The following is a 144,179-nucleotide window of genomic DNA, read 5'->3' as shown; positions in this document are numbered from 1 at the left end:
TGCTTAACTGCACATTTAGTGCTGGCCTTTTGTTTTTTCTTCATTGAGTTGGTCGGTGGCTGACCCCCACCTTGCTATGCACCCCAATTTGGGATGTATTCCACCTGTGTAGATTTTGGCGGTTGGTGACTGTTCACATTCAGTCATCAGGCCCTGTCCACAGGCTGTTTACTTCATGCAGCATTTGCTTGGACCTGTCCCGCCCACAGCCATGACTCAGTCATGGGTACGGGATTGAAATAGACCAGGTGAGTGCTGCTAAGAGCAGTTCTACTATTCATATGTGAGGCCGTTTGGCACATTTTATAAAAATATTTTAGTGTAGGACTGCCCCAAATGAGATTTGCCGTGACGTGGCGAGGTAGCTCAAGAAATTGCAATTTTTTGCCAAAAATCTCCAAATTTTTAGAATAAGTACAGTTTGGAATTTTTAGTGCTTAAGTGCACATTTAGTGCTGGCTTTTTGTTTTTTCTTCATAGTTTGGCCTGTGTAACTGCAAGTGTCACGCCGGGTAAGAGAGGACTCCCAGAGAGCGGCACAATACAGAGAGAGCACCAGGGTAGTAATACAATAGAAGGCCCTGGCGCTATGGAGAAGGGAGTGGAGTCGCCTCCTAACACTCACCTGACGCTGATCCCTGCACTCCCTAACATCTCTAGACGGGTCCTTCCCTCCATTCGCTATCACGTGCCTAATCCCTAGTCTCGCTATTGCAACACGAGGAAGGAAAGACAAACCGGTGGGGAAAAGCACAACAAATAACATTCCACAGCTTCTTCAGCTGGAACTTCTCAGCTGCAACAGAAGCGACACTTTAGCTTCTCCAGAGACTTGCTCCTTTAAAGTGGACAGCATAGGTATGAGCTATAACCGGCATATGGAGGAGTGAGGAGCAAATATTTATAACGGAAGGGGATAGCTGCAGCTGAGGTTACAACTACCTTTTACATCACTGCGGGATAGAAATTAACCTTAACCCCTTTAGTGCTGTATGGAATTAAATACACTCCAACTCAGAGTAAACGATGAGCAGACACTACAGTGGATCTACGATCAACAATACTCTGTGACCTTGTGATCCCAGATCCCCCAAGATAACATCAAGCCATTGGACACTCATAACAGTGGGACATCAAATCAGCAATACAAGATGTACTGTGGTCTACCATAGTTCATGAGGACCATGAGATTTAATATTTTCCCTAGGGTTCTGTCGCGGCGCGGAGGGGACGCGCTCGCCACGCTCGGGTCCGGGGCTTCTACTGCTGCTGCTCGGTGGCTCGAGCGGTGGACCGGACCCGGGGACTCGAGCAGCGCTCCTCACCCGTGAGTGAAATGGGGATGGTATGTTTAGGGAGATTGTTCGTGACACCACCCATGGGTCGTGGTGATAAGGGCACCACCGCTGCTGGTAACGGGGATCCCGGAGAGATGGTAGGGTGCAGCTGAGATGTTGTCCCCTCCGTGGGCAGGGGTTGGTGATCCCGGGGCCCGATGCTGTAACGGGGAGGCCGGATGGCTGGGGTGCAGGGACTGCGCGGCGCGGTGCCGGACGGCACTGGTGTACTCACTCAGACAATCACTGACAGAGTCGTAGGTAAACCAAAACGGCCGGATGGACGGGTCCCGCAGCCGGCTGCAGTGTTTTCCCCGGACGGCTGATGATGGCTGTCTTTCTCTGCACCTTTGAAAGTGTTCTTGACTCCTGTGGTTGCCCACCGGTAGTCCGCTCTCCGTCGTATAGGTGCCGTAGGAGCCCGTTTTGCCCGCAGGCTGTATATCCTCTCTGGGTGGACGGTTGCCTTCAATCGGGACTTTAGTAGTTGAGAAACCCCTGGGGTTCCTGTCACATTCGAATTTGACTATTGATGGCGGCTCCAAGCCTGGGCGGGGTCCAATGGCCCTGCCTGTGTGCTTAGCTTCACTCCGTTCCCCGGTCCAGTACCGGCGGGCCGACACCCGACCCCGGTCCTTACGGCTCTGCGGAGTTCCACCAACTCCTGCAGACGGCCACCACCGTCTGCCAACCTTGCTGTCAGTGTCTGGGCTCCAACCCAGACACCACAAGTGTTCACTCCTCTCACTTTCATCTCCAAGACTGAACTGACACTTTTCCCGCCTCCAGGCCTGTGAACTCCTCGGTGGGTGGGGCCAACCGCCTGGCTCCGCCCCACCTGGTGTGGACATCAGACTCTGGAGGGAGGCAACAAGGGTTTTTGGTTTGGCTGGTGTGACTGCCTAGGGTGGGTGTGTATGTGTTGTTATGTATGTGACTACCTGGCTAGTCCAGGGCGTCACAGTTCACACTGGGGACAATTAGGAATAGACCACTATGAGCGGTGGTGCCATATTGTATTATTTAGGGTGCCCACTTCCGTAATCGGTAGTTGAAGGAAACACGTGCTCACTCTGCACTGTCATGAAGAGACTTCTATAGGAAGGGTCCAGGACACATCAATAGATGGAAGCAGTTTTAGTTCTTTCTATGCGTCTATTGCTTTAGAAGGCTTTGAAATTTATAGAAAGAAATATAACCGCTTCCATCTACATGTACATGGTGTGTCTGCAGCAGCCCTACATCATATACGCTCATACTGTTGTGTCCTACAAACTCTCACAGCTGAGCAATCCAGTTGATTACCATACCCTGTAACTCAGATAAGACCCTATTGCACTCTTCTATCCACAGCATTACATTCAGCCCCTGTAATCAGGCAGGGTCACGATATTGGGGTTAATCATAATAGATTTAAATACTACTCTCCCTGGTGTTTTTAGATACTAGCGAATAATATCTAATATATTTGGATCCCTTCCTATACTGAACCACTATGCCTTGGTCACATCTACAGTATATGGGTATACCTATAGATGCCCATGATTAAAGGGAATCTGTCAGTAAGTTTTTACTATGCCATCTGAGAACAGCATGATTTACGGACAGAGACCCTGATTCCAGCAGTGTATCACTTTCTAGGCTGTGTTTTTAGTTCAATAGTCACAATGCAGGACTAGGTGTCTCGTACCTCCCGGTCCTACCCCACCCCCAGCACTGATAGCCACACCGGAGCGAGAACCACTTGGCATGCGGCACAAGAGGAGGGGTACACTAAGGAAGAAGTAAAGGAAGGTCCTGATGATAGGGAAAGGGTAGAGGTAGAGCAGTTACCACTTGAACTCCACTGTGGCTGATCCCTGAGCTCCTTAATGTCCCTAGGCAGGTCACTACCCCCCCCCCCCCCCCCACCGTGTGCAAACACGTGCCTAGGCCCTGGCTGACCCTGGACTAGCACTGCTTGGGCCAGCAAGCCACTAGTCTTACTTCTATTATAAAGACAACACAATGCAGAGGAACAAACAAGGGAAACAGATCCAACTTATAACTGCAATTCTTCTCCAGAGAGAGATTCCACCGCATATGCAGAAAATATCACCACTGCTTTCTCCAAAGACAGCTCCTTCTCAGGTCAGCTTAGAATGAACTATAACCGACATAGTGACGACTGGATGCTTATATCAGAAGGGAGTGGCTGCAGCTGAAATTACAACTACCTGTTAGATCACTGCAGGATAGAAGAGAACCTTAACCCCATTCAGCATCGGATAGAATTAAATAAGCTCCAACACAAGGTAAGCTAGCACTAAAGAAGATCTGCGTTCAACTACATGCTGTGACAGTCTGATCCCAGATCTCCCCAAAGTCTCATAAGGCTACAACACGCTCATAACTGTCGCGGGCGGAGGGGTGGGAACGCCGCTCGTCTGGGATCGCTGGCGCTCGGGTCCGGTGCTTCTGCTCCTCGGTGGCTCGAGCACGGGGCCGGACCCGGGGCTCGAGCAGCGCCTCCTCGCCCACGAGTGAAAAGGGGGGGTTAGTGGTGGGATGTTTGGGGATGTCGGTCGTGACGCCACCCACGGGTTGTGGTGATAGTGGGCACCACCGCTGCTGGTGACGGGGAATCCCGGGAGCGATGGCGGAGAGCAGCTGAGGTGTCGACCCCTCAGTGGGTAGGGGCTGTTGGTCCCGGGGCCCTGGTTGGGGAGTAGGGAGGAGGTATAGATGCAGGTGCCGATGCGGGGAGGCAGCGAGGGCGCGGGTGTAACGTTGCGGTGCAGCGCGGTGCCGGATGGCACTGTTGTACTCACTCAGACACAGAAGGACAAAGTCTCTGGTAAACCAAATGGCTGGATGCACAGGGCCCACAGCCGGCTGCGGTGTTCTCACTCTCCCCGGACGGGTTGATGGCGGCTGTCGTTTTCCTGCACCTGTGTAAGTGTATTTGACGCCTATGGCTTCCCACAGGTAGTCCGCTCCCCGGCGTGTACGTGTCGGGAGAGCCCGTTTTGCCCGCAGGCGCTGGCCCTTGGATCTCTGGCCCTTGGCGGTGGCACTTATCCGGACGGGTTGAGCTGTTGCCTTCTGACGGGACTTAGGTGGGAATGAACCCCTGAGGTCCAGACCGCAATCAGAGAATTTGACCTTTATGGCAGCTCCTAGCTTGGTCGGGGTCTGAGTACCCTGCCTTGGTGCTTGGCTTCGATCTGCTCCCTGGTTCGGTACCGGCGGGCCACCGCCCGACCCCGGTCCTACGGTTCCGCTGACCTGCACCACCTCCTGCAGACGGCCACCACCGTCTGCCGAGCTTGCTGAACGTGCCTGGGCTCCAACCCAGACACCAACAGTTTTCACTCCTCTCACTTTCACTGTCTACCACAATCTACTGTCTTTTCCCGCCTCCAGGCCTGTGAACTCCTCGGTGGGTGGGGCCAACCGCCTGGCACCGCCCCACCTGGTGTGGACATCAGACCCTGGAGGGTTGGCAAGAAGGATTTAATTGACTGGTGTCACCTACCCAGGGGAGGGTGTGTGTGTGTGGTGTTAATGTACTGTGACCCCTGGGGGGTCCAGTGCGTCACATAACACTGCTAAGCAACTTTCTGTCAAAACTATGTACACAGAAAGCTGTCAATCAGTGGTGTGCATGGGGTTATACAAGGCTCAGCATTTCGAGCTCTACTAGATTTGTGACTCTTGTGCTGTTCCTATTTGTTTTAGTTAAAACTGTTATTTAATGTTTTTCATGCTTGTCTCTGCTGCCATCTACTGGTCAGACCTTTCGGCTCCTCTGTTTCTTTTGTCCAGCCCTTGGGAGTGTCTGCTGACCCTCTTGCATCACTTCCTGGCATATTCAGTTCCAGCCAGAGATTGTGAGAATTAACATCCCTTATTGGAGCTGCTAGAAGCAAAGTCTTCTGACCTTAGTGGCTTCAGTAACAAGCATCACAAGAGAACCACAATGCCAGGTACTTGGACTACTGTACTCTGCATGTCCTATCCTTTGGAGAAAATAAACCACCATTGTTTCATCTCAGCATGTGCATGTTTAACTCTGGAGCGCTCTGGTCATGTCTGCCTCACCTATAGGAAAAATGAAGGTAAGATTCTCACACCATCCCACAACTACGCGCCTTCAATCACCTTTAAGTGGGGACAGAACAACTCTACCAAAATTGCTGCACCCAGTAAACTAAGTGATCCATCACTGGAATTAGGGTCTCTGTCTCTAGATCATGCTGCTTTCAGATTACATAGCAAAAACCTGCAGATTCCCTTTGATCATTCAGTGCTCTCATACTGGTTAATTGTTAGTGGTGCTTTTTGATTATACAGTTTCCATGCCAGGTTCTATTGAGTTCTTTATAATATAAAAATGCGTTTAATATTAATGAAATAAAGGTTTTAGTAGGTTTTTTTCTCGTTGTGTTTTTGTGCAATAATTGTCCTCCCAAGGTTATTTCATTCTTGGTTTGTGGTTTTAACACCAATAAGGACCTATTTGTAAAATATAATATTTTCATGGACAAACTCTTTAAAGGGAACCTGTCAGATGATTTATTCTGCCTGAACCATAATGCAGACACTGGCAGTGTTATTTCAGCATTACTCTGAAATGTTTCTGCATCTGAGAGAAAACCTACTCTGAAAAAGAATAGGTGAGCAGGGCAGGGAGAAGCCACCAAAGTCCTGCCTCCAACAAGGAGCGAGACGTATGAGAAGCCACCAAGGACCTGCCTCTGAAAAGGAGCAGGGCAGGGAGAAGCCACCAAGGATCTGACTCTGACAGGAAGTGGGGTTGGAAGAAGCCACCAAGGACCTGCCTTCGACAGGGAGCGGGACGGGGAAAGATGCTATAAAACTGCCTCTGACAGGGAGAGGCACGGAGAAGCCACCAAAGACCTTCCTCTGACAAGGAGCAGGGCAGGGAGAAACCACCAAGGACCTACCTCTGACAGGCAGCAGGACAGGGAGAAGCCACCAAGTACCTACATATGACAGGGAGTGGGGTAAGGGGAAGCCACCAAGGACCTACCTCTCACAGGCTGCAGGGTGGGGAAAAGCCACCAGGGACCTGCCACCTACAGGGAACAGGGCCAGGAGAACCACCAAGGAGCTGCCCTTGATGGGGAGCAGGGCGTGGAGACGCCACCAAGGACTTGCCTCCGACATGTAATTTGAAACAATAGATGACTTTTCAAACTATGGATTCCCTAAAGCAAAACATACACTGCTACAATTACGCCCCCAGTATATGATGCTTATGTGACGCCCTGGACTAGTCAGGTCGTCCCAGGTAGTCCCATGCATACACACCCCCTCCCCTTAGAAAGGTGACAGCAGCCAACCTACAAACCCTTGTCACCACCCTCCAGGTTTGATGTCCACCCAGGGGGGCGGAGCCAGGTGGTTGGCTCCGCCCACCGAGGAGTACAAAGGCCTAGAGGCGGGAAAAACAGAGAGTTCTAAGTAGATTAGCTTTGACAGTGGAGGAGAGAAGTCAAGTTCAAGGGCAGACCTGTGACCAGGCCTGCCATAGTCTACCAGGTGTCTGGGTTGGAGCCCAGTCACCTCTCGCAAGGAGGCAGACGGTGGTGGCCGCATGCAGGAGCTGGGATTACAGCCAGTGGAACCGTAGGGACCGGGGTCGGGCGGTGGCCCGCCGGTACTGAACCGGGGAGCCGATTGGGAACTGGAGCACCAGGAGGGGTACTCAGACCCAGTACGAAGCCCAGAAACCACTAGGCTAAGTCGAATCAACTGATTGAGGACTGGACTTTAGGACCTTTCCCACACAAGACCCGACTGAAGACAACAGCCCAACTATTAGGGTAAAGCCACCGCCAAGGCATAGAGACCCAACGGGCCAGCGTCTGCGGGCAAACAGGGCTCTCCCGACACACAGCAAGCTGAGGAGCGGACTACCGTTGCTTAGGCATAGGAGTCATAACATTCACATTAAAGAGGTGCAGGAGAAAGGCGAAAACCACCAACCTGTTAAGGGGAAGCTGCAGCTGGCTGCGGGCACCATTCATCATCCCGTTTGGTTTACCAGAGACTCCGGTGTGTTGTATCATAGTGAGTACACCAGTTCCTTCGGGCTGCGCGCCACACCGCACCGCACCAGCACCCAGCATGCACCCATCCCCTTGCCTCAGCACCTCCCTCGAGCCCCCGGGACCATCCCTCCCCTACCCACGGAGGGGTCAACACCAAGCTGCGCAACACCGTCCCCGGGAGGCCTAGTCAACGGCAGCGGTGGTGTCCATCTATTCACCACAACCCGTGGGGTGGCGTCACGAACTTAAATCCCCTACAAACCACCGCGGCCCCGGCCATGGAACTCCCCACCGAAGTCCCTGCATGTAGCGCCAACCCCCTTTCAGAGCGACGTGACCCCCCGGGTCTGTGGAAGAGCTTGAGCCACCCACCGTACGAGCACAGAGCTGAGCGGCTCGGCAGGCGGCCGAGCCCGCGGGGCGGTACACTGACTGCGCAACTCAGCCGCTAACCACTTCCCTTTAAGACTCAAGGGCATCTGTGCCGCCCCTGCAGTGGTCGAACCGCTTGGATCCGGGAGTGGTGATTACTCGTGGCTCGAGGGTCTCCGGACCCGGGGGCTAGGGGCCACACTCAAATGAAGAAGGGGGTATTTACAGGGGAGATATATATAGTTTGTGATGACACCCATGGTGTACGGTAATAGGGAGTACCGCCGCCGCCGTTGGGAAAACCCGGGGTGATGGAATGGGGCAGCACGATGACATTGCCCTCCACGGGTAGGGGAAGGCCCCGGGACTCTGTGGTGTGGGGTGCAGGGGGAGCGCAGGTTCGCTGGTTGCAGGGGTTAATCTGGTACTCACTCAGCAATAAAGCAGACGCTAACAACAGGGTAAACCAAGTCTCTGACTGCCCCGTCTCCTGAGGGGAGCTCGTCCGGGTCCCGTCCCCTGTAGCACTGCCTGGTGGTCCGTAACCTGCCTCCTGGCACAAACGTTTAGATTGTCCGTTGTGGCCCGGTAGCTTGGAGCTTTCCGGGCCACGCTCCCCACTATGGCTAAGTGAAGGAGCCTGCTTTCAGGAGCTCACGCTTGGGATTTCAGTGGGCCGCTTGTTTGGAAAGCCCTATCCCCCTCATTGCGCTAATGCCCTCGATCTCTGAGCTTGGTGGGAACAGTCCATAAAGGCCCTGTCCTCCGCAGGTTAATTGCTGGGTCGCCTGAAGCTTCTCCCCGACCTAGAGTCCGTGTACCCCAACGTGCCTTCGGTCCCGGACCAGTGATAGGACCAGGCTGCTTACTGTCCTCCAAGACAGGTCCCAGACACCTAGCCTTAATCCCCTGCAACCGGGGGTCCGATGCCTCTAGGTCCAGACCACCATACCACCATCTGCAACCTAGTCTGCTTCTCCCCTGGGAGCTCCAACTCCCAGCTTCCTCAGAGCTCCTCACAGCTCGACTGCTACCACTGAACTAACTTGACACCTCCCACCTCCCTGCCTGACCCCTAGGTGGGCAGCCCTATTCCTGCTTAAGCAGCCCACTGGTATGCCTGACAGGTGTGGTGCAAGGTGTATCTAGGATTTGTGAATGCTGGTGGAGGCAGTACTGCAGGATGGAGACCCATGACCATGGGGGTTTGAGTCCTGCACAAGGAGGGCAGATTGTGCAGAACCCTGTGACGACCTTAATAGTCCAGGGGCGTCACAGTGACGCAGGGAGAAACCACCAAGGACCTACCTCTGACAGGCAGCAGGGCAGGGAGAAGCCACCAAGTACCTACCTAGGACAGGGAGTGGGGTAAGGGGAAGCCACCAAGGACCTACCTCTGACAGGCAGCAGGGCAGGGAGAAGCCACCAAGTACCTACCTAGGACAGGGAGTGGGGTAAGGGGAAGCTACCAAGGACCTGCCTCTGACATTCAGCAGGGTGGGGGAAAGCCACCAGGGACCGGGAGAAGCCACCAAGGAGCTGACTTCGACGGGGAGAAGGGCGTGGAGAAGCCACCAAGGACTTGCCTCAGACATGTCATTTGAGACAATAGACAACTTTTCAAACTATGGATTCCCTGAAGCAAAACATACACGGCTACAATTACGCCCCCAGTATGTGATGCTTACTGCCCAACCCATCCGCTAACCACTTCCCTTTAAGACTCAAGGGCATCTTCATGCAATTTTACATCAAATAATATTTGATAAAAAATGTACAAAAACAGTCAGACCCAACCAGAGCATGAAATACTCAATATACCCTAAACATCAAAAAGTTCAAAATAAGCAAAGGTCATACGAAATTTTTTAAAAACAGTATTTTATATATAGTCAAACGTGAAGTGTGATTTCATCATCTCCCATAATATAGCGGCTCTGAACCCAGCTGCACATTTGTGGTCTCTATAAATAAGAATTGGTTAAATATCTGTCAGATTGCTGAGATGACATCTGCATGTGGTCGTGGCCAATCCGAGATAAACACAACTAAATAAATAGTAAATCATTTAACACCGGACTGCGCTCGCACCCTGCAAATAGCAGACACTGAGTGCTGACCCCGCCAGCTGTCCCTCCGGCTAAAATGGTGCCTGCATCCTGATGGAAATCAGAAGTTCTGGATTATATGTCTGGAGTAACCCTCCAACCTTACTATAAGCGGAGGCATGGGGCAATGCACCTAACTAAGATGCCTAGAGAAGGTAAAGCACTAAAACGTTACGTCATGGACAATATATACCATAATTAACTTCACCCACGAGTCAGAAGAAAGTAAATACCTGATATAGACCCATCCCAATTTATTATATAGCACCAGATTTTCAAATGCCATACAATATTAAACAGATGTCTTAGATCTGATGAGGCTGGTGTACTTACTTTGAAAATCTTAATAGCTGTTTAATGCTTTATGAAAGCTGAAACAGTTATAGTCCATCTAGCCTGATTTCCAGCTTCCCATTGACCCTCCTTTCTTCTTTTGCAGAATTTCAACCCTCCTCATCTGATTGTCAGCCCCTCAGTACAGCTACTGACCCTCTGCCCACCTAACCTAATTGGCAGCTTTTTAACCCCTTCACCGACCAGCGATTTTTACCTTTTTCCTCCTTTCTTCCAAGAGCCATAACCTTTTTAAGTCAATATAGCCGTATGAGGGCTTGTTTTTTGTGGGACGAGTTGTACTTTTGAATGACACCATTCATTTTACCACATAGTGTACTGAAAAAAGAATACAAAAAATCCAAGTGCGGCGAAGATGCAATAAAAGGGGAATTCCACAATAGTTTTGGGGTTTTTTATTTACCATGTTCACTATATGGTAAAACTGACCTGGCATTATGATTTTACAGGTCAGTACGAGTACATAGATACCGAACATGTAAAGCTTTTTTTTATTTAATTGGCGAAAACAAATTCAAAAATTTGTAAAAAAAAAAAAGAAAAAAAATATTGATTTATGTCAATTTTTTCCAAGGCACATAACGTTCTCATTTTTGGGGATCTGGGGCTCAGTGATGGCTTATTTTTTCTTCCTGAGCTGATATTTTTACTGATACAATTTTGGGTAGATGAGACGTTTTGATCGCCTGTTATTATATATAATTGCAATGTTGAAGCAGCCAAAAAAAAAACGTAATTCTGGCGGGGTTTTTTTAAGTTTTAGTTGTACCTTTTACCTATCAGATTAATTTATTTTATATTTTGATAGATCAGACACTTATGAACGTCAAACGTGTGTTTTTTATTTTTTTTGTTTTATTTTTAATGGGGTAAAAAGGGGGTGATTTAAACGTTTGCTTTTTTTAATATTTTTTAAAACTTTTTTTTAAATACTTTTTACAGTATTTAATAGTCCTTTTAGGGGACTTGAAGCTGTGATCATCCAACCTCTTGTGCTGTACAGAGCAGGGCATCAGCATCGACATCAACCCCGCTCTGTACAGCAGAAATCACAGTCTCCTATGAATGTCGCTTGCAGCGTTCACAGGAGGATCATGGTGACAGACACAGGGGTCATCAGTTCACCCCTGGCTGCCATGACAGTTACGTGATGGGGGCCCTCATGGGCGGAGTAAGTGACGCGATTCCTGTCAGAATTTAACAGGCTTCAAACATAAAGATAAAAATTTTAATGTTCTGGTGAAGAATCAACAACAAGTGGACACAATTGTGAAGTTGAACGATATTTATTGCTTATTTTAAATTTTTGTAAAAAATAATATACTGAAATTGGGGCGTGCAATATTATTCATCCCCTTTACTTTCAGTGCAGCAAACTCACTCCAGAAGTTCATTGAGGATCTCTGAATGATCCAATGTTGTCCTAAATGACTGATGATGATGAATATAAGCCCCTGTGTGTAATCAAGTCTCCGTATAAATGCCCCTGCTCTGTGATAGTCTCATTGTTCTGTTTAAGGCACAAAGAGCATCATGAAGACCAAGGAACACAACAGGCAGGTCCGTGATACTGTTGTGGAGACGTTTAATGCCGGATTTGGATACAAAAAGATTTCCACAACTTTAAACATCCCAAGGAGCACTGTGCAAGCGATCATATTGAAATGGAAGGAGTATCATACCACTGCAAATCTACCAAGACCCGGCCGTCCATCCAAACCTTCATCTCAAACAAGGAGAAGACTGATCAGAGATGCAGCCAAGAGGCCCATGATCCCTCTGGATGAACTGCAGAGATCTACAGCTGAGGTGGGAGAGTCTGTCCATAGGATAACAATCAGTCGTACACTGCAGAAATCTGGCCTTTATGGAAGAGTGGCAAGGAGAAAGCCATTTCTCAAAGATAGCCATAAAAAGTGTTGTTTAAAGTTTGCCACAAGCCACCTGGGAGATACACCAAGCATGTGGAAGAAGGTGCTCTGGTCAGATGAAACCAAAATCGAACTTTTTGGGCACAATGCCAAACGATATGCTTGGCATAAACGGAACAAAGCTCATCGCCCTAAACACACCATCCCCACTGTCAAACATGGTGGTGGCAGCATCATGGTTTGGGCCTGCTTTTCTTCAGCAGGGACAGGGAAGATGGTTAAAATAGATGACAAGATGGATGGAGCCAAATACAGGACCATTCTTGAAGAAAATCTGTTGGAGTCTGCAAAAGACCTGAGACTGGGACGGAGATTTGTCTTCCAACAAGACAATGATCCCAAACATAAAGCAAAATCTATAATGGAATGGTTCACAAATAAACGTATCCATTTGTTAGAATGGCCAAGTCACAGTCCAGACCTGAATCCAATCGAGAATCTGTGGAAAGAGCTGAAAACTGCTGTTCACAAACGCCTCCATCCAACCTCACTCAGCTCCAGCTGTTTACAAAGGAAGAATGGGCGAGAATTTCAGCCTCTCGATGTGCAAAACTGATAGACACATACCCCAAGCGACTGCAGCTGTAATCGCAGAAAAAGGGGGCGCTACAAAGTATTAACTTAAAGGGGATGAATAATATTGCACGCCCCAATTTTCAGTTATTTATTTTTTATAAAAGTTTAAAATAAGCAACACATTTCGTTCATCTTCACAATTGTGTCCCACTTGTTGTTGATTCTTCACCAGAACATTAACATTTTTATCTTTATGTTTGAAGCCTGAAATGTGGGAAAAGATTGAGAAATTCAAGGGGGCCCAATACTTTCACAAGGCACTGTATTTGTTATACCCATTTGTGATACTTAATATGTACCTGTTGGATTTATGGTTTCTCACCAATCGCATTATTGTATAGTAGTATAATGTGAATTGTGTCCTGCGTCTTTTGTAAATAATGTGTTATCTGAATCTTGATGATAATGTGGTTTATTGTATGTGTTCCTGTGTAATGTATAGTAATATTATACGTAATCGTGTAATATGTTATAATGTACAGTACAGACCAAAAGTTTGGACACACCTCATTCAAAGAGTTTTCTTTATTTTCATGACTCTGAAAATTGTAGATTCACATTGAAGGCATCAAAACTATGAATTAACACATGTGGAATGAAATCCTTAACAAGAAAGTGTGAAACAACTGATAATGTGTCTTATATTCAAGGTTCTTGAAAGTAGCCACCTTTTGCTTTGATAACTGCTTTGCACACTTTTGGCATTCTCTTGATGAGCTTCAAGAGGCAGGGCTGCCAAAAGGAATTTCAGGGCCCCATACTGGCAAAAGTTCGGGGCCCCCTTGAGGTTCCACCCCAGCTCCACCTCCACCCCAGCTCCACCTCCACCTCGCAAATCTTCCATAGTCCCACCGCCACTCTTGGAAAAACTTCCCTTCTGCACTACAGCCTCACCAATCACACATTAACCCTTGACATTGAACACCGTGTCACACACGCAACCATCAGATTTTGTTTTGGCCAAAAGACTTTTTTAAGCCTGCCTCCACAACAAGGCAGACTCTTTTGGCCGGGCCCTACTTTACTCTAACCTTTTTTTTTTTTTCTTTTTAAATCTAACCTCTTTGGTATATATTTATTTTTAGTATATCTATTTTTTTTTTCTTTAAGGGAATGTGTCACATACCGTTTTTAAAGTAATTGAAACCAAATTGTGATAATTTGGACGTGTGGATTTAGACCTGACAACCCCTTCAAAGGGAATCTGTCACCAGGTTTTTAACACCTAATCTGAGCGCAGCATAACATAGGGGAAGAGATCCAGATTCCAGTGATTGTCACTTATTGGGCTGCTTAGTATAGATTTGATAACATCACTGGTTAATCAGCAGGAGATTATCATTACAGGGCTACTTGTCATGCTGCAGATAGTCCAGCATACTTATGAAGTCTGTATAATTGCTAGATCAGCAGCAGTGAAAACATTGATTTTATCACAATGAAAGCAAACAGCCCAGTAAGTGACACATCGCTGGAATCAGGATATCTGTTTCTACTTTATGCTGCTCTCAGATGGGGGAGCAAAAACCTGCTGACAGATTCACTTTAAGGCTCTTTCAGCAGATAGATAGAATCATAGATAGATGGCTAGATAGATAAACAGATGGATATGTGGCGCTCTTGTGGCTTCAGTCGCCACAGGGTTCTGCACCTCACTTAAGGTGCAGTACTCATCCTGGATTCAGAGGAGGTCGGTACCAATTCAACAACACAAACTCATATACACAACCAGGTTGCCCTCCCCATTGGGGACCAGGCTAGGGTCGGTCTTAAGCTACTCACCAAACATGGGGGGCGGCCACCCACTAGTGACAGGGAACCGGGGGAGGAGCAGCCACCAGGGGGAGTTAGGAGCTTACACAAAAGTTAGAGTGTTCTCCAGCAGGAGAGAACAGGAGTGGGACCGGTGCGGTTCAGGGTGCAGAGCCTTAGGGTGGAACAGACTTCACGTTGTCTCACCAGAATCTGCAGGACAGGGGGATTGCATGTCCCTCTGACCACCACGAGATCCCGGAGCACAGTGAAACATAGGGTCTGGAGTCGTGATTATAGTCAAGCCCCACAGAAGCCCCGCGTCACCTACACACGGGACAGGAGCTAACACTACACAAACTGGGGTCCCCAAGCAGCTTCAGGCCACGGGGATCAATCTTTGAAGGCGCAAGAAGGAAGGGCCCATCGACCACCATACCGGTTCTAACCTCCAACGGATCCGGGATCAGCTGGGGCCCATCACGGCTGGAACCACAGCAGCTGATTCAGCCTTTTGCTTGCCGTCGCCCCGCGCTTCGGCACCAACTGCCACTACTCTCCTCATCATCCTCCCCGGGCCCCGCTCCACCTGTGAGGAGCAGAACCATCCTTGCTGCAACACCATCCGCCCCGAAGGACAGCGACAGCAGCGGCGGCTAATCCCTGGCCGCATACCACAGGTGGCGTCACAAGACTATCATCTTCATCATTCCCCACCATCATCCAAATCCCCTTTTATTGTACACCTCGGGGCCACGAAGCCGGGTAGGGCCACTTGTGACATCGCCCTGACCCAACATCACCGGCCCGGCGACGAGTAACATTTAACCCCTGCCTCGTGGGTGCTACATATAGATGAGAGATGGATAGCCGGAGGGACGGATAGCCGGAGGGACGGATAGATGGTAGGGGGATCACAGCAGGTAAGGGGGATCACAGCAGTTGGGGGATCACAGCAGGTGGGGGGTCACAGCAGGTGGGGGGGTCACAGCAGGTGGGGGGTCACAGCAGGTAGGGGGTTGTCACAGCAGGTGGGGGGTCACAGCAGGTGGGGGGGTAACAGCAGGTGGGGGAATCACAGCAGGTGTGGGTGGTGTGGAGACACGGGGCTCAGTGGGCGCTCTCGTCCACTAAAACCCGCCGCCTTTAGAAAGACAGCGTGGCTCAGGGCTCATCCCAACTGAACGCCGGCCTCCCTAACCGTGGGCGTAACACTACTCAGACAACACAGGGTGAGGGAACCACAATAATTAGACTTTATTGGATCCCCAAACAATTAACGGCACATAACACATAACCAGCAAAACACACAAATGTAACAGGCAACAGAGTCTCACCCTTCCGCTGGCTCTCCAGGGATTTAGAATGTCCAGGCCTCACAGGTTCCAAGCTGTCTGAGGTCTGCAAAGTCTGTAACAGGTGACTGAACTGTCCCAACCTGCGTGTCCTCCTTAGGTAGTCCTGGTTTGATGTTACAATCCTGGCAGCCGGAGTCGAAATCCCTAGGCTGTGGATATGGTCTCCAACCGGATCCGGAGTCCCTAGATTGAAGCCATAAGATGTCCTGATCCTCCAGTCAGCTCCAAAGAGCTTAGACTGAATCCATCAACCATCAACAACAGGTGGCTTAAAGAAGTCCTTTTTATAGCCACAACCTTCCACTTGGGTACACTGTGTCCTCATTGATTGGTTGGACAAGATTGCTTCTCCCATTGGAGGAATTTCAAGCTGCATGGACAATGTTCATTTAAATGATATGGGTAGAAAGCCTGAGGGTGTACATGTAAACTGGGAGTCACCGTCTAGACAATGGCTACTAAGGTAATTACATTATCAATACACAACTACAATACGTTTGGCTTTCAGTGGCCAATACAAGTACATTGAGTCAACAAGAGTCTTGTAAAAACAATGAGGGACTTCTCCCCCGTCTATAGACAATCTATCATGCTGTCTGGCTGGATTTTAAGAAACGTTAACCCATGAGAGTCCATGTCGTCACATTCCTCCCCCTTCTTAATATTAGCCAGACATGATAGGCTTCCGATCATCCTTCTCCTCTTGACGGCATTGTCCTTTTTAATGGTGAGGTCAGCAACAGAGGCTTGCATCTATACACCTCCCCCTGATTACCTCCCCCAAGTTGAGCAGTCATATTGTGGGCAAGCACTAAGGTGGGGTCCATTAGTTGGGCCTGCACAAATCTCCCACTATCAATCCTCCCCCAGTCAATAGCCACAGTGTGGTTAGGCTTACTCACAGTTTTTGGCTCAGAAGTGGATGCTGGAGACTGGGAATGCAAACCATCCCTGGAAAAGATGTTAGAAAGATCCACATCAGGGTCCTGCTTGGCTTGGAGGTGGGTGATGGCTGCTTCAAACTGACTGGATAGTCCTTGTCCTAGGTCATTCTCCAAAATGACTGGTGTGAGCAGGTAATTCACAAGCCCCACTTTCACTTCCCTTTGAGTGGTATCCGAAACAACAGGCTTGGTGGGGCCATCTATGAACCCCACTTCAACTTCCTCCTGGCTAGTCCCCAAAACAACAGGTGTGGGGAGGCTGTCCATAAACTCCATATGGACCTCTTTCTGGTCAGACCCCAAAGTAACTGGTGTGGGGACGGTGTCCATAAGCTCCACATCAGCCTTGCTCTGATTAGTCTCCACAATAAGCTCCACATCAGCCTTGCTCTGATTAGTCTCCACAATGACAGGTGTTGGGAGGCTGTTCACAAGTCTCACATCAACCTCTCCCTGGTCCTTTCCCGAAATAACTGGTGTGGGGACGGTGTCCATAAGCTCCACATCAGCCTTGCTCTGGTCAGTCTCCACAATGTCAGGTATGGGGAGGCTGTTCACAAGTCTCACATCAACCTCTCCCTGGTCCTTTCCCGAAATAACTGGTGTGGGGACGGTGTCCATAAGCTCCACATCAGCCTTGCTCTGGTCAGTCTCCACAATGACAGGTATGGGGAGGCTGTTCACAATCCCCACATTGATCACTTCCTGGTTGGTCCCCAAAATACCAGGTGTGGGGAGGCTGTCCACAAGCTCCACCTCGACCTCTCCCTGGTCGGTCCTTAGGTCCAACTGCACACATGCCAGAGGAATGTCTGAGCGCTGGCCCTCAGCTAGGGAGATGGATAATTGGGAATCTGGTACAGGGTCTTCTGGGGAAACAATAACTGGGCTTACCAGAGTGATAGAAGATCCAATGTCTCGAAGTCCCTGAGCCTGTATATCACCGACCTTGACCGTCTGGATGTGGGGATGGAGGTTGGCTGGTGTACGTTGTCCGACCTGCCGTAGGGTGTGGACTGGATAAACCACTTCCTCAGCTATTGGTGTTTCTTGGGAGTAGCATTCCTCAGGTCTCGTTGGTTCATCTCGGCATATGTTGACTGGTTGGACTGGCAGATGGGCTACAAGCATGCGGCCTCTTTGTTTTGGTGCAGCTTCTGCTGGGTAGCGGGACCATCCTTCTCGACCAGCTGGTGCTAGCAGTACGGCAGCTGGAATCCCATAAACATATTCCATAACCCAAGCCCTCTCTTCTCTTGAGGATCTAGGCCCCAATGCATCCAACAAAGCTGTGGCTTGGGCCATTTTGGATAAAGTTGATTTCCGATTGTCACTAGATCCATGATGTGGCACATAGTTTAAATCCTCTGGGTCAATATCGACGGGATCCTCATCGTCCTCTGCATCATTCTGGGCATCCCAACGGACTAATTTCTGGATCAAGACTGACCGAGTCTCAGCGTTCCAGTAGATAATCTTTCGCCTCTGGCACAGATCCTGTAGCATCCATTTACTGCAGCGGTCGTAACTCCTCTCTTGTCCTTGTCCCATGGCTGAGCTGGTGGGGATGGACATGGCAGCGTCCGAAACCTGAATGCCTCCCCTATGGCCTGCTGGGTATGCTTATGTGCCTCCCTGGTTGTTGAGCCCTGGACGGAGTCCGAAAACACCAGTCCACTGCAGCTCCCCTGGGTAAACCAGGCTGAGTAGTATCCCACTGCTGCCACCAATTGTGGAGACACGGGGCTCAGTGGGCGCTCTCGTCCACTAAAACCCGCCGCCTTTAGAAAGACAGCGTGGCTCAGGGCTCATCCCAACTGAACGCCGGCCTCCCTAACCGTGGGCGTAACACTACTCAGACAACACAGGGTGAGGGAACCACAATAATTAGACTTTATTGGATCCCCAAACAATTAACGGCACATAACACATAACCAGCAAAACACACAAATGTAACAGGCAACAGAGTCTCACCCTTCTGCTGGCTCACCAGGGATTTAGAATGTCCAGGCCTCACAGGTTCCAAGCTGTCTGAGGTCTGCAAAGTCTGTAACAGGTGACTGAACTGTCCCAACCTGCGTGTCCTCCTTAGGTAGTCCTGGTTTGATGTTACAATCCTGGCAGCCGGAGTCGAAATCCCTAGGCTGTGGATATGGTCTCCAACCGGATCCGGAGTCCCTAGATTGAAGCCATAAGATGTCCTGATCCTCCAGTCAGCTCCAAAGAGCTTAGACTGAATCCATCAACCATCAACAACAGGTGGCTTAAAGAAGTCCTTTTTATAGCCACAACCTTCCACTTGGGTACACTGTGTCCTCATCGATTGGTTGGACAAGATTGCTTCTCCCATTGGAGGAATTTCAAGCTGCATGGACAATGTTCATTTAAATGATATGGGTAGAAAGCCTGAGGGTGTACATGCAAACTGGGAGTCACCGTCTAGACAATGGCTACTAAGGTAATTACATTATCAATACACAACTACAATACGTTTGGCTTTCAGTGGCCAACACAAGTACATTGAGTCAACAAGAGTCTTGTAAAAACAATGAGGGACTTCTCCCCCGTCTATAGACAATCTATCATGCTGTCTGGCTGGATTTTAAGAAACGTTAACCCATGAGAGTCCATGTCGTCACAGGTGGGTCACAGCAGGTAGGGGGAAGTCACAGCAGGTAGCGGGGTCACAGCAGGTGGGGGGGTCACAGCAGGTGGGGGTCACAGCAGGTGGGGAGGTCACAGCAGGTGGGGAAGTCACAGCAGGTGGAGGGGTCACAGCAGGTGGGGAGATCACAGCAGATGGAGGAAGGTGAGAGGTGGGAGAGGGGGCAGCAGATGAGGGAGGGGGCAGCGGCTGATGGGGAAAAGCGGGGGGAGAGTGGTGGCAGATGGAGGGAACGCAGCAGATGGGTTAAGTGCCGCTGGATCAGGGGCAGTGACTGCTGCAGCCGGCGGCTGAAGGGTGGGGGCTGGGGCAATGGCGGCGTCTGAAAGGAGACAGTTTCTATAAGGCTGCTTTCACACATCCGGTTTTTGCTGAGCGGCACAATACGGCGCTTTGCAGAAAAAACGCAACCGTTTTTTTTTTTACGCCGGTTGCGTTTTTTCCGCATAGACTTGCATTAGCGCCGTATTGTGCTGCATGGCCTTGCGTCTGTTTTTTGCCGGATGCGGCATATTTAGCCCATGCGGCGGCCAGATGGAACATTGCCTGGCACGTTTTTTTGTGCGGCGAAAAAACCACATTGCACCGGATTCGGCGCGATGTGTTTCGATTTCAATGCAAGCCTATGGACGCGGGATGCGGCATCCTGCGGCAAAAATCGCATCCGGCCGCCAGATGCGGTTTTTTGAACTGCACATGCTCAGTGTCAAGCCGCATCCATCAAAAAACGGACGGGCCGCATGGAAAAACTTATGCAATGGATCCGTTTTTTTCGCCGCATCCGTTGCATAGGTTTTTGAGCCGTATTGTGCCTGATGCAAAAAAACTGATGTGTGAAAGCAGCCTAAACTTACCGATCGCTCTCCTCAGCTTTCACAGACGCCGGAGTGAAGCTGAGGGGAGTGGTCACCGGCCCCAGATCCACAGTGATTGGAGAGATCAGTCACAAGGCCGGTCTCTCCAATCAGAGCTGGGGGCGGGTGAAACTGAGGTCACCCAGCTCCAGCCAATGATCGGTGCTACAGCTGCACTGAACAAGGCTGGATTTTAATGTTACAGCCATTTTCAATGGCTTAAACATTACAGTGGCTGTGATTGGCTGAGCGGCGTTCGTCAGCCAATCACAGCCTCCTTAGGTCCAGGGAGGAGACACCACCCCTCCTGAGGTCAGGCAGAGGACCCCTAGTCCCCGAATCTAAGATATTTGCAAAGCGATCGCAGCTACCGGGGCCGCGATCTCGCCATGACGTACTGGGTACGTCATGGGTCCTTAAGTACCAGGGAGCTATGACGTACCCAGTACGTCATAGCTCTCGCTAAGGGGTTAACACATTTTCAGGCTCTAGGGGCCCGCTCCCGCTTGGGGCCCCTGTGCGACTGCAGGTGCTGTCAGTGCAACGTCCCCGCCCCATGCCCATAGGGCCCGGTGAGCAGAGGATTGAAAGGGGAGGAGCCCGGGCTGTCCGCCGGGCCCCCCCCCCAGCCTGCTGCTCACCGGGCCCAGTACAGGAGTCCCAGTAGTAATGCCCTGATGGTGGCCCTGTCAAGAGGTAGTCACCGGAAATGGTTTTCACTTCACAGGTGTGCCCTGTCAGGTTTAATAAGTGGGATTTCTTGCCTTATAAGTGACGTTGGGACCATCAGTTGTGTTGTGCAGAAGTCTGGTGGATACATAGCTGATAGTCCTACTGAATAGACTGTTAGCTGCTTTTTTCTTGCCATAATACAGATTCTAAGTAAAGAAAAACGAGTGGCCATCATTACTTTAAGAAATGAAGATCAGTCAGTCCGAAAAATTGGGAAAACTTTTAAAGTGTCCCCAAGTGCAGTGGCAAAAACCATCAAACGCTACAAAGAAACCGGCTCACATAAGGACCGGCCCAGTAAAGGAAGACCAAGAGTCACCTCTGCTGCAGAGGATAGGTTTATCCGAGTCACAAGCCTCAGAAATCGCAGGTTAACAGCAGCTCAGATTAGAGACCAGATCAATGCGACACAGAGTTCCAGCAGCAGACACATCTCTAGAACAACTGTTAAGAGGAGACTTTGTCCAGCAGGCCTTCATGGTAAAATAGCTGCTAGGAAACCACTGCTAAGGACAGGCAACAAGCAGAAGTCACTTGTTTTGGCTCAAGAACACAAGGAATGGACATTAGACCAGTGGAAATCTTTGCTGTGGTCTGATGAGTCCAAATTTGAGATCTTTGGATCCAACCACCGTGTCTTTGTGCGACGCAGAAAAGGTGATCGGAAGGACTCTACATGCCTGGTTCCCACCATGAAGCATGAAGCACGGAGGAGGAGGTGAAATGGTGTGGGGGTGCTTTGCTGGTGACACTGTTGGGGATTTATTCAAAATTGAAGGCATACTGAACCAGCATGGCTACCACAGCATCTGGCAGTGGCATGCTATTCCATCCGGTTTGCGTTTAGCTGGACCATCATTTATTTGTCAACAGTATAATGACCCCAAACACACCTCCAGGCTGTGTAAGGGCTATTTGACTAAGAAGGAGAGTGATAGGGTGCTACGCCAGATGACCTGGCCTCCACAGTCACCAGACCTGAACCCAATCGAGATGGTTTGGGGTGGGCTGGACCGCAGAGTGAAGGCAAAAGGGCCAACAAGTGCTAAGCATCTCTGGGAACTCCTTCAAGACTGTTGGAAGACCATTTCCGGTGACTACCTCTTGAAGCTCATCAAGAGAATGCCAAGAGTGTGCAAAGCAGTAATCAAAGCAAAAGGTGGCTACTTTGAAGAACCTAGCATATAACACATTTTCAGTTGTTTCACACTTTTTTGTTAAGTATTCCATTCCACATGTGTTAATTCATAGTTTTGATGCCTTCAATGTGAATCTACAGTTTTCAGAGTCATGAAAATAAAGAAAACTCTTTGAATGAGAAGAGGTGTGTCCAAACCTTTGTATCTGTACTGTATATAATATAACACTTTTGTAGGTAGTTACCAGACAATAGGGTAAGTAATAGTTAGGTGTTGGGACTAGCCCATAGTCGGAGGAGTTAGCTGATAGGGTAAGAGACAGTTCCTTCTAGAAAAATAGTGAAAATCTAGTGTGAGACAGACAGTAGGTCGAGAAGGTCTCATACAGTGAGTGACCTATGGTGAAAAAGAAGAAAGGAGACTGAATTTGAGAAAGGGTATCCTTAAGTACCGACTGAGACATGGATCACTAGAGAACACTGAGGCTGTACACCGTCCTCCATACAAAGTGGCCCCAGATAGAAGGTTACAGAAAGCAGAACTTTAGCGACTAGGCCCCAAGCCTAGAAGGTATCAGGTCAGAACTGACTGAGAGGTGAGCAGAGTTGCCTTTCTCAGGCGGCGTTTCCCCAAGCATTCGGCACAAGACTATACTCTGGTACTACTAGTTACCCCTAAACTCCTCCTCTAAAAGGAAAAGAGATGTTGATATGGAAGCATCTGGCAGCACAAGGGTCTACTCTGGCCATAGTGTCAGAACCCTTGACCTCCTCCTTTATGAGGAGACTGGACGTGAAGGTGCTGGAAGGGAAGGTGACCATCACAGATTGGACTTTAACACTAGGCTGGGTTGTGCTGGAACTCACAGGACCAGTAAAATCTGAAGCAATCCAGGAGGAACTGAGACTGTGTTTAAATATGTCTTGGATAACTGTAACGTATTGGAAGATTTTGCCCACTCTGTGGTGTATAAAGCTGTAGATGAAGATGAACCATTGAGTAAAGTAATGTTGTTTGAAACAAACTGGCTGTCTCCTTGTGGAAACAAGTTGTCATTTGGTCCTTACCAGCTGACACCAGCGGCAATATGAGTCCTGCATGGGCGAATGGCTCACACTACACATGTCCACACACCCCACCAGGACCAGCTCTTTCATGTAGTGTACCGGGGCAATCGGAGTCAATAACTCCTACCACATGCCACCCGGCAGTCCGACAGTTACCTCCAATAGTTCTTTATTTAGCTCCATTTCCCCTCTGAATTGCTCCAGTCTGTGCTGTGTGTGGCACAAGCTACTGATGCCATTGCATCTGGGGCACCCCAGTGGTCATAGGAGCCACAGTGGCGTTGTTCTTCTCACCGGGTGGGCAATGCTATTCCTGGAAGCAGCTGGGAAATCTCCATGTCAGGTATAATCCCACACAAAACTTCCTAACTCAGACCAGAAGGGGGAGCTCAAGTCATAGTTGGGGAGAGCTTCCCTGTGCATTCTGGTCTGGGGAGGGATTAGACAGGGAAACAGGAAGAGAGACCTCAGAACACTAGAGGCGAGCAAAGAGAACGGTCGCTGTTAGAGAGCTGTTGTGCAAGCTTTCCAGGACAGAGTGCAAGAATCAGGACACCGGGGTCCTCGACTGTCGGGTGCTAATGGCCCAGCAGTAAAACCTGCATTGTAGGAGATTCTACATCTTCTGGCTCACCAGAGACTCTCAAGGTGAAGTAGCACAATAGAGCCGCAGAAATACAAGCGGGCCCTGCATCCGGCTCTCACTGCCCGCCACAAGGGGCAAGGCATATTGCATCTAGAAGAGGGACACTGTGCTGATTCAGGCCACAGCGACCCATACATAGAGCGCACTAACGAAGGCCTCCAACCCACCTGGCAAAGAGAGATTCCCCACTGCTACCAGGCTGATGGGACCACTGTAACTCGGGACCATACAACTGACTAGTAAAAGGTAAAAGAAACTACCGGCCTGTGTTATCCAGTTACTGTCGGCATCCTTAGTCCTGCACCCCAGCGCACGCCACGATAGACTGCCACCCCCATCATCATCTCTGGGACCTAGTTCCACCTGTGGGAAGCTGAACTATCCTAGTTGCGACATCACCCGCCCCAGAGGACAGCGACCGCAGCGGCGGCTAATCCCTGCCCGCATACAGCAGGTGGCATCACGACACAACTACTATGGCCATCCACCATCGATCATCCCTTTTATTGTACACCTTGGGGCCATGAAGCCAGACAGGGCCACTCGTGACATCCCAGACCCGACATCACCGGCCAGGCGACGAGTACATTTAACCCCTGCCCTGTGGGTGCTACACTTCTGCAGAGCTGAAATTCAGACACACACACAGTCCAACAGCTCCTGTTCCATTACGTGATTCCACCCCTACTGAGTATTGTGCTGCATTATTGCATTTCATGATAAGAATTTCATAGTATAAGTTATTGTGTGGTATTAATGTGATTAGACATGCAAGCTTAGGATAAGATATAGTGTGAGGTTAAGTATAGGATATAATACAAGATATAGATTGAGTTTGTTAGTAATAGGAATTGTGATATGCAGGTGCAGCAGGAGCAGAGTTAGATACTTTGATAACTGAGGAAACTTAGAATGACGTAGGAGGAGTGAGTGAGAGTTGGTTATCCAGACAGGCCCGAAAGGGAGGGAGTGCTGCCAAGTGTTGCAGAAGCGAGCTCTGTACTAGAGTCCATCGTGGAACCAGGAGGTATCCTCCATGTGGGCCGGAGCCTCCACCTCACCTCGTGACGGGCTTAAGACTGTCCAGGGACCAGAAGGGCGTCGGGAAGAAGTGGACTCAGCAGGCCCATATACAGGTTGAATTACTAGAAAGCGGTCTGAATGCTCTGGAAGCAGACTACAAAAATGTGGAAAGTGAGCAGCAGGAGAAGCGTGAGTCTAGACTCAGCTAATGGAAAGCTAATACCCAGGACGAAGGCTAGAACAGGAAAAGTACCCAAAAGTAAGGTGGTGGCAGAACAGGAATGTAATAAGATTGAAAGTCAAATGAAGCGTTTGTTGGGTTGCAAAGAATCTCTCTGTATGATATGTTGCCCTGTTACATCTACGATGGTGATGGTGATGGTGGGGTGGCGGACGTACCACAGAAGACTCAAGTAAGTTTCACCAACAAGACCGTATATCAGTCGTGTAGTCTCCAGCTATTAGTGGTATGTCACTGCATTGGACCATGATGGAGTTGGACAGCCAGTCTTAGGTGGTCACTTGAAGCAAAACAAAAAAACTTTATGAGTAGAGGACCCTACTGTGTGAGTATCTAGATGCTAGAAATTTAAGGGTTTGGGCCCCTGATGATAATACAAGCTGTACTGACTAATAGTGACCCTTGAGATATGCAGTGAAGTGTAAAGGGTGCTTTACACGCTGCGACATCGCTAGTGAGTGCTAGCGATGTCGAGCGTGATAGCTCCCGCCCCCGTCGTTAGTGCGATATGTGGTGATTGCTGCCGTAGCGAACATTATCGCTACGGCAGCGTCACACGCACATACCTTGTCAGCGACTTCGCTGTGACCGCCGAACAATCCCTCCTTCAAGGGGGAGCTGCGTTTGGCGTCATAGTGATGTCATTGTGGCGTCACTTAGCAGCCAGCCAATAGCAGAGGAGAGGCGGAGATGAGCGGCCGGAACATGCCGCCCACCTCCTTCCTTCCGCATTGCCGGTGGAGGCAGGTAAGGAGATGTTCCTCGTTCCTGCGGTGTCACACGTAGCGATGTGTGACGCCGCAGGAACGACGAACAACATTGTACTGGTGGCTGGACCGATATTAAGGAAAGGAGCGACGTGTCAACGATCACCGTTTTTGAACGATTTTGCGATCGTTGATAGTCGCTCCTTGGTGTCACACGCTGTGATGTCGCTACCGGCACCGGATGTGCGTCAATAACGACGTGACCCCGACGATATATCGGTAGTAATGTCGCAGCGTGTAAAGCACCCTTTAATGATGGCCTGACGGGCGGTATTCATTGAGGATTTTTGCACCAACTAGCTTCTTACTGATGAACATGTGTCTGGTATTCTGAGTACTTTCATTACGTCTGATATAACAGTGATGTATTGTGTAACCTCCATTTATAAAACAGAATACGCTGCATTATTCCTAAAAGTGCTCATGTGTTATTATGGCAATTCACCAATCTGTACTTATTGCACAATATTTCAGAATATATATAGATATGTCCTACTGGAAGATTTCTGCAAGACACAGATGTTCTTCCGAACTGAAGAAAATGTCGCAACACAGTGCCTGTAAATCTGGGGTCATCAGTGCCGAGGATCAGGAAATTCTCTCCCCGCGTGCTGACTCAATCATTTTCTACTTTTTTGGGGGGGTTATTATTATAAAGGGTGCTTTACACGCTGCAACATCGCTACCGATATATTGTCGGGGTCACGTCGTTAGTGACGCACATCCGGCGCCGGTAGCGACATCGCAGCATGTGACGCCAAGGAACGATTGCAAAATTGTTCAAAAACGGTGATCGTTGACACATTGCTCCTTTCCTTAATATCGCTGCTGCCACAGGTACGCTGTTGTTCGTCGTTCCTGCGGCAGCACACATCGCTATGTGCGACACCGCAGGAGCGATGAACATCTCCTTACCTGCCTCCACCGGCAATGAGGAAGGAAGGAGGTGGGCGGGATGTTACGTCCCGCTCATCTCCGCCCCTCCGCTTTTATTGTCCGGCCGCTTAATGACGCCGTTGTGACGCCGAACGCACCTCCCCCTTGAAGGAGGGATTGTTCGGCGGTCACAGCGACGTCGATGACCAGGTATGTGCGTGTGACGCTGCCGTAGCGATAATGTTCACTACGGCAGCGAGCACCAAATGTCGCACGAACGACGGGGGCGGGTGCTATCGCTTGCGATGTTGCAACGCGTAAAGCACCCTTAAATGTCTATTGTTAATTTCTAAAGCTGCATATATTGATGGTTTATTCTGATAATTCCATAGTAAATGCTAAGAACACTGTTGATGGTTCAGCAAATTGCTAAGACGCTTTATGTATCTATTTCTAATAGTTTTCAAGATCGGAAGATAGGAAGCTTAACAACGCATTACACCTGTCATCTCAGGTAGCTTTTCAGAATAGGCTGTCTGTAATGATTTCTACTATTTTGTGCCATTATCTGACCAGTATTCTGTATTTTTCAACAGTTTTCTCATCCGTCAGCTTTGTGTCTTATTTTCAGTTGTCTTTGAGCTAGGGGGTGGTGACTAGATGTTATGATGTCTCCCACACACAGCACACACTGTATGTAGCACATGTACAGCAGGGGCCTGGAAGATATTATATAGCAGTACTGAGCATTGTGCCTGTAAATCCAGCAGTTGCTGTTCCCCCTCCCCTCTGGGATATTACATCACACATCATGTGGTGTGGGCTGCTCCATGCCGTTGATATAAGCCAGTGTGTTGGTATAAGACAGCCCTATCATAGTATCTGCTTCCCTGCAGTCTGAGAACAGTGGGCATTGCCTCAACCCCACCATGCCCCCTGCTCTGACAGAATAGAAGCAGGCATGGAGCACGCCATGCCACATGTGTGAGGAAATATCCCAGGAGGGAGAGGGAGCAGCAAAGAGCAGCGTCACACTGAATTATAGGCAGTGTGAAGATTAGGAACAGCATTGTGCATATTATCTTTATAGTTTGAGGGCACAGGACACTAGAACAATTTTTTATCTCCCCAGAGTACCCCTGTTTAAGGCCAGAATCACACTTGCTAGTGCCTCGCGTGTAACTCGCGCGAGTCTCTCATGGTAGAACCTGGCTTGGCCGCACACTCCCCTGACAGGAGCGGGTCGGTTGCATGTATCTCTATGCAGCTCAGACGCTCCTGTATGCATAGTGTGCGGCCATGCTGGGTGATTCAATGAGAGACTCGCACGTGTTACACGCGAGGCATAGCAAGTGTGATTCCGGCCTAAGGGTTACTTCTGTCTCTGGTTTGAGCCTGCTGATTAACACTGGCAAGAGCTTTTCCTTTTTACGTTCCTGTACCGCTTATCCACGCTACCAGTAATCACATTCAGGCTGACCTGGTCCTCATTGCTGCTCCTGCTATTGTCATTATTCTATTTTCTGACCTCGGCTTTGACCTCTTGGTAATGACCATTCTTGCTGGTATTTGCTCCACCGGACAGCAGCCTACTCCATGGCCTCCACCGAGAGACCCCTTTGTAACTCCAGATCCCTGTACAGGTGTTAAAGGGTGAGGGATAGCCCTAATGAAAGATGGGCTCAGAAAGAAACAAGTGAAAAAGTGGAGCCGATGTAAAGTTTGCCTTTAATTCCTATCTTTGGCATTTGAATATGTTTAAGGTAAATTACATAGTTTGTAGACCAGTGGAATATATTTAACATATATGGCAAATCTGTTATTAACATGATTCTTTATAGTAACAAAGCACCATAACAACATTACCCAACATAAATAATTGCATTTTTTCCAACATTGACAGCCATTCCAAGGGGTGAAGCCATACTTACTCGATGGCTCCCCATCTTATAATTTACAACATGCGATGTCAATTTTTACTGACCTCATCAATTTGGATATATTTTTACTGTATGGCGGCAATAGCTTCCATGCAGATTGATGAGTCTCCTTATGTGTGCTCTGAATGATTTGATTTTAGTTTTTAACTATGGAAGCATATGTGTTTACAGAGGAGCTGTAGACTCAAAGCAACAAAGCACCATGAGAACATTACCCAACATTAATAATTGCTTTTTCTTCAACAATGGCAGCTATTCCAAGGGGTGAATCCATACTTGCTCGATGGCTCCCCATCTTATAATTTACAACATACAGTATCAATTTAGACAATATCAATTTGTATGTATGTTTACGGTAAGGCGGCAATAGCTTCCATGCAGCTCGATAAGTCTCCTTATGTGCAGTTAGTATAGTTTGATTCTAGTCTTTAACTATGGAAGCACATGGGTTTACATAGGAGCTGTAGACTCAAAGTAACAAAGCACCATAACAACATTACCCAACATTAATCTGCTTCTTCACCATTCGGAGCCATTCCAAGGGGTGAATCCATACTTACTCGGGCTCTCCATCTTATAATTTACAACATATAGTATCAATTTTTATTAGGCAAAATCAATTAGTATATATGTTTATGGTATGGCGGCAATATCTTCCATGCAGATTGAGGCGTCTCCTTATGTGTAGTCGATATCAATTTTTTCAAAAGTGCAGACGTCTAATAGTGCAGCACTCATTTCTGTAAAACTGTTGCTGATTGAGGCGCATATGACCATACCTGTCCATCGAATAATACTAGTCACAGCGCTGCGGATGCGCTAGTTGCTAACATTGTGCATACTGTTATTAAAGGCCACTGATCAATGGGTGCGATCATACACCCCTCCATTTCGACCAGACTACTGCACTACTAGAAGTCGGCACTTTTCTGAAATAACTATATGTGCTGCTCTCTAGTCATTTTATTAGTGGCTCAATTAAATGGATATTTCCAAATATAGATAATGACCAAGACCAACCCCTTTAAGCCTATATAATACCATGTTTCCCTGAAAAGAAGACAGGGTCTTATATTATTTTTGGCTTCAAAATATGTGCTAGGGCTTATTTTAGCAGGATGTTTTCTATTTTTGTAGTGGTACCAGTGATTGTGTCGCCTGTTAATGAAAAATGAATATTCTCTGCCCAAGTTCTATTTCAAGATACTACATTAAGCCCTAGGAGGATTTTTTTTTTTTTTTTTTTTAGCATATGCTTTAAATACAAGCCCAGCTCCAAAAATAAGCCCTAGGTGCGAATCATCTTACTAATGTATGATGATTCACAACTAGGGTTTATTTTTTTTGAGTAGGGCTTATATTTTAAAGCATACTCTAAAAAAGGTAAAAAACAAAAAGGTTGGGCTTATTTTCAGGGAAACACTGTAGTAGTCAAAATGTGAACAGAACATTGATAATATGAACAGAACAATAATGATGTGACACGTAGACTGAAGAAGACCATGTGTTTACGGAAAACATCACACAAATACCCCTGATACAGTACACGGCTGACACAAAGGTAAATTACATTGAATTCAATATGAACGTTATATTCCTAGCTTACAGATTACTGGTCATACATTCTCTAAATGAAGAAAAAAAAAAATATTTAAAATAGTAATTATATATTCATAAGTCTTTTTTTTATATTTTGCAGCCCCTTGAAGCTCTGTTGAGAGACATTGGTCTTCAGAGAAGAATAGCTCAGCTCCTGCATGAGCGCACACAGTTGAGTCTGTGGGGCTGTACACCATTGTGCATGCATTCATAGGCGAGCTGGGAGTTTCTGCTACTGAGCACTTCTGTTGGTGAAAAGAGCTTGTCTGGTGGGCAGCCAACTGCATCTTCTGGTGAGCTAAGTGTGACTGCCGGTGAACTGAACATTTCCGCTGATGAGCTGAGAGTTTCTGCTTGGTATCTCAATGTTTCTCCAGGTGAGCGGAGCATGTCTACTGCGTATTTCCGCTGGGGATCTCAGTGTTTCTGCTGGTGAGTTGAGGGTATCTACTGGTAAGCTAAGTGTTTCTGCTGGAGAGTTGAGGGTATCTACTGGTGAGTTGAGGGTATCTACTGGTAAGCTCAGTGTTTCTGCTGGCGAGTTGAGGGTATCTACTGGTAAGCTCAGTGTTTCTGCTGGTGAGTTGAGGGTATCTACTGGTAAGCTCAGTGTTTCTGCTGGGGAGTTGAGGGTATCTACTGGTAAGCTCAGTGTTTCTGCTGGCGAGTTGAGGGTATCTACTGGTAAGCTCAGTGTTTCTGCTGGCGAGTTGAGGGTATCTACTGGTAAGCTCAGTGTTTCTGCTGGCGAGTTGAGGGTATCTACTGGTAGGCTCAATGTTTCTGCTGGTGAGCTCAGCAAGGACATAACCAGATGCATACGAGAGGAGAGTCCCACTGATGCCAGTGCCTATTTCAGCTGGATGCGTATCCACATTCAGCTGAAATGTATTGTGGTGCAAAAACTCGCTGGCTCCCTGCACCACATGTTACATCGCTGACCATTTGGAGTTCAGCAGCAGACATCGGATTGCCTGTCACAGGTGGTGAATGGCAGTGATGTCATGCATTGTCTGTTGAGGGCACACCAAAGTCAGTTGCAGGATGCTATGCTGGCTACAGAAGAGGACACCACATATCATAGGAGCAGGTAAAAAGAGTTGTTGGTTTCTTTTTAAAGTGTGCCGAAAAAGAACGAAGACATTATTACTGGAAGGGACTCAGAATGGGGGACATTATACCAGGAAGGGGATAAATATGGGAGACCATGTTATAGTATAGGATGCAGGATGGGGGGCATTATTAAATAAAGCGGCCAGGATGAAATACACTATTACAGGAAGGAGTCAAATGTGGGGGACATTGTTACAGCATTGGCCCAGGATGAAGAAGCATTAGCATAGGAAGGTGCTTTATTACTGGAAGAGGGCCAGTAAGGAAACCATTCTTATAGGAAAAAGCCCATGATGGGAAACCTTAAATAAAAAGGTCCAAGATGGAAGACACTATTACAGGAAAAAGGACATTATTATAGGAAGGAGCCCATGATGGGGGACAGTATTAAATAAAGGGGCAAGGAGGAAAGACACTATTACATGAAGGGGCAAGGATGGAAGACATTATACCAATAAGGGTCCAAATATGGGGTACATTGTTATAGCATAGGGCCCAGGATTGGGGGGGAATTATCACAGGAAGGGGCCAGGAGGTGGACATTTTTACTGTAGGAGGGGGACAATAGTACTGGAAGAGGGCCAGGAAGGAAGACATTATAGGAAGGAGTCCATGATGGGGGGAATTAAATAAAGGGGCCAAGATGGTGGATACAATTAGAGGAAGGGGGCCAAGAAGCAGCACATTATTATAGGAATCAGCACATGAGGGGGGACTGTATTAAATAAGATGGGATATATTAGTACACAACGTAATGAATGCATGTCTTTATGGAATCTAGAATGCTACAAGGGCCCATAACATATGACCAATATGCAGGTCGGGGTCCAGGTCCAATTTTGCACCAGGGCCCATTGGTCTCTAGTTACGGAACTGGAGCCTTATGTTTCTGCCGGGGAGTTGACTGCTTCTGCTGATATTTTTTTTTTTGGTGATCGGTTGGAGTCTCACCAATCTACATAGTCTTTTAAGGGCTGTAAAATATAATACAAAAACTTTTTTTTACTTTAAAGGCAATATTTCAATTGAATCAGCTGATATTTGCAAAAATAAACAGCTCTACACACGCACACAAATTCACAGATTTATATAGTAAGTCAGGTTTTATGAAACTTTCCTCTTAAAAGGTGCAATGTTCCAGTTTTGCCATTTGGTTACTTATTTGCATGTAAATTCCCATGGCATTGAGTTTAACTGGAAAAAAGGCCATATTTGTACAAGTTCTAGTGCAACATTTGTACATTACATAAGAAATCATTTTTTTTGTTGAGCCTGCGACATGTTTACAGTTCTTTGCACAGGTGATGTAATGCCTCCTGATAACCTGTAGGTGTCACTATTACAATAGCTGTTTTGTCATTGGAAACAGACATTCCAACATTAATATTTACAAGATTTATAGTTATTGGTTCCTATTGGTTCCCCATCATAGTAGGATAAAATGGGTTATTTTATTAACAAAATGCAAAAGTGTTAAATCCATCACTCCCCTCTTCCAGGTCCTTTTATACACAACTTTTCCATGACAAGGACTGGATGAATGATTATGGAGAGATATTAGTATTGGCGGAAGATCTGTAACACCGGTTAAACAAGGTTTCTTGTTTCGGAAAACCTGTGTTCCTTGGCTGCAGTTTTAATAAAATAAAATAAAAACCAAACACACCCAAAAACTGGTGCTACTCATCCTCCCCAGGTCCAGCGCCACTGCTCTTGACGTCTGCTTTTATCTTTAATGTTGACAGTGCTGCAGACAGTGAGCTCACCAACGTCAGCGCTGCAGATAACCAACACCAGGAGCAACAGAGCAGATGCAGTGTTGGACCTGGGGAGGGTGAGTACAGACAACTTTGCATTCTTAAAACAAACTGCTCTCGGGGTTTAGGGATTTTCTGATTTGAAGGCATCAAAGTGACCCTGATCAGGGACCTGAAGATCAGTTGATGCTTTAGAGGAGGAGGAATTGGAAATATACTTCATTTTTCCTGTGGTGGCGCTGTAGGGAAATTGATCACTGTCAGGACCTATAGTGATCGGTAGGAGATGTGAGCAATTTATCATTACACAAATCAACTATTACCAGCTGCATTGGCGGCTGAATACAGTGTATAGAGCAGAATGCCACAGCTCCATACACTCCATAGTGGCCACTCGCGGTACTGCAGCTCAGCTCCTGTGGTAGCTGTATTATGGCTCAGATAACAGCTGATTGGTAGGGTGCTAGGTGTCGGGACCCATCACAGATCTTATGTTGATGACCTATCCAAAAAATAGGGCATCAACTATGACAGTGGACAATCCCTAAAACAAAAAACTTTAACATCCTTATGGATACCTTTGATATAGGTTTAAAAATCTGAGCCTACTTGATCGCTTATGTACACCCACTACTTATATTCTCTAGCATATTATATATAATCTATATATCATCCCACCCATCTTCCCTCCATTTTCCTGAACTCCACCCATCTACCCCCCCTCCATTTTCCTGAACTCCACCCATCTACTCTACCCCCCCCCATTTTCTGTAATCCCACCCATCTACCCCCATTTTCCTGAATCCCACCCATCTACCCCCATTTTCCTGACTCCCACCCATCTACCCCCATTTTCCTGACTCCCACCCATCTACCCCCATTTTCCTGACTCCCACCCATCTACCCCCATTTTCCTGACTCCCACCCATCTACCCCCATTTTCCTGACTCCCACCCATCTACCCCATTTTCCTGAATCTCACCCAGCTACCCCCATTTTCCTGAATCTCACCCATCTACCCCATGTTCCTGAATCCCACCCATCTACCCCCATTTTCCTGAATCTCACCCATCTACCCCCATATGCTGTAATCCACCCATCTACCTCCATTTTGGGAATCCCACCCATCCACCTCATTTTTGTCATAATTACCTTTTTATTTCCTTTGTGTAGCATTTCCTTCTGACCCTTTTTAGTGTATACTGTATTAATGCCTTTTTTTCACTCCCAGGCCCATATCAATCCTTTTGTATTACTAATTATATGCTATGACATTAGTATTTATTATATTAGTATTTTAGATTTATTTGTTGAAAAAATTAAATAAAAAAAAAACCCTATGGAACAAGAAAAACAAAACAAAAAAAACAAAAAAAACACAACCTCTTGTAAATTGGGATATTTCACTGATTTTTTTTTTTTACACATTTGCACCTTGCTAACGGAGAGCTGCTGTCACCAGGACAGATTCCCTACAGGGCATGGGGAATAGCTAATTTAGCCCCCTGGGGCACTTTTCGGCGCCATATTACATCCTTGTTTAGAGCCATCACATCATCTACTTATTTAATTTTTTAGAACCTGTACAAGTGGAAGTTTCCCTTTAAGCGTCATCGTGGCCGGCGTGTCACCACCAGATCTCTTTGGAAATGTGGCGTCTACTATCACAATATCCTAAATGTTTTACAATAAAAGTGCTGACGTGTTGATCACTTTGTACGGGGGGTGGTTGCTCGTCGTCATTTGCCGTTAGGATGATCCCTGCCGTTTCTGGTACTGTCCCCTCAGCTTTTCTAGTTGCTCTTTACATCGGGAATGAGCCAGGCTGAGGCTCTGATTCTCTTTACTGAGGTCCTCATATTCTTGCTCTAAATGAGCGACATCCGAGTTCTCAAACTGATCGAGCCGGGCCATCAATTCTTTTCTAGGAAAAAGGAAAACAAAGAAATGAGAAAAAAAAAAAAAAATTAAAAAAAATTGGTTTACCAACTTTTTGGTAAGTGAGGTCCCTTTTGGATTTAGGGTGAATTTTAAAAAGGGACCATGTTATGTAAAAAAAAAAAAAAAAGTAACTTGCAGATTATAGTGTTTTAAATACATGTGGCCACCATAATGAGAGCTCCACCGAGGGAAGGAAATTAACTTTATTCCTCCCAGCAGCCTCCGGCTTTCAGTCAGAGGTGTGGCTTCTTTCACTGCTCAGTATACAGGGAGCTGTAACTAGGCTCCAACACTGACTGAAAGCTAACTCTGTACTGATAAAATGCTGTCAGTCAGTGCCAGGGCCGTGGTTACAGCCGCTGCTCACTAGGTACTTAGCAGGGACTGAAGCCACTCCTCTATGACTGAAAGCCAGAGGTTGCTGGGAGAAAAAGTTAATTTCCTCCCAGTAGCTGAGTGTTCATTTTATTAACCATAATAATAACCCCATATCTGCAGGTTAATAGCGTTTTTACATGATAGATTCCCTTTAAAGCAGGGGTCTCCAACACGCGGGCCGCATGCGGCCCCTCAGGCTGCTTCGTGCGGCCCCCAGGCCCGTGCCCCTGTTCACCATCACGGCCGGTGCAGGGGCTGCAACCACTGTCTGCGCTTTGTCAGATGAATGTTTGTTGTCGCTGTGCTCTCGCGCCGGCAACACAATCATTGACATAAATCGCGGAGAGTGACACTGCACCTGCCGAGATAGTGAACAGGGGCACGGGCCTGGGGGCCGCACGAAGCAGAGATTTGGCAGCGGAGGGAGCGCGGGACAGGTGAGAAGAATCGTGTTTTGTTTTATTTTTGTGTGGATGTGAAGGACGGCACATTAACCCCTTACTGACCTATGACGTCCTGGGTACTGGTGACATGGTACTTAAGGACCCATGACATACCCAGTACGTCATGGTGAAATCGCAGCCCCGGTGAGTGCGATCGCTTTGCAAATACCTTCGATTTGGGGAGGAGGGGATCTCTGCCTGACCTCATAAGGGGTGGTGTCTCCTCCCCGGACCTACGGAGGCTGTGATTGGCTGACGAACGCCGCTCAGCCAATCACAGCCACTGTAATGTTTCAACCATTGAAAATGGCTAAAACATTAAAATCCAGCCATGGTCAGTGCAGCTATAGCACCGATCATTGGCTGGAGCTGGGTGACCTCTGCTTCACCAGCCCCCAGCTCTGATGATAGACCGGCCTTGTGACCGATCTGTCCAATCACTGGATTTTGGGCCGGAGACCACTCCCCTCAGCCTCACTCCGGCGTCTGTGAAAGCTGATGGGAGCGATTGGTAAGTTATAGCCACTGCCCCCCCCCCTCCTCCATTATTACAGGATAGGGAAAAAGTGCGCACATTACTATGGGATGGGGATAAGGCTGGGGACATTTCTATAGGATGGGGACATTACAAGGATAGGCACAATACTATTGGATGGGGACAAGGTGAGCACATTACTACAGGATGGGGACTAGGATGGGCACAGTACTACAGGATAGGGACATTACTACAAGGGGACAAGGATGGGAAACATTACTATAGAATAGGGATAATGCTGGGGACATTATAGGATAGGGACAAGGTTGGCACATTACTATAAGATGGGCACATTACTATAGAATGGGGACATTACTATAGTATGGGACAGTACTATAGAATGGGGACATTGCTACAAGGGGACAAGGATGGGGAACATTACTACAAGATGGGGAGCATTACGATAAGATGGGGACATTACTGTGGGATGGGGACTAGGATGTGGCACAATACTACAGGGCAACAAGGATGAGCACGTTACAAAAATATGGGGAACATTACTGATAGATGTTGGTCAAAATTTCTATTTAGTGCTAATTGTAAGACTATTAGTTACAAGAAAGGAATAAAATATAAACAAAATTATTTTTTTTTTACATTTAAACAAATAATGTGCACAAACAAGTGAAAATGTTGAAAATCAGTGATCCCAAGTGGTGTAAAAAAAAAAAAAAAAAAAATTATATATTATATATGGTACAAATAAAAATGTCACTTTGTCCTGCAAAGAATGCGGCCCCCCAAATATTTTTTTTTCCTCTGTGCGGCCCATACACCCAGCAGAGTTTCAGACCCCTGCTTTAAAGGAAGTTTCTATAAATCAGCCTGTTATACAAATGAGCTGCAAGTGCAACAGGGTGGGCACCGCCCTCACAACTCTGCTGAATTGCCTCCATATTTCTCACCTATTGTCAGTCTCAAGTCTTTGACAAGTCATACGTCTTTTAGTGTCTTGAGATCTAGTATAAGCATGGTCATTCCAAAGGGTGGTGCATTCACAGTATGGTCTTGACAAATCAGTCAGTGTCTGAGGTTATATTTGCGATTTGTACCAGAAACTAACCGACTTCTTCACCAGGACAACCGGTGCGGTAACGTGTAGCTGGAGTGAAGGTGATCAGCGTCTGGTGTCATCTGCACGCTATACAGGTGGTGCCAGACCCTGACGACTTTACCGGGATCTTAAAAGACAGCGCTTGCACTAGATCTTGGGCAGGAGAGACCGGTCACTGAAAGAACACTGACCTGTCAATACTTGGTGGTAACTAGTGAAGAGAGGCAGCAGCGCTGTTAGACCATTCTCCACCCGGAAGCACTTGAGTCTCATTGGCATAAAAATGTAACAATAAATATTAAAATATAATCTTAAATTTCTAAGAAAAAAAAAAAAGCCATATATACAGTTGAAACCAGACATATACATACACTATCTAAAAAGACACATGCATGTTTTATGATGGCTGGACATTCCCATCTTGTTTGTACTTGCATATAATTGTTTGTAAAGATGAACAAGGCACCTTCAGGTATCTGGAAGTTACACCCAAGGATGAACCAGACTTGTGCAAGTCCACAATTCTCTTCCTGAGATCTTAGCTGATTTCTTTTGACTTTACCCATGCTTTTTACACACAAAAAAAACAAAACAGTGTTTCAGGTGTGCATTAAGATACATCTACAGATGTGTCTCTAACGCAAATGTTGCCAATAAACCTATCAGAAGCTTCCAAATACATGACATCATATGGGCTGTCCCATATTATTTAAAGGCTTAGCACTATTAGTGTATGTAAACTTTTAACTTTGGGTAACGTAATAAAAATGCCTGTCAAAAATCAAACATGGAAACGATTAAATGACTGGGAGGTTTGGCTAAATGCATCGTTATCATACTAAGAAGTTAGTTGAAAAGTTGCGTCTGATCAGCATGCAATAAGAAGTCTCATTTCGATATATATAAAAAAAAAACAAAAAAAAAAAAAAAAAACTTAGCAGGTTTTATTGTTTTTTTACCTTGTCTTTGCTCCTGTTCCTCCCCCTTTCTTACCTTACTCTCACATATTATACACCTATATTCTTCCTCATAATTCCCCCCCACCATCCCCTTCCACCTTCTTGTTCTTGCATCCCCTTTTCTTTATTCCTGAAACCACCTGACAGTGTTAAAGGGTTGTTAATATACAAAGTTTTTTCTGAATCCACAATGTCATAATTTGTAAGAAAGTGTCATGATGGTTCCCTACCCATCTATGTTGTATTCTAACATGTTAAATAAATTATAATATAATATTATATTTTATTATATTATATTTTTATACATTTATTTTTATATATATATATATATATATATATATATATATATATATATATATATATATATATATATATATATATATATATATATATATATATATATATATATATATATATATATATATATATATATATATATATATTAAAACATTCCAATTATTCTGCATTTGGCAAATATAAATAATTTTGGTTCCAAATTGACGTAAAAAGGGAATGTTTATTCTGATTTCATGTTAGATAGTGAGAAAAACCTGCAGATGTGTCTTTATAGAGAGCGGAGGGAAACTTCTGGTTTCAACTCTATATCACCATTATGGCTCCTTTATGTTGCTTGCGTTAGGTTCCCTTTAAGTCAGCAGCACCATCGGTTACCCTGCATTTTTCGGTCATTGGGTATCAAGACTCATATTGGAAATTCACTGTTACGTATAACTTAAATTAGGAAATCAAGGATTTCATAGGTTTTTCCGACCACCTGAAGTTTAGAAATTTGTGGGCATTTCAATCTCATAGTACAGCACCAATGGTATCCTCTTCCAAAGTTTTTGGAGCTTCTCAATTTCAGAAACACGTATGAGGGCTACTTCTGGTCACTTAGTAATTTTCTTCTTACTCTATCAGTAGAACTTACTTCCTTTCCTCCAGAAGTGTGATCTCCCTCTTCACTTGGTGGTATTCCTCTGCAATTTTACAGTGCTGCTTGAACAACTGCATGGACTCCTTGGACGTGTTACATGGTGGAAGAGGCTGAAGGTGTAAAGATCATCAATACATGAAAGTTGACCGGTACATAATCAAGCAGCCCAGCACCAATACCATACATCTCACTTTCATAAACGATAATTTAAAATTGTCTCTTCAGGGAGGAAGGAGATTGGTTTGTCAGTCTCCGCAAGAACAGTTTCCCTGTAAACCCCTCTAGTGCTTCTCATATAGCCAGATCAGATCTCATACTTTGCACTGACAAGGGACAATCATCCCAAAACACTGCCTGCAAATTGAGGTTCTGATCTGGCATAACTCCTTAGAAAGGCTTGTTAACCCTACAATGCGCAACCATAGATTTCTACAAGTAACCTAACAGGACTGCGAGGCCCCAGGTATGCGTTATAGGGTTAAAGAGCCAATTGACTTTTAGGATAGCTACTTCCAATAGGTGGCACTAGAGTTAGTCTCCTTCCTCCCTGAAGAAACTATTAAATATTTCCCAGAGGAGCATTGCAGCTATAAGAATCCTCACCACTGACAGCCAGATTACTGTAGTTTGTCAGTCTCCGCAAGGAGAACAGTTTTCCCTGTAGCCCCCATAAGAGATCACAACATTCACATAGGGCTATTAAGAGGAACCTGACAGCTGATACATGGTGCCCAAGCCATGTTCAGACAGTGAATGATTTCAGCCAGGTATATTTGATTCTGAAATGCCGCAGCGTTTGAGAAAAAGAAGGTTTTCAATTCTGCGGGGAATCGAGCTGGTGTAGACTAGTCAGACAGACCTAAGAAACAAGGGTGGTTTGCAGCACCTCAATCTAGACCTTTGAAAAAGAAAAAAAGGGCATCAAGCCCAGGAAGAGAGTCCACTTGGAAAAACCAAAAAGGTAAAGAAATGGCGTCCCACTGAGGTGAAAACCATCAAAATCAGCTCCTATATTCTGCCATGGAAGCAATGTTTCAACCCCTTTTTTGGTCTTTCCATTACGGGTATTTTGACGCCCCTGCGGTAACCAGGTGTCACAAAAATTGTCATCTACCCCAGCAGCGGCTAATACTGGCCGCGCACCACAGGTGCTGTCACAAACAACTACCCCCATCATCCCCAGACTTTTTATTGACACCCTGGGTCATGGAACCGGGCAAGGCCACCGTGGCATCCCAGGAGAAGAACCATGGCCCGGTCATGGGTAACCTCCCACCCCGTGGGCGCTTCAGATGCTCTTCACCTCAGTGGGACGTGTCTTTTACATAAAAGCAGACAGACTGGTCACTCAAGGTGAGAAGGCAGGGAGAAGCCACCAAGGACCCGCCTGTCAGACTAGTCTGTGTGGCTCGGTTCCTAGCGGTTTTAAAGGAAGTTTTTTTCTGAAACGCTGCGGAATGGATCTGGCACCATATATCAGCTGTCAGGTTCCCATTAATGCAAATCTACCCAAAAAGTTAAAGATTGAAATAGTATCCTATACACTTAATCACAATACACAAATGGAGTAGTTAAAAAGATACTTGTACATCAGATCAATGGGTTATGCCACAAATGAGTGTCCATCCCCTGAGATTACAACATTCCCTAAAACTGCTGCTTAGTCTATTGATTGGCCGTGCATGCTTCACTTTGAGACCGAAAAGAGATTATACATTTGCCAAGTACTGTATAGACACTCTTAAATGGCGCCTCTATTTGCTTCTTGCTGCCCTTTCAGTCTTCAGGTCCAAGATGGCTGAGTCAGTTGCATGGGTAGTGCAGGGATATGTCCGCACCAGATCTTCAGGAGTGGTTCTTACTAACCATTACTCCGTATGCCACTACAGCAGCCATCTGGGATACCGAATGATTGGAAAAAAAAAATCACTATCGTTATAAGGGGTTTCAGGAGACAAATATAAGGCACTTGATAGAATTACAAATCAGGACAGAAGTGTAGTCCGTTTTCAGAGCCAGCAATAGAATAGGCAGCACGGTTCTTCCTTAAAGATGTAGTTAGTAAAAACGTACCTGAAGTTGTTGGTCTAGGTCTGGAAATGACAGAGGGAAAGCCTTCTCTGCAGAGGATTCATCTGTAAAAACCAAAAACAAAATATTCTCATTGTTACTTGTCTAGTTTATATTTTTTTTCCTGATTGATGTGCAACGCCCTGGCCCATCAGGACGTCACAGGGTACTGTGCAATCTGCCCTTCTGTGCAATATCCACCTCCTCTGTTACAGGTCCCTCACCTTTGGTGTTGCCAAGAACAAGCAAATCAAAATCCTAGGAACACTGCACCACACCCACCACACACCAGTGGACGGCCTGAGTGGAATAGGGTCACCCACTTGGGAAGGAAAGGGGGGGGTGGGTCAGGAGATAGTTAAGCAGTGACTCAAGAGGAGAGGTCAGGAGCTGGGCTCCGTGAACTACTAGGTGGCAGACGTTGGTCTGGTAGGAGCTGGACCCCAGTCGCAGGGGGATCGTGACAAGGGGCACGGACTGTCGGAGGACAGCCAGCGGCCTTGTGCCATCACTGGGCAGGGGCCAGGGCACGATTGGGTACGTGGACACTGTCAGGGTGTAGCTGCAAGCGTCCTGACAATTTACCCGATGTGGACGGAGCCTTCAAGATCCGTTCTCCACCCGCTCCAAAAATCAGGGTACTAGCGTAACGAGAGGGATAGGACTTCCCACTACACGGTCCAGAAAATTCCAAGCATGAACCCTGAGAGCAAGTTACCCTCACCAAGTTAACCACACTGGGGAGCGGGACCCGATTAGTTTCAGACTAAAAAGGGACTAACTAGAAGACGGTGCCACGGGAAAAGGTCACAGGCCAACAGGCAACATCAACGGGCACAGGACCCTGGCATGCTCCCTCTCATCGGCAGCGGTGTCCACAACTTTGGTTTACTAAAGTTGTCAGTGTCAGCATTATTGGACTGAGTACGCAAGTGACCCTTACCATCCCAACAGCACACCGCCGTCACCATCACCGAGTCCCCAGGGCATTCCCCCTACCCATGGAGGGGTTAAACACCTAGCTGCCCACACCATCGCCACCGGGTACTCCACCTTACCATGCACAACAGGTGACGTCACAAACATTCCACACCATCCACTGTACATAAACCAAGGGGGGGGTTGAGGAGCCGTACGACCCCCCCCTTTCCCCGGAGGCCTCTCAAGTCACTGCGGATCAGGATCCGAGCAGCCCGGCTGCTGACGCAGGGGGGTGGGGGGGGGGGGGCGACACAGATTCACAATTGACCACTTTTCACTGGGAGCGTTGTCATGACCAAGACTATGGACATCTTTGGCACAGATACACTATATGCTCCCCACACCTACAGGAGCTTTTAAAACGTCCTTAATATGAATTTGGTCATTACAGCTAGAACACCTTCCACTCTTCTACAAGATTTGGGAGGTGTCTGGAAATTTTTGCCCATTCATCCAGAGGACCATTTGTGAGGTTGGACACCAATGTTGGATGAGGGCTCTCAACCCCCATTCTAGTTCATCCCAAAAGGTGTTAGGTGAGGTTGAGGTCCAGGCTCTGTATGGCCGGTCCGGTTCTTCCACACCAAACTCCATGAATCATTCCTATATGGACTTTCTGAACTGGGCAATCATAGGGAACAGAAAAGGGTCTTGACGCATCTATAAGGGATAAGCAGGTTACCATGCAAAACACCCCCGTACCATATCTACCTAAATAAAGACGAGAACCACGACTTTATTGCAGGAATGGCCACAGTTTTATTTACCGTATATATGTATACCAAAAACTCGTGGCCCAACATGCCACTCAATTGTTAAACTTAACCTTATACATATATACCCGTATAACCAGAAACACCGATAGATCCGTCCGAGAGGCCAACCATCATTCCTAACCCCCCGGCCGTAACCTCCAAACCGGCCCAGAGGACCACCTCGGCCGTGACCACCCGGCCCAAGGTGAGGGGTAACAACGTTCCATCGTTAATTACCCCTACCCAGAACCTGCAGGACCTCCGCCCACAAGTTCCCATCCACTCCGAAGCCACTCCCCTTGAGCGACTTCGTACCAAAGACCGACTGTCGGTACTCCCAACCTCTCAGATGGACCTATCACCCCGCTGTGACAACAACAAATTGGCAAATCAACCTTGTATTCTCCTTTCTTCCTCTTTTTTTTTTTTTTTTTTTTATGTTTTTTTTTTTAAAAACCAACACCTTTTCACTATTTTTTTTTTTTTTTATATATAAACATACATATAAATATATCAGGGCGGGCGGGTGGGACACAACTTTCCGGTGACAAAAGGGGAGGTAATCAGTACACCCCCTCTCTTATACCTCCCACAACCCCCCACCCCTTCCTTGCTCCCCTCCAATCCCCTTACAGCTCCCTTCTACCAATCCTATAGTCCCATATATCCCCTATCCCATGTAAACCAATTAACCCCTTCCTAACCTTGCACCCTCCCGATCGTCATGGGGTCCATTCACCCCTATGGGGCTCACTGCCCTTCTTGACGCATCTATAAAGGGATAAGCAGGTTACCATGCTAAACACCCCCGTACCATATCTACCTAAATAAAGACGAGAACCACGACTTTATTGCAGGAATGGCCACAGTTTTATTTACCGTATATATGTATACCAAAAATTCGTGGCCCAACATGCCACTCAATTGTTAAACTTAACCTTATACATATATACCCGTATAACCAGAAACCCCGATAGATCCGTCCGAGAGGCCAACCATCATTCCTAACCCCCCGGCCGTAACCTCCAAACCGGCCCAGAGGACCACCTCGGCCGTGACCACCCGGCCCAAGGTGAGGGGTAACAACGTTCCATCGTTAATTACCCCTACCCAGAACCTGCGGGACCTCCGCCCACAAGTTCCCATCCACTCCGAAGCCACTCACCTTGAGCGACTTCGTACCAAAGACCGACTGTCGGTACTCCCAACCTCTCAGACGGACCTATCACCCCGCCACAGACCGGCCAAGTGACACCCTTACTTGGCCCGGGCCCCCCACACCCCTAGTGCTTGCTCCAGGCCATCCCTCAAACCCAACATCCATAAATCCAGACCCACATCGGTCAGATGAACCCCATCTCTCCTTAGATACTGCTCCGTGGACTCCTCCAATTCTCTATGCCGCACCACCAACCCACCATTTCTCGCCACAAACCTGCTAATTGCCCGGTTCAGCTTGCTCCGAGCCCTATTAATACGGTCCACCGACCTACCAAAACGCCACTGCGTCCGAGCTATGATGTCCGACCAAACAATAACTATGCCCGGGAACGCCCTCCACAAATGTAACAGGTCCAGCTTTATGTCCCTTTTCAATTCCCTCGCCGACCTTACTCCCAAATCGTTCCCACCCACGTGCAAAATTAACACATCAGGGTCACGATCCATACGGCTATAATAAGCCACCTCTGGGCGCACTCTACCCCAGGTCATGCCCCGAATTCCGAGCCACTTTACTCGAGCTTCCGACACCGACACTCCAAGCTGCCGACCGTCACGACGCACATCCGCTCGCAACGCTCCCCAATACACATAGGAGTGCCCGAGGATCCACACAAGGCATGGACCTACAAAATACAAAGACCACGAATAAAAACAGCAACAGAACAAGAAAATTACCACAAACCAGCATCAAACACAAACCATGAATCCCCCACCCCTGACCATCACCTGACCAAGTGAGGCCTAATGTACAAGCGAAACCTGGAAGACTCCCACCTCCCAATCCGCCGGATACAATCCTCACTCAAACCCCACCTGGCGGCTTCCGTTGCCGCCCCAATCCGGAAGGAGTGAGACCTGTACTCACGTGGCTCCTCCCCCACCCTTGCTAAAGCCATCTTCAGCACCGCATTGAATTGGTAACGCGACAAAGCCAATCCGTCCGCATGTCTAAGAAAAACGCCAGGGTAACCGCCGCGCACCCTTAAAAACTCTGACACTTGTACCACTGGGCACAACTGGTGCCCCGGTAAAGCGAACAACACTACTAAGCGCCCCCGGCCCCTCTGATCCGTCTTCGAAAAGCGAAGCCGACATTCCACTCTATCCTCCCCCAGCATTACATCCTCCAACAGCAAACCACCCATCGCTTGCTTAGTCGGGCTGACCAATTCACCAATGCGAAAGGCCCCAAAAAACGCCAATACAAAAGCTACCGAAAACAAAACCCGCTCATAAGGAGACGAACACAACTCCCCCAAAATCCCCACTAAACGTACCAACAATGGCAATGACACCGGCCGCCTACTGTCACGCGACTGAGCCCCTTTTCGAAAACCCTTCATCGCCTGCCGCACCAGAAAATCCTTAGTCGCGTCCCGAACCCCCTGCATCTGGAACAAAAAGGCCAACGCCGCCAACTTGCAACCAATCACCGAAATGGACCGACCTTCCAAAAAGTCCCCACTAATTAACATCAGTACACCCAACACTCGACCCTTGTAACCCGACTCCATGAAATCCCTACTTTCCAACTCTGCCCATTCCTTCCACACCGCCTGATATCGGCACCAAGTAGCCTCAGACACCGATCTCCGAATTCCCTCAAATGCTATACCGATGCCAGGTCCCACAGCCAGTTCGGGCAAGGTTCTCCATCCGCGTCAGCTTCCGGCACCAGCTTCCTGAACCTGCAAAACTGAAACCGTGATTGCGCATCAGCCACCTCGTTTCGAATCCCAGGCACATGCCGAGCCACCACGCAAATGTTTAACTCCAAGCAACGCAACACCAGATGCCTTAAATACCCCACAACTGGCGGGGATTTTGCCGACAGTGCGTTGATAGAATGCACCACCGCCATGTTGTCACAATGCATGCAAACCCTTCGTCCAGAAAAAACAGGGCCCCACAACTCCACCGCTACAATAATGGGAAACAATTCCAGCAGCGCCAAATTCCTTACCAAACCTGCTTCCACCCAAAGCCGTGGCCACTTTCCCACACACCAGCGCGTCTGAAAAATTGCTCCAAAACCTGTCGCCCCAGCCGCATCAGTGTACAATTCCAGTTGGCTATTGGACAATGCCTCGCTCATCCAAAGGGTCCGACCGTTGTACCGGTCCAAGAACTCCTCCCAAACCAACAAATCCCCTTTCATCATTTTTGTCACTCTGACAAAGTGATTTGGAGCTTTTTTCCCCCGCGGTTGCGCCCGCCAGTCTCCTATTAAATATCCGCCCCCATCGGCATAATGCTGTGTCGCCCTGGGCAAGCCAGGGGACACAGGTCACACACCACCACACCCTACATCCCAGGTAGGCACATCAAAGCTGAACCAAAAATCCTTGTTGCCTTCCTCCAGAGGCTGATGATTCACACCAGGGGGCGGGCCAGGCGGTTGGCTCCGCCCACCAAGGAGATCACAGTTCTGGAGGCGGGAGAAACCAGGCAGAACAGTCAGGGAGGAGGAAGTGGAAGGAGTGGAGGAGTAGCCCAGGCTGGGCTAAAGTAAACAGCAAGTGACAGTAAGAAAAGTAAAGTGGTAAAGGAGGAAAGCAAGAGTGGTGACAGAGAGGGAGAAAAGCCTGAAGAGTCCAGCTAAGTGCAGGGCAGGTCAGCAAGGTCAGCAACGGCGGTGACTGTCTGGAGGGGGACCGTTTGGAAGTTCCTGGAAGGACCCCGTAGGCTGTGTGCCCGGTGGTCTGGAGCAGTGTTCCGAAGGACAGTCAGCACCAGGGCAGGGGCATCTCGGACCCCGGCAAGGCTTGGAGTCGCCGTAAATTGCCGAATCCGTCAGTGAAGGGGACGTAGATCCCCCAACAACCAAGACCCGAGTGAAGGGCCGCCAGGGCACCAGTTTCTGAGGGCCAGCGCCTGCGGGCAAAGAGTAGAGCTCCTCCGGCCCAGCTTGAAGCCGGGGAGCGGGTTACCGGTGGGGACCCATCGCAACCAACAAGTACACAAGGTGCAAGGAAGAGGGACATCACCGTCACCTACTGGGAGAGCAAGTGCAGCCGTCCGTGGGACCGTCTTACCAGCCGTTTGGTTTACCGTACAAACTGTGTCATCGTCTCAGGCTGAGTGAGTACCACAGTGCCGCAAGGCACAGCGCTGCCCCCGCGTCCCTGCGCCCACCAGGCCCTGCACCTCCCAAACCGTCACCGGGATCACCAACCCCTACCCACGGAGGGGCAACACAACACCTGGCTGCTCCGCATCACCATCCCCGGGACCCCCGTATTGAGCAGCGGTGGTGAAATCACCACAACCGTGGGTGGCGTCACGGACTATAAACAATCCCCACACCCAACCAACCCCTTTCACTCACGGGCGAGGAGTGCCGCTCGAGAACCCCCGGGATCCGGCATACAGCTCTAGCCACCACTGAGCAGCGGCCGCCGGACCCGAGCAGAAGGGGTGAGCGCGGTGTGCTGACACCCTCCTCCCCGCCCGCGACAATGCGACAAGCGAAATTCAATTTCCCGAGCACTGACTGCAAATCCCGCAACCGCACCTTCTTGGCCTGAGACAAAAACCGCACAGATGCCTTCAAATCCAGAAGCTTCCCCTCCGGCAACCGGCATTCCATTGCCAGTGTATCAATTTCGATACCTAAGAAACATAAAGCCGTCACCGGCCCTTCTGTTTTTTCTTTTGCCAACGGAATACCCAGGCTCCGCGCGATCCGCTCTAACGTAAACAACAACAAGGAGCAAACCGAAGAGCCCGCCGGACCCACGCAAAAGAAGTCATCCAAATAGTGAATCACTGAATGGACTCCTGCCACATCCTTGACTACCCATTCCACAAAAGTTCTGAATGCCTCAAAATAAGCACACGAAATGGAACAGCCCATCGGCAGGCAGCGATCCACATAGTAATCACCATCCCATATGCACCCTAAGAGATGAAGGCTCTCTGGATGCACCGGGAGTAAACGAAAAGCTGCTTCCACATCCGCCTTTGCCATCAGGGCCCCCCGCCCTGCAACCCTTACCAGCTCCAAGGCCCTATCGAACGATACATAACATACCGCCGACAACTCTGGTGATATCCCATCATTCACCGACAATCCCGCCGGATACGATAAATGATGAATGAGGATAATCAGCAATCCCAAATATTAGTGTGCAAAATAGCATTAAAATACACCTTTATTAATAACCTTAAAAAGAGCAACGTTAATTACTCTAATGCATACACGTAAGGTTCAAAAAGCCATCACTCTCAGAAGTGATCACACCATGGCCACTTAGATTTAGCCAGATGGGGACACACCCACACAGGGTCCCGTCTAGTGATGGCCACTAATAAAGAACAAACACAAGAAAAAAACAGAACAAAACAAAACAAAAGAATGGTGTTGCTGTGAGCAAAGGACAATGGTCCAATTGACAAAAAACACAACAAAAGAAATAATACCTAAAAAAGAAAACATTATGCACTTAATTAGCTGACAGCGGTCAGTCATACATGTGCACAAATATGCAGTAGACCTTTAGGTATTACAAAAGGAATGGTCTCACCCAATCCCTTTCCATGGGAGGCCATGCAGTTTCTTGATCCTGAGCAGTGGAGTCGTTCGCCATACACTGGCCCTGCCAACTCTCAGATACAAAATAATAAAAACTGCTGCCCCAAACTCCCGTCCTAACAAGGACGGACCACAGCTAGGTTTCAAACTGGACCCCTATGCTGACCCTGATGACATCCCGGCGACCCGACGCGTTTCGTCACTCAGACTCCTCAGGGGACATAATAATTGTCAGTCAGGTCCTTACTGCCAGCCCTCACCAAACCATAGTGTCAGTGAAATGATGAATGAGCCAAAATTTGTTCGGCTCCTTCTTAGGTACCACCCCAAGGGGGGAAATCCGTAAATTGGAGAATGGCGGGTCCTGGAATGGGCCCGCCATCCTCCCCAACTCCACCTCCTTCTGCAGCTTTTCCTTCACCACCGCTGGATGTTCTTTTGCGGACCTCAAGTTTCCCGGGCGAAACACTGGCGCCTCAGATTCAAACGGAATCAGAAAGCCCTCCGTAAAACCACGTGCCAACAACTCCGCCGCCCGAACATCCGGGTATCCATTTAAATAGGGAAGCATCGCCTCTACCCTTACTGGCGTCCTCCCTTTTTCCAGACCCCTCCCCCGCCTTTCCTTTCCCTTTCTTGAAGCACCTGGCCAAAGGGTGGGACCCTCCACATCCGGAACACTCATGTTTGAACCGACAAGAGGCCCCGAACTTACACTGTCCCTCGTTATATTGCCAACAAGCCCCTTTTTTCTGTCCAGCCGAGGACCCGCCGCTCGCACCCGCGCTCCCGGCACCCCCTCGAAAGGGCTGAGCCGGAGCCGTCATTAACCGCATCCACAAAGAAATATCCTTGTGGCCCCACTGGACACCCGGCCGCAGAGCCTTCCGTTGCCGGAACTGCTCATCATATCTTAGCCACCCTAAACCGCCGTATACTCTATACGCCTCCCCTATCGCGTCCATATAACCAAATAGGGCGGAACAATGCTCCGGCTCCTTTTCCCCGATCACGCTGGCTAAGATCGCAAAGGCCTGTAGCCAGTTAGTAAACGTCCTCGGGATCAACCTATACCTCCGTTTTTCTTCATCCTCTTTCTCCTTTTTTGTATCACTGGGTTTCACCTTATCCAAATTAAACTTCTCCAAGGGAAGCAGGGAAAAAATTTCCACGTACTCCCCTTTCCAAATCTTTTCCCTCACCTCCTTTTTCAAATGAACCCCTAACTGACCTTCAAAACACACATAAATTTCACTCCGTGCCCTATCATCCAAACGCACAACCTCATCCTCCTTTTCTTTTTCCTTTTCCGCCTCCTTACTCGCACCCACGTCAGCCTCCCCACCAGCCGCCTGTCCCGTACCTACCGCCGAGGTAGGGTCCCGCGCCGCAACCTCGCGCATCGGCGCCTCTGTCTACACCACCTCCGTGGGGCCCACCCACGCCCCCACCGGGGCCCCAGGCCCAATCCGACTAACCCGCTCCGCAGACAACCCCTACAACACCCCCAAAAGCTGCCCCCAAAACTCCGGGCCCAGTAAACCAGACTGTCCGACCGCACTCGCCCCCTGCGCAACGCTTCCCGCGACGGAACCCCTGCCCCCGCCCGCGCTACCCACAGCATGAAACATTTCTGTAGTCCGCTCACCAGGCTGCCGTTGAACCGACGCCGGAACAGCCGTGCCACGATCTTCCTGCTGCCGCTCTGTCCGACCTGCCGCTGCCGTTGCTCCTTCTTCCTCGCCGGAGTCTGACGAGTTGCCGAAATCGTCAGGGGGGGGGGGACCAGCGAGGGGACAGCACGCACCTGGCGGCCGTCAACCCCCACGGTCACCGCATCCTGCTCGTCCGGGCGACTCCTGCTAGACCTCTTCCTTTTTGCCCGCCGTGGCGCCCTGCCGCCGTCCCTCCTCGCTGTACTCATGACAGACTGCTGCGCTGCCACTTCTCCTGTCGCTCTCAGTGGGCTCCCTCCCTGCCGACTGCAGGAAGGCCGTGCAGAACTTGACCCTCGCTGGGAACACCCCCCCAGCCCGATCCTCGCTGGGGGGGGGGGGGGACCGTGATTATAGATCTCATCCGTGCCTGCGGGCCACCGTACCCCTCCTCCGATCTCCCCACATCGCCGCTCCCATCCGCTCCCGCCCTCCGTCCTGTAGCTCTCCCCTGCGGCCTGCAGGGAGTCTCCTCCGTCAGTCTGGAATGCCAAGCGCCACCCCCGGCCGGCACATCACTGGGGGCTGCCGTTATCACCGCTCCGGTCTGGGGCTGTGCAGGGCGCGGACTGGAAGAGGGCCTTGCCGAGGCTCCGCCCACCCCCGACCCACGGGATCTCCGACGAGGATTCCTCCCGGTAGCCGGCAGCTCCCCCTGGTGAGTTGAAGGGCTCCGCCGCCCCGGAGGGTCCCCGCAGGGGCTCCTGGATCTCATTCTCCCCCTCCAGCTGGGGGAGTAGCGCTCCGGCGGTCGCGCCCGCCGAGCACGTAGCAGCGGCCCGGGCGCAGGAGCAGCAGGCAGCGCCGCTCCAGCCCCACAGACCGCCGCCAGCTGCTTCCGCAGAGCGTCCACACCTAAGACCTCGGAGGCCCCACGCACCATCTCCAGCAGCTCAGCAAGGTCAGCCATGGCAGCAGGCAGCAATACGTCCTGGGGACACAACTTTCCGGCGACAAAAGGGGAGGTAATCAGTACACCCCCTCTCTTATTCCTCCCACAACCCCCCACCCCTTCCTTGCTCCCCTCCAATCCCCTTACAGCTCCCTTCTACCAATCCTATAGTCCCATATATCCCCTATCCCATGTAAACCAATTAACCCCTTCCTAACCTTGCACCCTCCCGATCGTCATGGGGTCCATTCACCCCTATGGGGCTCACTGCCCTTCATTCCTAAACTATTCACACAAAGTTGGGAGCTACAATTGTTTAAAGTGTCTTGTGCCTTAAGACTTAATTTCAATAAACTAAGGCCCACCCAAGAACAAACCAATAGTATTATTCCTTCTCTACCAAACTGTACAGCGGGCACAATGCAGTCAAGTAGCATTCTCCTGACATTCACCAAACCCAGACTCCATCAGATGCAGATAGAGCAGTGTGATCCATCACTGCACAGTTCACATCTCCTCCAGAGTTGAGTGGTGGCAGCTTTACACCGCTGCATCCGATGCTTGGCATGGTGCTAGGTCATTTACAGCTGTTGCAGGTCCTCAGCGATGAAGCGCCCGGTGGGTGCAGTGTAAATGTGGTACAAAAATACAAGCAATTTTATTAATAATTTAAAGAACAGTACAAGATAAAAGACAAAAATTGGAGCGGTAACCGTGGTGTGAGTACGGAAAAAGAATTTTCCTATGTAAAAGGTTGGGGGTTTAGAGTGGTTGCCAGGCGGAACCAGGCCCAAGGAAGGTATTAAAATTGACATGCGTGGGTAAAGTGGGCCCACACATGTACCAGTGACTGGTATAAATGTCACCAGGGAATATAGAAATGCAACGGCTCAATCTAAGAGGGCACATGTACAGGGACGTATGTGTAAAAGTGCGTAAATGCCTGTAGGGAGGCAAGAATAGGAACAAGTGCCCCCTCAGAGAAACATATGGGCATGTCAGGGTGAGAACCAGAGACAAGTAGCACAATATCTGCTGAATCGCTGTGGGGCCGTACCGGTCTAGTGAAACAATGAGCCAAAAAGCAGAGAAAGTGCAAATGTAAATGGGAAACACCCCGCACTTCAATAGAAGGGAGCCGCTGCATTACCTGGTGATAAGTGGGACTGGCTAAGGAGGCAGGACGGCCTCCAACAGCCGTTTCGCAGACGCTTTTTCTAGAGGAGGTGTGTGGGTGCACTGAAGGAGCCAAGCTATATAGGGATTGAAAAGGTGCCAAGAATCATGTGTTGATTGTGGTGGTTTGTCAGTGCGCATGCGCCGGCGAGTGAGCTCGGGCGAATAGCAGGGAGCAGGGACACCGCTGTGTACGGCATGTGCGCAGGACCAAGGGACGCGTCACCATGACCGCCACGCGCTCACCAGACGGGCCCGGCTCCAAACCACGCCCGCTGTCAGAGAGCCGGAGGACGCGCGCCACCACTGAAAGGAGGTAAGCAAAGCAAACAATGACATACATGATATAAACAATACAATATGCGTGAAATTTTCCACAGTGATGTAAATATGGTAAAATCAAGGGTATTGCATAGAGGGTTCAATCCCAATGTGGATTGGCATCAAGAGAACCTGCAAGATAGTAAAAAAGCAAAAAAGTAAGAATTAAAAACATCTATCTTTTGCCTCCCTGGTCCTTCTCCTGTGCCTTGTGCTGGCTGTACATGTAGATTTGACACCCCTCTGATACCTGGAGTTTGTGGGGGTTTTGTGTTTGACATACACATACACATACACACATACACACATACACACACCTCTTGATCTGTCCTGCACAAGCAGCTACAGACCAGTCTCCAAACTCTTGGAGCACCTGGTCTACTCTCATCTCACCCACTACCTTTCCACTCACTCTTCTAGACCCTTTACAGTCTGGCTTCCGTTCTTTACACTCAACAGAAACTGCCCTTGTCAAAGTGACCAATGACCTAGCGACAGCAAAACGTAACGGTGACCACTCTGCTTATTCTTCTTGACCTCTGTCGCCTTCGACACTGTTGACCACCATATCCTCTCTATGCTCCATTCTATCGGCCTAAAGGACACTGTGCTTTCCTGGTTCTCTTCCTATCTTTCTGGCCGCTCATTCAGTGTATCATTTGCTGGCTCCAAGTCTTCTCTTCCTTACACTGTTGGGTCCCTCAAGGTTCAGTCCTTGGCCCTCTTTTCTCCCTCTACACTGCCCCAATTGGAATGACCATCAGTAGATTTGGCTTTCAGTACCATCTTTATGCTGATGACACAACTATACAGCTCATCCCCTGAGCTCAGCCCTGCTGTACTACAAAACACTAGTGACTGCAGTTTGCAGCATCAGGTCTGCTCTCTGAAACTTAAACCTTTCCAAAACTGAACTTCTTTTCTCTCAGTCTTCTAACCTTCCTAAACTGGACGTCTCCCTCTCTGTGGCACAATGATAAGCCCTAGGCAGCAAGCCCTCCTCTCTATCAACCCACCCGTTCTCTATGCTCTGCAAATGACTTTCGACCAACATCCACACTAATTTGAACCTCCCACTCCCAAAGCCAATACTTCTTCCGAGCTGCACCAAACCTCTGGAACGCTCTACCCCAAGAAGTTAGGACGAATCACAAGTTACTCAGCTTCAGATGCACACTAAAAATGCATCTTTAGGACAGCCTATCACACTCCCTAGCTTAACTAAATTCACATAATCCCTCCACAACTTCAGAACATAACTCCACATCAAACTCTATGGCACCCAAATGCATCTCAAGGTTCTAGCCAATTGGTCCAGGCAGCTATAGCAATAAAGATTATTATTACCACCTACAAATATATAATGCAATCCATATATTGTATGTGCAAAGAATGTATATTCATGTGATAGTAGGAACTTCCTTATAAAAGGTACTAGGATGCTTTATAATGTAGTGTTCCCACCTACTAGTGGGTTAGGGTTATTGTATTACTAGATGGTGGCCCAATTCTAACGCATCGGGTATTCTAGAATTTATTGTGTAGTTAATGTATGAGAGAGATTATATATATATATATATATATATATATATATATATATATATATATTATATATATATTATATATATATATATATATATATATATATATATATGTGTGTCTAGTTGCCAAAAATTTGTGTAGGGCGCTGTAAGAGCGGTGTGTGTGTGTGTGTGTTTTTTTTGTGCTCCATCCCCCATGCTGCGCAATCCCCTTCATGCTCCATCCCCCATGCTGCGCACCCCCCAATCGTGCTTCATCCCCCCATGCTGCGCACCCCTCAGAGAGAAGTATAATAGGAGTAGTCCAGGGGGGAGAGGAGTATAATAGGTGGAGTAGTAGTCCTGGGGGGGGGGGGTGTATAGATGCCCAATGTGTGCCGGGGACAGGGTTGAGCGGCCAACGCGTGCCGAGCGGCCAGTGTGACGGTTGTCACTGTAATGACGTCATATTGGAGCAAATATATTTGTCATGTATGTAAATATATATATATATTACATACATACGGTATTTGATTGGATGATTACTATAGTTAATGCGGGTGGAGATAGCAGAGGCTGCAGGCAGCAGCCATTTTAGGAAGTCAGTGAGTGAGAATGGGGTTGAGGATATAAGAACCTGGGGTGCTAGGCCAGGCGTGCCCACTTCTGGTGGGCTACACGCAGAAAATCCCAGGTGTGAAGACTACTGGAGGTACAGAGCCTAAGGCTCAGTTTTGGTGTTGAAAGCACCTGAAAGCCCCTTCTCTACAGGGGAAGTGAGACCAGGAGTCCCTGGGTGGGAGAGACAAGGGATCTGAAGCAGGAGAGAGGGCATGTGCCAGGAAATCCTCAGAAGCAGAAATAGTCCATATAAAAGCAGGAACCATATGAATGCATATGTCACGCCCCGGGGCAGCCAGGCTGCTTGGATCGGGCCGGTCCATGGCTCGAGGGGCACCATCAACTACTTTTAAGTGAAAAATAAAAAAAAAGTCAGACTACGCCACTCGCGGTTTGCAGCCAGGGATAGTAGGGCCGCTGCTGCAGATTCCCACAGGGATGATGGATGGGGGCAGCGTGGGTGGTGGAGCCCTCCGCAAGCAGATCCCCAGGGGTTGGTGAAGGGTTAACGTGGAGGCGCATGGCAATGAAGTAGTCCAGACAAAGCGGGCAGATTGATGGTTTTTACTCACTGTATTCACGCCCTGGGGATGTACTGGTGTGACGCCCTGGACTATCCAGGCCGTCCCAGGTAGACACAACAACACTACACCCCCCCTTCCCAGTTAGGTAACATCAGTCAAACTAAAAGCCTTGTCACCACCCTCCAGGTTTCATGTCCACACCAGGGGAGTTCACAGGCCTGGAGGCGGGAACCAAGTAGTCAAGTTCAAGTGAATTGAGAGAGGAGTTTGGACAGTGAAGGAGGGAGGTTGTGTCCAGAAGCAGACCTGTGCTCAGGCCTGCCAAAGACTACTCCGGTGGCTTGGTTGGAGCCCAGTCATCATTGGCAAGGAGGCAGACTGTAGTGGCCGCCTGCAGGAGACCGGGAATACGACCGGTGGAACTGTAAGGGACCGGGACAGGGTAGTGGCCCGCCAACTGGATACCGGAGCACCAGGCAGGGTACTCAGACCCCGAACTAGGCTAGAAGCCACCACCATAGTCAAATTTGTGACGCCCTGGGCAAGCCAGGGGTCACAGGTCATTGCACCCACACACCCTACATCCCAGTTAGGCACATCAAAGCTAACCAAAATCCTTGTTGCCTTCCTCCAGGGGCTGATGTTCACACCAGGGGGTGGGCCAGGCGGTTGGCTCCGCCCACCGAGGAGGACAGCTCTGGAGGCGGGAAAACCAAGCAGTGAAGCTAGGGAAGGGAAGGAGTAAACAAGTGAAGTGGAAGTGGTAAAGGAGGAGTAGGAGAAGTGGAAGAAAGGTGAAAGGTGACAGAAAGAAAGCTTGAAGCGAGTCCAGCTGTGTGCAGGACAGGGTCAGCAAGGTCAGCAACGGCGGTGACTGTCTGGAGGGGTGACCGTTTGGAAGTTCCTGGAAGGACCGCGGACGGGTGGTGGCCCGGCGGTCTGGAGCAGCGTACCAAAGGACAGTCAGCACCAGGGCAGGGGCCTCTCGGACCCCGGCAAGGCTAGGAGTCGCCATAATTTGCCAAATCCGTCAGTGAAGGGGACGCAGATCCCCCAACAGCCAAGTCCCGATTGAAGGCAACAGCCCAACCATTGTAGTAGAAACACCGCCACCGCCAGGGCACTAGTTTCTCAGGGCCAGCACCTGCGGGCAAAGAGTAGAGCTTCTCCGGTCCAGCTTGAAGCCGGGGAGCGGGTTACCGGTGGGAACCCATCGATACCAACACAGACACAAAGGTGCAAGGAAAAGGGACATCACCGTCACCTACTGGGAGAGCAAGTGCAGCCGTCCGTGGGAACCGTCTTTCCAGCCGTGTGGTTTACCGTAAAACTGTGTCAACGTCTCAGGCTGAGTGAGTACCACAGTGCCGCAAGGCACAGAGCTGCCCCCGCGTCCCTGCGCCCACCAGGCCCTGCAAACCATCACCGGGCCCCGGGATCACCAACCCCTACCCACGGAGGGGCAACACAACACCTGGCTGCTCCACATCACCATCCCCGGGAGCCCCATATTGAGCAGCGGTGGTGAAATCACCACAACCGTGGGTGGCGTCACGGACAATAAACAATCCCCACACCCAACAACCCCCTTTCACTCACGGGCGAGGAGCGCCGCTCGAGAACCCCCGGGATCCGGCCCAAAGCTCGAGCCACCACTGAGCAGCGGCCGCCGGGCCCGAGCAGAAGGGGTGAGCGTAGTGTGCTGACACCCTCCTCCCCGCCCGCGACAACTTGGCATCACGAACAGGATCCTACCGCTCTGCCGTTTGGTAGAGGTGCGCCTTGTTACCGCCGGAGGTATCCAGCTGAAAAATTCCAGAAGCCGCCATCTTTGGCGCGAAAAGTTCCCGCTCGAGCGTCTTCTCGAGTAGCAGAGGCGCGAAGGCCAAGACCCCGCCCCGAGAGAGGAGGGGCCGGAAAGAGCTAAGGGGGACGCGATGGCGGCTGGCTGCATGTAGCTGCAGCTATAAAAGCAGGGACGCCAGGACTCTGCAGAGATATTGTTCCTGGAAGAAGAAGTCACCATGTGGATGCCGTCCCGCGACACCGTAGCCCCCGCGCCTGGAACCGCGGCGTGGGTGGAGATCCGGACTGCGCAGTTCTACCAACGGCTGCAGGTGAAGATGCAGCTCCTCATGGAGGAGTGGGAGGCCGACATGGCGGACGTTATAGCCACCGTGCGGAGACGCGAGGAGGAAGCGGAGAAAGGGAGGGTGAGTGACCCACGCCCCTATGTCCCCGAGGGACCGGTCGCTGCGGCTGAGGGACCCGGTCCAAGCCCTCTCCCCCCGCTGCCTCCCTCGCCACCCGTCCCGGAGGCCGTGACCCCGCCATTAGGCCTGCTACCACCGCAACCGGTAGCAACACCCAGCGTCCCCGCCCAGGCGGGCCCACCTGTAGCCGGAGCCCGTAGTAAACCGGAGGTGTTGCCGTGGAAGATTCCGAAGGTTGAACCGGAGGCATCCCCTGAAAAGTCCCGAGTCGGAGCCGCTGACCCGCTCCGAGCCGAAGGCCCAGCAGCGGAAAGCCCCTATGCCCATCCCCCACACCTCGGCTGAGGTAGCGCCGGGTTGTTGCTGTAAGGCAGCGCCCAAGGCCAAGACACCGCGGGACACGCCACCCAGGTTCCTGACAGTGGGCAACGTCCAAAATGTCCCGCGGGGCCCGACCCGTGCGCCGGAGCTCACAGCAGCGCCGTATTGGGATAGGGAGCCGGTACCGTTGGGCATGGAGATCGCCGAGAGGGAACGGAAGAAGGCTGAGCTGGTGGCCAGAGCGATAAGGGAGAAGGAGAATCTCCGCCAGGCCACGTTCCGTGTCCGGGGTCCGTTGTACGAGGGGCAGGTGAGGCGGTTTGATGTCCGCCGGGGCTATGGGTTTATTTACGAACCGGGCCTGGAGGCCGAAGTGTTTATAGCCCGGCGGGATGTGAATGCCCACCTGCCTGAGGAGCATCCCGGCCGCAACCTGATGCCGGGCGACATCGTGCAATACACCCGGCACTATGGGGAGCGGGGGTGGTTCACGCTGGACGCTAAATTAAGGGGCAGCCCAGAGGCCCGAGTGAGCGCCGCGCCCCCTCCCTTGGCGGCGGCACCAGAGCCTGAATATCCGGAGTAGGGCAGTGGATGCCCGTTGCACCGTCCCCGTTGGGACCAAAGTCTGAGTTTACAAGTTTGTGTTTGAAAGTTTGAAAAAGAATGATAAGAAAATGATTACCGTGTACCTCACCTGATTTACCGTGATTTGCAACCGGCCGGAGCCGGCACCGTTGTCCCCGTGAGGACCGTTTAAAAAGTTTTGCATGGGAACTATCCATGGACAAGCCCGTGAACTTGCAGGGCAACCACAAACGTTAAGTGGCTTGTAAATAGGTTGTTTGCCGTTACCGTTTTCCGCAATGCCGCCTCCGGAGAGGCAGGTTGGAGGGAGGGCCCGCAGCAGAGCCGGCTGTGTCCCAGCCACCACAGGAACCGGTGGCTACCCTCTGGAGGGGAAGGACAGATCCCGCTCGGGTACCGTGTGCTGGACTGTGGGTCAAGGGGTGCTGCCTGGGTTTTAGGGGCAGCATCAGGGCCAGGTTGCTTGGGTGGGAGAGAGCGGAAACCGTAACCGTAAACCGTTATGCAATGTTTAAGAAATGTGCCTCCCGTTGTGGGATGATGTTATGCATTAAAATGTTACCGTTTACCTTTTTATACATTTACAGAAAATAAAACCGGTGTTGGACGGGCAGCCCGCGGACGGTCTGCATTTTGCTAAGGGGGAATGTGACGCCCTGGGCAAGCCAGGGGTCACAGGTCATTGCACCCACACACCCTACATCCCAGTTAGGCACATCAAAGCTAACCAAAATCCTTGTTGCCTTCCTCCAGGGGCTGATGTTCACACCAGGGGGTGGGCCAGGTGGTTGGCTCCGCCCACCGAGGAGGACAGCTCTGTAGGCGGGAAAACCAAGCAGTGAAGCTAGGGAAGGGAAGGAGTAAACAAGTGAAGTGGAAGTGGTAAAGGAGGAGTAGGAGAAGTGGAAGAAAGGTGAAAGGTGACAGAAAGAAAGCTTGAAGCGAGTCCAGCTGTGTGCAGGACAGGGTCAGCAAGGTCAGCAACGGCGGTAACTGTCTGGAGGGGTGACCATTTGGAAGTTCCTGGAAGGACCGCGGACGGGTGGTGGCCCGGCGGTCTGGAGCAGCGTACCAAAGGACAGTCAGCACCAGGGCAGGGGCCTCTCGGACCCCGGCAAGGCTAGGAGTCGCCATAATTTGCCAAATCCGTCAGTGAAGGGGACGCAGATCCCCCAACAGCCAAGTCCCGATTGAAGGCAACAGCCCAACTATTGTAGTAGAAACACCGCCACCGCCAGGGCACCAGTTTCTCAGGGCCAGCGCCTGCGGGCAAACAGTAGAGCTCCTCCGGTCCAGCTTGAAGCCGGGGAGCGGGTTACCGGTGGGAACCCATCGATACCAACACAGACACAAAGGTGCAAGGAAAAGGGACATCACCGTCACCTACTGGGAGAGCAAGTGCAGCCGTCCGTGGGAACAGTCTTTCCAGCCGTGTGGTTTACCGTAAAACTGTGTCAACGTCTCAGGCTGAGTGAGTACCACAGTGCCGCAAGGCACAGCGCTGCCCCCGCGCCCACCAGGCCCTGCACACCATCACCGGGATCACCAACCCCTACCCACGGAGGGGCAACACAACACCTGGCTGCTCCGCATCACCATCCCCGGGAGCCCCATATTGAGCAGCGGTGGTGAAATCACCACAACCGTGGGTGGCGTCACGGACAATAAACAATCCCCACAACCAACAACCCCCTTTCACTCACGGGCGAGGAGCGCCGCTCGAGAACCCCCGGGATCCGGCCCACAGCTCGAGCCACCACTGAGCAGCAGCCGCCGGACCCGAGCAGAAGGGGTGAGCGTAGTGTGCTGACACCCTCCTCCCCGCCCGCGACAAATTAACTGATTGGGAATGAACCCCTGAGGTCCAGACCGCACCTAAGTCCCGAATGAAGGCAACATCCTAACCATTCCGGATAAGTGCCACCGCCAAGGGCAAGAGATCCAAAGGGCCAGCGTCTGCGGGCAAACGGGCTCCTATGACAGATACACATCGGGAAGCAGACTGCCGATGCCTGGGCACAGGAGTCAAGATTCGTACACAGAGGTGCAGGAGAAAGGCGGACATTACCAAACTAATCTGGGAAAAGCTGCAGCCGGCTGCGCACCCCGTTCATTACCCAGTTTGGTTTACCAGTGACACCAGTGTCTTGTGTCAGAGTGAGTACACCAGTGCCATCCGGCACCGCGCCGCAACACTACACCCGGGCCCACCGGACCAACATCCCCTACCAACGGAGGGGGTCAACGCATAGCTGCGCTACTACACCACTCCCGGGGCCCCCCCCCACCTTCACTGCAGCGGTGGGGTCTACAATCACCACAACCCGTGGGTAGCGTCACAAACTATCCTTTCAAACCAAACACCCCAAATCCCCGCGTGTAGCGCCAACTCCCTTGCAGAGCGACGTGACCCCCGGGTCCGTGAGAGGCTCGAGCCACCACCTGCAGTGCGAGCACGGATCCGAGCGGCTCGGTGGTCGCAGCTGTGCCCGTGGGGCGGTACACTGGATCCCAGGTGCGCCCATGTCCCTGATGGCTGTGCCTGCCAACCTGGTGCCACTTGAGCTCCTGTGCATGTGGCTCCTCCCTGGCGTGGAACACTTGGAGGTCCTCCTGGTGTCTGGATCCTGCCACAGGCAGCTTGGACTATTTAAGGGAATATGTCCCAGTCTCCTCTTTGCGGCTGATGCCTCAGACATTAGTGGTGGCAGATGAGTCCTGGAAACCCCCCGCCTGGCAGAGTTAACAGATGGCTTGAAGTCCTGGTCTGTTCTGGGATCCGCACCCTGTGCGTGCAAAGTACTGTGAGCCCTGGATGTCCACCCCACAGGATCCCTCTGTCCTTGGCGTTTGCGCTCTCTCTGCATCCACTTTCCTCCTCTGAGTGGCTGTTCTTTTTACTCAGGTCTTTGCAGTACCTTTACTACCACTCTGTCGACTTTTTTACTCCTCACTTTTCTTTCTGGTTCCTTCCACTTTGTGTCTCAAGAGTCTCTGAATTGTCTTAACACCATTCTTACTACTCCTCTCTTCACAACCTACTACTTTCTCCTCCTAAACTCTTCTGACTGTCCCACTATCTACCCACACTCCCCTGGGCACTCTCCTCCCCCAGGTCTGGTCTCTTCCTCCCCAGTTGGCTGCCTGTTAGATAACAGTGCCCAGCCCTGTCATCTGGCTAGGTGAGGCTCCCAGCCGGGTACAGCGATTGTAAGGCTGGGGCCACACGGGCACTACTGCGATCCACTTGCATGACACTCGGCTCGTGCTGGCAGTACAGCAGAGCCGAGTGTCATGCGTGTATCCTTGCAACTGAGGTCCGTTCGTGCGAGCAGACCTCAGCTGCGGGGGGCGGGCCGGCACTCAGGAGGGGTGGGAGGGATTTCTTTCCCTCTCTCCTCCGTAGTCGGCTATTGCCATTCTCGCACTGCACTGGCAGTACACCGGTGTACCGCGAGTGCAGTGCGATTTTTCTCTCGCCCCATTCACTTGAATGGGTGCGAGAGAAAGAGTCTCAGCTTACAATCGCAGCATGCTGCGATTGTTTTCTCGGTCCGATTAGGGCTGAGAAAATAAATCGCTCATGTGCGCTGACACACAGGCTAGAATTGGTCCGAGGGGAACGCGATGTTTTATCGCACTCCACTCGCACTGTTTTTCTCGCCGTGTGGCTTAGGCCTAAATGTCCTGGTGTGCTAGTGTGTGTATAGTGGCTGGCACCGTTCTGTTGGACTTGGGCTGTTACCTTGTTTTTGTGACATCTGGTTACCGCAGGGGCGTCACATATACCATGAACAATGTTACTGAAAGATGTTATGCCTCACATACAGTGAAGACCTATGTTGAAATGGAAATGCTGAGTAAAGTTCTAGTTTAACAGAAAGAATTCTGTGGATACCAAACCTCTGTAATGAAACTGAGGAATGGGAACCAGCTGCTACGGGCAGCCTAGGAATGGTCTGGAAGATTAAGACAGTAGAGGCCTCCGGCCCACGAGTACCAGACACCACAAGCCCCAGTAAATATCCCCTATCACTGTGGAGGTGGCTGGGGTGCAGACTGATGCTGTAGGGCTGCTCAGCAGCCGGGATTTGTCCCCACCTGCGACAAACTGCCCCGTGTCACCCCTACACAATGAAGAAGATTATGATATTGTTATGTGCCTGAGCAGCTGAAGGGAGGCCAGGGGAGCAGGCCGGACCGCAACGTAGTAGTGTTCAAGGGGCCTCCCTCTGCTTTGACACAGCCACTCTTCTTGACCCAGCAGCTCCTTACAGAGCAATATCGTTTGCAACAAAAGGGATAAAGCATATTTTGTGGAAAACTGTTTAACTACTTCTTCAGGAGTATACAAGCCTCCTAGGCATGTGTGCATTGCTAACTATAAGTGGTACTGAAAGGCCTAATGCACCTCAATGAATGCCCTACTACAATATAGTTAATTACACAGTCGTGTGGGTGGCAAGATGCATGTTTGAAGAAAAAAACCAAAAAAAAATATAATATATATATATATATATTATACACACACACACACACACATTATATATATATATATATATATATATATATATATACACACACACACACACACACACACACACACACACACACTTATAAAAATTACGTAAAGCATAGGTGAAAGGCAAACAAATATATTTAGCACATCATGATAATGTTGCAGAATGGATAACAACGTTTTCAGCTTTCAATAGCAATTACAAAAAAAAAATAAAATAAAAAAAAAAAGTAGAAGGACAATGCCCCAGCCGAGGATTACCAGCAATAGGGGACAAGACTAAACAAGATGGAGTAGGATAAAATGTCCATGTCTTGACTATAAATATCAGTTATGACAGCCACGACTCACTTCTATTTTACCACTGATATATTTACCTCCCTCCGAGGCCCGCTGCTGTCAATCCCCAATTCCTCTGTGTTTACTTTAAGATTCATAATTGCCTCTTTTAAAAATAGGTGAAAGTTCTAAAAGTGGAGACATGAATCACGCTGTGCGGCAATGGCTTCTAAGAGTGACTCAATCCGTCTCCTCCAGCCGCTTCACATGCACTGTGCCAAGGAGATAAAAACAGTTTGCCAGGTGTCCTGTACAGATGAGAATGGCAGACTTTGGCTAGGGACCTGCAGAAGTACTAGATATAGACCCAATACATACAGTACAGACCAAAAGTTTGGACACACCTCAAAGAGTTTTCTTTATTTTCATGACTCTGAAAACTGTAGATTCACATTGAAGGCATCAAAACTATGAATTAACACATGTGGAAAGAAATACTTAACAAAAAAGTGTGAAACAACTGAATATATGTCTTATATTCTAGGTTCTACAAAGTAGCCACCTTTTGCTTTGATTACTGCTTTGCACACTCTTGCACTGTCAGGTTTAATAAGTGGGATTTCCTGCCTCATAAATGGGGTTGGGACAATCAGTTGTGTTGTGCAGAAGTCTGGTGGATACACAGCTGATAGTCCTACTGAAGACTGTTAGAATGTGTATTATGGCAAGAAAAAAAAAAAAAAGCAGCTAAGTAAAGAAAAACGTGTGGCCATCATTACTTTAAGAAATGAAGGTCAGTCAGTCTGAAAAGTTAAGAACTTTGAAAGTGTCCCCAAGTGCAGTGGTAAAAACCAAACGCTACAAAGAAACTGGCTCACATGAGGACCGCCCCAGGAAAGGAAGACCAAGAGTCACCTCTGCTGCGGAGGATAAGTTCATCTAAGTCACCAGCCTCAGAAATCGCAGGTTAAAAGCAGCTCAGATTAGAGACAAGGTCAAGGTCACACAGTTCTAGCAGTGGACACATCTCTAAAACATCTGTTAAGAGGAGACTTTGTGCAGCAGGCCTTCATGGTAAAATAGCTGCTAGGAAACCACTGCTAAGGACAGGCAACAAGCAGAAGAGACTTGTTTGGGCTAAAGAACACAAGGAATGGACATTAGACCAGTCGAGTCTGTGCTTTTGTCTGATGAGTCCAAATTTGAGATCTTTGTATCCAACCACCGTGTCTTTGTGCAACGCAGAAAAGGTGATTGGATGGACTCTACATGCCTGGTTCCCACCGTGAAGCATGGAGGAGGAGGTGTGATGGTGTGGGGGTGCTTTGCTGGTGACACTGTTGGGGATTTATTCAAAATTGAAGGCATACTAAACCAGCATGGCTACCACAGCATCTTGCAGTGGCATGCTATTCCATCCGGTTTGCATATAGTTAGACCATCATTTATTTTCCAACAGGACAATGACCCCAAAACACACCTCCAGGCTGTGTAAGGGCTATTTGACTAAGAATGAGAGTGATGGGGTGCTACGCCAGATGACCTGGTCTCCACAGTCACCAGACCTAAACCCAATCGAGATGGTTTGGGGTGGGCTGGACCGCAGAGTGAAGGCAAAAGGGTCAACAAGTGCTAAGCATCTCTGGGAACTCCTTCAAGACTGTTGGGAGACCATTTCCGGTGACTACCTCTTGAAGCTCATCAAGAGAATACCAAGAGTGTACAAAGCAGTAATCAAAGCAAAAGGTGGCTACTTTGAAGAACCTAGAATATAAGACATATTTTCAGTTGTTTCACACTTTTTTGTTAAGGATTTCATTCCACATGTGTGAATTCATAGTTTTGATGCCTTCAATGTGAATCTACAATTTTCAGAGTCATGAAAATAAAGAAAACTTTGAATGAGAATGGGTGTCCAAACTTTTGGTCTGCACTGTACATACATCCTGAGATTCAAGCACAGATACATGCCAGGGTTACTGCACCTTACAACCTCCAGTTTGAATTGATCAGGAACATGGCTCCCATGAGTATATGGGTCCAGGACATTTGGACTTGCAAAACTTTCCCAAGAGATCCAGTATAACCTACTTTCAACTGCATCTCAGGTTTTTTTTTAATTTGCCAACAATGGAGGATGGTCACCATACCAGGTTGGAAGGGGTACTGTAAGGCATAATACTGTGGCTGGGGGGGTGTGGACATGACACTGGGGAAATTGTTGGAGCATCATACTATGTGTGGTGTAAGGCTATGTGCCCACGTTGCGTTTTTTCCTGCGTTAATGCTGCGTTTTGAACTGCAGCGTTTCAGTGCCAAATTGTGTGCGTTCTGTTCCCCAGCAAAGTCTATGACAAGTCCGAAGATTCAATGCGTATGCTGCGTTTTTAAATGCAGCGTTTTGGATGCCAGAAATCCGCTGCGAGAAAAAAAAACAAAAAAAAAAAAAAAAAAACGCAACATGTCACTTTTGTGCGTTGTAGCTGTGTTTTCCACCCATTGAAATCAATGATGTGGTTAAAAATGCAGCCAAAATGCACTTACACTGCATTTTGTTGCATTCTGCATGCTTTTTTGACAAGCAAAATGCAGGTCTTTTCAATCTCTGTCTGTGGCTGTCGGTCAATCTCCCTCTCTCTGTCTCCTTCTCTGTCAGTTGGTCGCTCTGTCCCTCGGACGGTCTCTCCCCCTCTCATACTCACCGATCACTGGCACGGATTTCACACTGCTCTGGCGGCTTTTCTCCTTTTGAAAATGCCGGCCGCTCATTTTCTCGTATGCCCTGCTTTCCCCGCCCACCAGCGCCTATGATTGGTTGCAGTGATACAGCTGTCACTCAGCGTGGGGGCATGTCTGACTGCAACCAATCACAGCCGACGGTGGGCGGGTCTGTCGTGCAGTAAAATAAATAATTAAAAAAAAACACAACGTGCAGTCCGCCAATTTTGATACCAGCCAGTGTAAAGCCACACGGCTATAGGTTGGTATTCTTAGGATGGGGAGCCCCAATATCAGCCAGCAGCTGCCCGGAATTGCTGCATCCATTAGATTAGACAGCCCCGGGAATCTACCTGGCTCATCCCGAATTGCCCTGGTGCAGTGGCAACCGGGGTAATAAGTTAATGGCAGCAGATACCTTCCATGATTATTTTCTTTAACTTACAGGTTAAACACATACATTAAAAAAAAAAAAAAAACCACACAAAACAAACCACACCCTCTTTCACCACTTTAATCCCCAAATACTCCTCCAGGTCCGACGTAATCCACACGAGGTCCCGCGATGCATCCAGCTCTGCTACATGAAGCTGCTGCAGACCACGACCCCTCTGTCAGCTCCACACAGCAACTGAAGTGTGCCGCACGATCAGCGATTGCGTCACTCAGATTACCCGCGGCTACTGCTGGATCCTCCAGCGGTGACAGCAAGTCGCCCAAGTGGCTGAAGTGACAAGCGGTGCAGTCACTCAGGTTACCCGCGGCTACTACTCAGGTGGAGGACTCCAGCTGTGGCTGCGGGTAACCTGAGTGACGGCACCGCTGATCGCGTTGCTCACTTCAGTCACTCAGGAGGATTAGCGGTCACCGGTGACTCCTTCACGGGTGACCGGTAATCAGGACACGACACAGAGCCACAGGATGACAATGAAGTCGGGTGAAGTTCTTCAGAGTTCATTCTCATCGCGTGACTGTCTGCTCTGAGCGAGCATGTAACAGCTGAATTGCCAGTGGAACGCACTGTCAAAAATGCATCCAAAAACGCATGGAAAAATGCATGCTTTTTTTTTTTTTTTTTTTACAAACGAAGGGTTTACATTTCTCCAGTCTGCCAGAGGGTGCGTTCTTTGCTGCACTGCACAGAATGCAACGTGGGCACATAGCCTTAGTGGTATCATGAGTACTTTGGGATAGTGGGGAACTGGGGCTCCTAAGCTGTCCCTCAAGCTAGGGGGTCCTATGCTATCCCTAATCTTAGGGATACTCCTAATGGTGGAGTGGCCTGAGTCTCCTTCCTGGCTCTGCTCCTGACCAGTCCTGATCTGACTTCACCTCCCCCCCCCCCCCTTCCCCCAGGAAGGGACAGACAGGAGTGTGATGAAACCCACAGCTAGATACAGACAAGGGAAAACCAAAACTGTCACAGAATACACACACACACACACACACAGTTAAGACAATAAGAGGTTCAGGAGGAACAACAAGAGCAGGAGCGAAGCTACTAAACAGGGGCTAAACTCCCCAACCGCACCAAGGAATAAGCACAACTAGCTTCAAAAAAGTCAGACACCACACAAACCAAAAAAATGGAAACCTATAGCTGGCATGGGTGGAAGGATTCAACCAGCATAAACAGGAGAGGAGCAGAAGTGATAGGCTTCCCTGCAACATGTGATCAAAAGAGCAAGCAGAGATTAACTCTTGGTAGCCTGCCTATGAATCATCACACAGCTGGTCACTCGAGTCTGCCTGTGTTAATCCTAGGCAGCAGAGAAAGTATCGAATTAAGTGTCAGACTGCAATCTGACCAGAGCCCAATGCCGCCATAACAGTCGGCAAAGTTTGTGGAAAACTCAGTGTGACATCCTACTCCTGAAGACATCAATCGCGTTACTGTCTTGTCATGTACTGTAATGTGAATTTTGTCTTGCGTCTTTTGTAAATATTGTGTTATGCGTAGTGTAATGTAGCATGTAATAAGCATTGGTAATGTGATATCTAATGTTGATGAAGTAATGTATAGTATTAAAATATTTTGTAAGTTCTTCTCAGCAACAGACTGCATGGACAGAAACAGTTAAGTGTTGGGATTAGCCGACCCTAGGAGGGGAGGAGGTCAGCTGTCAGGGAAAATGATGGTTCATTGTAGAAAGAATCAGTGAAGGCCCAGTGAGCGTATGCGACAGGCCTATAGTGGGTCAGTATTGAAGATCCCATACAAGGGGTGGTTTGTGGCAACCGAAAGCAGGAGACAGAAGGTAAGTTAAGGTAAAGCTCGAGAGTGGCATCAGACACAGGCTGTGAACAGTCTTATAACTAGACACAGATCCTTGAACGGAGTGGCTCCAGATGATAGGGGCCAGGCGAAACCTGGCAACCAGGCCTCTTAAACCGTCAAGGTATTGGATGCAGGACTCTAGTGGCCAGGCCCCTTAACCATCAAGGTATCCAGTTAACATCAAATGGCGAGTGAACGTGGTCAACCAACTGAACTTCGCACATCTTCGCAAACTCGAACTGACACTTCTTATGATATTGCAGTTGAGGCTTCTTGACCTATTTTCCGGCCACCATTCCAGACTTGTGTGAATTGCATCGCCTGGTGCTTACATGAACGTCTGAGATCTCACTATTATGAAGCATACGAGCCGCCTCCACTGCTGTGTTTCCTGCGCCAGAACTGATAGACCTTGTGATTAGCGACTTGTTGACTCCAATATTTTGCCTGAACGTCACCTCTTTTGACTTGATGGACGGACTTTATTTCATATTCCTCCGACTGCCCTGACACTCACATGATGCAGTTTGGCAATTTTTTTTTGGTAGAGAGACCACTATGGATGAGCTGGATGATGCTGAGTCTTTTCTTGGGAAATCTTCATGGCCGCACAGTCAGCCAGTGACCTTTTGCTTTAAAATCAGTCTAATAAAACACTGAGCTATTAGGGAATGTGACAACAGATTGAAATTTCAAACACCAGGAGCAAAACAGTAACATGACAAGAATCTGCATAACTAATCATAGGCTAAAAAGTTGTGTGACGCCCTGGGCAAGCCAGGGGTCACAGGTCGTAACACCACCACACCCTACACCCCAGATAGGTACACCAAAGCTAAACCAAAAATCCTTGTTGCCTTCCTCCAGGGGCTGATGTTCACACCAGGGGGTGGGCCAGGCGGTTGGCTCCGCCCACCGAGGAGTTCACAGTCCTGGAGGCGGGAAAACACAGTCAGTCTAGTTTGGAAGAGAAAGAGTCTAGTTTGGAAGTTAGTGGAAGTGAGAGTGAAGTGGTAGAGGAGCAAGTGAGAGGAGTTAAAGTGGAAGAGAAAGTGACAGTTGAGAAAGCCTGAAGTTGGTCCGGGTGTGTGCCCCGGACTGAGAACAGCAAGGTTAGCAGACGGCGGTGACTGTCTGCAGGAGAGGCTGATCGGAGGTTGCCGAAAGGACCGTGGACGGGTGGTGGCCCGGCGGTACCGGAACGGTATACGAAGAGAAGCCAGCACCATTGGCAGGGGCCTTTCGGATCCCAGCAAGGCTAGGAGTCGCCGTGAATTTGCCAAATCCGTCAGTGAAGGGGACCTCTGGGTCTCCCAACAACTAAGTCCCGATTGAAGGCAACAGTCCAACCGTAGGAGAGAGACACCGCCAAGGCACCAGTTTCTCAGGGCCAGCACCTGCGGGCAAAGAGGGGCTCCTCCGGCCCATATCCAAGCCGGGGAGCGGGTTACCGGTGGGAACCCATCGCTACCAACATTTCATTAGGTGCAGGGACAGAGACCGTCACCGTCAACTACCGGGGAAAAGCAACAGCAGCCATCCGTGGGAACCGTCTTTCCAGCCGTGTGTTTTACCGAGAACTGTGTCACCGTCTCAGGCTGAGTGAGTACCACCGTGCCGTGAGGCACAGCGCTGCCCCCGCGACCCTGCACCTCACCAGGCCCTGCACCTGGCCTGCCATCCCTCATCCTCCACCCCATCACCGGGCCCCGGGACAACCAACCCCTACCCACGGAGGGAGGAATAACAACAAAGCTGCTCCCTGTCACCGCTCCTGGGATCCCCATACTGAGTAGCGGTGGTGTCCACACAATCACCACAACCGTGGGTGGCGTCACGGACAATAAATCCCCAAAACCAATTCCCCTTTTCACTCACAGGCGAGGAGCGCCGCTCGAGTCCCCGGGATCCGGCCCATCGCTCGAGCCACCGAGCAGCAGCGGCAGCCGGACCCGAGCAGTCGGAGAGCGCGGCGTCCCCTCCTCCGCCCGCAACAACTTGGCGTCACGAACAGGATCTTACCGCTCTGCCATTGGGTAGAGGTGCGCCTTGTTACCGCCGGAGGTGTCCGGCCGAAAAATTTTGGAAGTCGCCATCTTTGGCACGAAAAGTTCCCGCTCGAGCGTCTTCTCGAGTAGCGGAGGCGCGAAGGCCAAAACCCCGCCCCGATAGAGGAGGGGCCGGAAAGAGGCTAAGGGGGACAAAATGGCGACTGGTCGTATGTAGCCGCGGCTATAAAAAGCAGAGACGCCAGGACTCTGCAGCAATACTAGGTTCCTGGAAGGCACGATTGCCAAGATGTACAGTCCAAACCCCAATGAGGAAGCCCCCGCGCCCGACACGGCGACATGGCTGAGGGACCGGACCGTCCCGCTGAGTAACCGTCTGCAGGCCCATATGCAGCTCCTCCTGGAGGAGTGGGAGACCGACATAGCGGACATAGTGGCTGCTATGCGGAGACGCGAGATGGAAGGGGGTTTGGAGGAGCGGGGAAGAGGCCCACGCCCCTGTATTCCCGAGGGATCGGCCACTGAAGCTGAGGAGGCCGGCCTGCCTCCGCTCACCCTGCCTCTCTTCCCGCTACCCGTGTTAGCTGCTGCTGCTCCGCCACTAGGCCCGCTACCTGCCCAACCGGTAGCGATACCCTGCCAATCCGCCCCGGCGGACCAACCGGCTGCAGACGCCCAGGACGTCCCTGAATCACTCACGGGGGAACCGCTAGGACCGCGGCCCCTCAATAAAAATGTGCCAGAAGTCCCGGCAGTGATTGCGCCAGACCCCGAGCCCGGAACCGTGGCATGGATGAAAGCCCGAGTGATTGAATTCCACCAACGTCAGCAGGATCAGATCTTCCGGATGATGGAGCAGTGGACCAATGAGGTGGAGATGCTGATTGCAACTGTCCCGATGTACGGGAGGGGAACAGATGTAACAGTCGACTGGTGACCCACGTCCCTATGTCCTCCCTGGACCGGCCGCTGCGGCTGAGGGGCCTGGCCTAGTCTCGACCTGTGCATCTCTCTTGCCGTTCCTTATGGGGCGCCTCAGTGTGAACTCGCCTGACCTGCTGCCCCGTGCTACTGCAGAAGGATCTGATGTGCTGGATGCTGGAGGCCAGGAGGCTGCGGCAGCTGGCGGTAACCCGCCTGACGCAGATGCAAGTGATGGTGACTCCAGCGACTCCAGGTCTGGTGCTGAACCCGCCCTTGAAGGTGAGGAGGCAAGTGAGCGTCTCCGCTATGTGGGAGAACCGGTAGTTTATTACAACGCGCGTAATGGTGGGAATGGATACCGGGCGCCCATGTCACAGCAAGCCTGTCACTGCATGTTTGATATGCTGGTGGCAGAGAACCCAGCGGACACAGAAGACTCAGTAAGGGCAGCGGAGCACCGTTGCACCATCCCCGTTGGGACCACCTGTATGTGTGTGTTTTAAAAGTTTTTGAAGAAAATGAAAATGATTACCGAAGATTAACCTGATTGTCTGCAACCGTGATTTGGAACCGGCCGTTGCCGGCATTGTTGTCCCCGTGGGGACTATCCACAGTTTATGCATAGAAACTTCTATGAACAGGCCCGAGAACTTGCAGGGCAACCACAAACGTTAGTGGGTTGTAAATAAAAATATTGTTGTTGCAGCTAACCGTTACCGCCTCCGGAGAGGCAGGTTGGAGGGAGGGCCCGCAGTGGAGCAGGCTGGGGCCCAGCCACCACCGGAACCGGTGGCTACCCTCTGGAGGGGAAGGACAGATCCCGCTCGGGTGACTTGGTTCAGGACTGGGGTCAAGGGGTGCTGCCTGTTTCTTAGGGGCAGCATTAGGGCCAGGTTACTTGGGTGGGAGAGAGCGGCAGCCGCAACCGTTACTGTAACGTTTAAGAAAAGTGCCTCCCGTTGTGGGATGATGTTCTTCTACTTGTATATGTTACCGTTTTTTTATCTTTTTCAGAAAAATAAAACCGGTGTTGGACGGGCAGCCCGCGGACGGTCTGCATTTTGCTAAGGGGGAATGTGACGCCCTGGGCAAGCCAGGGGTCACAGGTCGTAACACCACCACACCCTACACCCCGGATAGGTACACCAAAGCTAAACCAAAAATCCTTGTTGCCTTCCTCCAGGGGCTGATGTTCACACCAGGGGGTGGGCCAGGCGGTTGGCTCCACTCACCGAGGAGTTCACAGTCCTGGAGGCGGGAAAACACAGTCAGTCTAGTTTGGAAGAGAAAGAGTCTAGTTTGGAAGTTAGTGGAAGTGAGAGTGAAGTGGTAGAGGAGCAAGTGAGAGGAGTTAAAGTGGAAGAGAAAGTGACAGTTGAGAAAGCCTGAAGTTGGTCCGGGTGTGTGCCCCGGACTGAGAACAGCAAGGTTAGCAGACGGCGGTGACTGTCTGCAGGAGAGGCTGATCGGAGGTTGCCGAAAGGACCGTGGACGGGTGGTGGCCCGGCAGTACCGGAACGGTATACGAAGAGAAGCCAGCACCATTGGCAGGGGCCTTTCGGATCCCGGCAAGGCTAGGAGTCGCCGTGAATTTGCCAAATCCGTCAGTGAAGGGGACCTCTGGGTCTCCCAACAACTAAGTCCCGATTGAAGGCAACAGTCCAACCGTAGGAGAGAGACACCGCCAAGGCACCAGTTTCTCAGGGCCAGCGCCTGCGGGCAGAGGGGCTCCTCCGGCCCATATCCAAGCCGGGGAGCGGGTTACCGGTGGGAACCTATCGCTACCAACATTTCATTAGGTGCAGGGACAGAGACCGTCACCGTCAACTACCGGGGAAAAGCAACAGCAGCCATCCGTGGGAACCGTCTTTCCAGCCGTGTGTTTTACCGAGAACTGTGTCACCGTCTCAGGCTGAGTGAGTACCACCGTGCCGTGAGGCACAGCGCTGCCCCCGCGACCCTGCACCTCACCAGGCCCCGCACCTGGCCTGCCATCCCTCATCCTCCACCCCATCACCGGCCCCCGGGACTACCAACCCCTACCCACGGAGGGAGGAATAACAACAAAGCTGCTCCCTGTCACCGCTCCCGGGATCCCCATACTGAGCAGCGGTGGTGTCCACACAATCACCACAACCGTGGGTGGCGTCACGGACAATAAATCCCCAAAACCAATTCCCCTTTTCACTCACAGGCGAGGAGCGCCGCTCGAGTCCCCGGGATCCGGCTCATCGCTCGAGCCACCGAGCAGCAGAGGCCACAGCAGCAGCGGCAGCCGGACCCGAGCAGTGGGAGAGCGCGGCGTCCCCTCCTCCGCCCGCAACAGTTGCAAGTCACATTTATGTATAAGATATCCAAGATGATTGTCCTCAAAATTAAAGTAGTGTCATACTCAAAAATATAGTGAATGGAGCCTGAAAGTCAAAAGTTCAAAGCATTGTTGCTGTAGCCGCCCCTGAAGCCACCAGGAGCTACAAGGTACTGCATCCTGTCAAAGATGCAGGGCCTACCCCAAGGGTCCTGGAAGACCAGTGCCGGTAACACCAAAACACATGTAATCCCTGTTTTTGCCCTTTCCCCAAGGACTGGTGACAGACTAGAGTTGGACCTAATGGATGGCCACCTAGGGATGGAGCCAATCCAGTCCACTAGATGACAACGGACGTTCGTAACCGTACTGACAGGAGTGTGTAACAGTGACCTGTCAGGCGCAGGTGTAGCGTCTACGGGGCCTTAGGGTACTCTTCACCGGGCCAGTGGTTTATTGGGGTAGCTGTGACTGGCCTGGCCCAGTTCCATGACCCCGTCGGCTATATGTTAAATAAGAACAGCAAACAGACAAGTGTCCAATACAGATGGGGATGGAAGGAGGGTGACGGGCCCCTGAGAAGTATGTCACCGGTTGCAGCGGTGACTGGGGTCACTGCCTCCTCCGCCGCCGACCCTTCCTGCGACTAGTCCTCTCCCAAGGGCAGTACTGAATGGGGAGTGGGGATGCTTTGCAGCGCCAGCCGCGGTATGCGGCCAGGAACTAGCCGCCGCTACACAGTCTCTCTCCGGGGCAGGTGTTATGTGCAGCCGGGATGGTTTGTGAGAACGGGAGCGCAGCAGTTACTCTCAGTCACTGGGTGCGGGTTCCAGTCACTTTATTCACTGGTTCAGGTGGTATCGCATCTCGAGTGCTGGTCCTCGCCATCAGAGACTCCAGTCGCTTCCCGGGCAGGTCAGAGGCTGGATCCAGTTTGATAATCTGTGACCTCTCTCCACAGCAGCCTGAGCCTCTCGTGGGTCGGACTCCTATCCCTTTCCCTTTCCCCAGGCTCCCTCTCTGCTGTCGCGCCGCGGCCACCATGACTAGGGCTCTGTACCTCTCTCTTGTGCTCAGTTCCATTCTCTGGTGACTACTGTCTTGTGGTCCACGATTACAGGTGCCGGGTCCCGTCTCTATAGAGGTTACTGGCCCCCAATCTTGGTGGTGCTGTCTGCTCGGTGTTCCATCCAGACAGCTCTGCTCTGCTTCCCTTCAGGCCTGACAGCATCCCCTTCAGGCAGCTGCACATATCTGCTCTGTCTCTGTCCAAGCTGTTCTGCCTGGCTAAAGTCAAAGTATTAGTTTTCTACCCCCTGACTGCTCATGCCCCCACCACTTTCCAAAGTTGCTATGGCAACCTAGGGATCAGTCACTTCCTGTGTCTGTAGAAACATTGTTAACTCTTTCCTAGTGACTGCTTCTCCCTGCTGTATGGTGGTGTGAGGTGTGTAGAACTTACTAGATTAACATCTTGACCTGCCAGGGAAGGATATAATAATGTACCTTGTAGCGACCAGTCTCAGGGGCGCTAAACAGGCGTTTTGTTGTCGAAGGAGTACGGTGGAGTACTCTCGGAACCATAGCACCAATGGGGTACAGAGCCCTAGGTCAGGCAAACACTCCAGGCAGACCTGATAAAATCTGCAGAGTGAGGGGACCATCCAGGACCTCACAGACTGTAAAGTCCGGGGGCACCGGCAGTGATGTGAGAATCAGTGACCAGAACGGAACACCGACCCTACAGGGTTCAAACTGCCCGCCATATTCACTAAAGACTGAGAGACAACAAGGAGAAACCCCCAGATGCTCCAAGCCACAGGGACCCACCAACTAGAAAAAGGTGCAGGGGAAAGAAGCCACCAGGTTACCACACCAGCACTGGGACTAAGGGGACAGACCAGTGGTGAGGACTAGCGTTCCTCAGGGTACCAGCCATCATACCGCTGTGAGTAAGGGCTCATGCGCACGTTGCGTCCTGGCCAGTGAAGAAATAAATGCACCCTCTGGCAGACGTGATGCTGCGTGTTGACAAAAAGAATGCATCCAAAATGCATGTATTATGGATGCATTTTGGTCCCCCAGCTCTGCTACATGCCCGCTGACAGCAGACACAGACAGAGCTGGGCAATGAGAATGAACTCAGATGAACTGCACCCGACTTCAATGTCATCCCACGGCTCTGTCTGTGTGCTGTCATGAACTCAGATGAACCTCTGAGGTCAGTGCCAGGACACAGGAGTCCACAGCAGTGGCGTCAGCGCTTCACTGACATCGCACGGCTCTGTGTCGCAGCCTGATTTGCGGTCACACGTGAAGGACTCACCTGTGATCGCAAATCCCCTGAGTGACTGCAGTGAGCTGCACAATCAGCTGTGCTTTCCCTCAGGTTACTCGCAGCCACAGCTGCAGTCCTCCACCGTAGAGCGGTGGCCGTGATTAACCTCAGTGACAGTGTGAAGCCCCTCACCTGCAGCGATAGCCTCCAGGACCTCAGGGACTTCTCTCCATCTACCAGGACGCCACAGGGTCTTCACGGGTTCGGAATCTTCTGGCAACAGGTAGGTCAGGTTAACTTCAATAGGAATCGTGCCGCCACTGTCGGTTTTGCGGTCAGGGGTGACCGCCACTGCAGTTTAGAGAGCGTCTGAGGCTGATGGTAAATGCAGTCTGGTGTTATGGCCTCCCGAGAGTGAGGCTGCCCACAGGGGCTCAGGTGTAGTATTACAGGTCACAGAAGAACTCACACACAGGCAGCAATGTCTTTCAGGGTTTTTACTCACTTTCTGATGGCAGAGTGAGGCAACCCAGGCAATGCTATGATGAACCAGGTAGAACCAGGTATCCTTCAGGCCGACGTAGGGGGTGACTGCTGACTCTCCTTCCTAGCACTTCTTGTTTCGGACAATCCCTGACTTAGAGTACTGTGGGATTTGTCCAGGGAAGTCGCGACTGCCTTCCTCCCCTTTCTGACCCATTTGCTGACAGCGTGGACCAAGGATAAGATAGCTCGATCGCCCTTATGGGCCCCCTCGTTGCTGTTGATGCTGCGGGTTCTGTGATGGTTGGTGTGGGACTTATTGTCCACCCCTCCGGCAGGTTTATTAGGTAGTTAAACTTGAGCCTACTTCGGGAACCTGTTTCCCCTGCATGCCTAGCCCTCCAGAAGTCTCCATACACAACCAGCTGGTTCCCTCGGTGTCCTCCAGACTAGCTGATTTCCCCAGCGTCTTTCCTTCCAGCTTCTGGTGACTGAACTCCCCGCCAACAGCCACTACAGGTGCAGGGTCTGACTAGTGTCCGCTCACTTGCGTCTGCACCTCAGACTCTGCTGCTCCACTCCTACTCCTTTGACTGCCACTGCACACTCTCTAGCTTCCAGTTCCACTACCCACCACTAGCTGAGACGCGAGGGCTATGCCCCCTCCTGGGTCTGCCCAGGGGTCCCCTCTAAGCTGTGTGTGTGTCCTGGGTACTACGTGTCTGTGCATACACACCCTAGTCAGCCTTTGGGATTACCTGTTTGTACTGACACAGGCGTGGGTGCAGTACTCAGTGGCACCTGACCAGGTCAGGGGCACCACAACAGCACATCTGATCGCGCGACTCACTTCAGTTGCTCTGTGGAGCTCACAGGAGCAGCGGTGTTCTGCCACTGTCAGTTTCCGCTGTAGCAGAGCTGACAGCGTTGTGGGACCTTGCGTGGATTACGTCGGACCTGGAGGTGTTTGAGGGGTTAACAAAGTAGTGAAAGATGGGGGTTTTTGTATTTCATTACAAATAAAGGATTTTTGGGTGTGTTTATTTTCTTTAACTTACAGATTAATCATGGAAGGTATCTCGGGAAGACACCTGCCATGATTAACCTAGGACTTAGTGGCAGCTATGGGTTGCTGCCATTAACTCCTTATTACCCCGATTGCCATCGCACCAGGGCAATTCGGGATGAGCCGGGTAGAGTCCCGGGACTGTCGCATCTAATGGATGCGGCAATTCCGGGCGGCTGCTGGCTGATCTTGTTAGGCTGGCAGAAACGCAAAAAAATAAGCAACGTGCGCATGAGCCCTAAAGAGAACCAGTTACACTGCAATCCCTTGTGTGGCCTACCTTCTTTCCGCACCTAACTCCATCACCTACCACCTGGGGCCCCAGCCCTACGTGCAGAGGGCCCATTAACAGCAGCCCCAGCGGTGGGACTGCACAGTGGCAGCTCCATCTACCTAGCCGCAACCGGCGTCAAGACAAAAACTTTATTGTTTCTCCCCTTTATATAACCCCTTTCAAGCGACCCCCCAAGGAAGGAGCTAGAGGCACAATTACACCTCCCCTCTTCATAGAACCTCTATCTCCTTCCTCCTACCTGCTATAATAGGAGATGGCAGTTAGTGCTGATGAGAGTCTCTCGGTAAACAAAAAAAAAAAAAAAAAACTGTATTCAACAAAGACAGATTCTACTCAGGAATCTAGAATTTTGGGAATGAAAAATCAGTCTAGAAATAAGGAATTTGATGATCTGATGCTTTTTTGAAGGGACCAGGTCATCAGACTGATAATTGACTTGATTCACATTTCTCTTTAGTCATCTACTTTGCACTTTAATTGATAAAAAATAAATAAAGAAATAAATAGACACCTCCCTGCATGGTTCCCTACAACTACATGAAACTTTTACACAGTAATTGAATTGGAAGTATGTGACGCCCTGGACTAGACAGGTATAGTCACAGACAGCGCCCCGCACAACAACTGTCCCGTAATAAGGTGTCACCAGCCAACCAGTAAAACCCTAGTCACCCCGCTCAGGGCTTTATGTTCACACCAGGGGGCGGAGCCAGGCGGTTGGACACGCCCACCAAGGAGTTCAGAGAGCCTGTGGCGCTAAAATGTCGGATGAAGTTTAGAGCAGTTGGTAGTAGGAGTGAAGAAGAGTTGAAGCAGGCCTGTGCCCAGGTCTGCAGACATCTGACAGGTGCCAGGGTTGGAGCTTAGGCACCTTTGGCTAGGAGGCAAGCGGTGGCCTCAGCCTACAGGAGCCGGGAAGATGGCTCGGTGGAACCGTGGTGGACCGGGACAGGGTAGTGGGCCACCGGTACCGACCCGGGGAACCGACTCGGAAAACGGAGCACAAAAGGGGGGTACTCACACCCTGAAATGAGGTCCAGAAGCCACTGCAGCGAGTTAATTAACTGATTGCGGTCTGGACTATAGGTCCTTTCCCACCCAAAGTCCCGACTGAAGACAACAGCCCAACAAGGGGGATAGAAAGCCACCGCACAGGCAGAGAGATCCCACGGGCCAGCGTCTGCGGGCAAAAGGGTTCTTTCGACATTCACAAGCCGAGGAGCGGACTCCCATCGCTGAAGCGCAGGCAGTCTACATCTACACAACACGGTGCAGGAAAAAGGCAGAGACCACCGAACTGGGTGGGGGACCCGACGCAGCCGGCTGCGGGCACCGACCACCATCAACTTCGTTTACCAGAGAATTGTGTGTGTTACTAATCGAGAGTACAACAGTGCCCTCCGGCCACACACCTCCTTGCACCGCCCAACTACTCCCCCAACGTGTCCCGGGCTCATCATCCCTGCCCATGGAGGGGATTAACATCTTGCTGTGCAACATCTCCCCCGGGTGCCCGGTACAAGTACACACACACACACACACACACACACCTCTTGGTAGGCATAGGAGGGGGACATAGTAACAGAAGCTCAGACAGATTAACCAAAGGAAAGTCAGTGTTCTGCTCACAAAAAAAAAAAAAAAAAAAAAAGGGGAGCAAGTTCACCATGCTTGTCATGCATTCATGAATATGCACAACAGTAATGAGCCGGTTCAGAAGCAGCAGGGTGTGTAAAAATGTTTTTTTATTTTATAAATGTGGCGCCCTGGACAAGCCAGGTTGTCACAGGTACTACAACAACACACCCCACACCCCGAGATAGGCACACCAGTCACACACAAATCCTTGTTGCCTCCCTCCAGGGGCTGATGTCCACACCAGGTGGGGTGGAGCCAGGCGGTTGGCTCCACCCACCGAGGAGTTCACAGTCCTGGAGGCGGGAAAAGGAAGGGAGAACAGGAAGGGAAAGTGAAGTGGAAGGAGGGAAGTGGTAGTGGAGGAGCACTCTGACCATGTCCGGGTACGTGGCCCGGGCACATACAGCAAGGTTGGCAGACGGTGGTGACCGTCTGCAGGAGAGGCCGATTGACGCACAACCGTAAGAACCAGGGACGGGCGGTGGCCCGCCGGTACCGGACCGGGGAGCGAAGAGAAGCCAGCACCATTTGGCAGGGCCTACGTACCCCGACCAGGCTTGGAGTCGCCGTTAAACCGGTCAAATCCATCAGCGACGGGAACCTCCGGGGTTTCCCAGCAGCAAAGACCCGACTGAAGGCAACCGCTCAACCGTGAAGGGAAATACAGCTACCGCCAGAGCTAGAGTTCCCAGGGCCAGAGCCTGCGGGCATAAAGGGGCTCGCTGGCAAATACACCGCTGGGGAGCGGGTTACCGTTGGGAAGCCATCGGAGCCGACAACACCACCGGTTCAGAGAGAGACAGTCACCGCCAACCTACCGGGAGTGATCATCGCAGCCGGCTGCGGGACCCGTCCATCCAGCCGTTTGTTTTACCGGAGACTCCGTGTACGTTACTGGCTGAGTGAGTACCATCGTGCCGTCTGGCACCGCGCTGCCCCCGCGACCCTGCACCTCGCCAAACCCCGCTATCCACCCTACAGTCTCCATCATCAGGCCCTGGGACCACCAAATCCCCCTACCCATGGAGGGGAAAGAAAACATCTCAGCTGCTCCCTGTCATCGCTCCCGGGATTCCCCGTCCAGAGCAGCGGTGGTGTCTTAACCTCACCACAACCGTGAGTGGCGTCACGGACAACATCCCCAAACCCAAACCATCCCCTTTTCACTCACGGGCGAGGAGCGCCGCTCGGGTTCCCGGATCCGGCCCACCGCTCGAGCCACCGAGCAGCAGCAGCGCCGGACCCAAGCGTTGGCGAGCGCAGCGCCCCCGCTGCCCGCGACATAAGCACATCTTTTTCTGACACGTGTTTCACGGATGACACCACTGCGTGGTCCGTGGGACATCAGTGATGCAAAAAAAAAAAAAAAAAAAAAGAATCATGTCAGTGATTCCGGGACATAGAAGAAGGAAAAAAACAAAAAAAAAACCCACAAACGTACCAGAATCACTGACATCTGAAGCAGGCCTAATCTAAAGTCAAAGACCTACCGGTCCCCATCAGGTAGGTTTCCACCAAATGTGATTCTTCCAATAAACCCAGCAGCTCTCCAGCCCCACCACACACACTGACTGAGGGGATCTGGCTGCCTTTTATGCTGTGTTAATTGCAGCACCTGTGCTACCTCTGAATCTGACCTAGCAGGAAAATCCAGCCAGGGTAAGGGCTCACTCACACTTGCACTATTTTGACGCAAACGGAATCCGTCACTAATGTAGTACAGTTCATTTATTTACAGTGGAAGCGCGACACCATGTGGACACAAGCGGGTACTGCATGACACACACACGCGCCATAGTAACGCGCTTCCACTGTAAATAAATGAACTGTACTACATTAGTGACGGATTCAGTTTGCGTCAAAATAGCGCAAGTGTGAAACTAGTCTAAGGCTATGTGCGCACGTTGCGTACTGTCCCTGCAGAAATTTCTGCAGCGATTTGAACAGCACATGTGCGCTTCAAATCGCTGCAGAAAGAGTCCGTAATGAAAAGCCGATTTCATGCGCTCTGGTTGCAGTCTCTCCCATAGACAGAGCGGGGGCTGCATGCAAAGCGCACGAAAAAAGTGACATGTTGCTTTTTAGAATGCAGCGCTTCGGCAGCATGCAAATCGCTGCGTTCTAATACGCTACGTGGGCATGGATTAGGCACAATCTTCATAGATTGTGCAGGGGACGCAGGACGCATGCAGTTACGCTGCAGTGCAGAACACAGGGTAACTGCATGAAAATACGCTACGTGGGCACAGAGCCTAAGGGCTGTTTCACACATCTGGCTTTTCGCCGGTTTGCCAGATTTGGCGCACGCCAGTACAGTGTATACAGTACAATGGCAGAGCAAAAAGCGACGGTCACATGCTCTCATGTGACTAGAGCATGTGACCCGGAAGTTGCGGCGCTGCCATTGTACAGTATTACACTTGTGAAGCCCTGGACTAGTCAGGTCGTCCCAGGTAGTCCCATGCACACACACACCCTCCCTAAAAAGGTGACAGCAGCCAAACTTCAAAACCTTATCACCACCCTCCAGGTTTGATGTCCACACCAGGGGGGCGGAGCCAGGTGGTTGGCTCCACCCACCGAGGAGTTCACAGGCCTGGAGGCGGGAAAAGACACAAGTTCAGTGTAGTAAATGAGTTCTGACAGTGAAGGAGTGAGGTCGAGTTCAAGGGCAGACCAGTGACCAGGCCTGCAATAGTCTACTCAGGTGTCTGGGTTGGAGCCCAGTCACCTCTGGCAAGGAGGCAGACGGTGGTGGCCGCCTGCAGGAGCTGGGATTACAGCCGGTGGAACCGTAGGGACAGGGGTCGGGCGATGGCACGCCGGTAGCGAACCGGGGAACCGATTGGAAACCGGAGCACCAGGAGGGGTTCTCAGACCCAGTACGAAGCCCTGAACCGACAGGGCCGAGTCAAATCAACTGATTGAGGACTGGACTTAAGGACCTTTCCCACACAAGACCCGTTAGAAGACAACAGCCCAACCATACAGGGTAAAGCGTCTGCGGGCAAACAGGGCTCCTCCGACACCCAGCAACTCGGGGAGCGGACTACCGTTGCTTAGGCATAGGAGTCAAACATTCACACAAAGAGGTGCAGGAGAAAGGCGGAAACCACCAACCTGTTAAGGGAGAAGCTGCAGCCGGCTGCGGGCCCCGTTCATCATCCCGTTTGGTTTACCAGAGACTCCAGTGTATTATGTCATAGTGAGTACACCAGTGCCTTCGGGCACGCACCGCACCAGCATCCAGCACGCACCTGTCCCCACGCCTCAGCACCTCCCCCGGGCCCCCGGGACCATCACTCCCCTACCCACGGAGGAGTCAACACCAAGCTGCGCAACACCGTCCCCGGGAGGCCTAGTTAACGGCAGCGGTGATGTCCATCCATTCACCACAACCCGTGGGTGGCGTCACGAACTTACATCCCTTACAAACCACCGCGGCCCCACCGAAGTCCCTATGTACAGCGCCAACCCCCTTGCAGAGAGATGTGACCCCAGGGTCCGTGAGGAGCTCGAGCCACCCACCGTGCGAGCACGGATCCGAGCGGCTCGGCGGCCGCTGCCAAGCCCGTGGGGCGGTACACACTGTACTGGAGTGCACCGGATCAGGCAAACCGGCAAAAAGTCGAATGTGTGAAACGGCCCTTAGGCTATGTGCGCACTAGAAACTGACTTTTTCTTAAGGAAAAACCGGACCCTGTGAAAGAATCCCGCACATGCGGTAAAAAAACGCACCAAAACCACAACGAAATCTGCATGCAGTTTTGGTGCGGATTTGGTGCGGAATTTCTGCGATTGTGCCGCAGGTGGGTCCCGGCGGATTTTTACCAATAATTAATGGTAAAACCGCAGTGACCTGCAGACAATAAGTGACATGCACATTAATTCCCCAGCGGAAATTCCACGGGTAAATCCGCACGGACAAAAAAAACGCAGCTTTTTTTAATCCCCCATAGATTTTTCTGGAGAAGGACTGCAGAAATGTTATAAATATTTTCTGCATCATTTCTGCAGCGAAATTCGCGGCAATTCTGCGGGTAAATCCTCAGAGTGCGCACAGGGCCTTAGCGTACTTCCACACTCTATCTCTCTGTCAGGTCGAGTTCCATTGACTCCCGATCATATGACTCCAATGTCTGCCCATAAACTGCAAGTGAAAGGACCCTGTAAAATAACACTTGCGTTTGCATGCGTTCAACAGGATCCAGTCATATGCGGTTTGCGTTTTTTTGACGTCCATCAAAAGCATGTAAAAAAAACGTACTGTGAAAGTTCCCTTAACCCTATGGCTGCTTTCACACATCAGTTTTTTGCAATCAGGCACAATCCGGCACTTTTCAGAAAAAACGCATCTGGGTTTTTTTGCCGCCGGATGCGTTTTTTCCTCATAGACGTGCATTAGCACCGGATTGTGCCGCATGGCCTTGCGTTGCGTCCGGTTTTGCCAGATGTGGCATATTTAGCCGATGCGGCGGCCGCATGGAACGTTGCTTGCAGCGTTTTTTGTCTGCGGCGAAAAACCACATTGTGACGGATCCGGCGAGATGCGGCGTGATTTACAATGCAAGCCTATGGACGCCGGATGAGGCGTCCTGCGGCAAAAACCGCATCCGGTGGTCGGATGCGGTTTTTTTGAACCGCGCATGCTCAGTATCATACCGGATCCGTCAAAAAACAGACGGGCCGCATGTAAAAACTTATGCAACGGATCCGTTTTTTTCGCCGCATCCGTTGCATAGGCTTTTGAGCCGGATGGAGCCTGATGGAAAAAAAACTGATGCATGAAAGCAGCCTAAGGCCTCTGTCACACGCCCGTGAAAATCACGCACGTGCTTCACGGATGTGTCAAAAGATGCGAATTGTCCTCGGTGTGCTGTGTGTATGGCCTACGTATGTTCTCCGTGTGTTATCCGTGATAACACACAGAGAACGGGAACTTTCTGCTCACCTGTCCCTGGCGTCGCTGTCTGTGGAGCTGATCTTCGGTCTCCGGTCCTGCCGACTCCCCGCTGCTGCTGCTTCCGGACGCAGTGAAGTGAATATTAAATGAGCATAATGAGCGGCGGTCGGAAGCAAGTGACAGCAGCGGCAGAGACAGGAGGGCATGAGAAGGTGAGTAAAGGTTTGTTTTTTTTAAAAGACACATGTCGTTTCTCCGGTGCGTGTCACACGGAACACATCCATGTGGTCCGTGTGTGTTACGTGTGACACGTTTGCGTTCCGTGTGACACCCGTGATGTCGGAGAAAAACTGACATGTCAGTGTATGGAGCACACGGGCACACGTAAGTACGGAACGGACACACGTTCCGTACAAAAATACTTACGTGTGCCCGAAACTATAGGAAAACATATATCAACGAGTGCCCGTGTCTCCGGTACGTGAGAAAACTGTCCATACATGTACTGGAGGCACAAACGTGTGACAAAGGCCTTACATTGCAGCTCCCCAGTGCCCAGAGCACACGCCAGGAGGGAAATATCTCCCATCAATGACCATTCCCTTCACTGCGTTACAACATATAGATACAGCGGGTGAAATAAGAATTGGACATGTCACCAATTTTCTAAGTAAACGTATTTCTAAAGGTGCGATTGACAAGAGTTTCTTAACAGATATTGATAACAACCCATCCAAATCACACAGCCAAAGAAATCCAAGCATAGATGACCACAAATTAAAGAATTATAACCATCTCCAAGATCCCATTCTAATATGTAGTAGGTGTAATAATAATAATAATTAATAATAATATTAGGCAACTTTGCTCCTATTACTGCTTTTTTCACCATAAGCTCATAACAAGGCACATACCCATCACGAATATACACCCACCTATGGGAAATTTATCTTCCAATGTTATTGTATCCGACATGTCGTCCCTGAAAAAGGCTAATGGATATTAGCCGAAACGTTGGATGCATGACACGTTTTCTCCTTTTTTTGCCTTTGAGTGCACACAAATAAAAGCAATCCGTAAAAGACAAATTTTTCTTGGTTTGACAAATTGTCTATAGAGTGCCGGAGTATTATTTTTCCCTTTGAGTACTGACTTTACATCAGAGCACCTATCTCAGAATCTGTGAGCCAGACTTAAGCGGGCTTTACACACTGCGACATTGCTCAAGCGATCTCGTTGGGGTCACGGAATTGGTGACGCACATCCGGTCGCTTTAGCGATGCCGCTGCGTGTGACACCTATGAGCGATTTTGCATCGTCGCAAAAACGTGCAAAATCACTCATCGGTGACATGGAGGGTCCATTCTCGAATATCGTTGCTGCTGCAGTAACGATGTAGTTCGTCGTTCCTGCGGCAGCACACATCGCTCTGTGTGACACCGCAGGAACGAGGAAGCTCCCCTTACCTGCCTCCCGGCCGCTATGCGGTAGGAAGGAGGTGGGCGGGATGTTTGTCCCGTTCATCTCTGCCCCTCCGCTTCTATTGGGCGGCGGTTCAGTGACGCTGCTGTGATGTCGCTGGTGACGCTGAACGAACCTCCCCCTTAGAAAGAAGGCGGTTCCTCGGTCACAGCGACGTCGCAGGGCAGGTAAGTAGTGTGACGGGTCCGCGCGATGTTATGCGCCATGGGCAGCGATTTGCCCGTGTCGCACAACCGATGGGGGCGGGTACCCACGCTAGCGATATCGGTCATGATATCGCAGCGTGTAAAACGGCCTTTACCCTATCATTTAGGTCAAAGGCCTGACAGCAATAAGTCAGAACCCAGCGCTCAGATTAACTAGACAACAAGCACCACTGAGCAGAATGCTATCACTGGCAGTGTTTTGGGATGAACTGCTCAGCTAAGTAGCTGGGCAATCACAGGAAACAGGGAACACCTGAAGAAACCCAGCACCTCCCAGTATCAGATTGGATGACTGAGCGGTCACTCACAAACCTGATGGCTCCGCAGACCCTGAATCCATAGTACAGCAAACAGTCACTTATTGCATCCAAGACGCACTGAACAGAGGAATCGTGACAGCAGCAGATTTACATCAGTAATGTACATTCATCTATACATGTTTCCTTCAATACCATAAAGTTTGCCAGTGCCATACTCTGAAAATCAGCTCAACACTATGGTGTTTCCACCTTTAAACTTCACTATTGGTCTAGTGGTTTGAAGTAATAGGCAATGCCTTTTGACCTCCGAGCATGGTGTGTATTATGGCATTCAAAGGGTTCAGTTTGGGTGTCATCTGACTAGGCTATATTCTCCCAATATTTCACAGGCTTGTTTAAACATTGTTGAGCAAACTTTATATGCCCTTGAACCTGCGTTTTGTTTAGCAATGGAGTCTAGCGTGGTGAGCGTGCATGCAGGCGATGGAGGGGGAGTGCATTACTTATTGTTTTCTCTGAAACAATTGTACCTGCTGATTCCGGGTCTCCACAGGGGGTTATTGACTCTTGGACAACTCTTGATAATTCTTTGCACTCTTCTGTCTGAAATCATGAAGGGAGCACCTGGCCGGTTTATGGTGAAATTATGTTCTTTCCACTTCCAGATTATCCCCCCAGCAGTGCTCACTGGAGACTTCAGGAGTTTAGAAATTCTTCTATAACTAATGCCACCAGTAACAATAAGGTGGTGAAGGTCTTGAGACAGCTCCCTTGTTTTACCCATCATGAGATGTTTATTGTGTACCTTGGCAATGATACACCTTTTTATAGGCCATCAGTTGAACCAACTGATAATATTTATCACTAAGTGGCAGAATTGCTTTCTAATTACTGATTTCAGCTGATTTTATTATTTCAGCTGATGTTATGACTTTACATGGCTTTTTCAACGTCTCTTTCTTCTTGTATTTAATACTTTTTTTCCCTGTTTCCTTTCTCATTATTACACATAACTTAATTTATGGACATCTATGGTTTGATTTATTTGCCAGAGCGGAATGGATGAGTTGTTACTGACATCTGGTGAGAAAATTCATGTCAATAGCACCTTTAGAGATGCATTTACTTACAAAATTGTTGACGTTTTCAATACTTATTTCACCAGCTTTATACAGTATATATGCTCTTTTTACACATTTGACCTTGGAAAGTCTCTCTTTTTATGCTCCCTGAAGTATCATGCCTTCACAGTAAAAAATGTGATTGTAAAGAATTCATGGTCCTGGTAAAGTCAATGGGGTACAATATAATGGTGTATATCAATCATTTATTATGTACGGTAATTAGTTCCCTGAATTGGCTGAAGGAGCAGGTTTTAAGCACAAAACAACAGGGTCAATGGCTGCAGAAATAGTCTAGATCACCGTGCGGAGCAGTATTGCATTCCATAGTACATTTCCTAATGGACTTGTCCCAGCGTCTATTGAACAGCTGCGATTTATATTTTTAGCTGAGTCGCTCTAAGACATCTTTAAACCAAAGGTGCAAATACAGAGTCATGGAAATGTCTTAATGGACTGGTGGGCACTGCTCTTGAGAAATTGATAGAGTATAATATTGTATCAGTCACAATATTGGCTCATTTGTGGCAAGCGTTGTGTGCTAAAATCTTAGTTATAGTCATGGAACTTTGAAGGATGGATCCATATAAAATTGAAAATTGGACATTGCCCTTCTCATCAGATTACCATTAAACATTACTACCCCTGTACCCTGCTCTATGTATGAAACACACAGTAAAGCTCACCGCCGGTCTTGTTGGTAAGGTGGCGACCTGGAGTGGACCCATTGGACTACAGGGGGGTCCAGGCTTACCTTCTAGTGGGAGGGGCTTAACTAACCAACTGTCACGAGGCGGATGCCAGGACCCCCTCTGTTATGATCTGGAACCATGGAAGACCACCATGAATCATTGGTAAAAGGTGACAAGAGCATTGGCAACTAATCTGGCCGCCATCCCCTTACTAACCATCAACACTAGAAGTAGCCGAGGGGTGAACTAACATCCTATGCACCGCGAACCCAGCCGGAGAACTAACTATCCTAAAGGAAGTAAAGATGAATAACTCTTTGCCTCAGAAAATAGATAAAGCATAGCAAGCCCCCCACATTCAAAGACTGCGGTGATATAGAAAAACACAATACACAGATAGATGATAGGATTAGCAAAAGGTGAGGCCCTACTGACTAAATAGGACAGGATAGGAAAGCGACTGATGGTGGCCAGAGAAAAACCCTGCAAAAATCCAAAAACCTGATAGTACAAAAGGCCCTCAGATCACTAGATCTGAACTCCGTCCTATACCAGGCGCTCTTGTCATACCAATCAAGAAGCAACAAACACATGGACTTATAGGAGCAATACTCCAAACAAAGCTGCAGGGAGCTTCCCAGCTAAGCAACTGAGAGGGAAGATCCCTGCATGCAAATAAACTGAAAACAACCACAGCAAATGACAAACTCAGATAAGAGCAAAAACAACAAAACAACATAAGAAAGAGACAAACACTTATCTGGGGTAGATGTGGTCTGGAGCAGGATGAAGCAGGCTGGTGAACAAAGAACAACTGACATCCAGCATAGCCTGCTAGCAGACCAGGGTTTAACTAGGCAGAGAGTTAGCAATGGAAACGCCCATTGCTCAACACACCTGGTCTCTGTCGAAACCATTCCTGGCCACAAGAGGGAGCCTCACAGCAGCAAAAGCATAACTGACATTCACAACACCACTCCCTGGCTCCCATGCTGGTATATAATGTCCTCCAGTCTGGCTCCCATGCTGGTATATATAATGTACCAGATGTAATAAGTTTTAGAGGATTATGGAGTGTACATTATACTATATTGAGGATTATGGGATGTGAATTATCTTAAATGGAGGACTGTGTGATGTGTTTTATATTATACTAGAAGGTGGCTCGATTCTAACGTATCGGGTAGTCTAGAATGTGTATGTAGGGTAGCAGATTGAATAATAAGGTAATGAATGGACTGGATGGGTTCAGTGTAATTTAGTATTCTTATAATTGTTTATTGGTTTTAAAATGACAAACAACAGAAGGAACAGTTTTAATAGAAGAGTCTAATGTTTAATGATGTCCATGGCTTGTAATAAAAGAAGGCCATGAACAGTGTAAAGTTAAGTAAAAATATGCTGATGCTGTGATGTGGCCCAATGCTGGTATGTGCCCGCACCCTGACATGTGCCCCCATCCTGCAGGGTAATGTGTGCGGAGGGCGGAGTGCGGGGGGGTGGAGCCGAGCGGGACCATGGAGCTGAGGACGTCAGTGCTGGGGACAGGTGACTATCCAGGTGTGTGTATGTGTGTGTGTGTGTTCAGGCGCTTTCACACTTGCGTTCAGCGCAATCCGCCGCTATGGAGAATAGCGCAGTCCGTTAACGCACTGCGCTTTTCTCCATAGACTTGTATTGACGACGCACTGTAACGCAAGTGTCTGCGTTGCATCCGCTGGACGATGCTGCGTCATTATTTTTACGCAGCGTCGGGCTGAGGGAACGCTGCATGTAGCGTTTTTTGGGTCGTTAGAATCCGCCAAGGTGTCTAATGATTGTCTATGGGGGCGGATTCCGCCGCAATGCACTAAGCGGCGGAATCCGCTAACGGATCCCATCACGTTCTACTGCGCATTCTCAATATGTCCAGCAGAACGATCTAAATCGTTTAAAATCACTCCTGGTCTCTTCCTCTCACCCCCTCTCTCATACTCACCGATCACGGGTGCTGCACGGCTGTCACAAAGCTCCGGCAGCTTTTCCTCTTTTGAAAATGCCGGCCGCTCATTATTCAGTCTCGTATTCCCTGCTTCCCCCGCCCACCGACGCCTATGATTGGTTGCAGTCAGACCCGCCCCCATGCTGAGTGACAGCTGTCTCACTGCAACCAATCACAGCCGCCGGTGGGCGGGGCTATATCGTGCAGTAAAATAAATAAATAATTTATAAAAACGACGTGCGGTCCCCCCCAATTTTGATACCAGCCAAGATAAAGCCACACGGCATAAGGCTGGTCTTCTCAGGATGGGGAGCCCCACGTTATGGGGAGCCTCCCAGCCTAACAATATCAGCGAGCAGCCACACTGATTTGCCACATCCATTAGATGTGACAGTCCCGAGACTCTACCCGCCTCATCCCGAATTGCCCTGGTGCGGTGGCAATCGAGGTAATAAGGAGTTAATGGCAGCAGCCCATAGCTGCCACTAAGTCCTAGGTTAATCATGGTAGGCGTCTCACTGAGATACCCCCCCATGATTAACCTGTAAGTTAAAGAAAATAAACACATACACCCAAAAAAATCCTTTATTTGGAATAAAAGACAAAAAAACCCTCTTTCCCCACTTTATTAAACCCCCAAATACCCCTCCAGGTCCAGCGTAATCCACACGAGGTCCCACGACGCTTTCAGCTCTGCTACATGAAGCTGACAGGAGCAGCAGTAGAGCATGACCGCTCTCTATCAGCTCCACGCAGCAACAGAAGTGAGCCACGCAACCAGCTGTGCCCTCATTCAGGTGACCCGTGGACACAGTTCTCGGGTGGAGGACTGCAGCTGTGGCCGCGGGTCACCTGAGTGACGGCACCGCTGATCGCGCGGCTCATTTCGGTCACTCAGGGGATTTGCTGCGGTCACCCCTCTCTCTCTCTCCTCCCGACCGCAAATCTCCTTTTCCCGGCGAAACATTAAAAAAAAAACAAAAACGCAAAACGTTCTTTTACAGGAATCCATTAATTTATTAGCACACTATTTGCAATGCATCCGTCACATGCGTCACACAACGCACTGTGACGGATGCCTCACAATGCAAGTTTGAAAGCAGCCTAATGTGTGCGATGGGCGGAGTGCGGGGTGGGTGGAGCCGAGCGGGCCCATGGCACTGAGGATGTCAGTGCCGGAGACTGCATGTCTGGGGACAGGTGACTATCCAGGTGTCTGTGTGTTCGTTCAGTGTATACAGGCGGAGTGCGGGGGGTGGAGCCGAGTGCGTTAATGTGTGTGTAGGGCGGAGGGGGTGGAGCCGAGTGCGGTAATGTGTTTGTAGGGCGGGGTAAATATCGGGTAACTAAGCAAAGCGCTTTGCTTGGTTACCCAATATTTATCTTGGTTACCAGCGTACACCACTTAGTGCTGGCTCCCTGCACACGTAGCCAGGGTAAATATCGGGTAACCAAGCAAAGTGCTTTGCTTAGTAACCCAATGTGTGCCCTGGTTACGTGTGCAGGGAGTCTTAGCTGAGCCTTTCGTCGCAGGCTCTTTAGCGCACGCACTGTGGCGATAGTTGTCACTGTAATGACGTCATTTTGGAGCAAGACAGACAGACAGAATAAGGCAATTATGACTCGCCCACCCCAGGGCTATGGGACACCCGATGCCGGGCAGAACTGGTCCGGTGATAGTCAGTGGTGGCTGGGCCCGGCTCCGTGGCCCTGGTGGGTGTCAGTAAAATATGTGGCTTGAAGTAATAAAGTTTGTGTTCGTGACGCCACCTGTGGTCTGCGGCTATGGAGCCGCCGCTGCTGTGTAAGGCCTCCGGGGTGATGATGTGGCAGCAATGTTGGTACTGCTCCCCACAGGTGGAGCAATGCCCGGGGCGCTGTTGGTGCTTGTGAGAGTCTATGGGGTTGTGCGGCTAACACGGTGCAGGGCCGACAGGCAATGAAAGAATCAGGCATAAACAACAGTCTCTTTACCTTTTCCTCTTTTACTTCGAAAACAGTCCAGCGCTGGGAGACCGTCACAGGTGGTGATGGGGATCCGGTCGGCCTGGAAGTACTTGGGGTGATCTTTCTGGCCAGCTGAGTATGAGGCCTACTCCTGTACTTCTCTTTGTTATAATAGGACCCTGCTTCTCTGAATCCAGCAATGGCCCTCTTTGCTGCTGGGACTGATGGTACGTCCCTTTCCCTCTGTAGCAGGCTGCGCAGGCCCTCTCTCTGGTGCTTCTCTGCTGGAGTCCACACCGGGCCTCGATGCTGCAGCTGTACCTTTGGGATGTTTTGGGCCAGGGGCTTGCAGCTCTCCTGCTCTTCGGATTCGGCTACCAGGGAATATGTTTAAGCCCTGGTGGCCACAGACTCCGATGTCCGAGTCTCTCCGCTGCCTCTCAGCTACTCCTGCTTCTCTGGACCAAGCTACTCTAGCTCTAGGCCCCAGATCCACAGGACAGCTCACTCTGCGTCTGTTCACTTCTACTGCTCTCTCCAGACTGAACACTACTTCCTCTCTCAGGCTAGACTTGAGGAAGCTCCCTGGAATTCCAGGTTCAGAGCTCCCCCTGCTGGCCGGAGGGAGAACTGCGTTGGGTGTTAAACTTGCTGGCCAATGGACCTCCCCATTACCTCCAGGCTCAGCATTAACCCTTTGGGAGGGCAATGCTGTTGTGGCGACCAGGTCCTGGGGCGCCACAATTATATATATAGATGTAGAACTATGGGATATGCATTATATTATATATGGAGGACTATGCTCTACACTATTCTATATGGAGGACTATGTGAAGTGTATTATAATACATGGAAGACTATGGGGGTGCATTCTAATATATGAAGGTTTATTTGGGACTCATTATACTATATGGAAGGCACTTTCTCTCAGCACCCAGCTTTCCGATACACTGCTATACAGTTTTCCCTCAGCACCTATCTTTCCCATGCTCTGATATCATGGGAAAGCTGGGAGCTGAGGGAAAGATGTATATTAGAGCATGGGAAGGCTGGGAGCTGAGGGAAAGATGTATATCAGAACATGGGAAAGCTGCGTGCTGAGGGAAAGATGTATATCAGAGCATGGGAAAGCTGGGAGCTGAGGGAAAGATGTATATTTGAGCATGGGAAGGCTGGGAGCTGAGGGAAAGATGTATATCAGAGCATGGGAAAGCTGGGAGCTGAGGGAAAGATGTATATCAGAGCATGGGAAGGCTGGGAGCTGAGGGAAAGATGTATATCAGAGCATGGGAAAGCTGGGAGCTGAGGGAAAGATGTATATCAGAGCATGGGAAAGCTGGGAGCTGAGAGAAAGATGTATATCAGAACATGGGAAAGCTGCGTGCTGCTGAGGGAAAGATGTATATCAGAGCATGGGACAGCTGGGAGCTGAGGGAAAGATGTATATCAGAACATGGGAAAGCTGCGTGCTGAGGGAAAGATGTATATCAGAGCATGGGACAGCTGGGAGCTGAGGGAAAGATGTATATCAGAGCATGGGAAAGCTGCGTGCTGAGGGAAAGATGTATATCAGAGCATGGGAAAGCTGCGTGCTGAGGGAAAGATGTATATCAGAGCATGGGAAAGCTGCGTGCTGAGGGAAAGATGTATATCAGAGCATGGGAAAGCTGGGAGCTGAGGGAAAGATGTATATTTGAGCATGGGAAGGCTGGGAGCTGAGGGAAAGATGTATATCAGAGCATGGGAAAGCTGGGAGCTGAGAGAAAGATGTATATCAGAACATGGGAAAGCTGCGTGCTGCTGAGGGAAAGATGTATATCAGAGCATGGGACAGCTGGGAGCTGAGGGAAAGATGTATATCAGAACATGGGAAAGCTGCGTGCTGAGGGAAAGATATATATCAGAGCATGGGGAAGCTGGGAGCTGAGGGAAAGATGTATATCAGAACATGGGAAAGCTGCGTGCTGAGGGAAAGATGTATATCAGAGCATGGGACAGCTGGGAGCTGAGGGAAAGATGTATATCAGAACATGGGAAAGCTGCGTGCTGAGGGAAAGATGTATATCAGAGCATGGGACAGCTGGGAGCTGAGGGAAAGATGTATATCAGAGCATGGGAAAGCTGCGTGCTGAGGGAAAGATGTATATCAGAGCATGGGAAAGCTGCGTGCTGAGGGAAAGATGTATATCAGAGCATGGGAAAGCTGCGTGCTGAGGGTAAGATGGATATCAGAACATAGGAAGGTTGGGTTGCTGACAGAAAGATTTCAGATTATGGGAAACCTGGGTGCTGAGTGAAAGAGCTAAGTGTCAAAGTCACTATCCTGTAGTCTGAGTGTCGGTGTACGGGTGAGGGGGGACCCAGATCCAAACTTTGCATCGGGGCCCATCAAACTCTAGTTTCGCCACTGTTCACAACCCAGACGAGACAAGTCCACACACTCTGCCAGGACCAGCTAGTTCATGTATCTTGTTGTGGTGTCCGGAGTCAACCCCTCGCCCATGACTCCCCCCCCCCCCCCCCGCACCACTCTACAGTTACACAGGTTAAAGATGTGACCACAATCATTTCAATTGTTCGCTTCTGGTACACTGCATGCAGGGAACATCACCATAAGGGAGCAAAATGCAGCAAGGCAGGTGAAGGACACACGTTAGCATCAAGTGGCAAGTGAAGCAGCTGAGATATTGTGGAGGCTCATATAATGGAAATTATATGTGACACGATATATTGAAAAAGAAGTGATAAAACCTAAATATGTATAATCTGAAAGACCATGTACTTGATTAAAGGGGTTGTTGAAGACAATCTATCTGAAGAACCTTGTAATCTGGGACCCTTTAGGTTGAGGAACCCTGTCAACTCCCTGAGGGTCTATTTCTTTAATCTAAGGGACCCTCTTCAAATAATAAATTTAAGGAACCCTTTTCCTATGAGGCCTTATTCTATTTAAATTATCCAAGGAAGCCTTTCATGTTTCTTCTCTTTAAAGAGGACCTGATCCTAGGTAAAAAGTGGCAAGTTTATGCTTTCATCTTCTTCCTGCTGCCCTCTGATTATGCTGGATTTTTTTTATCTGGTGACAGGTCCTTTATAAGTGACCCTTTTGATATACTGTATTAGAAGAACCCTGTCTCCTCTCTGAGGGGCTATTTTATAGCATCCATTTGAGAAAGTATTAATAATGTGAGGGACCCTTTCAAGTATTGTATTCAAGGAGCCTTGTCATATGTCATGTAATCTGTTTGAGGAGCATTATAATATGAAAAACCTTCTCAGACATTGTATTAAGGAAGCCATAGATGAGGGTCTATTTTATATAATCCATCCAGGGAAACCAATTTTCTAAGAGACCCATTCAAGCGCAAGATTTACAGTGCTGGCCAAAAGTATTGGCACCCCTGCAATTCTGTCAGATAATACTCAGTTTCGTCTTGAAAATGATTGCAATCACAAATTCTTTGGTATTATCTTCATTTAATTTGTCTTCAATAAAAAAAAAAAAAAAAAAAAATTGTCATAAAGCCAAATTGGATATAATTCCACACCAAACATAAAAAAAAAGGGGGTGGACAAAAGTATTGGCACTGTTTGAAAAATCATGTGATGCTTCTCTAATTTGTGTAATTAACAGCACCTGTCTGTAACTTACCTGTGGCACCTAACAGGTGTTGGCAATAACTAAATCACACTTGCAGCCAGTTGACATGGATTAAAGTTGACTCCAGCTCTGTCCTGTGTCCTTGTGTGTACCACATTGATTATGGAGAAAAGAAAGACCAAAGAACTGTCTGAGGACTTGAGACTCCAAATTGTGAGGAAGCATGAACAATCTCAAGGCTACAAGTCCATCTGCAAAGACCTGAAAGTTCCTGTGGCTACGGTGCGCAGTGTCATCAAGAAGTGTAAAGCCCATGGCGCTGTGGCTAACCTTCCTAGATGTGGAAGGAAAAGAAAAATCGACGAGAGATTTCAACGCAAGATTGTTTGGATGGTGGATAAAGAACCTCGACGAACATCCAAACAAGTTCAAGCTGCCCTGCAGTCCGAGGGTACAACAGTGTCAACCCGCACTATCCATCAGCGTCTGAATGAAAAGGGACTGTATGGTAGGATACCCAGGAAGACCCCACTTTTTACCCCGAGACATAAAAAAGCCAGGCTGGAGTTTGCCAAAACTTACCTGAGAAAGCCTAAAACGTTTTGGAAGAATGTTCTCTGGTCAGATGAGACAAAAATAGAGCTTTTGGAGAAAAGCCATCAACATAGAGTTTACAGGAAAAAAAAAAGAGGCATTCAAAGAAAAGAACACGGTCCCTACAGTCAAACATGGCGGAGGTTCCCTGATGTTTTGGGGTTGCTTTGCTGCCTCTGGCACTGGACTGCTTGACCGTATGCATGGCATTATGAAGTCTGAAGACTACCAACAAATTTTGCAGCATAATGTAGGGCCCAGTGTGAGAAAGCTGGGTCTCCCTCAGAGGTCATGGGTCTTCCAGCAGGACAATGACCCAAAAGACACTTCAAAAAGCACTAGAAAATGGTTTGAGAGAAAGCACTGGAGACTAATAAGGTGGCCAGCAATAAGTCCAGACCTGAATCCCATAGAACACCTGTGGAGAGAGCTCAAAATGGCAGTTTGGAGAAGGCACCCTTCACATCTCAGGGACCTGGAGCAGTTTGCCAAAGAAGAATGGTCTAAAATTCCAGCAGAGCATTGTAAGAAACTCATTGATGGTTACCGGAAGCGGTTGTTCGCAGTGATTTTGGCTAAAGGTTGTGCAACCAAGTATTAGGCTAAGGGTGCCAATACTTTTGTCTGGCCCATTTTTGGAGTTTTGTTTGAAATGATCAATGATTTGATTTTTGTTTCATTCTCTTTTGTGTTTTTTCATTGCAAGCAAAATAAATGAAGATAATAATACCAAAGAATTTGTGATTGCAATCATTTTCAAGAAGAAACTGGGTATTATCTGACAGAATTGCAGGGTGCCAATACTTTTGGCCAGCACTGTATCGGGACTCATGACATATATCATATCTCTCCATTAACATTTACACTTTAATTTGAGGGACACTTTTATAGACTTTATTTGAGGAACCCTGTTACCGACCAATCTCCTAACTAATGACTGAAGTAAATAGAGACAGCCGGGCACCACAGCCACAGGTGAGTACTCCCGGATTGTGGTTATACTTGATAGCGGACTTCCAGCAATCTCCAGTGGTGCTCAGCCGGCAAAGGAAAAGAAGTCCAGTGGATCCATTAAAGCAGAGAAGGCGGCAGTTCACGATGGAGTTTTTGCAATTATTTAATGTGCAGTTGTAAGCAGGTTACAGCATGGGTGGGGAGGGGGTAGTGCAGGTATGCCGAACGACGGCCGTTTCGCACTAAATGCCGCTTTACACGCAACAACATCGCTAATGAGATGTCGTTGGGGTCACGGAATTCGTGACGTACATCCGGCCTCGTTAGCGACGTCGTTGCGTGTGAAACGAACGAACTACCGTTAACGATCAAAATTACTTACCTAATCGTTGATCGTTGACGCGTCGTTCCATTCCCAAATATCGTTGCTGTAGCAGGATGCAGGTTGTTCATTGTTCCTGAGGCAGCACACATCGCTACGTGTGACACCCCAGGAACGAGGAACAACCTCGTACCTGCGGCCGCCGGCAATGAGGAAGGAAGGAGGTGGGCGGGATGTTTGTCCCACTTATCTCCTCCCCTTCGCTTCTATTGGGCGGCCGCTTAGTGACGTCGTTGTAAAGCCGAAAGAACCGCCCCCCTTAGAAAGGAGGCGGTTCACCGGCCACAGCGACGTCGCTAGGCAGGTAAGTACGTGTGACGGGTGTTAGGAATATTGTGCGCCACGGGCAGCGATGTCGCCCCCGTGACACGCAGCCGACGGGGGCGGGTACGCTCGCTAGCGATATCGCAGCGTGTAAAGTGCTCTTTAGGCAAAGTGCTTCCACGGATCCGAGCTCGCACTTACCACACAGACTCTAAACAATTAGAGTTTGCAAGTGAATGGGCTCTCTCATACAAATCTGCGTCACTGTTAGCTCTCCCAGCGTTGGCTCCCCCTGGTGACTGGAAGCAGTATCACTCGTGCAGAGTGATACTGGTACCCAATCTGGTTGTGAGAGCTGCAGTGCAATGCAGCTGGAACAGCGAGGGAACTGACAGTGATGCAGATCTCTGTGTGAGAGCCCATCCACCATTGGCACTTGCCAACTGTAACTGTTTGAGGGTCTTTTGAGTGCAATTTTTTTTCCTTTTTGGAAGGGCTGGTGAGGGGGGTCTGCTTTCTTTTGGGAATTTCTGCTTTCTTTGATAAAAAGTCTTGCTGTATTTTTTAACTTTTTTAGCTGATTGGACAGTTTTTATGGAACCGCAACTAGGGTTTATTTTTAAAGTAGGGCTTATATCTTAACCATACTCCAAAAAGCCCCAAAAATCTTGCTAGTTCTTATTTTTGGAGTAGGTCTTATGGTCACGTTGACGAGTGTGACGAGCATGGCACAAACGTGCAGACCAACAGGGAGCCTGATATATGACAAAAATGCAACAAACAATACAACAAGAATGGGGTAACACCGGGGACACAATAACAACTGTGGCCCCCTAGCTCTAATGAGACCCTGAGAAACCAAAGGAAATTAAACTACATTTAAATATATAGCCTAAGATGGTAATAAGAGACTCTAGTCCTGAACATGTTTCTAGTCTTCAAAGATAGAGAGACAATCGTGACACTTTCAGGGAAACTGGGTATGTAATCTATAAAACTAATGAGAGACACTGTATTACCTTGTAATCGCCATGAGGATCCATCTATATCCCGGTAGACCCTTTTAAAGGGAATCTATCAGCAGGTTTGTGCCACTTAATCTGACAGCAGAATGATGTAAGAGGCCCTGAGACCCTGATTCCAGCAATGTGTCACTTATTGCATTGCTTGCTGAAGTTTTAATAAAATCACAGTTTTATCAGCAGTAGATTATCACTAGAGGACTAGTAAACCTGTTGCCATGTAATTGTCCATATTTTTAAGCTCTGTATAACCCCCACTACTGATTGGTGGCTTTCTGCCTATGCACAGTGTATTCGGAAAACTGTCAATCAGTGGTGTGGGTGGGGTAATAGAAAGCTCAGCCGTCAGAGAACTGCTAGATCTGCAGCAGATAAAACGGTAATTTTATCAAAGCAGCTCAGTAAGTGATACTGTCATGGCACGGTGACAATCCAGTGGCAGCGAGTGTTAGAAAATACCAGAGATTGGTAGCATAAGTTGTTATCCTGACAATTCCCTGTTTCTGCAGCAGCAGACTCTATAGGACCATGGGAAACTATCAGTTTTCCTCTCAGTTGACAGCCTCTGATTTCCTTTATAAACCTCACTCTCTAGTGGTTTGGGTGCGGTTTATTGTTTGTTCCATGCTGAGCTCTGAAGAGGTCATCTCTGTTGCTTCAGACTTCTGTGGTTGCTGCAGCTTAGATAAGTGTTGTCTTTTGCTATCTACGAGGGCTCTGGTGATTGCAGTTGTGTTTCCCCTCTGTTGTTCCCTTGTGTCTTCCCTTATTGATAGAGGTGTTGACAAAGAGCTCATACCCTCCATCCTTACTTAGGGCTCAGGGTTTGTCTAGGGTTGAGGCATTCCTGCTCGGTGACAGGTGCGAAACCTGCATAGGGCTGGTGAAGGCAGTGAGGGTGAGCCGCAGGTTGTTGCTTCCCCCCTTTCCCTAGCGATAGGGTATTCCTTTCCCCTTCCGTTTGTGTTGTCCCATACGGCTGATATAGCTTCTATCCCTGGCTGTGACAGCCACATCGCCGGAATCAGGGTCTCTGCACCTACATCATGATGCTCTCCAATGCGGAAGGAAAACCTGGTTCTATCAGGAAAAAAAAAAGTAAAATCTTAGAGACCCCATTAGACACTGTATTAGACGTACCCTGTAATCTCGGAATATTGATCTGAGGAAACATAATCGGGGAGACCCTTTCAGATATTGTATTCGATAAACCCTGCCATCTCTTTAAGGATTTATTATATATAATCTAAGGAAACTTTTAGTCTCAGTAAGCCCTGACAGTAATAGTATAGACTTTAGAGAATCTTTTTCCAATATGTGTAAAATATTCCATCTTTGAAGTGCACTTTTATATATTTTTTTATCATTTTCACCGGCTTATTCTTTCGGCTTGGATAGGCCCATCATCAAATTTTTATATTCTCTGCATGTTCCCTTTAAATATGATAAAAGTAACACTTCCATAAGCAGTGAATGAATAGAGCCGGGTTCATACATATTTTATATTACAGCATTCATTATAAGGAGGCCTTTGTGACAAATAGAGATAACGGATAGCAGATTTTATCCTCCGTGGGATGTGTGGTCTGTTTCTTGTTCATTGAGGTAGAAGCAGATAAATGCAGTTACCTGCGGAGTCATTAAGACTGAAGGAAATGCGCACGGGTTTATCAGCGGGGATTCTTGCCGTGGTGATCATGTGGGCACAATGACTTCAACCGCCTTATCTGAAATAATACTGAAACGAGAAGAATAACACATAAACAATTGCTACAGCGGCAAAGAAAAAACTAATTTTAAGACTTTGCAATGAAAATCTAAAATGACAGTGAAAAAAAAAACCCATAAGACGCCATTGAAAGGACATCTTTTTAACAAAGGCCGCATAATATTCCTGCGGCAGCTATAAATTCTCAGATAATGAGGCAGACCAGGGGCGTAGGAGGGATGTCACAATTTCAAAAAGTGGAGGAAAGCACATATATAATGGAGAATACGTAGCAGACAAGTACTTGACTTCAATTTCCCTATTATTAGGTGAATAAACAACATTGCCGTATGTATTACTGGCCATACACATAACTAATGTCGCCATACAGCACTGATAAATAAAGCTCTCATACTGTAAAGAGAACTAATATTGCCATAAAGAATTTATAAAAAAATGTTTTATATCATTTATATAAAACTGATGTCACCACACAGTGCCCATAAATAATGCTATCATATTGTACACATAACTAATGTCGCCATACAGCACTCATAAATAAAGCTCTCATACTGTAAAGAGAACTAATATTGCCATAAAGAATTTATAAACATTTTTGTTATATCATTTATATAAAACTGATGTCACCACACAGTGCCCATAAATAATGCTATCATATTGTACACATAACTAATGTTGTCATACAGCACTCATAAATAAAGCTCTCATACTGTAGACAGAAGTAATATTGCCATAAAACTTGTAAACAATTTTGTTATATCATTTATATAACTGATGTCACCACACAGTGCCCATAAATAATGCTATAAAATTGTAACCATAACTAATGTCACTATAGAGAACATAAATAATGCTATCATATTGTACACATAAGTAATGTCACTAAAGAGGACATAAATAATGCTATCATATTGTACACATAAGTAATGTCACTATACAGGACATAAATAATGCTATCATATTGTACACATAACTAATATCACTATACAGGACATAAATAATGCTATCATATTGTACACATAACTAATGTCACTATACAGGACATAAATAATGCTATCATATTGTACACATAAGTAATGTCTTTATAGAGGACTCATAAATAATCCTATCATATTGTACACAAGATTAAGATTACTACACAGCACTCATAAATAATGCACTCATATTGTACACATAACTAATGTTGCCATACAGTGCTTGTATAATCCTTGTAATCTTGTCATATTGTACACAACTAGTTACTATCGATTCCTTGTAAATGATTGGCATGCTGTGACTGTAGCACATCGAGGGACAGGGGCTCCAATGCGGTCCCTCACACTAGGGGTCCGAAGGCTATACCTAACCTCAGGGTTACTCCTAAGGGTGGAGATGCCAGAGTCATGTGCCTGGCTATGCTCCTGACCAGAACTAATCTGATTCCACCCTCCCACCAGGGAAGGAAGGAGCAGGAGTGAAATGGAAACAGAAATAAAGACAGACAAAACTTTGACACACTGTAAACACACAGGAACAAACAATGAGAGACTCAGGAGAAAAGCAAGAGCAGGAAGGTCACAACAAAAAGAAAACAAGGGTTAACTCCTCAGCTGCTCACAGCAATAAGTACAACAACCACCAGATAGTCTGGATTACAACAACACATCAGACCAGCTTAGATAAACTATAGCTGGCATAGAAGGAAGGATCTAGCCAGCATATATAGGAGGGGAGCAGATGTAATTGACTCCCACACAACATGTGATCAAAGGAGACTCACAAGCAGATCAGCAGAGATTAACTCTTGCTAGCCTGCCTATGAACTACAAATGTGTTGATCGACACCCAAGTCTGCCTGCGCTTGCCAAAATTAAGCCACTATTGGCCACGGGAAAAAGGTTGTGGCGCGCTATGCCAACCCAAATCTTGTCTGATTGCCACTATGACTTAGGAGATAGATAAAAATTAGACATAGAAACATACCAAATAAGAAAAGAAACTGCAGCCCAGGGAGGGAGGACGGGGTAAAACACAGCCTCCAGGACCCAGACAAGCGGGACAGAGAAAGGGAAAATGGCTTATACCTAAATATATGGCAGAGTTGAAGGAGTGAGAATCTAAAGGCATTAGACAGAAGAACAGGGATATACAAATAAAAAACCTCACAATTAAAGGGGAGAAATAGAAAGAAGAGAAGGATAATACCAACACATATTAGTGAAGAAGCTGGAAAGTACCAAACACCATACCGTACTCATTAATAATGCTGTCATACTATACACATAAGTAATGTCACCACACAGTACTCATTAATAATCCTGTCCTACTGTATACATAACTAATGTTACCATACAGTCCTCATTAATAATGCTGTCATACTTTATACATAAGTAATGTCACCATACAGTCCTCATTAATAATGCTGCAACACTTTACACATAACTAATACCACAATACAGTACTCATTAATAATACTGTCCTACGGTATACATAAGTAATTTCACTATACAATATTCATTAATAATGCTGGCACACTGTACACATGACTAATGTCACCATACAGTATTCAGAAATGATGCTGTCATAATGGACACGCAACTAATGTCACCACACAGTGTTGTACACATAACTAATGTCACCACACAGTACTCAAAAATAATGCTGTCATGCTGTACACATAATTAAAGTCACCATACAGTATTCATTAATAATCCTGTCATACTGTACACGTTAATAATGTCACCACACAGTACTTATTAATAATGCTGTCATACTTTATACATAAGTAATGTCACCATACAATACTCCTTAACAATACTGTCACACTGTACGCATAAGTAATGTAGCCATACAGTCCTCATTAATAATGCTGTCATACTGTACACATAATTAATGTCACCACACAGTATTCAGAAATGATGCTGTCATAATGTACACAGAACTAATGTCTCCACACAGCACTGTACACATACAGTGCCTTGCAAAAGTATTCAGCCCCCTTGAATTTTTCAACCTTTTCCCATATTTCAGGCTTCAAACATAAAAATGTTATTGTTCTGGTGAAGAATCAACATCAAGTGGGCACAATTGTGAAGTTGAACGAAATTTATTGCTTATTTTAAACTTTTGTAAACAATAATATACTGAAAATTGGGTCGTGCAATATTATTCATCCCCTTTACTTTCAGTGCAGCAAACTCACTCCAGAAGTTGATTGATGATCTCTGAATGATCCAATGTTGCCCTAAATGACTGATGATGATAAATATAAGCCCCTGTGTGTAATCAAGTCTCCGTATAAATGCCCCTGCTCTGCGATAGTCTCAGTGTTCTGTGTAAAGCACAGAGAGCATCATGAAGACCAAGGAACACAACAGGCAGGTCCGTGATACTGTTGTGGAGAAGTTTAAAGCTGGATTTGGTTACAAAAAGATTTCCAAAACTTTAAACCTCACAAGGAGCACTGTGCAAACGATCATATTGAAATGGAAGGAGTATCATACCACTGCAAATCTACCAAGACCCGGCCGTCCATCCAAACTTTCATCTCACACAAGGAGAAGACTGATCAGAGATGCAGCCAAGAGGCCCATGATCACTCTGGATGATCTACAGAGATCTACAGCTGAGGTGGGAGAGTCTGTCCATAGGACAACAATCAGTCATGCACTGCACAAATCTGGCCTTTATGGAGAGTGGCAAGGAGAAAGCCATTTCTCAAAGATATCCATAAAAAAGTGTTGTTTAAAGTTTGCCACAAGCCACCTGGGTGACACCAAACATGTGGAAGAAGGTGCTCTGGTCAGATGAAGCCAAAATCTAACTATTTGGGCACAAAGCCAAACGATATGTTTGGTGTAAAAGCAACACAGCTCATCACCCTGAACACACCATCCCCACTGTCAAACATGGTGGTGGCAGCATCATGGTTTGGGCCTGCTTTTCTTCAGCAGGGACAGGGAAGATGGATAAAATTGATGGGAAGATGGATGGAGCCAAATACAGGACCATTCTTGAAGAAAACCTGTTGGAGTCTGCAAAAGACCTGAGACTGGGACGGAGATTTGTCTTCCAACAACACAATGATCCCAAACATAAAGCAAAATCTACAATGGAATGGTTCACAAATAAACGTATACAGGTGTTAGAATGGCCAAGTCACAGTCCAGACCTGAACCCAATCGAGAATCTGTGGAAAGAGCTGAAAACTGCTGTTCACAAACGCCTCCATCCAACCTCACTCAGCTCCAGCTGTTTACAAAGGAAGAATGGGCGAGAATTTCAGTCTCTCCATGTGCAAAACTGATAGAGACATTCCCCAAGAGACTGCAGCTGTAATCGCAGCAAAAGGGGCGCTACAAAGTATTAACTTAAAGGGGATGAATAATATTGCACGCCCCAATTTCAGTTATTTAATTTTTAAAAAAATTTAAAATAAGCAATAAATTTCGTACAACTTCACAATTGTGTCCCACTTGTTGTTGATTCTTCACCAGAACATTAACATTTTTATCTTTATGTTTGAAGCCTGAAATGTGGGAAAAGGGTGAAAAATTCAAGGGGGCCCAATACATTCGCAAGGCACTGTAGCTAATGTCACCACACAGTACTCAGAAATAATACTGCCATGCAATACTCATCATAAGTAATGTCTCAATGCAGAATTCAGAAATAATGCTGTCCTACTGTACACATAACTAATATATCCAAAATAAGGCTACTTTCACACTTGCATTGTGACTCGCCCACCCCAGGGCTATGGGACACCCGGTGCCGGGCCGGACTAGTCCGGGGGACGTCAGTGGTGGCTGGGCCCGACTCCGTACCCTGGTGGGGTCAATTAATATGGCTTCAGTGGGGGTGATTAAAGTTTATATTTGTCGTGACGCCACCTGTGGTTTGCGGCTATTAAGCCGCCGCTGCTGTATGGGGCCTCCGGGGTGATGGAACGGCAGCAATGGTGGTACTGCTCCCCACAGGTGGAGCGGTGCCCCGGGGCAACAGTTGGTGCTTGTAAGTGTCTATGCAGTGATGGAAGTCTATGAAGATGAAATAACAGAGGCAACACCAAGGGTGCAGTTTCAAGTTGTTTACTCACAGTTCTTGGTTATGGCCGGCAGGAGCCTTTAGACTGCTGAGACCCACTGTCAGGGACCTCCGCCGATCCTGGGTAGATCTGGGGGTAAAAGCCGGTGCACCCCTCTATGTGTTCCTTTCTTCAGCTGTCTCCTTAAGCATTGCCCTTGTTGGCTGAACCTGGCTCGGCCTCCACTACAGCCTCCGGGCCAGGGGCTCGCCTGTCGGTAATTTACCCCCTTTCTAGAGGTTCTGCTGTGGGCTGTGGCCCGGGTAGCTTGCAGCTTTCCCTGGGCCTCGGTTTTTACTTTTGGAGATGACTTTTCCTCCTCCAGTGTCTAGGGACCGTCCCCTGTGTGCAGCTTGATCCCTCCACCGAACCTTCTTATTGTGGAACAGGCCACGAGCATGAAAGCTATCTGTGGCCCTGGAATCCCTTCTTATCTCTACTTGGTGTCACCTGGACCCTCTGAGTCCCAGGGTCTTCACCAGGAAGCGTCACTTTCTTCTCTTGCTCCTGGCTGACTAGAGCATTACTCTTCTCTCTCTTCTGCCTCCCGCAGACCTCCTTCCTTCTCCTTCACTTCCACTTCGTCTCTCTCTCTCTCTCTGCCTCCTGCATACTGTCTGTCTCCTCTGCCTCCCGCAGACTTCTCTCTAAACTTGACCTTCCTTGTCTACTCTACACTCGGCTGGCCCCTCCCACCCACCCAGTTGCTAAGCTACCACCCTATGGGAGCAGGGATGGGTCTTACGGCCCCTCCCAGCATGCAGCATGGGAGAGTTGCTGCCACTGTCCCTGTGTGTACCTAACAATGGGTGTAGTGTGAGTTTGCCTGTGGACCGGCGTTCACCCCTTTCCTTACCCAGGATGGGAGATCACACCTCTGGCTGGGGTGCAATGTCTCTGTGGCGACGGAAGCCTCAGGGGCGCCACACTTGAACGGTATCCGTCACAATGCGTTGTGTAACGCATGTGACAGATACCTTGCAAAAAGTGTGATAATAAAGGCAATGGATTCCAGTGAAATAACACATTGCGTTAAGTTTTCTTTAGCCGAGAGAGAGAGCATCTATCATCACCGCACACATCCCGACACTGCCGCCCACATCATCACCGCACACATCCCGACACTGCCGCCCACATCATCACCGCACACATCCCGACACTGCCGCCCACATCATCACCGCACACATCCCGACACTGCCGCCCACATCATCACCGCACACATCCCGACACTGCCGCCCACATCATCACTGCACACATCCCGACACTGCCGCCCACATCATCACCGCACACATCCCGACACTGCCGCCCACATCATCACCGCACACATCCCGACACTGCCGCCCACATCATCACCGCACACATCCCGTCACTGCCGCCCACATCATCACCGCACACATCCCGACACTGCCGCCCACATCATCACCGCACACATCCCGACACTGCCGCCCACATCATCACCGCACACATCCCGACACTGCCGCCCACATCATCACCGCACACATCCCGACACTGCCGCCCACATCATCACCGCACACATCCCGACACTGCCGCCCACATCATCACCGCACACATCCCGACACTGCCGCCCACATCATCACCGCACACATCCCGACACTGCCGCCCACATCATCACCGCACACATCCCGACACTGCCGCCCACATCATCACCACAGCACACATCCCGACACTGCCGCCCACATCATCACCACAGCACACATCCCGACACTGCCGCCCACATCATCACCGCACACATCCCGACACTGCCGCCCACATCATCACCGCACACATCCCGACACTGCCGCCCACATCATCACCGCACACATCCCGACACTGCCGCCCACATCATCACCGCACACATCCCGACACTGCCGCCCACATCATCACCGCACACATCCCGACACTGCCGCCCACATCATCACCGCACACATCCCGACACTGCCGCCCACATCATCACCGCACACATCCCGACACTGCCGCCCACATCATCACCGCACACATCCCGACACTGCCGCCCACATCATCACCGCACACATCCCGTCACTGCCGCCCACATCATCACCGCACACATCCCGACACTGCCGCCCACATCATCACCGCACACATCCCGACACTGCCGCCCACATCATCACCGCACACATCCCGACACTGCCGCCCACATCATCACCGCACACATCCCGACACTGCCGTTCACATCATCACCACAGCACACATCCCGACACTGCCGCCCACATCATCACCGCACACATCCCGACACTGCCGCCCACATCATCACCGCACACATCCCGACACTGCCGCCCACATCATCACCGCACACATCCCGACACTGCCGCCCACATCATCACCGCACACATCCCGACACTGCCGCCCACATCATCACCGCACACATCCCGACACTGCCGCCCACATCATCACCGCACACATCCCGATACTGCCGCCCACATCTTCACCGCACACATCCCGATACTGCCGCCCACATCATCATCACAGCACACATCCCGACACTGCCGCCCACATCATCACCGCACACATCCCGACACTGCCGCCCACATCATCACCGCACACATCCCGACACTGCCGCCCACATCATCACCGCACACATCCCGACACTGCCGCCCACATCATCACCACAGCACACATCCCGACACTGCCGCCCACATCATCACCGCACACATCCCGACACTCCGCCAACATCATCACCGCACACATCCCAACACTAGCGCCCACATCATCACCGCACACATCCCGACACTAGCGCCCACATCATCACCGCACACATCCCGACACTGCCGCCCACATCATCACCGCACACATCCCGACACTGCTGCCCACATCATCACCGCACACATCCCGACACTGCCGCCCACATCATCACCGCACACATCCCGACACTGCCGCCCACATCATCACCGCACACATCCCGATACTGCCGCCCACATCATCATCACAGCACACATCCCGACACTGCCGCCCACATCATCACCGCACACATCCCGACACTGCCGCCCACATCATCACCGCACACATCCCGACACTGCCGCCCACATCATCACCGCACACATCCCGACACTGCCGCCCACATCATCACCACAGCACACATCCCGACACTGCCGCCCACATCATCACCGCACACATCCCGACACTCCGCCCACATCATCACCGCACACATCCCAACACTAGCGCCCACATCATCACCGCACACATCCCAACACTAGCGCCAACATCATCACCGCACACATCCCGACACTGCCGCCCACATCATCACCGCACACATCCCGACACTGCTGCCCACATCATCACCGCACACATCCCGACACTGCCGCCCACATTATCACCGCACACATCCCAACACTAGCGCCCAGATCATCACCGCATACATCCCGACACTATCGCCCACATCATCACCGCACACATCCCGACACTACTGCCCAGATCATCACCGCACACACACAGGTATTACCTCAGTGACGTCTCCGCTGACAGCGCGGCTCACTTCATTTGCGGGACCTCGTGTGGATTACGTCTGACCTGGAGGGGTATTTGGGGATTTTAATAAAGTGGTGAAAGAGGGTGTTTTTTTTGTCTTTTATTCCAAATAAAGTATTTTTTCGGGTGTATGTGTTTATTTACTTTCACTTACAGGTTAATCATGGAATGTGTCTCATAGACTCCTGCCATGATTAACCTAGGACTTAGTGGCAGCTATGGGCTGCTGCCATTAACTCCTTATTACCTCGATTGCCACCGCACCAGGGCAATTCGGGATGAGCCGGGTAGAATCCCGGGACTGTCGCATCTAATGGATACGGCAATTCTGGGCGGTTGCTGGCTGATATTGTTAGGCTGGGAGGCTCCCCATAACGTAGGGCTCCCTATCCTGAGAATACCAGCCTTCAGCCGTGTGGCTTTACCCTGGCTGGTATCAAAATTGGGGAGGACCGCACGCCATTTTTTTAAATTAATTTATTTATTGTACACACGATATAGACCCGCCCACCGGCAGCTGTGATTGGTTGCAGTGAGACAGCTGTCACTCAGCGTGGGGGCGGGTCTGACTGCAACCAATCATAGGCACCGGTGGGTGGGGGAAGCAGGGAATACTAGATGGAATAATGAGCGGCCGGCTTTTTCAAAAGAGGAAAAGCCACCGAAGCTTTGTGACAACTGTGCAGCATCGCGCCCGTGATCGGTGAGTATGAGAGAGGGGGGGAGGGGGGAGAGAGACCAGGAGTGATTTTAAACGATTCAGATCATTCTGCTGGACATGCTGAGCATGCTTAGTAGAACGTAACGGAATCCGTCAGCGGATTCCGCCACTTAGCGCATAGCGGCGGAATCTGCCACCATAGACGATCATTAGACACCTTGGCGGATTCCAACGGAATCCGTCAAGGTGCATTATTTTAACGAAACAAAAAACGGTACATTCAGCGTTCCCTCCGCCCGACGGTCACTGATGGTCAGCGACAAAAAAACTGATGCGCCGCGGGGAGGATACAACGCAAGACCATCCATTGCTATCCGTAGCTAATAGACGTCTATGAGGAATAAACGGTTTCCTGCAACGGTTACCGTAATTCCTCAAGGCTGCGGATAGCAACGGAAGCCGTCCAACGCAAGTGTGAAAGTAGCCTTAATAACACACCTATAGAATAACTTTCAAAAGGTCACATTAATAGAATTATCTTAACCATCAGAATCCCTATAAACAATAGTGCCAGCAGAGTGTTCCCTATAGGATGCCAGACACCAATTCAAGCAGAGTGTGGTGGTATTGTTTCTAGATATTTAGAGCAGTACAGGGGTAGATGGTGCTTCCCTGCTTGTCTAGGTTAGTAAAGGGGATGAAGGGAACCTTTCAGATCTTTTTACCTACAAAATAACCACTACCGGTTAGGCTTGTAAAGGGTCAGTGTAAAAATGTTGTGCTTCTGTATTATCTATGTATATAATTGCCTTATTCTGTCTGTCTGTCTGTCTGTCTGTCATGCTCCAAAATTGTGTCCTTACGGTGACACAAAGCTGATTGGCCGCTGGGCTCGCCATGGCCCCGCACCCCCACACGGATTGGCCGCTCGCCCAGGCTGCGCCCCCACACGGATTGGCCAGCCGCTCGCCCAGGCTCCGCCCCCCCACAGATTGGCCTCTCGCCCCCGCACCCTGCATCATTGGCAATTCGGCCACGCCACGCCCCGCCCCCTCACAAAATGCACGCTAGCTCTGGCCCCGCCCCCCTCCCCCCCCGCGCATTCCCCGAACTGACACGGCTGTCACGGAGGTGAGTACTGTACTCCCCCCCCTCCCCCCCCCATCCCTCGCTCGCACGGGAGTGGTGTGGATACATTGGTAACCATGCATGGTTACAAGCGCATCAAGGTCCTGCAGTGGCGGAAGATCCACACGCACACACACACACATACACACACATCAGATCACACTCACTCTCACACACACCTCACACACACCTCACACACACCTCACACACACCTCACACACACCTCACACACACCTCACACACACCTCACACACACCTCACACACACATCACATCGCATCCACACACTCACAGTATCCGGCGATATCGCTTGCTTCTCGGCCTCGATACTGTGCTGTTGTGACCTTCCAGGACCTGACGGAGGATCACATGGCCAGAAGCATGTGGTATCTCCGGATGTTGTGAGTGTGAGCGCGTATGTGCGATATCGTCAGTGTCTGTGTGTGTGAGTGTATGCGATCGGGTGTGTGTGAGTGTATGCGATCGGGTGTGTGTGAGTGTATGCGATCGGGTGTGTGTGAGTGTATGCGATCGGGTGTGTGTGAGTGTATGCGATCGGGTGTGTGTGAGTGTATGCGATCGGGTGTGTGAGTGTCGGCAGAGGAGCACGGCGTGCTGGAGGAGGCTGGGAGCAGAGAGGCTGATCTTGGGGAAGGCTGGGAGGGGGAGGCTGATGCTGGGGGAGACTGGGAGGGGGAGGCTGATGCTGGGGGAGACTGGGAGGGGAAGGCTGATGCTGAAGGAGGCTGGGAGGGGGAGGCTGGGAGGAAAGAGGCTGGGAGGAGAGAGGCTGATCCTGGGGAAGGCTGGGAAGGGGAGGCTGATGCTGAGGGAGGCTGGAAGGAGAGAGGCTGATGCTGCGGGAGGCTGGAAGGATAGAGGCTGAGGCTGGGAGGAGAGAGGCTGATGCTGGGGAAGGCTGATGCTGAGGGAGGCTGGGAGGGGAAAGCTGATGCTGGGGAAGGCTGGGAGGACGGAGGCTGGGAGGAGAGAGGCTGATCCTGGGGAAGGCTGGGAGAGGGAGGCTGATGCTGGGGGAGGCTGGAAGGAGAGAGGCTGATGCTGGGGGAGGCTGGAAGAAGAGAGGCTGATGCTGGGGGAGGCTGCTGCTGGGGTAGGCTGGGAGGAGAGAGGCTGATGCTGGGGAAGGCTGGGAGGAGAGAGGCTGATGCTGGGGACAGAGAGGAGAGGCTGATGCTGGGAGGAGAGAGGCTGATGCTGGGATGAGAGAGGCTGATGCTGGGAGGAGAGAGGCTGATGTTGGGGGAGGCTGGGAGGGGGAGGCTGATGCTGGGGGAGGCTGATGCTGGGGGAGGCTGGGACGAGGGAGGCTGATGCTTGGGGAGGCTGATGCTGGGGGAGGCTGGAAGGAGAGAGGCTGATGCTGGTGGAGGCTGATGCTTGGGGAGGCTGATGCTGGGGGAGACTGGGAGGGGAAGGCTGATGCTGAGGGAGGCTGGGAGGGGGAGGCTGGGAGGAAGGAGGCTGGGAGGAGAGAGGCTGATCCTGGGGAAGGCTGGGAAGGGGAGGCTGATGCTGAGGGAGGCTGGAAGGAGAGAGGCTGATGCTGGGGGAGGCTGGAAGGAGAGAGGCTGAGGCTGGGAGGAGAGAGGCTGATGCTGGGGAAGGCTGATGCTGAGGGAGGCTGGGAGGGGAAAGCTGATGCTGGGTAAGGCTGGGAGGACGGAGGCTGGGAGGAGAGAGGCTGATCCTGGGGAAGGCTGGGAGAGGGAGGCTGATGCTGGGGGAGGCTGAGGCTGGGAGGAGAGAGGCTGATGCTGGGGACAGAGAGGCTGATGCTGGGAGGAGAGAGGCTGATGCTGGGAGGAGAGAGGCTGATGCTGGGGGCAGAGAGGCTGATGCTGGTGCAGCATGGGGGATGGTGCACGATGGGGGGTGCGCAGCATGGGGGATGGAGCACGATGAGGAGTGCGCAGCATGGGGGATGGAGCACGTTTGGGAGTGCGCAGCATGGCGGATGGACCACGTTTGGGAGTGCGCAGCATGGCGGATGGAGCATGTTTGGGAGTGCGCAGCATGGCGGATGGAGCACGTTTGGGAGTGCGCAGCATGGCGGATGGAGCACGTTTGGGAGTGCGCAGCATGGCGGATGGAGCACGTTTGGGAGTGCGCAGCATGGCGGATGGAGCACGATGGGGGGTGCGCAGCATGGCGGATGGAGCACGATGGGAGGTGCACACCTCCCCCAACACACACAACACACCACACACACACTGGGAACCACAAACACCGCCCTACACAGACACCCACACACACAGACAACGCTGCACACACACAACACCCAACACACAAACACCGCGGCATACATAAATATGCGCACATATCATGCAACACACACATTGCACAAAACATACCTCCCCCCAAAACACACCACACCCACACAAACCGCGCAACACATACACACACAACGCTACAGACACACAGCGCTCCACAAACAACGCAACACACGCAACACACACACAACACCGCTCTCACCCCCCGCCACACCCAGACAACACCCAGAACATGTACAGCGCCCTACACAAACACTTGGTAACTACACACAACAACATCTATATATATATATATATATATATATATAGATATATATAACAAAAATCATACATTGACTACACAATACGTAAATTCTAGAATACCCGATGCGTAGAATCGGGCCACCTTCTAGTATTAAATAAGAGGTTCTAATTTGGCATTGCGCATGCTTATTATTGCTGGAGAGTCAAGGAGGTGTTTCTTTCTTGAACAGTCACTCTGGTCCATCCTTATGGCTCGATTGACATCCATTTGCTGGGATATGTTATTACAAGCTAGCTCCAATAGCGTCTAGTATATGCGAAATTCGTCGATGTAGAAGAGGTAGGTGCACCTCGTTATACCGCACATGAACCAGAAGCAGATGGACCAGATGTCATGGTCGTCTCTCGGTTGTGGAGACTAGTGACCGGTTCTGGGCCAGTGTCTCTTTGCCATGAGACTCAGCAGTGTAAATGTATACCCTTTCCTTTGGGTGGAGAGGCCTAATGTCAGTTTTCATTCCCAGCAAGTATTCTCGTCACCTTCACAGGTGTTTCCAGTTTGGACCACTCCCAGTCCCTATATATACCCTCTGCTCCCTGTAGAGGGTGCCAGTTATTCTCTGATCTCCGTTGGATGCTTGACCTGGAGGTAGAAGGAGCTGATGGAGCCATCTCTGCAGGTTACTGTGTAGGCTGCCGTCATGGTGCTGGCTGCAGTAGTCTGTGGTGTGCTCATTGTGCGGTGTGGAATTTTCCGGTTGTCTGTTTACTTCATCCCTTTTATGTTGTTTGCCCCAGTGCACGTTTAGTCGCTCCTTTGTGTTTGATTGCCATGTGTACATGTTTTTGATTTTTTCCGTTGTCCACGTTTAGTTGTGGGATTTGTGACTATTGTCCTAGCTCACCCCTTGGGTGGAGGAGGGGGAGTTACAACAGGGCTTGGACTGAAGTTAGGGTCACACTGGCGACTCAGACCTTGTTACCATCAAGCGTACCTCTGAGCTAAGGGACAGTGCAGGGTCCCTAGTCTGAGGGTCAGCCTAGGTATCCTATTCCAGTCATCAGTTCCCCATGGCACCAGACTTGTGATGAATCTGATGTATCCAGAATGGAGGAACGTAAGATGAGCCAGACAGGAGCTATTCAGTATGATAGTATGAGAGAGAAAATTCACTTTTATGCTGGTTTACGTCTGGGTATGTTAAAGGGGTTGTCCATAGAAAATAAAAATGATGTATAGTCACCTCCCCAACAACAGTGACATTCCAGAGATATCGGTGCAGTTGTTCTCAGTGGGTGACGTGATATTGTTGTGCCACATAACCATTGCAGCCCATATTATGTCAGTCAATGTCCATAATAGTAAAGGCTGCAGCCAGTCACTGACTGCTGATTGGCTGCAGTGCCCATGTAATGTAATAATGTTATGTGAGCACTGGGAAACCCAGGGAGGTGAGTATAAGCTTTTCTTATTTTTATTTAGGGGATTCTTTTGCCGGATCCATCGTAATTGGCTAATGTGGCGGCCGGATGGAACGTCTCTTGTAACGTTTTTTGTCTCTGACAAAAAAACGCATCCGGCATGATTTACAATGGAAGCCTATGGACGCCGGATCTGGCGTAATGCGGCAAAAAAACGGATGCGGCCACCGGATCCGGTTTTAAACTGAGCATGCTCCAATTTATTGTAAAAAACGGATACAGCAAAAAACAGACAAAATGGATGCGCTGGATCAGTTTTTTGACGGATCCGGTGTAACGGATCCATAAAAAAAAAAAAAAGGATCCAGCACATCTGTTTTTGCATATTCTGCGCCGGATCCGTTGCATCAGGCACACGCCGGATTGTCCCTGATGATAAACAAATGATGTGTGAAAGTAGCCTTATAGGTAATTTCTAAGCAAAAACAATAGTGAAATTGCATTTTTTTTTATCCCAATTAGAATTTTTCAAAATTAAAAAATACAACTCATCTCACAAAAAACAACAACCAAGCCCTGCTATATCAATGGAAAAATAAAAAAATCATGGCTCTTGAAAAATGAGAAAAATGCAAATGTAAAAACAAAAATTGGCTACATAGGCAAAGGGTTAATTATTTCCTCATGCACTCAAGACTATGTAAGTCCTCCCTACCACCATCAAGAGTGCAAAAGGTAAATACCCTAAGATATATTGTGGCGCCCCTGAGGCTTCAGTCGCCACAGAGTATTGCATCTCTCTTAAGGTGTAATGCTTATCCCGGGTAAGGAGGAGGTTAACCACTGGTTTTCACTTACAAAACATTCACACAGAGATCTTATACAATCCCCAGCCCATGAGTCAGCTAGTTTTACAACACAGGAAGCCAGACAGCCTGAGGAATTCCCGGTTACCAGGGTAACCACCAATTAGTCATCCCAAGGGTGGGGGCTGTCTGGGAAATAGCAAGCACACACAGTTTCACTTCAGAACTCTGCAGGACTTCAGAACAGACACAGGAGAGAGAACAGCTTGAGGTAGAAAAGAGCAAGGCCTCTGGGGGATGTCGAATGGCTTCCCCCCAGAGGGGCCGACCAGGTATTGGGCAGACTGAGAGAGAAGCAGGAGACAACCAAGTGGAGCTGTGAGACAGAGGAGCAACTCGGTAGCCAGAGGGTGAGCCCTCAACAGCCCCTTCGGGACCGACGCCAGTCAGGGTGCAGAGCCCTTGGTTAGGGGAACCTTCATGGACTAACAAATCTGCAGGGAAGGGGGATTTCACGTCCCATTGCCCACCACTAAAAGTCCCGGGGCACCAGCAGCAGATAGAGACAGGAGTCACGGCCATGGTCGGGTCCATGACAAATTTCGCGCTGCCTGCGTACGAGACGACAACTAAAGCCAAGGACACTGGGGTCCAAGTAGCTTCACGCCACAGGGATCCACACTACAAGGCTCAAGGAGCAAGGTCTCACATACTTCACAACACCTGTGGTGACCTCTGCTTCATCTGGGATCGGCTGGGGCCCATCACGGCGATAACCGGTACTCTGCGGATGCAGCACATGAACTTTTAGTAAAACACCTGGCACTAAAGCCCCTGTTTTAGACTGATTTGCCGCCACCCTGCGCTTCAGCGCCAACAGCTCTTCCCCTGTCACCACCATCCTCCCCGGGGCTCACTCCACCTGTGGGGAGCTGGACTGTCTGGGCTGCAGTAAAATCAGCCCCGGAAGAGAGCGACATCTCGCAGCAGCGGCTAATCCCTGGCCGCTCACCACGGGTGGCGCTGCAAAGGAAATCCCCCATCCCCCCTTTTGACTCTCTCTTTGCCTGTAGCCAACGGAGCTGGGTCAGGCCATTCACAGCAACCCCACAAAACCACTGGCCTGGTGACGAGTTATGCCCTGCAGGTCCCGTGGGGTGCTACAATATCATATGAATAGAAAAGTAGATGGTTTAAGGAAACCTCTCAGGTGCAATATGCACCCAGAACCACGAGCAGTTCTGGGTGAATATCGCTAATCCCTGCCTAACCGTCCCTGTATACATTAGCATAGATAAAGAGATCTATAGAAAAAGTATTTCTAAAGATCTTTTATTATATGCAAATGAGGCCAGGGACTAGTCGCAAGGGCGTGAGCTCTCTTGGCTAGTCGGCTCACATAACATGCTAGCACGCCCCTGTAGGTGTACTAACATGCTAATGAATGTGCAGCTTCGCCGCACATACCTCACTCTTCATGGCGGTCGGCAAATGACAGATACGCACTGCGCATGATCTGGAGTCCCCTGGACTTCCGATCATGCGCACTAAATTGATGCCAGGTGTAAGCTTCCCGGCTTCAGTGAGGTATAGTGTGCATGACCGAAAGTCCCGGGGACTCCGGATCATGCACTGTGCGCATCCATCCTTCGCTGGCGGCCATCAAGAGTGAGGTATGTGCAGTGTCGCTGTGCATTCATTAGCATGTTAGTACGCCCACAGGGGCGTGCTTACATGCTAAGGGGGCAGACTAGCCAAGGAAACTCACACCATTGCTACTAGTCCCTGGCCACATTACCATATAATAAGTGATCTTTAGAAATGTTATTTCTTAAGATCCCTTTATCTATGCTAGTATATACAGGTTCATTTAGGCAGGAATAAAGCAATATGCACCCAGAACTGCTCATGGTTCTGGGTGCGTATTGCACCTGACAGGTTCCCTTTAAAGAATGGCAAGATACCTATTCTTTGCAAACTGGTTTACCCCTTGAGCTAGCTATATTGTCATAATTGTAATATTAATATCCAGGAATGGTGTCTTGGAAGACCAAATATATATACATTTATCTGACATGTTTCGCTCTAATCTGGCTTCATCAGGGCAACATTGACCAAATGCCCTTGTACCATTATCAGAAATGGTAAGGAGAGGTCTAGTGGAGATCTTGCAAAGGGATCAAGAGCTTTAAGTTTTGTGTCTATCTAACGCTCTCCGCAATACTCATCCTTGTGCACGTAAGGTCGTGAGAAAGGTCATTAGACCGAAACATTGGCCTGTGCTCATTTACACTATATGCTTTGGAAAATATTAGGCACCATTTGTTCATTTTGTGCCATGGTATTCTTTATTGTGATTATACTGCTACCCTTGGGCATCAACTTCTTCGTAGCATGAGTGGAGTGCCCACCACAAATTGTCTAGAGGTCTATCTTTAGGACCTGAACATCCACCCAACCTTATGCATAGCTGTATTGTGGCTTAATTTTGGCTTGTCCGCCATGACTCCCCTATCCAAACTTTTGAATCCTTGTCTTCTATATCTTAGTTCTCCTCAAACTGTTAGGGCGGCTTTGCACGTTGCGACATCGCAAGCCGATTCTGCGATGTCGCACACGATAGTCCCCGCCCCCGTTGCAGGTACGATATTGTGTGATAGCTGGCGTAGCGAACACTATCGCTACGCCAGCTTCACATGCACTCACCTGCCCTGCGACCGTCGCTCTGGCCGGCGACCCGCCTCCTTCCTAAAGGGGCGGGTCGTGCGGAGTCATAGCGACGTCACACGGCAGGCGGCCAATAGCGGCGGAGGGGCGGAGATGAGCAGGATGTAAACATCCCGCCCACCTCCTTCCTTCCGCATATCCTACGGAAGCCACAGTGACGCCGGTAGGAGATGTTCCTCGCTCCTGCGACTTCACACACAGCAATGTGTGCTGCTGCTGGAGCGAGGAACAACATCGGACCGTCACGTCAGCGTAATTATGGATTACGCCGACGCTGCACCGATGATACGATTACGACGATTTTGCGCTCGTTAATCGTATCATCAAGGCTTTACACACTACGATGTCGGATGCGATGCCGGAAGTGCGTCACTTTCAATTTGACCCCACCGACATCGCACCTGCGATGTCGTAGTGTGCAAAGCCCGCCTAAATCTTACTATACATGTGATCTTATTGCATTACTAGGGCTCATTCAGACGCCATGTGTTGCACATACGTGTTCTATCCGTTTTTGTTCATAGGTAGAACACATACGCTTTATAATCTATGGTGGTATTTACATGTCTATGTTTTTTTATGCACCATGTGACAGTGCAACGCTCAAAGAGACATGTCCATTTTTCTCTGATATCACAGATGAGAACAGGCAATAAAAGTCTATGGGTCCATGAAAAACACATACAGCACACGGACGACATCAGTGTGCCATCCATGTGCCATCTGTTTGCTGTATGTATTTAACATTTTAACACTAGAACTACTGAGGTAGTCATTTTGACTACTTTGCACCATGTATTTCTATATAGGTGTCACGAGTCCAGTAGTTCTAGTGTTAAAGCATATGATAAGCTTTGTAATTAAATTATTTATCTATGTGAAAAACACTGATTATCGTGACGCAGACTAGGGGAAAGTCTGGCGTCAGCCAAAACACACAATAAGGCTATGTGCGCACACTGCGTTTTTTTGACACTGCGTTTTTGTGTGTTTTTTGCCGCAAAAAACGCACAAAAACGCACTCGCGGCAAAAATACATAGATAAAAACACATGCGTTTTGGTGCCTTTTTGGTTGCGTTTTTCTGCGTTTTTGATTTCTGCATTTTGCTGGTTTTTTCAATGCATTGCATGGGTGGAAAACGCAGTAAAACGCAGAAAAGATTGTGTGCAGACAGTTGTGTGCAGACAGCAAAAATGAAAACTCATAGGCTTTGCTGGGGAAGCAAAGTCATGCAGTTTTGAGCCAAAAACGCACAAAAACACACCCGAAAAATGCGCAAAAACGCCGCAAATATGCACTCTGTGCACATAGCCTAACAGGGGTTACACCACAACAAACAAGGGGTAAACAAGGACTAGTGAGAGGGGAGATGGACACCTCCTCCACTTACCTGCTGCTGTACCCTACACTCCTTGCCGGTCCCTATACAGATTCCTCACATGTCGCCGAGCAGGAACCTGAAACCCTGAAAAGATCCTATTATCATCCCTGGCTAGGGAGTGGGCAGGTGAGGGACGCTAACCCCACCGCTGCACTAGTACAACACACCGGGGAAGGAAAACAGAGAGGGGGAAAGTACTGCAACAACTTGTACAGTCAGAACCAAGACTGGAGCCACAAAAGCAACTTCAACAGAGGGTTTCAGAAGCTCCTTCCACCTCCAGGACCAGCTTCCAAATGGCAAAGAGAATAACCTGCACCCTGTGCAGGTAGCAGAGGCTATATGAAGGGACTGGGAGTGGTCCAAACTGGAAACACCTGAGATGGTAATTAGCCTGCTTGCTGGCAAGGACTACTGACATTAACCCTACATCTGCCAAAAGAAAGGAAAACAGGTTTAACATTGCTAGTCAAGAATGAAAATGACTCTCAAGTCCTGAATCTGTCACTAGTCTGATAATGCAGGGTGACAGCCGTGTCACTGATGGTAAAAACGGACACATGGACTGTACACTGATGACACATGGATGACACACTGATCCAAAACACTGATGACAGGGTACCACGTACATGTGAATGAGGCCTTACACTGAGTTATTGCATTCTGCCTTTATACTTAGAATTCGTCTTTGGCCCCTATTCATTTGTGTTTTATTGAGGTGACTATTTTTTTTCTTTTGTTTTGTGCTGTTCAATGCCGTTTTTTGCTCTAATTTCTTCAAAATGATGCGCATGCTTCATAATTTTGCCACAAACTATAAAAATACTCTTTCATTTTGTCTTTAGCCAGTTTTTATGGCTTTTTAAAAACAAAAGTCGCAAAAACTTTATCTAAAAAAGAATAGTATCTAAAAATGTGCTGAATTGACAACTCAGCAGGAAATCATAATCCAGGCTGGTGTAAATGTGGCGCCCTGTACAAGCCAGGACGTCACAGGAACTACACCAACACACCCCACACCCCGGTCAGGCACACCTAAGTCAAACAAAATCCTTGTTGCCACCCTCCAGGGGCTGATGTTCACACCAGGGGGTGGGCCAGGTGGTTGGTCCCGCCCACCGAGGAGGGCACAGTCCTGGAGGCGGGAAAAGGGAGAGTTGGGTTTTAGAGTTTGAAGTGGAAGGAGTGAAGTGGTAGAGGAGCAGACAGAAAGTGGTCCGGGTGTGTGGCCCGGACGGAACAGCAAGGTTGGCAGACGGTGGTGACCGGAGCGAGCCGTAAGGACCGTGGACGGGCGGTGGCCCGGCGGTACCGGACCGGTACGCAAAGAGAAGCCAGCACCATCCGGCAGGGGCTTACGGACCCCGACAAGGCTAGGAGTCGCCGTGCAATTTGTCAAATCCGTTAGCAAAGGGAACCTCCTGGGTTTCCCAGCAGCCAAGTCCCGATAGAAGGCAACAGTCCAGCCGTTAGAGGGAAACACAGTCACCGCCAAGGCTAAAGTTCCCAGGGCCAGAGCCTGCGGGCAAAAGGGGCTCCTTCAGCACATATCCAAGCTGGGGAGCGGGTTACCGGTGGGAACCCATTGGAACCGTACACACTACACAGGTGCAGGGAAAGGCAGTCACCATCAACCTGCCGGGAGGAGAAACACCGCAGCCGTCTGTGGGACCCGTCCATCCAGCCGTTTGTTTTACCGGAGACTCTGTGTTACTGGCTGAGTGAGTACCACCGTGCCGTGCGGCACAGCGCTGCCCCCGCGACCCTGCACCTCACCAGGCCCCGTAACCCGCCTGCCATCCATCCCTACCCCATCACCGGGCCCCGGGACAACCAACCCCCCTACCCACGGAGGGGAGAACCAACATCCAAGCTGCTCCCTGTCATCGCTCCCGGGATCCCCGTCCAGAGCAGCGGTGGTGTCACCAATCTCACCACAACCGTGGGTGGCGTCACGGACAATATCAAATCCCCACAATCAATTCCCCCTTTTCACTCACGGGCGAGGAACGCCGCTCGAGTCCCGGGGATCCGGCCCACCGCTCGAGCCACCACCGAGCAGCAGCAGCAGCCGGACCCGAGCAGTGGGAGAGCGCAGCGTCCCCTCCTTCGCCTGCGACATAAGGAGATGGACTGATTGCTGTCACGTTCCTTTCCCTAAAGGTGTAATGTAATATAATGTGAATTGTGGCCTGCATCTTTTGTAAATAATGTATGTGAATTGTAATGTAATGCAATGCAAAGTGTGATCTGTCTTGTTTTATTGTGAAGGTTATAATGTAATGAATAATGTATAGCTTTTGTATATGTAGTTGCCAGACTGTAAGGGAAGAAGTAGTTAAAGGTTGAGACTAGCCCATAATGGGAGGGGTTAGTTTATAGGGAAAGAGACGGTTCCTTCTACAAAGTTAGTGAAATCCCAGTGTGTGATAGAAACGGATGGAAAGTCTGTAGATCATCAAGGCTGCATGCAGTGGGTGATCTGTGGCGGTAAAAGGAGAGAGATTGGAGATAGCGTGATCTGGAAGTGTTGCTGAAGACACAAAGCGCGAGACGACACTGAAGCTAGAGACTGGCCTTCTAACAAAGGTGCCCCAGGCACATATTTCCGGAGAACCAGACCTTAGCAACAAGACCCCAAGACTAAAAGGTAACAGGTCAGGATAGACTGGTATGTGAGCTAAGTTGACTTTCCCAGACAGCATTTCTCCAAGCATCCAAGAGAGCAAGGCTCTACTCTAACACTACTGGCTAAGCCTTACCTCCACTCCTGTACAAGTAGAAGAGAGGTGGATACGGAAGTGTCTGAAAGCACAAGGCTATATTCTGGCACTACTGGCTAAGCCTTACCTCCACTCCTGTACAAGTAGAAGAGAGGTGGATACGGAAGTGTCTGAGAGCACAAGGCTATATTCTGGCACTACTGGCTAAGCCTTACCTCCACTCCTCTATGAGGTGAAGAGACATGGATTCAGAAGATTCTGGAAGCACAAGGCTCTACTCTGGCACTACTGGCAACCACCCTCTACAAGAAGAAGAGACCTGGATATGGAAGTGTCTGGGAACCAAAGGCTCTACTATGGCCATAGTCAGAGAACCCCTGACCCCTCCTTTAGGAGGAGACTAGACATGGAGCCGCCGAAAGGGAAAATAACCGTCACGAATTGGACTGTAGCATTAGTCTTGGCCTTTTATGTAGCATGCCGCACCACTCCGTACCACGCCATGCTCCACTCCACACAGGAACTGGATGACATGTACCAAAAGAAATGCAACAATTGGTAAAAGTCTCCATTCATGAGTCTAAATCTAAAATAACCGGATAAGCTAATTTGCTGAGGAAAAATAAAAAAAAGACCTAAAAAGAAAGACAACTTAAAAACATAAAGGGTATAAAGCGCAAATACTAAAGCCCCTAAAAAGAAACAAGTTACTCCAGAAAACTGAAGAAACGGCAACGATAAATCAAGGTCTTTGTCCTCTATTTCATTTGTGTAGTCCTAAACAGGGCCGTATTTGCCACTAGGCACCCGTGGTCCCGTGCCTAGGGCGGCACGTTGCGGGGGGCGGCACTTTCTGGCAGCAAAAAAAAAAAAAAAAAAATATATAAATTTTTATTTTTTTTTTACATCCCCGCCCCCCGTCCCTCCCTCCGTTACACTCGGCTGTGTTCCGGGGGGGGGGGGGGGGGGGTTGGGAGGGAGGACAGGCGCACTTCTGCTGTCTATTTAAATACATGGCGGGCGCCAGGCATAGTGAGCTGACTAACCCCGGAAGTTCCATGGCCTGCACTTCCGGGGTCAGAGGCGCGCGGGGGGCGACAGTCAGCTCACTGCCCCGTGCTGCAGCGTCCAATGCTGCAGCTGACACACGCCGCGGAGGAGGACGCGTCTGCAGCTGGAGCAAGCCAGAAGAGGAGCCAGCCAGAGCAGGGCGGCGAGCACAGGAGCAGGTAAGGCAGAGCCTAGAATGTATGGGCTCCTTACAGGTTAGTTGATGATCGTTGCAAATTGCGATGCCTCTTTTTGTCCACTGTAATCATGCAAGGGGAGGCTGGGGGGAGAGAGGCTGAGGCTGGGGGAGGCTGGGAAGAGAGAGAGGCTGGGGGGAGGCTGGGAAGAGAGAGAGAGGCTGAGGCTGGGAAGAGAGAGGCTGGGAAGAGAGAGGCTGAGGGGAGGCTGGGAAGAGAGAGAGGCTGAGGCTGGGAAGAGAGAGAGACTGAGACTGGGGGGAGGCTGGGAAGAGAGAGGCTGAGGCTGGGGGGAGGCTGGGAAGAGAGAGAGGCTGAGGCTGGGGGGAGGCTGGGAAGAGAGAGAGGCTGGGAAGAGAAAGAGGCTGAGGCTGGGGGGAGTCTGGGAAGAGAGGGAGGCTGAGGCTGGGGGGAGAGAGGCTGAGGCTGGGGGGAGGCTGGGGGGAGAGAGAGGCTAAGGCTGGGGGGAGAGAGAGGCTAAGGCTGGGGGGAGAGAGAGGCTGAGGCTGGGGGGAGAGAGAGGCTGAAGCTGGGGGTGAGGCTGGGAGAAGAGAGGCTGATTCTGGGGGAGGCTGATTCTGGGGGAGGCTGATGCTGAGGGAGGCTGATGCTGGGGGAGGCTGGGAGGGGGAGGGGGAGGCTTGGAGGAGGGAAGCTGATGCTGAGGGAGACTTGGAGGAGGGAGGCTGAGGGAGGAAGGAGGCTGAGGCTGGGGGAGGCTGATGCTGGGGGAGGCTGGGAGGAGAGAGGCTGATGTTGGGGGAGGCTGGGAGGGTGAGGCTTGGAGGAGGGAAGCTGATGCTGAGGGAGGCTTGGAGGAGGGAGGCTGATGCTGAGGGAGGAGGGAGGCTGATGCTGGGGGAGGCTGGGAGGAGAGAGGCTGATGCTGGGGGAAGCTGGGAGGGTGAGGCTTGGAGGAGGGAAGCTGATGCTGAGGGAGGCTTGGAGGAGGGAGGCTGATGCTGAGGGAGGAGGGAGGCTGATGCTGGTGGAGGCTGGGAGGAGGAAGGCTGATGCTGGGGGAGGCTGGGAGGAGGGAGGCTGATGCTGGGGGAGGAGGGAGGCTGATGCTGGGGGAGGCTGGGAGGAGGGAGGCTGGGGGAGGCTGGGAGGAGGGAGGCTGAGGCTGGGGGACGCTGGGAGGAGAGAGGCTGATGCTGGGGGAGGCTGGGAGGGGGAAGGTGAGGCTTGGAGGAGGGAGGCTGATGCTGAGGGAGGCTGGGAGGAGGGAGGCTGATGCTTGGGGAGGCTGGGAGGGGGAGGGGGAGGCTTGGAGGAGGGAGGCTGATGAGGAGGGAGGCTGATGCTGAGGGAGGCTGATGCTGAGGGAGGCTGATGCTGGGGGAGGCTGGGAGAAGGGAGGCTGATGCTGGGGGAGGCTGGGAGAAGGGAGGCTGATGCTGGGGGAGGCTGGGAGAAGGGAGGCTGATGCTGGGGGAGGATGGGAGGAGGGAGGCTGATGCTGGGGGAGGCTGGGAGGAGGGAGGCTGATGCTGGGGGAGGCTGGGAGGAGGGAGGCTGATGCTGGGGGAGGCTGGGAGGAGGGAGGCTGATGCAGGGGGAGGCTGGGAGGAGGGAGGCTGATGCTGGGGGAGGCTGGGAGGAGGGAGGCTGATGCTGGGGGAGGCTGGGAGGAGGGAGGCTGATGCTGTGGGAGGCTGGGGGAGAGAGGCTGATGCTGGGGGAGGCTGGGAGGGGGAGGCTTGGAGGAGGGAGGCTGATGCTCAGGGAGGCTGGGAGGCTGATGCTGGGGGAGGCTTGGAGGAGGGGGGCTGATGCTGGGGGAGGCTGGGAGGAGGGAGGCTGATGCTGGGAGCAGGGAGGCTGATGCTGGGGGAGGCTGGGAGGAGAGAGGCTGATGCTGGAGGAAGCTCATGCTGGGGGAGGCTGGGAGGAGAGAGGCTGATGCTGGAGGAGGCTCATGCTGGGGGAGGCTGGGAGGAGAGAGGCTGCTGCTGGAGGAGGCTCATGCTGGGGGAGGCTGGGAGGAGAGAGGCTGATGCTGGGGTAAGCTGGGAGCAGGGAGGCTGATTCTGGGGGGAGAGAGGCTGATGCTGAGGGAAGCTGGGGGGAGAGAGGCTGATGCTGGGGGAGGCTGGGGGGAGAGAGGCTGATGCTGGGGGAGGCTGGGGGGAGAGAGGCTGATGCTGGGGGAGAGGCTGCTGCTGGAGGCGGGGGAGAGAGGCTGCTGCTGGGGGAATGGGAGAGAGGGGCCAATGCTAGAGACAGAGGACAAGGGTTGAGGGATAGAGCAATGACAATATCGATGGGGGGAGTGTAAGGACTCAGAATAAGAGGGGGGCAGCATTGGGAGCTCATTATGGAGAAGGGGCAGCATGTGTGGGATCAGTATGGAGTGGAACAATGTAGGGGAATCAATATCAAGAGTGGGGTAGTGTGTGTGTGTGTGTGTGTGTGTGTGTGTGGGTCTCAGCATAAGCGCTAGTGTGGTGGTCTTAGTATGATGAGTGGGGCAGCATGGAGGTGTCATTATGGAAAAGAGGAAGGCAGCATTAGGAGCTCATGGAGAGGGGCAGCATGCACGTGACACTGTGAGGAGGGGGCAGCATGCACGGGACACTGTGAGGAGGGGGCAGCATGCACGGGACATTGTGAGGAGGGGGCAGCATGCATGGGACATTGTGAGGAGGGGGCAGCATGCATGGGACATTGTGAGGAGGGGGCAGCATGCATGGGACATTGTGAGGAGGGGGCAGCATGCATGGGACATTGTTAGGAGGGAGCAGCATGCATGGGACATTGTGAGGAGGGGCAGCATGCATGGGACATTGTGAGGAGGGGGCAGCATGCATGGGACACTGTGAGGAGGGGGCAGCATGCATGGGACACTGTGAGGAGGGGGCAGCATGCATAGGACACTGTGAGGAGGGGGCAGCATGCATGGGACATTGTGAGGAGGGGGCAGCATGCATGGGACATTGTTAGGAGGGAGCAGCATGCATGGGACATTGTGAGGAGGGGGCAGCATGCATGGGACACTGTGAGGAGGGGGCAGCATGCATGGGACACTGTGAGGAGGGGGCAGCATGCATGGGACACTGTGAGGAGGGGGCAGCATGCATGGGACACTGTGAGGAGGGGGCAGCATGCATGGGACACTGTGAGGAGGGGGCAGCATGCATGGGACACTGAGGAGGGGGCAGCATGCACGGGACATTGTGAGGAGGGAGCAGCATGCATGGGACACTGTGAGGAGGGGGCAGCATGCATGGGACACTGTGAGGAGGGGGCAGCATGCATGGGACACTGTGAGGAGGGGGCAGCATGCATGGGACATTGTGAGGAGGGGGCAGCATGCATGGGACATTGTGAGGAGGGGGCAGCATGCATGGGACATTGTGAGGAGGGGGCAGCATGCATGGGACACTGTGAGGATGGGGCAGCATGCATGGGACACTGTGAGGAGGGGGCAGCATGCATGGGACATTGTGAGGAGGGGGCAGCATGCATGGGACATTGTGAGGAGGGGGCAGCATGCATGGGACATTGTTAGGAGGGAGCAGCATGCATGGGACATTGTGAGGAGTGGGCAGCATGCATGGGACATTGTGAGGAGGGGGCAGCATGCATGGGACACTGTGAGGAGGGGCAGCATGCATGGGACATTGTGAGGAGAGGGCAGCAGGCATGGGACATTGTGAGGAGTGGGCAGCATGCATGGGACACTGTGAGGAGGGGGCAGCATGCATGGGACATTGTGAGGAGGGGGCAGCATGCATGGGACACTGTGAGGAGGGGCAGCATGCATGGGACATTGTGAGGAGTGGGCAGCATGCATGGGACACTGTGAGGAGGGGGCAGCATGCATGGGACACTGTGAGGAGGGGGAAGCATGCATGGGACACTGTGAGGAGGGAGCAGCATGCATGGGACATTGTGAGGAGGGGCAGCATGCATGGGACATTGTTAGGAGGGAGCAGCATGCATGGGACACTGTGAGGAGGGGGCAGCATGCATGGGACATTGTGAGGAGGGGCAGCATGCATGGGACATTGTGAGGAGGGGCAGCATGCATGGGACATTGTGAGGAGGGGGCAGCATGCATGGGACATTGTGAGGAGGGGGCAGCATGCATGGGACACTGTGAGGAGGGGGCGGCATGCATGGGACATTGTGAGGAGGGGCAGCATGCATGGAACATTGTGAGGAGGGGCAGCATGCATGGAACATTGTGAGGAGGGGGCAGCATGCATGGGACACTGTGAGGAGGGGGCGGCATGCATGGGACACTGTGAGGAGGGGGCAGCATGCATGGGACACTGTGAGGAGGGGGCAGCATGCATGGGACATTGTGAAGAGGGGGCAGCATGCATGGGACATTGTGAGGAGGGGCAGCATGCATGGGACATTGTGAGGAGGGGGCAGCATGCATGGGACATTGTGAGGAGGGGGCAGCATGCATGAGACACTGTGAGGAGGGGGCAGCATGCATGGGACATTGTGAGGAGGGGGCAGCATGATGTGAGGACAATGTGCAGATCATATTTCATAATTGAGGAAGGTGTGGTGGGTATAATTTATAAGGGAGGGCAGTGTGTAGTTTATTAGGGGCAGTGTGACAGTCACAGTATATAAGTGGGGACGGTTTGGTGGGAATATTTTATACTCATGCTATGTTTTGATGTGCCCGTGGTGATCCCCATTGGGGGGGGGGGGTTAGTGCCCTTCGTTTCTCATTGATACTTTTTAGGCTATGTGCGCACGTTGCGCAAATACATGCAGTTACGCTGCGCTTTGTAGCGCAGCGTAACTGCATGCGTCCTGCGTCCCCTGCACAGTCTATGGAGATTGTGCAGGGGCCGTGCGCACGTGGCGCTTTAGAGCGCAGCGCTTCGACTACTGCCGAAGCGCTGCGTAAAAAGAAGTGACATGTAACTTCTTCCGTGCGCTTTGCCGGCAGCTCCTGCTCTGTCTATGGCAGGAGCTGCAGGCAGAGCGCATGGAATCGGCGCTCACTACGGACATTTTCTGCAGCGATTAGAAGCGCACATGTGCTCTTCAGATCGCTGCAGAAATTTCTGCAGTGAACTGTACGCAACGTGCGCACATAGCCTTAAAGTGTTTTACAGAGTAGATCTGCCTTAAACAGATGTCGTGTGCGAAAACTCAGTGTTACGTTGTCAATAAGGGGCGCGACCACTTAAAGTGCCTAGGGCAGCACGAAGGCAAAATACAGCCCTGGTCCTAAATGAAATCTCAATGGTCATTAAAGATACCAACCCCAACCCCCTGGCTTTGTTTTCGCAAAGCAATGCTTCATTTTCTAGAAGTAATTTATTTCTGACCTCTATCCGTAACAAGATGGGTTTAAAACACTTGTGAAGCTTCATCTATTATTCCAGAAGTGGTGGGATAAGAAATATTACCCAATCTATTTCCTGTCTGGCTGGTAAATACACGGCCCTTGTGTTTAATTACACTCGCTCCTTAATAAAATGAACCTGTTCTATCAAGTGCAGCGTGATACCTAATGATATCTTCTTGGTATCTATGGAGGGGGGTGATATAGAAGGCCGTGGATATGCCTCTGCGTTAAAGGGATTGACTCTATAATCCTATATCTCCTAAAACAGGGTGATCAATTCAGGACCCCACTATATCAGCAAGAGGGGAAAGCCACTAATTGACAATTTTGGCAGGATCAGCCGAACACCTAATATGCTTTGTAGGAGTTGGTCAACCTACCCCCCCCCCCACTCCTACGGTGTTTACATAATGCACTGTAATATAGGGCTGGCAATATAGCAGAGCTGGAGCAGTGCAGCGGTCGGCAGCACCTTGTGACGGAGGGTTAATGTGTTTTAATATATATTGGATTTTACTGCTTAATGTGTATTGTAGAGTAAGGCTAGTTTCACACTTGCGTTGAACGGGATCCGTAGCATTGCATTGTGTGACGCATGCAACGGATGCGTTGCACATAGTGGCACAACGCATGCTACAGGTCGTACAAAATAACGCAGTCCGTTGTAGGTTTTTTTCCTTGACTTTACACATCTGAGCATGCGCAGTTGTGTAAAGTCAGGTGCGTTAACGGAATCCGTCAAATGACGCATTCTGACGGAATCCGCCACCATAGGCGTCCATTATAAAAACAACGGACGCCTAACGGATTCCTGCAGATTGCGTTTTTTTGACACTCCGCCAAGCGCAGAAAAACGTTACATGCTGCGTTCCATCCGCCCGACGCAGCGTCAAAATAACGACGCTGCGTCGTCCAGCGGATGCAACGCAGACACTTGCGTTACAGTGCGTCATCCATACAAGTCTATGGAGAATAGCGCAGTGCGTTAACGGACTGCACTATTCTCCATAGTGACGGAATACGCTGAACGCAAGTGTGAAACTAGCCTAAGTTGCTTGTATATTGGATATTAACGAAGTCTAGTTGTGCCGAATGTTTCCTGGGTACTGAGACTAAAGGTGGTAGGAATGTCAGATGGCCGGGGGAGTTGACTGGAGAGAAGGCTGGAGTAGAGTCAGTTCCACAGAAGGGTTCCTGGTGTGTAGATGGTGCTTTATAATTTGGGCCCGTCGGGAAAACTTGAGGTGTCCTCCAAGGGTCCGAAGCCTAGGGCTCACCTCAGTACGGGCTTAGAAGAGTCCAGGGACTAGACGGACGTGTCCGGAAGAGAGAGTTCTTTGGGAAGGGTCTAGGGAAGTCGAGAGGCTAGAAGCCGTCCAAGGCAGTGATTGGACATAGGAAACAGTGGAGAGAAAAGCAATGGGGAAAGTAAATGCAAAGGCTCGGCAACTGGAAGACCAGATCCCAGGCACTGGGTCAAACAAAACAAAGTACCCCAGGAGACAGCAGCAGCAGAACCGTATGTTCTTGACCATGTTTATCGTGAAGGTTGAAGAACAAATAAATTGTTTCATGTTGTGTTGTAAAGAGACTCTCTATGTGATGTGTTGCTCTGCCACGTCTATGATGGTGACCCGTTGTGGGGAGGTGGACGCTCCCCTGAAGACTGAAGTAAATTTTGCACCCTCTGCCGGAGAAGACCACAGACACAGGTCCTTCCTACAAAAAAAGTGCAGCGTCCTCACAGCCATGCGTTGGCTCCCAAATTCAGCCTCCCGACTCCCCTTTGACAGATGATATTGGGGGAGAAAAGTGTATGGCATGTATTTTGTAACTGCTGATCCTTTTGGTCTGAGCAGAGATAACTAAAGGCCGTATGATTCTGCCAGTGTCTTTCTCATAGAGACCATAGGACTGCTCTGCCTATCTATGGGAGTCGGGAGAAAACTATTGGCCAAACAATCTATCCTCAGGATAGGTCATCAGTATAAGTATGATGCCATGTACTATGCCCTGACTGACCGCGCGTTTACTGACAAGAACCTACCAGCATCAGAGACATAAATGAGGCTGTTAGTTTGGGTCAAAAGACACCACGTGTGGTCATGAAATGTCACCTGCATGAAATTTCAGGTATCTCATAGTATTAGGAAATGCTTCAGGTTTTTTTGAAAAAAATTGTAAGGAAAAAACACAACAAAAACACAGCAAATACTTAACGTGTGCACACACCCTAAAAGAAAAAGACGAACTTGTTGCCAAGAATAACCAATCACAGGGCAGATTTCATTTTACCAGAGCTGTTTAATAAAAGAAAGCTGACTTTTGATTGGTTGCTATGGCCAACATTTATCCATTGTATTCTATGACCTATTTACATGGACTATCAATGGCCCTCAAAGAAAGTCCTACTTTGGTCTGATTGGCCTTAACTTTGCCATTCTAGTGGCTGACACTGGCCAAAAAACAATGAAAATTGGATCCAGCACATTTACATAAAAAAAATAAACTATGTAAATTGTCCATCAAACTGGCCGGTGTGAACCCAGCTTTAATTGTGTTTTTTTTTCTCCCCAGTCATATATAGAGGAGTATGATTAAAAAAATGAATGAAAACACCACACATACTGAAAACACTACTGACCCGCAAAAAACGACAAAAAGTCAGTAAAAACACTACGGAAAAAAACAGCCCTTCTGTATTAAAATGTGTAAAATAAAAAAAAGTCTTTGCTGCCCATAGCAACTGTGACGACATGGACTCTCATGGGTTAACGTTTCTTAAAATCCAGCCAGACAGCATGATAGATTGTTTATAGACGGGGGAGAAGTCCCTCATTGTTTTTACAAGACTCTTGTTGACTCAATGTAATTATGTTGGCCACTGAAAGCTAGACTATTGTTCTCCAGACATTTCCAGTAACCATTGTATTGTAGTTGTGTATTGATAATGTAATTACCTTAGTAGCCATTGTCTAGTCAGTGACTCCCAGTTTACATGTACACCCTCAGCCTTTCTAAGCACATCATTTGAATGAGCATTGTCCATGCAGCTTGAAATTCGTCCAATGGGAGAAGCAATCTTGTCCAACCAATGGATGAGGACGCAGTGTGTCCAGGGGGAGGGCTGTGGCTATAAGAGAGGACTTCTTTAAGCCACCAGGTTGTTGATGGTTGAGGGATTCAGTCTAAGCTCTTTGGAGCTGACTGGAGGATCAGGACATCTTATGGCTTCAATCTAGGGACTCCGGATCCGGTTGGAGACCATATCCTCAGCCTAGGGATTTCGACTCCGGCTGCCAGGATTGTAACATCAAACCAGGACTACCTAAGGAGGACACGCAGGTTGGGACAGTTCAGTCACCTGTTACAGACTCTGCAGACCTCAGACAGCTTGGAACCTGTGAGGCATGGACATTCTAAATCCCTGGTGAGCCAGCGGAAGGGTGAGACTCTGTTGCCTGTTACATTTGTGTGTTTTGCTGGTTATGTGTTATGTGCCGTTAATTATTTGGGGATCCAATAAAGTCTAATTATTGTGGTTCCCTCACCCTGTGTTGTCTGAGTAGTGTTACGCCCACGGTTAGGGAGGCCGGCGTTCAGTTGGGATGAGCCCTGAGCCACGCTGTCTTTCTAAAGGCGGCGGGTTTTAGTGGACGAGAGCGCCCACTGAGCCCCGTGTCTCCACAGCAACCAATTAGAGTTCAGCTTTCATTTCTTTAATAGCTCTGACAAAATGAAAGCTGTGCTGTGATTGGTTGCTATGGGCAACAAAGACCAGCTTTTATTTTCCCAGTTTTGATAACTCTGCCAGTTTTCTCAAAGTGTTTTAGGCCAATGATGAAGGGGTGCATGCAATTTATGGAGCTTTTAGTGTAATTAATAGTGATGAGTGGTGCTCGTAATGAGCAAGTCGGATGCTCGGACGGGCTCGACTCATTTACAGGCTATAATGGAAGTCAATGGGAAATTCTAGCATTTTTTCAGAAGATCTTTTGAGTGTCCTACAAGTACCGAGCACCCAAGCATGGTAGTGCTCGCTTATTACTAATTAACCCCGTATATATATGTCCTAGGTATCCCTCCCTACCTTTCATGTGGGCTCACGCGACAGGCCACAAGTGTCCCCGCGCATGTCAGCTGATCTGATCAGCAGACATGAGCAGTGAACAGGCGCAGGTGGATCAGAGATCCAAACGCACCTGTTAATCCCTTAGATCGCGCTATCAATCAGATGACCCCTGTCGCTGTCATGACTCACTTCCTGTGAATACTGGCAGATCGTCGGCACTCACAGGAGATCAGCATTTCTGTTGATCAGAGCGATGCTGAAGTATCGCTCTGATCAGCAGAAGCAATCAGACCGTGCAGTCATAAAGTCCCCTAAGGGGAATAGTAAAATTAAAAAAAAAGTAAATAAAAAGTTTTAAAAAATATGAAAAATAAAAAAACCCTAAAAAGTTAAAATCACCCCCCCCATTCGCCCCATTGAAAATAAAACAATAAAAGACCCACACATTTGGTATCGCCGAGTTCAGAAATGCCCGATCTATCAAAATATAAATGAATTAAGCTGATCGGCAAAGGGCGTAGTGGAGAAATAAAATAAAAAGAACAGAATTACTTTTTTTTGCTCCCCGCAACATTGCATTAAAATGCAATAACAGATCAAAACATCAGATCTACCCCAAAATGGTATAATTAAAAATGTCACGTCAAGGGAAAAAAAAGCCATCACTGAGGCCCAGATCCCAAAAAATGAGAAATGTGCGGGTCTCAGAAAATGGCGACAAAAGTGTATTTCTTTTCTTTTTTTTTTTTTCTTTTCACAAATTTCTGAATTTTTTTCACCACCTACATTAGTAAGTAAAACTATACATGTTTGGTATCAACAAACTCGTACCGACCAGGGCAATCATAATACCAGGTCAGTTTTACCATATAGTAAATATTGTAAATTAAAAAATGAAAAATAAAAAAAAAAAAGTGCAATTGCACTTTTTTGCAATATCACTGCACTTGGACTTTTTTTCCCATTTTCCAGTACAATATGGGGCAGAATGAATAGTTTCATTAAAAATTCAACTTGTCTCACAAAAAACAAGCCCTCATATGGCTATATTGACGGAAAAATAAAAAAAAGTTCTGGCTCTTGGGAGAGGGGAAGGAAAAAAAAACAACAAAAAAAACAGAAAATCGCCCTGGGGTTAAGCATTTAAAAGCAATGGGTTCTTTTGATGGAAAAGTGATTGAGTTCCCCCATTGACTTCCATTATATTCGGCACCCAAGTCGAGCCCATTTGAGTATCCAAATGCGTGTTATGAGTACCAAGCACCCGAGCATGGTAGTGCCCACTCATCACAACTTACGAGTACTGAGCACCTGAGCATGGTAGTGCTCATTCATCACTAGTTACGAGTACTGAGCACCCGAGCATGGTAGTGCCCGCTCATCACTATTTACTAGTACTGAGTACCTGAGCATGGTAGTGCCCGCTCATCACTAGTTACGAGTACCGAGCACCTGAGCATGGTAGTGCCCACTCATCACTATTTACTAGTACTGAGTACCTGAGCATGGTAGTGCCCGCTCATCACTAGTTACGAGTACTGAGCACCCGAGCATGGTAGTGCCCACTCATCACTAGTTACAAGTACAGAGCACCTCCGCATGGTAGTGCCCGCTCATCACTAGTTACGAGTACCGAGCACCTGAGCATGGTAGTGCCCGCTCATCACTATTTACTAGTACTGAGTACCTGAGCATGGTAGTGCCCGCTCATCACTAGTTACGAGTACCGAGCACCTGAGCATGGTAGTACCCACTCATCACTAGTTACCAGTACTGAGCACCTGAGCATGGTAGTGCTCACTCATCACTAGTTACCAGTACTGAGCACCTGAGCATGGTAGTGCTCGCTCATCACTATTTACTAGTACTGAGCACCCGAGCATGGTAGTGCCCGCTCATCACTAGTTACGAGCACCCGAGCATGGTAGTGCCCGCTCATCACTAGTTACGAGTACTGAGCACCCAAGCATGGTAGTGCGCAGTCAGCACTAGTTATGAGTACAGAGCACCCGAGCATGGTAGTGCCCGCTCATCACTAGTTACGAGTACTGAGCTCCCGAGCATGGTAGTGCCCGCTCATCACTAGTTACCAGTACTGAGCACCCAAGCATGGTAGTGCGCAGTCAGCACTAGTTATGAGTACTGAGCACCCGAGCATGGTAGTTACCAGTACTGAGCACCTGAGCATGGTAGTGCCCGCTCATCACTAGTTACGAGTACTGAGCACCCAAGCATGGTAGTGCGCAGTCAGCACTAGTTATGAGTACTGAGCACCCGAGCATGGTAGTTACCAGTACTGAGCACCTGAGCATGGTAGTGCCCGCTCATCACTAGTTACGAGTACTGAGCACCCGAGCATGGTAGTGCCTGCTCATCACTAGTTACGAGTACCGAGCACTCGAGCATGGTAGTGCCCGCTCATCACTAGTTACCAGTACTGAGCACCCGAGCATGGTAGTGCCCGCTCATCACTAGTTACCAGTACTGAGCACCCGAGCATGGTAGTGCCCGCTCATCACTAGTTATGAGTACTGAGCACCCGAGCATGGTAGTGCCTGCTCATCACTAGTTATGAGTACTGAGCACCCGAGCATGGTAGTGCCCGCTCATCACTAGTTACGAGTACCGAGCACTCGAGCATGGTAGTGCCCGCTCATCACTAGTTACAAGTACTGAGCACCCGAGCATGGTAGTGCCCGCTCATCACTAGTTACCAGTACTGAGCACCTGAGCATGGTAGTGCCCGCTCATCACTAGTTACGAGTACTGAGCACTCGAGTATGGTAGTGCCTGCTCATCACTAGTTACGAGTACTGAGCACCCGAGCATGATAGTGCCCGCTCATCACTAGTTACGAGTACTGAGCACCCAAGCATGGTAGTGCGCAGTCAGCACTAGTTACGAGTACCGAGTACTCGAGCATGTTAGTGCCCGCTCATCACTAGTTATGAGTACTGAGCACCCGAGCATGGTAGTTACCAGTACCGAGCACTCGAGCATGGTAGTGCCTGCTCATCACTAGTTACGAGTACTGAGCTCCCGAGCATGGTAGTGCCCGCTCATCACTAGTTATGAGTACTGAGCACCCGAGCATGGTAGTTACCAGTACTGAGCACCCGAGCATGGTAGTTACCAGTACCGAGCACTCGAGCATGGTAGTGCCTGCTCATCACTAGTTACGAGTACTGAGCACCCGAGCATGGTAGTGCCCGCTCATCATTAGTTACCAGTACTGAGCACCCGAGCATGGTAGTGCCCGCTCATCACTAGTTATGAGTACTGAGCACCCGAGCATGGTAGTGCCCGCTCATCACTAGTTACCAGTACTGAACACCTGAGCATGGTAGTGCCTGCTCATCACTAGTTATGAGTACTGAGCACCCGAGCATGGTAGTGCCCGCTCATCACTAGTTACCAGTACTGAGCACCTGAGCATGGTAGTGCCCGCTCATCACTAGTTACGAGTACCGAGCACTCGAGCATGGTAGTGCCCGCTCATCACTAGTTACAAGTACTGAGCACCTGAGCATGGTAGTGCCCGCTCATCACTAGTTATGAGTACTGAGCACTCGAGCATGGTAGTGCCTGCTCATCACTAGTTACAAGTACTGAGCACCCGAGCATGGTAGTGCCTGCTCATCACTAGTTATGAGTACTGAGCACTCGAGCATGGTAGTGCCTGCTCATCACTAGTTACGAGTACTGAGCACCTGAGCATGGTAGTGCCCGCTCATCACTAGTTACTAGTACTGAGCACCTGAGCATGGTAGTGCCCGCTCATCACTAGTTACGAGTACTGAGCACCCGAGCATGGTAGTGCCCGCTCATCACTAGTTATGAGTACTGAGCACTCGAGCATGGTAGTGCCTGCTCATCACTAGTTACGAGTACTGAGCACCCGAGCATGGTAGTGCCCGCTCATCACTAGTTACGAGTACTGAGCACCTGAGCATGGTAGTGCCCGCTCATCACTAGTTACCAGTACTGAGCACCCGAGCATGGTAGTGCCCGCTCATCACTAGTTACGAGTACTGAGCACCCGAGCATGGTAGTGCCCTCTCATCACTAGTTACCAGTACTGAGCACTCGAGCATGGTAGTGCCCGCTCATCACTAGTTACGAGTACTGAGCACCCGAGCATGGTAGTGCCCGCTCATCACTAGTTACCAGTACTGAGCACCCGAGCATGGTACCATCCCTACTGGGAACCCAAACTGCTCCTATTACATTGCAGCAGTCAGATCTTTAATTCTGTGCTGTTCATTTACAAAGGGGTGATAGTAAGGCCTAATTCAGACATCCATTTTTCATGGATACATATCATTGGGCTATTCACATGTCCATTTATTTTTTGCACAGATTGTGAAGATCTTTATCTTGATCTTTTATCTGATTTGTTCATAAAACTCAACCAACCAAGTGAATGGGTCCATGTAAAAATGCACATCATGAGGACGGCATCTATCTGTCATCGGACTGCTGTTCGTTTTGTTACTGTTTAGTGGGTAGAAGTTTGGAAAAGTTTTCCTTATGTTTCATAAGATAAAAATGGACAAAACGCTGATGGTAAAAATGGACACACGGACAAAAAATGGACGAAAATTGGATCAAGCGCATTAATGAAATCATTTTTCATCATTTCTTCTCATAAGCAAAAACAAAAACTTGAGGCGTAACGTTCCAAAAAGTTCAATTAATATTCCGTGCCATACATCTGAATGGGGCCATTTCTGCAGAGGGTGCATGGATTTTTGCAAACCCTATTAAATAAATACAACAGTCACAGTCATTTCTGCAACCGTGTGAATTTACCTTAACCATATGGCGCTAATAAACCCGTGCAAGCTCTAGACATTCGACACGGCACGACTGTCTACAATTTTGCCATCTGGTCGTCTGCAAAGTCTATATCCTACACAGATTAAGTGATGTTCCATCCCGCCAGTCCAGTGTCTACACCTGTTGCCTTACCTCACTCAGCCGGTCGCGTGTGCACTTCAATAATCCTAGGTCAGCCACTTCCTTGGCTGGTCCTTGTCTTTACGGAGGAAAAAAGTCAATGGAAGTAAAGTCTGCTCCTGCCGCATAGTAACATTGACAAGGCTTGAGAGGCAGGGACAGCTGTTAGGGCAGCATTAGGCTACCTGCAATTGTCACTTTCCATGAAGGACCCTCAGCCTTTTCCAACTGTCCTCTCCTTATCCCACTTCGCCTTCTTTCCTTCTGGTTTAGTATGTTGTCACACTTCAAGGGGGGGGTTGAAAGCTCTGTGTCAAGTCTTAAAAAAAAAATAAGTGACAGACCCTGGGGAGTTCAAGGCTTTTAATTCATTAGTCCTGGCAAACCTAAAATACAAACAGGCTTACTTCACTGGGCAAGAATGTTTACAGCATGACCCAATCAGCGGCTGCGTCTATTCCCGCTAGCTGGCAAAGATAGAGCGACTACACTCAGCAGATCTGTCTGGGCCGGCAATCACTCAAGTATGACATAGTCAACTTGGACTGACTGCAAACCGGTTATCGAAAGAGTCCAAGTGCCAACTGGTGACCAGTGCCACCTCCACCCACAGCAGGACTTAGAGATAAGAACCGCGACTACAAGACAGGAAAAGACATGTGCGGCCGTAGAGAAATGAATACTTCCAACATTTGTCATCCAACGAGATCCGCAGCGACAATGTCAATCAAAGGATACAAGAGAAGAACGTGTACTGCTGCGTGGGGAGGAGACAGAGGTCATCTGCGGCTAGATGTTCTGGATAATTACCAACATACCTATCTATACCAGAACTCGGCTGGGTATATGGGCCGCACATAGAAAAAAAAATTAATTTTGGGGGTCGCATTCTTTACACTAAAAAGTGACATTTTTAGTGAAACCATTTTTTAATAATTGATATTTTTCCTTAACATTTTGGGGTGTTCATTTTATTTTTTTTTTTTTTTAAATTACATTCATCCTATTGTTTTGGTACAGGTTTATAGCTTAGGTCATTATGGATATGGCAATAGCATTTTTAGTGGCAACATATTTTTTCAAGCTTTATTCTGAATTATTTTTACATTTTTTTTCCCCCGATCGCCCACATGGAAAATTATTGTCTTACAGTTAGTGTACCGCCCCGCGGGCTCGGCTGCGACCGCCGAGCCGCTCGGATCCGTGCTCGCACTGCGGGTGGTGGCTAAAGCCTCTCACGGACCCGGGGGTCACGTCGCTCTGCAAGGGAGTTGGCGCTACACGCGGGGACTTGGGTGAGGAGTTCCACGGCCGGGGCCGCGGTGGTTTGGTTTGGGATGTAAGTTCGTTACGCCACCCACTGATTGTAGACACCACCGCTGCGGTGAAGGTGTGGGGGCTCCCGGGAGCGGTGTAATGGCGCTAGGTGTTGACCCCTCCGTGGGTAGGGGATGTTGGTCCCGGGGCCCGGTTGGCGAGGGTCGGGGTGCAGGGTGCAGTGTTGCGGTGCGGCGCGGTGTGGTGCCTGATGGCACTAGTGTACTCACTCTGACACAACACACTGCAGTCTCTGGTAAACCAAACGGAGTGATGAACGGGGCCCACAGCCGGCTGCAGCTTGTCCCAGAATAGGTTGGTGGTTTCTGCCTTTCTCCTGCACCTCTGTGTGTAAATGTTTGACTCCTATGCCTAGACACCGGTAGTCCGCTCCCTGACTTGTATATGCCGTGGGAGCCCGTCTGCCCGCAGACGCTGGCCCTTTGGGTCTCTATGCCTTGGCGGTGGCTTTACCCTGTATGGTTGGGCTGTTGTCTTCTAACGGGGCTTGTGTGGGATAGGTCCTTAAGTCCAGTCCGCAATCAGTTGATTTGACTCGGCCCTGTCGGTTCAGGGCTTTGTACTGGGTCTGAGAACCCCTCCTGGTGCTCCGGTTTCCAATTGGTTCCCCAGTTCGGCACCAGCGGGCCACAGCCTGACCCCGGTCCCTACGGTTCCACCGGCTGTATTCCCAGATCCTGCAGGCGGCCACCACCGTCTGCCTCCTTGCCAATGGCGACTGGGCTCCGACCCAGCCACCTGGTAGTCTCCTGGCAGGCCTGGACACAGGACTGCCCGTGAACTTGACTGCCCTCTACCACCTCTAGAACTAGACTCTGTGTTTTCCCGCCTCCAGGCCTGTGAACTCCTCGGTGGGCGGAGCCAACCGCCTGGCTCTGCTTTCCCCTGGTGTGGACATCAAACCTGGAGGGTGGTGACATGGCTTTTAGTTTGACTGATGTCACCTAATCGGGAGGGGGTGTGGTGTTGTGTGTGACTACCTGGGACAACCTGACTAGTCCAGGGCGTCACATTAGCATCATATAGTAATACTGGCCAATATCTTGTAGTAAGGTTCCAATCCTGGTCCCTTGCAGTAATGTCCCCATCCTGGTCCTCATCTTGTAGTAATGTCCCCATCCTGGTCTTTATCTTGTAGTAATGTGTAATGCCTGCCTGAATCCACAGACTCAGACGGGCTATAATGGACAGGCTAGAGGGAAGCCACTCACCAAGCAGGATCCCCAGAACCCTGAAACCCTTTAACCCCTATACAGGAATTTGGAGTTACACAGGGCCCTGGAGATCACTACCTGTGGAAGGCTGCAGTCTGAGAGAGTAGTTCTCAGGCAGGGTCAAACCAGGAATTGCGGAACAGGGACAGAATCGGCAGGCAAGGAAACAGAAACAAGCAGAGGTCAAAACTGGATCTGGCAGCGAGGTAGAAAAACAGCAGGCAGGAGGGTAGTCAGGAAACAAGCGGTAATCAGCACACGAAATCACAGAACAGGACGAAACAGGAGCCCGAATTTTCAGAACTATCTCTGGCATTGGTCAGCAGACAGGAGGGGCATTAAAAAGGGTGTGGTGTCTTCCCATAGGCTGTAGCTGAATGATGGTACTTCAGCTGGGAGTCACCCGCCACCTACAGTCAGCCAGTGGCACTGCAGATCCCCAGGAAACCCAGACCAGTGGATGAGCGGAGCCTGCGCCCACCAGCGCCGCTGCCATCGACCCCTCTCCCACCACCAGCACTATCCACGGCAGGAATACGGCGTCGCGTGGCGATCGGAGTAGAAGTCGATGGAGCGGACTCTGGTGGTGACGTAACATAATCTCCCCATCATGGTCCCTTTCTTGTAGTAGTATCCCCATCTCGGACTCATCTTGTAGTACAGTCCCTCATCCTGGCCCCCATCTTCTAGTAATGTCCCCCATCCTGGTCCTCACCTTGTAGTAATGTCCCATCCTGGTCCCCGTCTTGTAGTAATGTCCCCATCATTCCTGTAGTAATGCCCCATCTTGGTACCCTTTTTGAAGTAATGTACCTATCCAGATCCCCATCTTGCAGTAATGTCCTCACCCTGTAGTAATGCCCCATCCTGGTCACTTTTCAGTAGTAAAAACAAGAAAGCCTGCGGAGACACCATCACATATTTCTCAACGCTGGCAGGAAACTAGCCAGATCTTTCACCGGGAAGGAACAACCACGGGAAGGGCAGTCTCCAGTCAAGGAGACCACCTATGCCAAACATGGTATCCATCCACAGACAGCTGTTTCGGGGTATTTGCCCCTCATTAGTGTGGAGTAGGAAACTGGCTAGTGGGAGCAATGCCTAGTAGAAGACTACATAAGCATGGATGGTTGACCATCCAACACCGCGGAGACACCATCACGTGTTTCTCAACGCAGTGATTCTAGAGCAATGCCCCCTGGAAAATATTCAAAACAATGTTGGATGTTGATCTCCCTAAGGTCAACCATCCTTGCTTATGTAGCCTTTTCAGTAGTAATGCCACATCCTGGTCCTGACTCGCCCACCCCAGGGCTATGGGACACCCGGTGCCGGGCCGGACTAGTCCGGGGATAGTCAGTGGTGGCGGAGCCCGACTCCGTGGCCCTGGTGGGTGTCAGTTAAATATGGCTGGTGAATAGGGGTTTGTGTTCGTGACGCCACCTGTGGTATGCGGCTATTAAGCAGCTGTACCTTCGGGCTGATTATGGGCCAGGTGCTTGCAGCTCTCCTGCCCTTCGGATTCGGCTACCAGGGAGTATTTTAGGCCCTGGTGGCCACAGACTCCGATGTCCGAGTCCCTTCTGTGCCTCTCTGCTCCTCCTGCTCCACTGGGCCAAGCTGCTCCAGCTCTAGGCCCCAGTTCTACAGGACAGCACTACTCTGCGTCTGCTTGCTATGACTTCTCTCTACAGACTGACACTAACTCCTCCCTCAGGCCAGACTTAAGGAATGCTCCCTGGAACTCCAGGTTCAGAGCTCCCCCTGCTGGCCTGAGGGAGAACTGCGTTGAATGTTAAACTTACTGGCCAATAAACCTCCCAATTACCTCCAGGCTCAGCATTAACCCTTTGGAGGGGCAATGCTGTTGTGGCGACCAGGTCCTGGGGCGCCACACTCCCCCTTAGTTAAACTCAGTACTCCCGGACTGAAGTAAACAAAACAAGACATAACATGTTACAACCTTAAACAACTATAAGAGTCCAGTGTGGCTCCCTGCCGGGTGTCCATCACACTGCTCCATGGGGGACCCGCCGCGATAAAACCCCCAACGTAGGCTCTGGGCGTGCGTCAGAGCATTGCTGACCCCACTCTATGCACGCCGGACGGGTTTTTCTTCAGGGGTGTTGAGCACATGTGACGCCCTGGGCAAGCCAGGGGTCACAGGTCATAACACCACCACACCCTACACCCCAGTTAGGAACACCAAGGCTAACCAAAAATCCTTGTTGCCTTCCTCCAGGGGCTGATGTCCACACCAGGAGGTGGGCCAGGCGGTTGGCTCCGCCCACCGAGGAGTTCACAGCCCTGGAGGCGGGAGAACCAGGAAGATGAGTTTAGGGGAGTGAAGGAGAAGGAAATGGTAGAGGAGCAAGAGAGAGGAGTTAAGGTGGAAGAAGAAGTAACAGTTAAGAAAGCCTGAAGTTGGTCCGGGTGTGTGCCCCGGACAGAGACAGCAAGGTCAGCAGACGGCGGTGACTGTCTGCAGGGGTGGCTGTTTGGAGGTTGCCGAAAGGACCGCAGACGGGTGGTGGCCCGGCGGTACCGGAGCGGTATACGAAGAACAGTCAGCACCAGTGGCAGGGGCCTTTCGGATCCCGGCAAGGCTAGGAGTCGCCGTGAATTTGCCAAATCCGTTAGTGAAGGGGACCTCTGGGTCTCCCAACAAGCAAGTCCCGATTAAAGGCAACAGTCCAACCGTTACAGAGAGACACCGCCACCGCCAGGGCACCAGTTTCTCAGGGCCAGCGCCTGCGGGCAAAGTAGGGCTCCTCCGGCCCATATCCAAGCCGGGGAGCGGGTTACCGGTGGGAACCCATCGAAACCATCATCATCTTAGGTGCAGGAAAAAGGGACCGTCACCATCAACTACTGGGGAAAGCAAGTGCAGCCGTCCGTGGGAACCGTCTTTCCAGCCGTGTGTTTTACCGAGAACTGTGTCATCGCCTCAGGCTGAGTGAGTACCACAGTGCCGCAAGGCACAGAGCTGCCCCCGCGTCCCTGCACCCCACCAAGCCCTGCATCACCCACTTCATCACTGGGCCCCGGGACAACCAACCCCCTACCCACGGAGGGGAGGACTAACATCTAGCTGCTCCATACCATCACTCCCGGGATCCCCATACAGAGCAGCGGTGGTGTCAACAAATCACCACAACTGTGGGTGGCATCATGGACAATAAACTATCCCAAATCCCAATCCCCTTTCACTCACGGGCGAGGAGCGCCGCTCGAGTCCCCGGGA

The 144,179-nt window shown here is 49.8% G+C and overlaps 1 protein-coding gene across 1 annotated transcript; it reads right to left on the bottom strand.

Annotated features, from left to right (window-relative positions):
* Positions 1-34,263: 34,263 nt before the first annotated feature.
* Positions 34,264-138,696, bottom strand: MAP3K7CL (MAP3K7 C-terminal like). Its single transcript, XM_075332980.1, has 5 exons — positions 138,396-138,696; positions 100,746-100,854; positions 41,537-41,592; positions 39,452-39,573; positions 34,264-35,134 (listed from the first exon to the last, which is right to left on the bottom strand). The coding sequence occupies exons 2-5, from the start codon at positions 100,813-100,815 to the stop codon at positions 34,960-34,962; spliced, it is 423 nt and encodes a 140-aa protein (XP_075189095.1). The 5' UTR covers positions 100,816-100,854; positions 138,396-138,696; the 3' UTR covers positions 34,264-34,959.
* Positions 138,697-144,179: the final 5,483 nt, after the last annotated feature.

This window comes from Anomaloglossus baeobatrachus, chromosome 2 (genome assembly GCF_048569485.1).
Source record: "Anomaloglossus baeobatrachus isolate aAnoBae1 chromosome 2, aAnoBae1.hap1, whole genome shotgun sequence".
NCBI classification, from domain to species: Eukaryota; Metazoa; Chordata; class Amphibia; order Anura; family Aromobatidae; genus Anomaloglossus; species Anomaloglossus baeobatrachus.
The sequence above is the reverse complement of the archived record's forward strand: the minus strand, read 5'-3'. Positions and strand labels throughout refer to the sequence as shown.

Excerpts from the sequence above, each read along its gene's own strand:
- MAP3K7CL (XM_075332980.1), bottom strand. The coding sequence starts at position 100,815 with ATGATCACCACGGCAAGAATCCCCGCTGATAAACCCGTGCGCATTTCC. Across the intron at positions 39,574-41,536 it reads TTCCAGACCTAGACCAACAA|CTTCAGCCTCTTCCACCATG; the intron begins CTTCAGGTACGT and ends TGATCTTTACAC. Across the intron at positions 35,135-39,451 it reads ACACTTCTGGAGGAAAGGAA|AAAAGAATTGATGGCCCGGC; the intron begins GTAAGTTCTACT and ends CCTTTTTCCTAG.